The 127,785-nt window shown below is 36.3% G+C and overlaps 6 protein-coding genes and 1 long non-coding RNA gene across 41 annotated transcripts; 6 read left to right on the top strand and 1 right to left on the bottom strand.

Annotated features, from left to right (window-relative positions):
• The first annotated feature begins 6,372 nt into the window (after nucleotides 1-6,372).
• Nucleotides 6,373-100,598, top strand: LOC141648394 (putative disease resistance protein RGA1). Of its 24 annotated transcripts, none has more exons than XR_012546014.1 (7): nucleotides 6,373-6,525; nucleotides 12,839-12,980; nucleotides 13,118-13,287; nucleotides 13,423-13,848; nucleotides 13,977-14,199; nucleotides 14,410-14,618; nucleotides 14,834-15,184. XR_012546014.1 is itself a non-coding variant. In XM_074457034.1 (7 exons), exon 1 carries the CDS (start codon nucleotides 8,307-8,309, stop codon nucleotides 11,568-11,570), a length of 3,264 nt encoding a protein of 1,087 aa, XP_074313135.1. In that variant the 5' UTR covers nucleotides 6,733-8,306; the 3' UTR covers nucleotides 11,571-12,076; nucleotides 12,839-12,980; nucleotides 13,118-13,287; nucleotides 13,423-13,848; nucleotides 13,977-14,199; nucleotides 14,410-14,618; nucleotides 14,834-15,184. The 24 variants fall into 24 exon arrangements, 19 of the variants coding, with proteins under 19 accessions (XP_074313132.1, XP_074313135.1, XP_074313138.1 ...); XR_012546013.1 differs by adding an exon at nucleotides 6,648-6,725 and having other exon boundaries at nucleotides 6,392-6,525; nucleotides 13,423-14,199; XM_074457034.1 differs by lacking the exon at nucleotides 6,373-6,525 and adding an exon at nucleotides 6,733-12,076.
• LOC141648395 (putative disease resistance protein RGA4) lies at nucleotides 18,383-27,221 on the top strand. Of its 3 annotated transcripts, none has more exons than XM_074457041.1 (6): nucleotides 18,383-18,657; nucleotides 19,374-22,048; nucleotides 23,231-23,642; nucleotides 23,754-24,031; nucleotides 25,576-25,719; nucleotides 26,866-27,221. In XM_074457041.1, exon 2 carries the CDS (start codon nucleotides 19,569-19,571, stop codon nucleotides 21,546-21,548), a length of 1,980 nt encoding a protein of 659 aa, XP_074313142.1. In that variant the 5' UTR covers nucleotides 18,383-18,657; nucleotides 19,374-19,568; the 3' UTR covers nucleotides 21,549-22,048; nucleotides 23,231-23,642; nucleotides 23,754-24,031; nucleotides 25,576-25,719; nucleotides 26,866-27,221. The 3 variants fall into 3 exon arrangements, with proteins under 3 accessions (XP_074313142.1, XP_074313143.1, XP_074313141.1); XM_074457042.1 differs by lacking the exon at nucleotides 26,866-27,221 and adding an exon at nucleotides 25,806-26,192 and having other exon boundaries at nucleotides 25,536-25,719; XM_074457040.1 differs by lacking the exon at nucleotides 26,866-27,221 and adding an exon at nucleotides 25,806-26,191.
• Nucleotides 31,420-38,485, top strand: LOC141648397 (uncharacterized). 3 transcript variants are annotated; one of them, XM_074457045.1, is made up of 4 exons: nucleotides 31,454-31,610; nucleotides 35,520-36,724; nucleotides 37,328-37,891; nucleotides 38,089-38,485. In XM_074457045.1, exon 2 carries the CDS (start codon nucleotides 35,527-35,529, stop codon nucleotides 36,715-36,717), a length of 1,191 nt encoding a protein of 396 aa, XP_074313146.1. In that variant the 5' UTR covers nucleotides 31,454-31,610; nucleotides 35,520-35,526; the 3' UTR covers nucleotides 36,718-36,724; nucleotides 37,328-37,891; nucleotides 38,089-38,485. The 3 variants fall into 3 exon arrangements, 2 of the variants coding, with proteins under 2 accessions (XP_074313146.1, XP_074313147.1); XR_012546017.1 differs by lacking the exon at nucleotides 35,520-36,724 and having other exon boundaries at nucleotides 31,420-31,610; XM_074457046.1 differs by lacking the exons at nucleotides 31,454-31,610; nucleotides 35,520-36,724 and adding an exon at nucleotides 31,634-33,633.
• Nucleotides 54,321-81,028, top strand: LOC141648396 (uncharacterized). 3 transcript variants are annotated; one of them, XR_012546016.1, is made up of 6 exons: nucleotides 55,499-57,959; nucleotides 58,971-59,199; nucleotides 59,727-59,864; nucleotides 60,235-60,482; nucleotides 80,140-80,321; nucleotides 80,590-81,028. XR_012546016.1 is itself a non-coding variant. In XM_074457044.1 (4 exons), exons 2-3 carry the CDS (start codon nucleotides 55,319-55,321, stop codon nucleotides 59,832-59,834), a joined length of 282 nt encoding a protein of 93 aa, XP_074313145.1. In that variant the 5' UTR covers nucleotides 54,321-54,538; nucleotides 55,316-55,318; the 3' UTR covers nucleotides 59,835-59,864; nucleotides 60,244-62,458. The 3 variants fall into 3 exon arrangements, 2 of the variants coding, with proteins under 2 accessions (XP_074313145.1, XP_074313144.1); XM_074457044.1 differs by lacking the exons at nucleotides 55,499-57,959; nucleotides 58,971-59,199; nucleotides 80,140-80,321; nucleotides 80,590-81,028 and adding exons at nucleotides 54,321-54,538; nucleotides 55,316-55,492 and having other exon boundaries at nucleotides 60,244-62,458; XM_074457043.1 differs by lacking the exons at nucleotides 55,499-57,959; nucleotides 58,971-59,199; nucleotides 80,140-80,321; nucleotides 80,590-81,028 and adding exons at nucleotides 54,321-54,538; nucleotides 55,316-55,492 and having other exon boundaries at nucleotides 60,235-62,457.
• LOC141646445 (uncharacterized) lies at nucleotides 69,696-72,585 on the bottom strand. The gene is made up of 3 exons (XR_012545558.1): nucleotides 72,281-72,585; nucleotides 71,658-71,726; nucleotides 69,696-70,020 (listed from the first exon to the last, which is right to left on the bottom strand). It is a non-coding gene; the product is annotated as an uncharacterized LOC141646445 (long non-coding RNA).
• A 5,829-nt stretch (nucleotides 100,599-106,427) lies between the features above and the next one.
• Nucleotides 106,428-109,936, top strand: LOC141649936 (putative disease resistance protein RGA4). The gene is made up of 4 exons (XM_074458603.1): nucleotides 106,428-107,223; nucleotides 107,313-107,498; nucleotides 107,823-109,133; nucleotides 109,791-109,936. The coding sequence occupies exons 1-4, from the start codon at nucleotides 106,428-106,430 to the stop codon at nucleotides 109,934-109,936; spliced, it is 2,439 nt and encodes an 812-aa protein (XP_074314704.1).
• Nucleotides 109,937-115,537: 5,601 nt separating this feature from the next.
• On the top strand, nucleotides 115,538-119,480 carry LOC141648398 (protein RETICULATA-RELATED 4, chloroplastic-like). Of its 6 annotated transcripts, none has more exons than XM_074457050.1 (10): nucleotides 115,538-115,621; nucleotides 115,730-115,770; nucleotides 116,184-116,296; nucleotides 116,376-116,429; nucleotides 116,523-116,567; nucleotides 116,673-116,702; nucleotides 116,790-116,878; nucleotides 117,385-118,311; nucleotides 118,677-118,785; nucleotides 118,882-119,480. In XM_074457050.1, exons 3-8 carry the CDS (start codon nucleotides 116,189-116,191, stop codon nucleotides 117,434-117,436), a joined length of 378 nt encoding a protein of 125 aa, XP_074313151.1. In that variant the 5' UTR covers nucleotides 115,538-115,621; nucleotides 115,730-115,770; nucleotides 116,184-116,188; the 3' UTR covers nucleotides 117,437-118,311; nucleotides 118,677-118,785; nucleotides 118,882-119,480. The 6 variants fall into 6 exon arrangements, with proteins under 6 accessions (XP_074313151.1, XP_074313148.1, XP_074313150.1 ...); XM_074457047.1 differs by having other exon boundaries at nucleotides 116,165-116,296; XM_074457049.1 differs by having other exon boundaries at nucleotides 115,576-115,770; nucleotides 116,165-116,296; nucleotides 117,385-117,543; nucleotides 118,205-118,311.
• The last annotated feature ends 8,305 nt before the right edge of the window (nucleotides 119,481-127,785 follow it).

Raw genomic sequence — 127,785 nt, 5'->3', positions numbered from 1 at the left:
GCCGAGGAGTTTCTCACCCTCTGCTTCACAGGGCGAGCGCTGGGGAGTACGTTCAGATTGTGGACGATGACCTCCCGGCTTACACCTGGCATCTCGGCGGCCGAGTATGCAAAGACATCTTTGTTCCTTCTCAGTAGGTCTAGGAGATCGGCCCTGAATTTTGGTTCTAGGCCGACACCGACAGTCACGGTGCGTCCTGGATCAATCTCTATCTGTTCGGTCTCGCCCCCCGACCATGGCGACGTGGTTGGTGCTCATCGGTTCGTCCTCCTGTCTTAAGGATGGGTTCTTCCCTTTTTCCTCTTTCTTTGCCACTTTGAAGGATTGCATGTTGCATCCTCTGGCCGATATTTGGACGTTGACCACCTCGTCTTTTTCGTTCTTTGAGACGAGTTTATGAACCTCTCCGCGGTCCGAGACATACATCAGTGTCAGGGCCCGGATGGACATTACAAAGATCGACCTCACTCAGGGTGACACGGCCGATGAGAACGTTGTATGCGGATGAGCCGTCGATGACCACGAACTCGGACATCACATTCTTGGCCGCGTCGGACTGGCCGAACATCACCGGTAACTTGATAGACCCCAGGGGGACCAAGCCTGCCCCGGAGAAGCTGTACAATGGGTTGGTGCATGGGCTAAGGTCCGCAATTTTCGTGCCGAGCCCCGTAAAAGCACTCCCCGAACATGATGTTCGTGTAAGCACCCGTGTCAATCGGGCATCTCATGACCACCGTGGTTAGCTATGTCTAAGTGGACTACGAGTGGGTCGCTATGTGGGGCGATGACTCCTTCGTAGTCCTTCTTCCCAATAGTTATGTTCGGGACGTTGGAAGCGCGGCCGCTGTAGTGGGCACGAAGTTGACGGCCCGATCTGATTCGTTCGTGTGCCTTTTGTGCCCGTGAGCGGATCCGCCGTTCTCGTTTCCCCCGATGACAACATGAATTGTTCCTATCCGTTGAAAGACGGATTTTTTATCCGAGCCACCGGTGTTAGTCTTTTGCCTCCGGCAATATATTTGCCGAGGCTCCTTTTCTCGATCGGCTCTTCAATGGCATTCTTTAAATGCCTAGCGGTCGTTGGTTAAGTGACCGGTGTGGCCGTGGTACTCACAAGATGGGCTCGTGTCACCGTCCCCCCTAGGTTTGGGGGGCCTTTCCCACTTCTGCCCCTCGTTTCTGCTCAGGGAGAAGACCTCGGCGGCCGATACGACCAGGGGGGTGTGATCCTTGTACTTCTTATGATAGTACGGACCTGAACTCCCCCCGGCGTCCGCCGGGTTCTGCTTCCTGGCGGGTCTGTCGGTCCGTGACCTATTATTGTCACGGCGCCCTTCATCCGGCTTGTCCTCCCGGTGGCTCTTTCTTTCTGAGTGCCCGGCCTCGCCGTGGCCTACCCATATTTTGTGATAGTCTTCGACCTTGATGGCCTGGTCGGCCAATTTCCTGGCGGACTCAAGGCTCAGGCCACCGCACTTGATGAGCTCGTTTTTCAAGTCCCCTCTGGGGAGGCCTTTCATCAGTGCGAAGGCCGCTAGTTCGCCGTTCGCCTCCCTAATCTGCTGGACCACGGCATCGAACCTCTTCACATAGCTTCGGAGTGACTCGCCTCCCTCCTGCCTGATGGTCAGGAGATCCGATGTCTCGACGGCTCTCCTTTTATTGGTAGAGTACTGGGCCAAAAACGCGTCTCTTAGGTCGGAATAGGAGTATACCGACCCATCGGGTAGCCCCTTGTACCAGCTTTGCGCCATTCCAACCAAGGTCGTTGGGAAAACTCGGCACTGCCTCGTCGGGTTGCTCCCACACCGACATGTGAGACTCGAAAGCCTCGGCATGATCGGTTGGGTCGCCCTCTCCTTTGTATGATATAGATGGTAGCTTTAGCTTTGGCGGCACTGGTCTCTAGGACGTAGGCACCGAGGGGCTGTCTGACCACGTGTCTAATGACACGCGGCGATCGGCTCCTCGCATCCCTAGTCCGGCCCCTCTCCCCGTGGCGGGAAGGGCTTCTTCTCCGACTCTGGTGAGTCGGACTCCTTCTTCGACTCTGGTGAGTCGGACTCCTTCTTCGACTCTGGTGAGTCGGACTCCTTCTCCGACTCTGGTGAGTCGGACTCCTTCTCCGACTCTGGTGAGTCGGACTCCCTTCGCTCGTCTGGGGTATGCCTCGTGGGCGTCGCGGCGACATCGTCCTTCCGCGAGTGCGGGAAGGGCTTAGTTCTACCACTGACACTCTGGGCTCCCCCGGCGTCTTGGTAGGCTCGGCCTCTCTCGGTGCTTCGTTCGGGTTTCTCGAGTCACCTTTTGGGCCCTAGCTTCCTGGGACGGGTCCCGCCGCTCTTGTCGGTGTGACAAAGTGTGAGCCGGCGCGGCCGACAATCGTGTCCAGGAGCGCCGGCTTTTGCGTCAACAACCACACGCCCATGATGGTGACCTGGTCGGCGGGCGTGGCGTAGATCTCGCATTATTGGCATCCCGATCTCCGGTTGAATTATCCGGTGGTGGAGGGTGCACAACTCCGCAATTGTGGACGGTATCATCCGGGTGGAGGGGCTCTTCGATTCGAACACCTCTTGTTCTTTTGACATCTTCTTAGCTTTTTGGGTGGGTTTTTTTTTTTTTTTTTTTGTTTGGGAATGACTAGCTTCTAGTATCGGCTCCCCACCAGACGGCGCCAATTGTTCCGGGTATGAATTCCGAAGTAGGTTTGTTTACCACGCTAGCTTTGTCGAATAATGCCTCTTCTAGCCTTGACTGCTCTCCTCGGCCTCTCCTGCAACAATGAGCAAACTGAGGGCTTGGCTTTGTGCCAAGCGTACTCACTCCGATGCTCAAGTCAGTGAACTTATTGTGATTAAGTAGTATGTTGCTTGATGACGTGTATTGTAGAGAGATGAGAGAGATAATACCAATTTAAGTGGTTCTTAGGTTAGATTCCGGATCCCTTCCTCAATGAGGATTGAGGAGTATTTATAGACTTTCACCTTTTGTCACGTAGTGGCCAAGTGGGCCAAGTGGCGTAGCAGGTGGAAAGACTGATCTACCCTCGGCCGGGGGACCCATGGCAGGCCGGCGAGCCTGGTTGACTCCATGCCGAGGGTTCTTGGATATGAGTACGCGGGTATGTGCCCCGGCTGGTAGGTTGCCATGCCGAGACCCAGGCTGGCAGGCCGAAAGGCTGCATCGGCCGGGATGTCTAAGTCATTGGCTTGCTGTGGATGTCTTTGACCCCACTCAATATGTTGACTTGGTCAGCGGGTGCAGAATATGCCCCATCAATTTGCCCCCAGCGTAGTCTATGCCGTGGTATGGGCTCCGATGTATGTTGAGCGTATATTCTGCGCAAGTGAAAATTTTCTGCCCCGGCTTCTTCTCCGTCGGCTTACTTCTGTGCAGGCCGTACCATATCCCCCCTCCACATGGATGGGTAATGGACATCAAATGTGGAAGAAAAGATGTTACTGGCCGGCGGACTCAAGGTTGAGAGTGCCGGTGTACTTTTGATTGCCCCGTGCCGTGCTACCTAGCTTGGTTAGTCATACTTTGCCGGCGGAGAATGATACTTTAGGATTTTGCTGAGGAAGATGAATAGTCAAAGGGATATAAAGGGGCGTGTTGAAGACGCTTGGTTACTGTTGCATTGATTGACATTCAACTGTTGCGTCGATTGACATTCCGTGTACGCATGCCTGACATGTGTCTCTTCGTTGATTGGGCCGACGCTTTATGGGTCGCGTTTTGATTGGTCCTCCTTTATGGGCCTTTGCCTATAAATACCAGACTTTTGAAGTGAAATTGGTTAGCAATTTCATTCATTCTAAAAATTTTCTTCTTTCCAAAATTCCAAGTCTTTCCCTCTCTTCCGATCTTCAGAATTTTTACGTCGGCGTAGCACTTTTCTTCAAGGTAAACCGAAAAACCTTTTCAACTTTTTGTTTTGTTTAAGTAATTGTTGTGAACCATGTCTTCTACGATGCCGGTCCCAAGATGCCGTGCGCGGGGGTTCCCCGTCGCGTTTTGATGAGGAGGAGGTGGTAGCCGCAATTCCGTTAAGGTCGAGGGGCCCTAGGTCTCCTTCCCCGGAAGTTGACCGCAGAGTTCTGGAGGAGTGGGAGGATGATGACGATGTGGATGACGGTGATGATGATGAGGAAAGGAATCCTTCCGGGGCGGAGAGGGCGACGGTCTTGCATCATTACGATGCCTGTACTACCGGCGCCGATCGTGGTTTTATCGATAAGTTGGTCCGCTGCTCTGGCTCTGAATTTTTCGAAGAGCACTTCTTTTTTGGCAAGGGGTACAACATTGTCATCCCTGGGGAGGGTCAGGCCGTCTGTTGCCCTCCCCCGGGTCACATCGGCGTATATATGAGGCACCTGGAGTACTAGTTTTTATCATAAAATATTGTGTTGTTAAAATAAAATTAAAATATAAATTAAATTAAGCGCAAAAGTAGTGATTAACCCCCATAACTTTAGTCAATTGTGAGAGTAAACCCCATAACTTACAAATCTAGTAATTAGGCCTCGTAACTTTGATAAAAAGTCAACCCAATTTTTTATTTTCAACCAAAATTGCACCAAAAAGTTCAATTTCATTCATCAATACAATTTATAAGTATACAATAAAACTTATTAAAAATTTAAAATTGTGTATGCAATTTAGTACACATTGTTCGAAACAAATATATGAATGAATTAAATAAAATTGAAAACTTGTAAACATACTCTCTCATATGTATGTGAATTATAATAAACTTAGTAAAAAATATTAAAAATATTCTACAAATTATGTTAGTAAATTAAATAAATAATTTTAAAATGTTAATAATATTAGTGTACAATGAACTTATATATAAAATGATTTAAGAGTAGGTTTCCTGAGAGACGGTCTCTTAATAAGCTTTATTGAGAGACTATTGTACAATTTTAAGAAAAAAATGGTACTAAAGGTAATAAAATAGGTACAAAACTACAAATCATGATTAATGATAAAATGGGTACATTTATTATGTAAATATGTACGAAATTGTTATGTCACGAACAATAATAAAAAGGGTACGAAATACAAATAAAATGGTACGAAAGATTGGTCTCTCAATAACTTAGTGAGAGACCGTTTCTCACAAGTTTTAGTGATGATTTAATGATATGATTTAAGTTGAAAAGAGAAATTGAGTTAAATTTCACTTTTACCAAAGTTATGAGGCTTAATTACTACATTTGTAAGTTATGGGGCCTAATCTCACTATTGACTAAAGTTATGAGGGTTAATTACCACATTCGCGTTAAATCACATTCGCGTTAAATTAAGTGTTATCTTTGGCCTTTGAACTTCTCTTCTTTTGAGTCAGTCCTATGTAAGGATGACAATGGACCGGATCTGGGTAGGGTCCGATAGGATCCAGATCCATATCCGCCACACCAACATTGGATCCATATCCGACGGATCCAAATTTTTCAGATCCATTTTCAAATAAGTGGATCCATATCCAACCCATATCCACGGGGTCCGAAAAATTAGGATCCATATCCTACCCATCAGGGTCCGGATCCGCGGATCTGGATAGGGTCCAGGATCCATTGCCATCTCTAATTACAAATTGTGTACCGTGTTTGTGTAGTGTTAGTAGGGATGACAATGGACCGGATCTGGGTAGGGTCTGATAGGATCCAGATCCATATCCGCCACACCAACGTTGGATCCATATTCGACCCATATTCGGCGGATCCAAATTTTCCAGATCCATATCCAGATCCATTTTCAAATAACTGGATCCATATCTAACCCATATCCACGGGGTCCGAAAAATTAGGATCCATATCCTACCCATCAGGGTCCGGATCCGCAGATCTAAATAGGGTCCAGGACTAGGTAGCACGGACACTCCTCCTAATTAGCCGTCCCGTGTCCGACACCGTGTCGGACACATGGACACCCGACACTCGTCGGACACACGCGTAATCATGTTATAGTTTATACGAGGAATAAATTCTCAAAAGAGATTGATTAGAAGATTAGTTTGGGTGCTAAATTAGAATTAGTTATAGTTAAGGTCAAATTTTACCTTCAGTTACCTAAATTTAGTATTAAATACATCACAAAAATAAAATCATACGTTATTTATAACCATAAAATATGTTTTTTTATTAAATTTAAATAGCATGTCCCGTGTCCTAAATTTCACGTGGGATCTTGATCACGCGTGTCTAAAATTAATAATAATCGTGTCAAGTGTCTGCTTTGGTCTTTCTTAGCCCAGGATCCGTTTCCATCTCTAATCCTATGTTATAACACTTGGTGTTTTTGGATCGGGTCAATAATTAACAGCCAAAATTTGATGAGTAAATGGTTTCTACTCTTCTTAAAAAGATCGTCATAAGCTTTTTTTTTTTTTTTTTTTTTTGACAAAAAGATCGTCATAAGCTTTTAAGCTCTTAATCAATCAATTTCCAGTCTGTTCAACATATACGGCGGACACTCTCTCATCAATGGCTTCCGATTGTCTCGTCAATTTAAGTGAGTTTTCGTGAATTCAATTCCATGTATTATCATTGAATTACCAATTTGTAGCTTCAATTGTTGTTTATCTTGCATCACTTGCTATCTGTATTATCAACTCTTTTATTTTGTTTTCTTAGTTCTAAATTCATTCTAGTCAGTAGCGGAACCAGCGATTTTATTCATTATAGTCAGTAGCGGACGAGTAATGATATAAGGTACACTTGAAAGCAATTCCGTTTTTTTTCCCTTAATTCTGATTGCATTCATGATTGATACGGATGAAAAAAGCCTTTTGTTTTAGCAAAAATGGGCTTATGATGGTAGTTTTACAGGAAATGTTCAGAAATAGTCAAGTTTTGTAGAAAAATTCGAATCAATCATATATTTCGATTGTTTTAGGAATATAATAGACGAATATCAAGAACCAAATTAGTACTCCCTCCTATTTTCAATAACTCTCCCTATTCATGGAGGGCACGCGAATTAAGGGAGGGAATATTATATGGTAAAGTATTGTAGTGGGGGTAAGAGATTGGAGAGAGGGAAGGTATTGTTACTATTGTGTGATGCTATTGTGGAGTAAGGTGATTAAAATAAGTATTGTTGTGAGGTAAGGTGATTAAAATAAGATAAAGTATGAGTATTGTGGGGGTATTGTTGTCGGGTGGGGTGATTAAAATAAGTATAAAAGTTGCCAAATAAGGAAATAGAGAGAGTATTGTAAATAGACGAAAAATGAAATAGGGAGAGTTATTGAGAATAGGACTATAGGAGGGAGTATTTTCTTCCTATAACAGATTATTCAGTTTTTCTTCCCCTTTCTTATTTTGGAAACTTTTACTCTTATTTTATTTATCCCTCTCTCCTATGACCAAACCCCACCCTCTTTGGCCCCACAATTCCTTATTTAACTCCTAATTATTCATCCCGCTCTCATGTCACCAAATCTCACACCACCCTTTCTCCTATTTTATTCTTTTTCTTAAATCTTGTGCCCACAAACAAGGGAAAGAAAATAGAGACTAGGAGGGAGTATCTTAAGAGACCGTCTTAATTAAAACGATGTGAAACATACTTCGTAGTATATAACACACTATACATTAATAACTACCCACTATGTGATAGGTTTACGATGAGCTTGTCGTGACTCGTGAGACCGTTTCATTTAAAATTAGGTGCTTTTTGAATCAAGAATAGTAGTGTATAGTGATAATTTAGATGAATTGTTTAGAAAAAGTTCAAAGAGTTTTTGAGAAAACTTAAAAATGCAAGTTAATTATACTCATCCATTTCATCTTTGGCCTCCGTCTTTCTTAGCTATATTATGATTTATTTGGTAAATTTAAAGTTTTCTTTTTTTACCATTCACATTCGCGAGGATGTTATAGGTTGTATTTCATTCAACCTCGTTTCATTTCCTTATAAAAAAAAATCATCCTTGAACTAGTCAAACATTTAGCATGCCTGTAAGCCTGGGCCCTGATAATTTTCCACCAAAGAATTTGAGCCTCAGAAGCCACTTGCTCACAAGATGATAAAAAAGGGTACTGTGATTTGTGTTTTCAGACCTTGAATGACACCTACTAGAAGGCTGCTGAAATGGTTTAGCAAGACTTTTTTTAAAGACTGTTTTAGCAATAGACATCAATGACACCTACTAGGAAGCTGCTGCAGCTCTTGTATGCTACATAAACATCACAATTTGTGAAGTTACAGTCATTACTCCAAAACACACACACACACACACACACACACATCTCTTAATCCCTTTTCTCTCGTGCTTATTTCACAAAGCTATGGCTGATTTGGGAGCATTGATCTCCATTGCTGAATCGGTTTTTAAACTCTTACAATCTCCTGTCCTCAAAGACATGAAAAACTGGCAATCCGATCTGGAAAACCTTAACAACTCTGTCTTCTTCATCAAGGACATGCTCCTCGATGTGGAAGCAAAACCTGAGCTCTCCCGTGTAGAACAACGCTGGGTTGACGAGTTGAATCAAGTTCTTTACGAAGCTGATGATCTCTTTGATGAGGTCATCACTATCGCTAAGCAGAAGGAACTCAATGCTCCAGGTGCTAAGTTCTCCAAGAAGGTCTTGGATAAGGTCAGTCGTTTCTTTTCTTCTAAGAATCGTATTCTTCTTAGTTATAAAACTTCTCAAGAGGTTAAGTGCATCCAGCAAAAATTAGATGCTATAACTAAGTATCATGCTAGGGCTAAGTTTGATGTTGACCCTCAGGCTAGTAGATATGAGTTTAAGGTTGACACTCATGCTACTTTAAAACGGAAAGAGGACACTTGTTCCTTTTTAAATGCAACCCATGATAATATAATTGGAAGGGAGGATGATGTGAAAGCGGTTGTAGACATGTTGCTTGATCCTAATGTTGAGGAAAATGTTGGATTTATTGTTGTTGTGGGAATAGGAGGGTTGGGGAAAACTGCTCTTGCTCAACTTGTGTATAATCATGATAGGGTTGGAACTAGGTTTGAGAAGAAGTTATGGGTATGTGTCTCCGACCAAGATGGAAAAGAATTAAATGTGAAAGCAATTTTAGCTAACATAATAGAATCGTCAACAAATGAAAAGCCTAGTAACGTCTCCACTATGCAGTCCATGCAAACAAAACTTCAAGAAGAATTGAAAAATAAGGTTTACTTGCTTATATTAGACGATGTATGGACTGAAGATCCCAATGAGTGGGAAAAGCTGAGCAAGTACTTGACAATTGGTGGTAGAGGAAGTAGAGTTGTCATTACTACCCGTTCAGAGAAGACAGCTGAAGTGGTATTAGGAAAAGTTGCTCACTCTAAAAAGTATATGTTGCAAGGTTTGTCCGATGAGAATTCCTGGCGTTTGTTTGTGCTGACGGCATTCAAACGAGGATCAGATGCAGCAAACGACGATCAATTAACTACGATTGGCAAAAAAATTGTTAAAAAATGCTCCAATGTTCCCCTTGCTATAAAAGTTCTAGGAACTCTTTTATTTGGTCAAACACAAGAAAAATGGGAATCGTTTGAAAAGAATCGACTACCTCACATTGAAACTACCAAAAATCCAATTATGTCGATCTTAAAGCTGAGCTACAACAACCTCGAGCCTTCTGTTAAAAATTGTTTTAGGTACTGTGCTTTATTCCCTAAGGATTTTGAAATGAACAAACGAAAGTTGATTAGTCTTTGGATGGCACAAGGATATATTGATGATAGTGAGGATTACTTTTTGATTTTACTAAAACGCTGTTTTTTTCAAGATGTTAGAAGAGATGACTTCGGTGATATCGTGTCATTTAAGATGCATGATTTAATTCACGATCTTGCTCAAGAAGTTGCGGGGGACGAGATTATTGTGACAAATAGTCCGCCAAACAACTTAAGCAGAAAGCTTCGCCATTTATTTATTGATGCAAAAGCAGGGGAGATTAACTATTTCCATGAAAGTAATATTCGTACATGTTATATGAATAAAAGCGTTCGCGTCCAGCCAGACGTGGTGAAAACTCTAATATCTAGGTGGCGTTATCTTAGATCGTTACGCTTATTTTTGCCGTCCGCCAGAAATTTGCCGGAGTCAATTGGAGATTTGTTACACTTAAGGTATTTAGATCTCTCTAGAAATGAGAAGCTCGAGACACTCCCAAATTCAATTACAAAATTATTTAATTTACAGAGTTTGATTTTGGAAGACTGTTGGAGCTTGAAAGAGTGGCCAAAAGATTTTTGCAAATTGGTAAATCTTAGACTCTTGGATATAAATAAGTGTTGGAGGTTGACTTGCATGCCTTTGGGCATTGACCAGTTGACTAATCTACGAGACCTAACCTACTTTGAAGTGGGTAAGCAATGTGGAGGACAGTTGAAAGACTTGAAATTTCTTGTCAATTTAAGGGGTCAACTTAAAATCACGATCAATAAAAACCTGGTAAGTGAGAAGGAAAATAAATGGGAAGGCGGTTATTTGGAGCACATTAACAATCTGAAGGCAATATCAATATCTTTTAATGAGGAAGCTCGTGAATCCAATAATGATGCTGTGATTGAGAAGCTGCAGCCAAATGGAAATCTCATGCAGTTGAGGTTGTCTGGATATAATGGTACTGAAATTCCAAGGTGGGGAAGAGCACATGATGATTGGGCAGTTAAAATTCTTCCTAAACTTGTCAACATCCAGCTTTATAACTTTAAGTTGATACATGGTATCCCATTGTTGAGTAATTTGAAGCATCTGAAATCCTTGTCTCTTTCCGAGTTGAATAATTTGGAGTACATGGAACATGGTGCAATTAGCCGCGGTGGTTCTAGGTCAAAGGATTTACCATTTTTCCCATCCCTTGAGAATCTCTATATTGAAGGTTTGACAAGGTTGAAAGGATGGTGGGGTGGGGTCTGTGAAGGAGATAGCAGCAGCTGCATGCCACATTGGCAACCACCGTTTCCTCGTCTCTCAATTATAACCATCGTCAATTGCCCCGAGTTGACATCTTTTCCTCCTTGTCCAGCCCTAGAATCCCTACGCTTAACGAGCAGCAATAAGTCGTTGCGGATATTAGCCGGTCAAGGACCTGCAAACTTAGACCTCAAATTAGAGGTGAAAGTAGACAGTGTGGGTTATCTCACTACTCTAGCTGCTAGATGTCTTACCGATATCGTGATAGAAAACGATGATGAATTGAAGAGGTTATCGGATTATGAGGAGGTGTTCAAGAGCTCCTATTCTTCCCTACGAAAGTTTAGGATTAAAGAGTGCAAAAGGCTGACGAGTGTTTCAGGAGTGTTGGAACATCTCACTGCGTTGGATGACTGGGCAATTACCTTTCCTAATCTTGTCGAGATTACGCTTAGTAATTGTGAGAGGTTGGATGGAATCCCAGTGTTGAGTAATTTGAAGCATCTCAAAAGTTTGACTCTTTCCGGGTTGAATAATTTGGAATACATGGAGATTAGTGCAATTAGCCGCATTGGTAGTTCTGGGTCAAAGGATATACCCTTTTTCCCATCCCTTGAGCTTCTCCATATTAGTGGTTTGGAAAGGCTGAGAACTGCAGAAGACTAACAAGTGTTATGCCAGCGTTTTTGCATCTCACTGCGTTGGAGTCGCTATCACTAGGTGGTATACCTGTAGTGGACGAGGAATTCGAGGATGACATGCTTTGGAGATCCCTAAGTCACAATCTCCGTTCCCTTCAGTTGGGGTCCCTTGACGCTCTGCGAATGCTGCCTAGAGGGATGAAGCACTTGACCGCCCTCGAAAACCTCTCTATTGATTATTGTAAGGGGTTGAAAGGTCTACCGGAATGGATAGGCTGCTTATCATCACTTCAGTCCCTCCAATTCTCAGGCTGCGACAACCTCAAATCACTAGGCGGAATCCAAAGCATCACTTCCCTTCAGGAACTTCGTATCTATGGATGTTTTTACCTAAAAGAAAGATGTGAAGAACCAAGGGGTAAAGAGTGGCCTAATATTCAGCACATTCCTCACATCACCCTTCGTTGATGTGAAGCAGTGAGTGAAATCAACTTGGTATCCATAAAGTTGCTGCCTTTCTCTCTTTAAAAGGTTCCTCCGATTTTGTTTACTTTTGTTAAATTGATTACTTTCTGTTAAATTTGTGTGTGCAAAAATGGTGGATTCTCGCTTTCCCATATGAAGATTTGAGCTTTTTTCTTCTCTTAATTAATCTCTTCTGAGTTTTCCACTTTTCACTTGTTTTTGCTTCAATTCTTTGGTGAACCAGCCACCAGGTGTCTAAGATTGGCCAATTTTAACTTGTTTAAGTGTTGCATCTGTGTTTCAAGAATCTGAGTTTGGCATTTCACTAGATTCTGATACCTTTAGGTCATAGATTTTCTTTCCACATCAACTTGCTTTGGATAATTTTATGTATTTTTGTATATAAAGAATGATAATCCTTTGAAGTGACGCATGTTAGATACTCAAATACTCAGATTGGTGGATTTCGAACGTTGAGGCCGAAATAATGCCATTGAGGAACTTATTTTAGTTTTCGTGCTCTTTGGATCACGAGTTTTCTAGTTTAAGTCAAGAAGTTACGTTTTACTGTATTATACTTTATTCTTTCGACCTTATCGTGGTAGATAAATAAGATAAGAGGCCTTATGGTAAAACATTTGTTATTTTGTTGTTCATCTATGTTCTTGTTGTTAACCAACCAACCGTATAAAGACTTTTTTACTGATAGATTCCACAATCAATTTAGATCTTTGTAAGTAGGACACTCCATTGTTTGTAATTTGAATCTTCACTTGTCTTCTGATGTTTAGGTAACTATTCTACTGACGGTAACTTTTTGTTTATCAGGGTTTCGTCATGAATATGCAACAATCTGGAGCTGAAGCGGATGTTGATATCCGAGTCCCAGCTACCTACAGGTGATCAAGCAGCACTTGAACAACGTATTGCTGATGAGTAGACGCCTGCATCACGATATATGACATTTGAGGTAAAAATATTGACTTGTCTTGTTTGAATAAACTTTTTGTTGGGAAAGTGCAACAATGCATGATCATCAACAGATAATGCAATTAGCTTTTCTTCCAAATCATTGTCTCATGACTGGATTAATTGTTGCTTTGGCAGTATAAGCAGAAGGTTTCAGTGCTTGACCAATTTGGGAAGCCGCTAACAGTTCGAACCCTCGGTGGACCCGCTTAGAAGAAGTCATTCTGATTGCAGGTGGAAACCTTGAGAAGCCGTAAATATCCCTTAGTTCCACTGATGCTCGCTTTTTTAGGCAACAAGGGCATGAGGTAACTACTTTCTACGTGCATTTATTGTATCTCGTGTATCTGTTAGGGAATTGGTAAACATCCAGTTTTCATGCACTGCTCTATGAATGTCAATATAAACCTACACAGTATTTCTTCCACCTTTCACTTTTGCAGTCATTACTCAAATACTTTTCTGGTGGGGATTAAAGGAAGCAAAGTTGAGGAATAGACTTTTATATCAAGCATATGTCGTAACAACTGCATGCCTCTAAGTAATCTCATGCACAGTGCATGTCGATGTTTCTTGCGCGCTGTCACTTACACAATTTTCAAGAGGCAGACCTATGTTCTTTTTGCAGATTATTTCAATTCTCAACCACTGATGCTGTTCAGCACAAGTATGAGTATTACATAAACGGCTATAAGTTGAGCTGAAATTGATTATGTGCTTGCTATATTAGTGGTGCTCGAGAAATTGTATTTCAAGTGTGAAAAACTTGATGCTGTTTTCAAATTGTCCGATGTGGCTCCGGCATTGTATGCATTATGTTGACCAGGTTGTCTTCTACAAGATCGTTGTACGCATACAACATAATTGAGGTCTATTTCAAGTCTTTTTGTAATAACAAAGAAATGTAGGAGTTTAAGCGGGTTAGGTCTAGAAATTGATTCTGAGTCTCTATTCCTAAATTACTGGTAATTGATTTGAGAAATGTATGAGTTTGCAGTACTTGGTAGCTATCCGAAATCTCAAGGATTCTGGGTTTGCTACACGAAGAGATTGGAGGATGGGATGGGGGACAAAGGTGACTGAGTCTGATGTATTTCATAAATAAATGTAGCCTTTGTATTAGACGAGGGATGCCATCAAGCGAGAGTGGCTTGAAAATTGAAGGGGAAGCAGTCTCGGTTAATTTGCTGTATTTGAAAGCTGGCACACAAACTCCTACGGTGAGTCCATGTCAAAATTTCGACATTTTTGTAGTACATGTAGCTTATATGAGCATGGAGCGCTTGGAAAACGTGGGGAAATGACATTGTTTTTTTTTTTTTTTTTTTAATTGGGAGACGGTCATATATTTGTTTGGACAACGAGTAATCGAGTATTGTTTTTTCTTCCAAATCATTGTCTCATGACTGGATTAATTGTTGCTTTGGCAGTATAAGCAGAAGGTTTCAGTGCTTGACAAATTTGGGAAGCCAGCATTGAGCCATTGATAATGGCTGACAGTTCGAACCCCCATCCTGATTGTAGGTGGAAACCTTGAGAAGCCAGCCGGAAATATCCCTTGGCTTCATTGATGCTTGCTTTTTTAGGCAATAAGGGCATCCTGCAGTTGGATTTTCTCCCATTGCTAATACCCCATGTGGTAATTACTTTCTCCGTGTATTTATTATTTCTCGTGTATCTGTTTGGGAATTGGTCATTGAGCCTATGAAACTCAGACTGAGTTAGAAGTATCTGATACACAGTGCATGTCAATGTTTCTCGTGCTTTCACTTGCGCAATTTTGGAACCTGTAAGCTCATACATATGCAGTAGAGCTATTGCATTCTAAGTGTCGCTATGTTTTACTTGCTGCAGTTCCTAAATGAAGCAGAATATATGAAAGCATCTTATTCTGAGCAATCTGGAGAACCCAAGGCCTTCAAAGAGGAATTATAGTTCCCTGTTCATTTAGTAACACAAATTCTCATTTGTGACGGACAATTTTCTTCAAAAGCTTGTAACCTCTCACAAGTGGGAGAGCAAGTTGGAGATCTTCTACGGAGTATTTGTTATTTGTCATTTTTGTTTCATGTTGTTCTAGTTTAATCCCCATGCAATGTACAGATTTTGTAGGACTGTAAGTTCTTTTATTTTTAGCAAATAATTCTGGTAAGTTTAAAATAATCCTTCTCAAGAGCGAGTGATCGTTAACCGAGTATGCGTAAATCAAGTCTTGACAGTTGACATCCTCTTAATGTAGGGAAGGCATAAAGCCACTCTAAAATTACTAATGACACTCATGTTTGTGAGACGGAAAATAGCAACATGTCCTTAGACACAGGCGGACCTGGCAAAATGGGTCAGACCCCGAATGACCCGACCCGAAAAGGCCGACCCGAGACCCGAAAATGACCCGAACTTGCTTGACCCGAATATGATCCGAAACCCGAATTGACCCGACCCGACCCAGACCCGACCCGAACATTGTCTGACCTAATATTGACCCGACCCGAGGTGACCCAATCCGAAAAGACCCGACTCATAACTTACCTGATCCAAATGACTTGAAGTGACCCGAAATGACCCGAAACGACTAGTACTAACTCATATTAATACTATATATCAAAATAAAGTTTCTTTGGTTACAATAATCCCTAATAAATGGTTAAATTTGCAAAATAGCCTTTTTTAATCAAAATAGTATTAACTTAAGTGCTTAGCCATTAACTCAAAAGCAACCCGACCCAAAATGACCTATACCCGAAAATGACCCGACAACAGGTCACCCGAAACTGATCCGAAACCCGAAAGTGACCCAACCCGACCCGAAATATGTGGCAGACCCGAAATGACCCGACCCAAACTGACCCGACCCGAGTGACCCGTTTTGCCAGGTCTTGTATAGTTATACTCATATAACTATAACGGTCTCTTAGGAAAGATGGAGGTATACTTTTGTTTCGGGTTTGCTAAAGATCGCCTCTAGTTTTACTCATCTCGCCCCTAAATATTACCTTTTTGCCCTTGAGTAATTAAAACCCCATATACTTTCCTTTTTACTCATTTTTGATTTTAAATTTAAAATTTCAAAAAAACCGCTTCAGAAATTAACAAAAACAAAACCGTCTCAAAATAATACAAAATAGCGATTTAAATTGGACAAAAATTGACGATTAAAGAACCAAAAAACTTAAAACGATCATAACTTTGTGCTCGGGTGTCCGATTTTGACGAATTTTTTTTCAAATCACTTAACTCGACGAGACGAACGCAATGGTAAAAAAAAAAAAAAAAAAAAAAAAAAAAAAAAAAAAAAATGAAAAATGGTCCATTCGTGTAAAAAACACGAATTGACCTAGGCCGATTCATGTAGTTTACATGAACCTGCCTGGGCCAGTTCGTATAATCCACATGAACTGGCCTAGGACCATTCGTGTGATTTACATGAACTGGCCAAGGTTGGTTCATGTAAACCACATGAACCGGCCTAGGCCAGTTCGTGTTTTTCACACGAATGGGCCTACTTTCCAATTTTTTTTTTTTTTTTTTTTTTTTACCATTGCGTTCGTCTCGTCGAGTTAAGTGATTTGAAAAAAAAATTCGTCAAAATCGGACACCCGAGCACAAAGTTATGATCGTTTGAAGTTTTTACGTTTCTAATCGTCAATTTTGTTTCGAATTTAATCGTTAATTATCGTAAAATGGGTCACCGTCACTCATATTTTGAATTACCGATAAAAATTAGTTTTGAGAATGTTTTAGAGTAAAGAGCAAAGTTGGAAAGTGAAATGAACATTAGGGGCGAGATGAGTAATATATGGGCGATCTTTAGTAATTTTGTTTTGTTTTTCCCCAATTTAAGATAATGTGCAATGACTTGGCAAAAAAATAGAATGTGCAATGACATCTTGTAAGTTTATCTAGAGGTATAATCCTTTTCGTGGATTAAAATAGGGGTGAGTTGGAAAAATTGAACCGAATTTAAAAATTAAACTGAACCCAATTTCCAGCTCGTTTAAACAACCCTTTATTTTTTTATTTTAGTAAATTTGGTTTTGGGTTCGAATAGGGTGTTCTAAAATGGCTCGAAAATTACTTGTTCATTGAGAAGATCAATTGAACAACCTAGTTTTGACCCAAAATCATCATACCCAAACCCGACTAAACAAGCATGATAAGTATTTCTTCAATTTAAATCATCTCCATTTCTTTATCTCCATTTCCTCTTTAACAAACACATATTTTAATGTATTTTCGTTCTTCATCTATTAAAACATTACTTTTATAAAATAACTATAACTATTAGATTGTCACACACATTTCATCTGGGTCGTTTATAAGAAATGGAGAGAATTCCCACTCTTGACCTCACCTCACCTTCACTCCATTAAATCTTTTCACTTTTTAACTTGATTACCTCTGAAATTATAGTTGTGTTAAAACTTAGGTCACATTAAACTTCGTTGTCCTGTTATTTATTTATAAGACGAAGAAAGTGAATACCTCATTACCATGTAATATAAAATAATTAATTACTCTATAAATTATAAAAATAAAATTAAAAATGACTCTTAGTCGTAAATAACTCATGCTCGAATTCGACAAAGCTAATCTTCAATCTCGTTAGCTTTTTGAACAAACTTAGGCATATACACCAGTATGATTATTAGCAAGTTTTGAGTCAAGAATCACATGAGTATTAAGATAAAAGTCACTTAAGACTCCCAAAAATTTACCATATTCTTTTAGACTATTTTGAATTAAAATTGAAGTGAACTTGATTAAATTGATGTAATTGAATTGAACCAAACTAAAGTAAAATAGCAACGCTATACCTCTAGTGATATAATAACATCTACAAGTCTACAACCAACTTATATTTGACTGAGCTTGTAATTTTTCTGAGCATTCTTAAAGTTTAGGGATATTCTCTCGTGTACCCCTCAACTTTTTCATTTTCTATGATATACCCCTCTTTTCATGCAAAAAAAATTTGACTGTCAATAACTCTTGGCTACAAGTTCAGAATACGATAAACTTTTTTTCCAAATTGACCGTCTTTAAGAGGTCTTCCGTTTGGAAAAAAATTCACCGACGTCTCAACTCGTAGACGAGAATTATGGTCGGTCAAAGTTTATTCGTTAAAAAATGTTTGACCAACCATAACTACTAAACGAGTTCAAAAAGCGGCGATTTTTTTTTTTCAAATTGAAGGCCTTGACGAGATAATTGGTTTGAAAAAAAAAAATTACCGTTTTCTAAACTCGTAATAGAGAATTATTGTCGGTCAAAGTTTTTTTCCGAAAAAGAGGACACCATGTAAAACGAAAAGTTAAAGTGCAGACACGAAATCACCCTCAAGTTTATTTTCTAAGGTTATTCAAGGATAATTGTAAAATTACTATGAGAAAATCTCTGCGTCCTCCTACGAGACGTCTTCCCTACAACTAAAGGAGGGTGGCAATTAAATATTATAAAAAGTTTTTCTATTATGTGCGCAATGGACACGTATTAAGAAGCCATTTAAAGAAATAATTACAACAATATCTCACGAGATCTTGAATTAATTAATCATCTTTTGGATGGATGCAAGTATTTCTCAATTACTAAGTTGGTTTTCAAAATGATCGGCATAATCATTCAATTTCCACTTTCTTCAACATCTCATCAATGGCGTCCCGATTCTCTGCTCAATTCAAGTAAGTTTTCATTAATTCAATTCCTTTTTTATCATTTAATTGCCAATTTCTAATTACAAATGTTTAATCTGCATTATCAACTCTTTTATTTTGTTTTCTTTTATTGCATATTTGCATTATAATCAGTAACCGAAATAGCGATTTTATTTAGGGGGGCTGAAAATTTTAAGGTCATCTGTTTTAGCAAAAAATGGAGTTATGATGGCAGTCTTGCAGGAAATGTTCAGAAATAGTCGAAATTTGCACCATTTTTGAGTAGGAAAATGAATATTATTCGCAATCGAGCTTATAATTTCGATTGTTTAAGGAGTGTAATAGACCTACTCTCACATGATACTTGTTCAAACATATCATGGAGACTTTTTTCAATTGGAGTAGTGCAGAAATAGAACAATGAATTTGATTTTGGGAATACTCAAGTTTGGGATTAGATTTGGTGAATTTGATAAATTTGGATTATTCTCGACGAAACTGTCCAATTAAAAGAAAAATGTTTATTTTAATAATAACTTATAGAAAAAGTGAGTTAATTTTGTGCAATTGAGAGGACAGTCATCACTGCTGCTGCCTAAAATACAATCAGAATTAAAACGTTAAAACGCTGTTTATTGACCGTGATTCTTAAATTAAGTATCTTGAGAGACCGTCTCAATTAAAGCAATGCGAAATATACTTGAAACCGGGAATAAACTCTACCATTTCATTTTCCACTATAGAATTGGAGCCTCAGAAGTCCACTTGTTCACAAGATGATACCTACTAGGAAGCTGCTGCTGCACCTCAATGACACCTACTAGGAAGCTGCTGCTGCTGCACCTCTTATTATATAAACATCACCATTTATGAAGTTGTAGTCATCACTCAAAACACACATTTTCATCCCTTTTATCACCTGCTCATTTCACAAAGCTATGGCTGATTTGGGAGCATTGATCTCCATTGCTGAAAATGTCTTTAAACTCTTACAATCTCCTGTCCTCAAAAACATGAGGGACTGGGAATCCGATCTCGGAAAACTTAACAAATCTGTCTCCTTCATCAAGGACATGCTCCTCGATGTGGAAGCCAAACCTGAGCTCTCCCGTGTAGAACAACGCTGGGTTGACGAGTTGAATGAAGTTCTTTACGAAGCTGATGATCTCTTTGATGAGGTCATCACTATCGCTAAGCAGAAGGAACTCAATGCTCCAGGTGCTAAGTTCTCCAAGAAGGTCTTAGATAAGGTGAGTCGTTTCTTTTCTTCTAAGAATCGTATTCTTGTTAGTTATAATACTTCTCAAGAGGTTAAGAGCATCCAGAAAAAGTTGGATGCTATAGCTAAGGATCATGCTAGATATGACTTTAAGGCTGACCCTCAGGCTACTTTGAAAAGGAAAGAGGACACTTGTTCCTTTTTAAATGCAACCCATGAGAATATAATTGGAAGGGAGGATGATGTGAAAGCGGTTGTAGACATGTTGCTTGACCCTAATGTTGAGGAAAATGTTGGATTTATTGTTGTTGTGGGAATAGGAGGGTTGGGCAAAACCGCTCTTGCTCAACTTGTGTATAATCACGATAGGGTTGGAACTAGATTTGAGAAGAAGGTATGGACATGTGTCTCCGACCAAGATGGAAAAGGATTAGATGTCCAAGAAATATTAGGTGATATTATAGAATCCTCAACAAATAAGAAGCCTAGTGATGTCTCCACTATGCAGTCCATTCAAACAAAATTTCTAGAAGAATTGAAAAATAAGGTTTACTTGCTTATATTAGACGACGTATGGACTGAAGATCCTAATGAGTGGAGTAAGCTGAGCAAATACTTGACAATTGGTGGTAGGGGAAGTAGAGTAGTCATTACTACACGTTCGGAGAAGTCAGCTGAAGTGATATCAGGAATAGCTGCTCACTCTAACACGTATATGTTAAAAGGTTTGTCTGATGAGTATTCGTGGCATTTGTTTGTGCTGACGGCTTTCGAACAAAAAACAGAGGAAGTAAACGACCCTGAATTAACCATGATTGGCAAAAAAATTGTCAAAAAATGTGCCAATGTCCCCCTTGCTTTAAAAGTTATTGGAGCTCTATTATATGGTCAAACACATAGATGGGAATCATTCGAAAAGAACCGACTACCACACATTGAAACTACCAAGAATCCAATTATGTCTATCTTAAAGCTTAGCTACAACAATCTTGAACCCTCCGTGAAAAATTGCTTTAGGTATTGTGCTTTATTCCCTAAAGATTTTGAAATGAACAAACGGAAGTTGATTAATCTTTGGATGGCGCAAGGATACATTGGTGATAGTGAGGATTGTTTTTTAATCTTACTAAAACGGTGTTTTTTCCAAGATGTGAGAAGAGATGAAATTGGTGATATCGTATCATTAAAAATGCATGATTTAATTCACGATCTTGCTCAAGAAGTCGCGGGGGACGAGATTATTGTGGCAAATAGTCCGCCAAACAACCTAAGCAAAAAGCTACGCCATGTATTTATTGATGGGGACGTATGCACAATAAGCTCTTTCCATGAAAGTAATATTCGTATCTGTTATATGAATACAAGGGTCGACTGTGACGTGGTGAAAGCTCTAATTGCTAATTGGCGTTGCCTTAGATCGTTACGCTTATATGTGCCAAAAGTCGAAAATTTGCCGGAGTCAATTGGTGAATTGTTACACTTAAGATATCTAGATCTCTCTCACAATAAGCACCTCAGGACACTTCCAAATTCAATTGAGAAATTATATAATTTGCAGAGTTTAATTTTGTTCCGTTGTTCTAGCTTAGAAGAGTGGCCAAAATATTTTTGCAAATTGGTGAATCTTAGGGTCTTGGATATACCTTCTTGTCCAGCTGGCATGCCTTTGGGTATTGACCAGTTGACTAACCTGTATTGACCAGAAGACGATGAATTGGAGAGTTTATCGGAAATTGAGGAGGTATTTAAGAGCTCTTCTTCCTTACAAAGCCTTGAAATTGAAAGATGCAGAAGGCTGACGAGTGTTTCAGGAGCATTTGAACATCTCACTGCCTTGGAGTCGTTGTCATTAAATAATATACCTTTAGTGGACGAGGAAGTCGATGATGATATGCCTTGGAGTTCCCTACGCCACAATCTCCGTTCCCTCAAGTTGGATTCTCTTGTCCTGCAAATTCTGCCTACATGGATAAGGCACTTGACCGCCCTTCAAATGCTGTCCATTAGAGATTGTCACTCATTGATCAATCTACCTGAATGGATAACCTGCTTATCATCACTTCATTCCCTCACGGTCTTCTCTTGTACTGGCCTCAAATCACTAGGCCCGATCCAACACATCACTTCCCTTCAGAAACTTGTGATCATAGACTGCCCGGACTGCTCGATCCAAAATATTCGACACATCCCTGACATCAGGTGCACGTTGTTTCCCTAAATTTTTTCACGTGGATGTTTTGCCCCTCACTAATTTCATAATCTTCTTATTTCATGTCTTGCTTTTGAAGTCTGTTCTTATTTCATGACCTTCACTTGATCACTCCACATTCATTCGGTATTACGGTCAAATAAAAAAGTAACTTGTTTGATAAATATCTTATGCCATGTATCTTTAGTCATGCACTAATATGATTAATAATATGCATGTCCTTTTTTTGTCAACCCAATAACCTGTACACTAGTTTATCACTGAGTTATTAAGAGACCTCTTTGTCCGTACTTTTTTATTTTGTTTTTGTAACCCTTTTGTTATTGATGGTGACTCCAAATAACCCTTCCATTTATTACATGTTTCCGTAACAATTGTACCTACTTTATCGTAAATTGTGACCACTTTTATTATTATACCATTTTATATTATGCATACCCATTTTATTATTTTTCGTATTTTTCACCATTTTAGAAAGGGTGGATCTAATTCCAAAGGGTGTTAGACTTCTGCTAATGGTAGAATAGTCTTGACTACAGTAGAGTGTTTATTACATACACTAACCTTGTTTCACTCTATTTTATTATCTCGAAAAAGAAAAAAAAGTTATTTAAAATGTGTGTTTATCTCTTAAACCATAATCTTTGTATCCCATTGAATAGTTTGCGTTTACTTTATTTTGTGAGGGAAATAAAGCAAACCGTAAATTATTGACTTGGACGGAGGGAGGGCAATTTTCATATTTTGGAAAATGTTTTGCAAACAGTTTTTGCAATTCGGAAAAAAAATCGCAATAGAAGGAGATGTAAGTTTGTCACATACATCTAAAGGTGTCAGTGTTCTATATTTTTGCAACAATTTCATTAATTAGTGCTCAAAATAATCTAGATAATTAAGGAGTTGTAAGGTGATAGTACTGTTATATGTTGTTCTGTACTTTGGCTTTTACCCTCCAGGCATCGAAAGGTGTGTGTACTTAGGTGTGTGTACTTTCTTGTGTGGGAGTCGTCTTTGTTTGCTCTTTTGAAACCCGGCTACACTTTTGTAGTTCTCTATCTTTCTCCCAACACATTGAGTAACTTGGTTTTTGACACATTGGTTGTGCTTAGCTACTTCCTTGTTTCGAAATGAGACTTGATGTACGAAATGTTGTTGTGCCATTTAAAATACAGGTTTACATTGTATTAAAAGAGAAGGCATTAGCTGATGAGGGTGAAGCAGCTGCACATGCCTCAAATGCTGAATCCAAAACTGTGAAGGCTACGCACGAGGATGTAATAAAAAAAGGGCAGCCCGGTGCACGATGGCGTCCCCGCTAGGCGAGGATCCGGGGAAGGGTCCCACCACAAGGGTGTAATTGGGGCAAGCCTTCCCTTGCCATTTTGGCAAGAGGCCGCTCCAAGGACTTGAACCCGTGACCTCACGGCCGCTCCAAGGCTGAAAATCGTTTTATAGCTAACCAGCAATCAGAAGATAATGTTGTAGGAAGTCCTGCTGCTAGTCCTGTTAATTGATCTAAAGAGAACCATTTTGACAGACCGCTGTTGATTCAAATGCATCACATCGTTCCAAGCAATCTGGGAGGTATGCCATTTTTTGGGAAAACAGCTGCTTTCTTTGCATCTCATTGTATGATAATTACTCTAATTTTAAATTGTCCTGCATTGATTATTATGGTTATCTATGCAATGACAGGTCACTGTTGAGGACAGCAGATTTGATGAGCCAACAGGGTGAAGTATGACCTAGATATCAAGCATCTGAGTATATATGGTAAAAAGTGGCTTAAAAATGGGAGGGGAGGCTGCTTCGGTTAATTTGGTGTGTTTGAAAGCTTATATGAGTATGGACTTGAGAAGCCGAATATATCCCTTGTCTCCACTGATGCTCGCTTTTTTAAGCAACAAGGGCTTCCTGCAGTTGGATTTTCTCCGATTGCTGATACTCCACCCCTATTCCATGACCAGAATGAGGTAACTACTTTCTCTGTGTAGTTATTGTATCTCGTGTAACTGTTTGGGATTTGGTAACTGAATATGTACTTCTGTATGACATCCGTGAGTAACATATGTCGTAACAACTGCATGCCTCTTAGTAGTCTCATGCCACATTTAAGTGGTCATGGAGTCAGAATTTTTTGTTTCCACGGCGTTTCTGAAACCAAGAGCCTATGAAACTCAGACTGAGTTAGAAGCTAGGTAGCACGGACACTCCTACTAATCGGCCTTCCCGTGTCGGACACGACACTCGTCGGACACACGTCAAACCGTGTCGGACACTTGTAAAGCCGTGTCTAACTTTCATCTTTTATTTGGGCACGAGTCGGAGCGACATAATTCATATATATGTATATTGACTTCTATGAATATCTTCAACCTTTTACTTTTTTTGTATTAAAGATTTGATCTTTTTAGTTATTTTGTTATACAGTAACTAGTTTTAGATTAATGTTGGTCATGTTTTTGTTGTGATTGGATACGTGTGTAAAACCGCGTTACACAAGACTAATTGGAATATGGTGGTAGTTCTGATGTTTATGATGAATTGAAATAAGCAGACAATCATGTTGTTTCTTTGGGTTTTAGGATGTTGATCAATGACTGTTCTATATTGCAATATATGGAGATCAATACTATAGGGAATTGAAATTTGGTGCATATGGAATGGTTTTCTTGTGATTTGGATACGTTAAAACCGCGTTACACAAGACTAATTGGATATAGTGGTAGTTCTCATATGTATAATGAATTAGTGGATTGATATAAGCAGACAGTCATGTTGTTTTCTGGGTTTTTTAGAGAAATTTGTACTGGGGTAATTTGGGTTTTAGGAAGTTGATCAATGAATGTATTATATTGGAATATGTGGGAATTAATACTGTGGAGAATTGAAATTTGCCAACTTTATAGAACGGATTTGAATATGTGAGGTTCAGTGACAGTTTGAAAGGACGTATCAAGTTAAACGACCCCAAATAATTTTGGGATTATGCTCTGATTTTGTTGTTGTTCAAATATGTGAGGTTTGGAAGTATTTAGTGAATTAGTGATTTCATATGGATCAATGGCGGAGCGAGAGGAGGCAAGGATAGGCCTTGGCTTTGGCAAAAAAATGAATTAGCTAAATTTCATTGAAAAAACTCGAAATATTCGAGCAATTTGTCCACTGGCTTGCAATTATTTCAAAGTTATGTGCATGACAGTATCACATAGGATGTAAGACTGAGAGTTGAGACCAATCCTGATACTTGTGTAGTCCTCAGCTAATTATACGGTTAATGGGTTGGTCTCACTTGTAACTGTTGTAGTACCGTCTTTTTTAAGTTTTTGTGCTGTTTCGATGGGTGTGTATTCAAGATTTCTAGTTAACTGATATTACTTGACAAACAAGAAGTTTCGTTTTTCCATGCTTAATCTTTCGACCTCAGTAAAGTAAGGTTTAAAGGGGTAAAACATTACTGTTCGTCTGTGTTCTTAGAGAGGATTAGCCATATGAAGACTTCGTCGTTTCCTATCAGGGTTTTGTCGTGGATATGCGCAACTGTCTAAGCTGAAGCAGGAATTGACATCCCGATCCCATCTACATCTGACCAAGCAGCGCCTGAAAAACGCATTGCTGATGAGTGGGCGCCTGCATCACATCACGCAATATGACATTTGAGGTAAAATCGTTACCTTTTTCTTGTTTGAAACAACATTTTCGTTGGACTGGGGAGCCAAATATCAACATTTTCTTGTTTGAGTTCAGGTGTCGGGTCGGGTTATTCGGATCGGGTCAGGTCAATTTGCCAGTTCTAGCTACAAGATATCATTGGCGGATCCATACTAATTACATGTGGGATCCCAGACACCGAAAAAAACGATTTCTTTTTTTCTGTAATTTGCCTAATTTTTGTGCTAGAAAATGGAAAAATCTATTATTTTAATACTAGTGTAGTTCCCGTGCTACATCACGGTATTTTTGAGATGGAATTTATAAAGAAGAACTTTTAATAAAATTATTTGCATAAATTAAAGCTACTTTTAATTTAATGTTATAATATATTAAATATAATATTAGTAAGGAGATAGAAAAGAAAGTTTACTATTAATAATAACACTATAATGTTAAATCGATAAGGGGAACTAATTTATGAAATTAAGTTAGATGTAAAATCTAGTTAAAACACCTATTAGCCTTATTAATAAAACTGATAAAAATAATATACTACACGTCTAAAAAGACGATTTACAAATTATTAAAACTAACGTTTTCACTTTCTATTTCCTATAAGAAAATACATAAAAATTATAATACATTATTTAAAAAATACTCCATACTCCATATACTCCATATTACTAAAATAAAGATTTCATAATTCGAGAGTACAATTTATATGTTGTAAAATTGCAAAATATATTAGGGGTAATTGATTGTGATTGTATATTTTCGGGATAATATTGTAAATATTGCATAATTTGAGAGGTTGTTTGCATGTATAGGATTGCATTTATTCGAAAAGTCAAAGCGTACATTTGTTTCCGTGTATAGGTTTTCAATTGATCCAAATCATACGTTAGACTTGACGCAAAAGCAAATTTGATTTAGTAAAAGTCGACGGCCCAACTTAGACTGGCCCATCAAAGAGTAGTGTAAGTTAGGCGGGAAAACTACTTGAGAATTTTATTCTCTTAGTAGTAAGTGAGATTTACATGGAAATTTTTTGTGGGACAGCATAAACAAAATCTTCTTGGTCAGCCACAGTTAATGCAATTATCCTTTCTGGTACATCATTGTTGCTTGACTGGTTTGACTGCTTCCTGGGCAGTATAATCAGAAGGTATCAGTGCTTGACAAATTTGGGAAGCCATCGTTGACAGCAGCAGACAGTTCATAAATATCATAATTTGTTTACCTTGTTGCCTAAAAAAGCGAGCAGCAGTGAAGCCGAGGAATATAAAAGGTAAACAAATAAATAGGGCGGAGGGATAATATACTCTGTATAATGAAGATTGCATTCTTAGAGGAGAGTATTGAAATGCCCAGAATTATTTGAGAACGCAAATTCTTGTTTCAGACGACCATTTTTCTCTGAAGTTTTAGACGGACATATGTAAACATTTTTTGGTTAAATATAACCACAATGGTACAGCCACTGTTACAAGTTATGTTAACTTGTTTTTTCGATAATGGTCACATTTGGCTGTGAAATGATTATAAAATTCCGTCTTATTGCTTCAGACTAAAATGACTCGTCTGAAAGAAGACTGATTTCAGTTACTTACTTACTTTGTGTGCTTGGGTCACAAGTTCACAACATAACTCCTCTAGTTCATTAACTACAAATCCTATTTATAGTCACAAATTATTCTATAAGACTATCTTATAGCATAAGACCAGCCCATAATCCAAAAGTCCAAACAATTAACTCACATTTTTAATCAAATAATCAAAAGCCCCAAAAAATTAGTTAATAAACTTGTAAAAAAAAATATCTTATTTTGATAGCCTAAAATTTTATATTAATAACTTGTATATTTAAATATCCGCAAAAGTGGTAATTGAACCCCATTACTTTGTTTAATTGTGAGATTAAGCCGCATAAGTTACATTTATAGCAATCAAGCCCCTTAAGTTTCACTAAAAGTGAAATTCAACCCCAACTGTTAAATTTTCACCAAATTCTTATCATAAAACCATTTTATAATCCAATTTATCAAATATAAAATATTATTTTTTTATGAATTCAGAATTTTATATTTATATTAAAATTTGAGAGTTATTTTTTTTGAGTTCTATAGTATTTTGACAATTTATTATATATGCATGAATAACACTATATAAATTACAAACAATTTACCAAAGATTATGTAAATGTGTTCAACAAATGAATAATAAATTATGTAGAAATTCATAAAGTTCTAATTGTAATTTTTAGTATTTAATAAATCGGTTTTTTCCCATGGTACCCTCGAACTTTGTCAGATTACACATGGTGCCCCTCATTTTAAGTTTCTACACATGGTACCCCTGTGTTTACCTTTTTCTTTCCCAAAATACCCTTTTCCAAACTTCCGTCATAACACCGTTAGTCCTATTATCTAAATCCTTAATTAATCTACTAAACAATACCTAAATCCTCAAATCACCCATCATCATCTTCTTCGTAAATATAAAAATGTGAAAAAAAAAAATCCATCAGAACCAAACCAACGACTACCCCAGACCCGCCCCACCGAAGACCCCATACCAACCACGCACAAGGCGGTCCCAACCTATCCTTACCACTCGAAATCCGCATCACAACCAGATCTACATATTCGACACACCCTACCACCACATACCATTCGACACACCACTACCACCACACCACCGGCCACACACCACCAATTCAAACTCAACCACCTCTCATTATTCATTCCCCCAAACAAGAATCATCAAGACCCACCAACCACCAATAAAAACCAACACTCAACACCAACCACCATAATCGTGACTCACACCGGCAAGCAACAGGTCGCCGCCAGCCGGCAAGTCATACCTGCCACCGCGCGAGCCGGTCCACCTCCACACCGAACTTTTTATTCCTTTTCTTCTACCGTTTAAAATTACTACTCACCTCCAAAATCACCACATAAAACACCAAAAAATTCCTCCTTGAAACACGAAAACTCTTTCCCCTCCCCTCAAGACACCAGATCTGGTCGTTTAAGGGTGGGGCCGTGGGTCTAAAATGCGTCGTTGGCGAATAATAAGAGATAGATATGTCGGCGGCGAGAGGGCGGCAGAGTGGCGTCATCAGTGGTGGTGGGATTGGATGGCGTCGTTGGTTGTGATGGTGGACAGTGGTAGTGGTAGTGGCGGTGGTAAAGGGGATGGGTGATATTAGGCTTTATAATGTAATGTAAGAAGATAAAGAATTGAAGATTAGTGTGTAAGAAGATGAAGAATTGAAGATTAGTGATTAGAAGATGTGTTATGGGTAAAAGCAAGAGGCAAAGTAGTGTTTAGGGGATGTAAACTAACGGTGTTATGACGGAAGTTTGGGAAAGGGTATTTTGGGAAAGAAAAAGGTAAGCACAGGGGTACCATGTGTAGAAACTTAAAATGAGGGGCACCATGTGTAATGTGACAAAGTTCGAGGGTACCATGGGAAAAAACCGTTAATAAATTGTATAATACTATAATAAAATGAATTTTTATTTTAATTCTTGTGAAATTTTTAAAAAGGGGTTGAATTTCACTTTTGGCGAAACTATGGCTTAGTTTGACAAAACTAATTGAAAAGGTAGCTGAAAACCTGAAAATGTAGTTGAAAACTGAAAAGCTAACTGAAACCTGAAAAGGTAACTGATAAGGTAGCTGAAAATTAGGAGCTGATAAGGTAACTGATTATATAAAAATGTGTTTGACAAACTAGCTGAAAAGGTAGCTGATTTTGGTAAAATGACGTAAATGGATATGAAAATTATTTAACATTATAGAATAAAGGGGTAAAAAATGAAAAATAAATCATTTAAACTACCTGATTTCTCAAATGCTAACGGAGGTAGCATTTCAGGGTAAAAAATGAAAAATAAATCATTTAAACTACCTGATTTTTCAAATGCTAATGGAGGTAGCATTTCATTTCAAGTACCTTATTTGACCAAATAAGTTATTTGTCAGACACTTGCAAGAAAATCAGGTAGCTGAAATTTTGATCAAATAAGCTACTTTGGTCAAATAAGCTATCTGAAGTGTCGTGCCAAACGGAGCCTTAAAGAGTTAAAATGGCTTAATTGCTACAAATAACACTTATGGGGGGCTAATCTCACAATTGCTAAAAGTTATGGGGTTCAATTACCACTTTCGCGTTTAAATACGTTACTAGTTTTTATCATAAAATATTGTGTTTTTAAAATAAAATTAAAATATAAATTAAATTAAGCGCAAAAGTAGTGATTAACCCCCATAACTTTAGTCAATTGTGAGAGTAAACCCCATAACTTACAAATCTAGTAATTAGGCCTCATAACTTTGATAAAAAGTCAACCCAATTTTTTATTTTCAACCAAAATTGCACCAAAAAATTCAATTTCATTCATCAATACAATTTATAAGTATACAATAAAACTTATTAAAAATTTAAAATTGTGTATGCAATTTAGTACACATTGTTAGAAAGAAATATATGAATGAATTAAATAAAATTGAAAACTTGTAAACATACTCTCATATGTATGTGAATTATAATAAACTTAGTAAAAAATATTAAAAATATTCTACAAATTATGTTAGTAAATTAAATAAATAATTTTAAAATGTTAATAATATTAGTGTACAATGAACTTATATATTAAATGATTTATGAGTAGGTCTCCTGAGAGACGGTCTCTTAATAAGCTTTATTGAGAGACTATTGTACAATTTTAAGAAAAAATGGTACTAAAGATAATAAAATAGGTACAAATCATGATTAATGATAAAATGGGTACATTTATTATATAAATAGGTACGAAATTGTTTTATAGGTACGAAATTGTTATGTCACGAACAATAATAAAAAGGGTACGAAATACAAATAAAATGGTACGAAAGATTGGTCTCTCAATAACTTAGTGAGAGACCGTCTCTCACAAGTTTTAGTGATGATTTAATGATATGATTTAAGTTGAAAAGAGAAATTGAGTTAAATTTCACTTTTACCAAAGTTATGAGGCTAAATTACTACATTTGTAAGTTATGGGGCCTAATCTCACTATTGACTAAAGTTATGAGGGTTAATTACCACATTCGCGTTAAATTAAGTGTTATCTTTGGCCTTTGAACTTCTCTTCTTTTGAGTCAGTCCTATGTAGGGATGGCAATGGACCGGATCTGGGTAGGGTCCGATAGGATCCAGATCCATATCCGCCACACCAACATTGGATCCATATCCGACCCACCGACGGATCCAAATTTTCCAGATCCATATCCAGATCCATTTTCAAATAAGTGGATCCATATCCAACCCATATCCACGGGGTCCGAAAAATTAGGATCCATATCCTACCCATCAGGGTCCGGATCCGCGGATCTGGATAGGGTCCAGGATCCATTGCCATCTTACAACTTGTGTACTGTGTTTGTGTAGTGTTAGTAGGGATGACAATGAACCGGATCTGGGTAGGGTCTGATAGGATCCAGATCCATATCCGCCACACTAACGTTGGATCCATATTCGACCCATATTCGGCGGATCCAAATTTTCCAGATCCATATCCAGATCCATTTTCAAATAACTGGATTCATATCCAACCCATATCCACGGGGTCCGAAAAATTAGGATCCATATCCTATCCATCAGGGTCCGGATCCGCGGATCTGAATAGGGTCCATGATCCGTTTCCATCTCTAGTCCTATGTTATAACACTTGGTGTTTTTGGATCGGGTCAATAATTAACAGCCAAAATTTGATGAGTAAATGGTTTCTACTCTTCTTAAAAAGATCGTCATAAGGTCTCAAGTCTTAATCAATCAATTTCCAGTCTGTTCAACATATACGGCGGACACTCTCTCATCAATGGCTTCCGATTGTCTCGTCAATTTAAGTGAGTTTTCGTCAATTCAATTCCATGTATTATCATTGAATTACCATTTTGTAGCTTCAATTGTTGTTTATCTTGCATCACTTGCTATCTGTATTATCAACTCTTTTATTTTGTTTTCTTAGTTCTCAATTCATTTTAGTCAGTAGCGGACGAGTAATGATATAAGGTACACTTGAAAGCAATTCCGTTTTTTTTCCCCTTAATTCTGATTGCATTCATGATTGATACGGATGAAAAAAGCCTTTTGTTTTAGCAAAAATGGGCTTATGATGGTAGTTTTACAGGAAATGTTCAGAAATAGTCAAGTTTTGTAGAAAAATTCGAATCAATCATATATTTCGATTGTTTTAGGAATATAATAGACGAATATCAAGAACCAAATTAGTACTCCCTCCTATTCATTACTCCCTCCTATTTTCAATAACTCTCCCTATTCATGGAGGGCACGAGAATTAAGGGAGAGGATATTATATGGTAAAGTATTGTAGTGGGGGTAGGAGATTGGAGAGAGGGAAGGTATTGTCACTATTGTGTGATATTATTGTGGAGTAAGGTGATTAAAATAAGTATTGTTGTGAGGTAAGGTGATTAAAATAAGATAAAGTATGAGTATTGTGGGGGTATTGTTGTCGGGTGGGGTGATTAAAATAAGTATAAAAGTTGCCAAATAAGGAAATAGAGAGAGTATTGTAAATAGACAAAAAATGAAATATGGAGAGTTATTGAGAATAGGACTATAGGAGGGAGTATTTTCTTCCTATAACAGATTATTCAGTTTTTCTTCCCCTTTCTTATTTTGGAAACTTTTACTCTTATTTTATTTATCCTCTCCTATGACCAAACCCTACCCAACTCTTTGGCCCCACAATTCCTTATTTAACTCCTAATTATTCATCCCTCTCTCATGTCACCAAATCTCACACCACCCTTTCTCCTATTTTATTCTTTTTCTTAAATCTTGTGCCCACAAACAAGGGAAAGAAAATAGAGACTAGGAGGGAGTATCTTAAGAGACCGTCTTAATTAAAACGATGTGAAACATACTCCGTAGTATATAACACACTATACATTAATAACTACCCACTATGTGATAGGTTTACGATGAGCTTGTCGTGACTCGTGAGACCGTTTCAATTAAAATTAGGTGCTTTTTGAATCAAGAATAGTAGTGTATAGTGATAATTTAGATGAAATGTTTAGAAAAAGTTCAAAGAGTTTTTGAGAAAACTTAAAAATGCAAGTTAATTATACTCATCCATTTCATCTTTGGCCTCCGTCTTTCTTAGCTATATTATGATTTATTTGGTAAATTAAAAGTTTTCTTTTTTTAACATTCACATTCGCGAGGATAAAAAAAAAATCATCCTTGAACTAGTCAAACATTTAGCATGCCTGTAAGCCTCGGCCCTGATAATTTTCCACCAAAGAATTTGAGGCTCTGAAGCCACTTGCTCACAAGATGATAAAAAAGGGCACTGTGATTTGTGTTTTCAGACCTTGAATGACACCTACTAGGAAGCTGCTGAAATGGTTTAGCAATACTTTTTTTAAAGACTGTTTTAGCAATGGACATCAATGACACCTACTAGGAAGCTGCTGCAGCTCTTGTATGTTACATAAACATCACAATTTGTGAAGTTATAGTCATTACTCCAAAACACACACACACAATCTCTTAATCCCTTTTCTCTCCTGCTTATTTCGCAAAGCTATGGCTGATTTGGGAGCATTGATCTCCATTGCTGAATCGGTCTTTAAACTCTTACAATCTCCTGTCCTCAATGACATGAAAAACTGGCAATCCGATCTCGAAAACCTTAACAACTCTGTCTCCTTCATCAAGGACATGCTCCTCGATGTGGAAGCAAAACCTGAGCTCTCCCGTGTAGAACAACGCTGGGTTGACGAGTTGAATCAAGTTCTTTACGAAGCTGATGATCTCTTTGATGAGGTCATCACTATCGCTAAGCAGAAGGAACTCAATGCTCCAGGTGCTAAGTTCTCCAAGAAGGTCTTAGATAAGGTCAGTCGTTTCTTTTCATCTAAGAATCGTATTCTTCTTAGTTATAAAACTTCACAAGAGGTTAAGTGCATCCAGCAAAAATTAGATGCTATAACTAAGAATCATGCTAGATATGACTTTAAGGTTGACCCTCAGGCTACTTTGAATAGGAAAGAGGACACTTGTTCCTTTTTAAATGCAACCCATGAGAATATAATTGGAAGGGAGGATGATGTGAAAGCGGTTGTAGACATGTTGCTTGACCCTAATGTTGAGGAAAATGTTGGATTTATTGTTGTTGTGGGAATAGGAGGGTTGGGCAAAACCGCTCTTGCTCGACTTGTGTATAATCACGATAGTGTCGGTACTAGATTTAAGAAGAAGTTATGGACATGTGTCTCCGACCAAGATGGAAAAGGATTAGATGTCCAAGCAATATTAGGTGATATTATAGAATCGTCAACAAATAAGAAGCCTAGTGATGTCTCCACTATGCAGTCCATGCAAACAAAACTTCAAGAAGAATTGAAAAATAAGGTATACTTGCTTATATTAGACGATATATGGACTGAACATCCTAATGAGTGGGAAAAGCTGAGCAAGTACTTGACAATTGGTGGTAGAGGAAGTAGAGTTATCATTACTACCCGTTCAGAGAAGACAGCTGAAGTGGTATTAGGAAAAGTTGCTCACTCTAAAAAGTACATGTTACAAGGTTTGTCTGATGAGAATTCGTGGCGTTTGTTTGTTCTGACGGCATTCAAAAGAGAATCGGATGAAACAAACGACCCTGAATTGATTACAATTGGTAAAAAAATTGTTAAAAAATGCTCCAATGTTCCCCTTGCTATAAAAGTTCTAGGAACTCTTTTATTTGGTCAAACACAAGAAAAATGGGAATCGTTTGAAAAGAAGCGACTACCTCACATTGAAACTACCAAAAATCCAATTATGTCGATCTTAAAGCTCAGTTACAACAACCTCGAACCTTCTGTGAAAAATTGTTTTAGGTATTGTGCTTTATTCCCCAAGGATTTTGAAATGAACAAACAAGAGATGATTAGTCTTTGGATGGCGCAAGGATACATTGGTGATAGTGAGGATTACTTTCTAATCTTACTAAAACGATGTTTTTTTCAAGATGTGAAAAGAGATGACTTAGGTGGTACCATATCATTTAAAATGCATGATTTAATGCACGATCTTGCTCAAGAAGTTGCAGCGGACGACATTATTGTGGCAAATAGTCAGTCAAGCAACTTAAGCAAAAAAATTCGCCATTTATTTCTTGATGGGGAAGAATGGACAAAAAGCTCATTCAGTGAAGGAAATATTCGTACATGCTATATGAATACAAAGATCCCCTCCGACGTGGTGAAAACTCTAGTAGCCAATTGGCGTTGCCTTAGATCACTACGCTTATTTGTGCCAAATGCTGTAAATTTCCCAGAGTCAATTGGTGAATTACTACATTTAAGATATCTAAATCTCTCTCATAATGAGAATCTCAAGACACTCCCCAATTCAATTACAAGATTATATAATTTAGAGAGTTTGATTTTGCTAGGCTGTCATAGTTTTAACGAGTGGCAGAAAGATTTTTGCAAATTAGTAAATCTTAGGCTCTTGGATATAAGTTCTTGTTCAGGATTGACTTGCATGCCTTTGGGCATAGGCCAGTTAACTAATCTACGAGACCTAACCGAGTTTAAAGTTGGTGAAGTGAGTTCAATTAGGAAGCAATTTGGAGGACAATTGAAAGACTTAAAATTACTTGTCAATTTAAGGGGTCAGCTTGAAATTGAGATCGACAGAAACCTTGTAAGTAAGATGGAAAATAAATGGGAAGGCGGTTATTTGGAGCACATTAAGAATCTGAAGGTCATAGAGATAAATTTTCCATGTAGAGCTGGTATGATCAATAACGAGGCTCTGTTGGAGAAGCTGCAGCCAAATCGAAATCTCATGCTGTTCAGATTAGATGGATTTAAAGGCACTGAAATTCCAAGATGGGGAAGAGCACATGATGATTGGTCAATTATTCTACCTAATCTTGTCAACATCCAACTTCGCGGTTGTCAAAGGTTGCACGGAATCCCATTGTTGAGTAATTTGAAGCATCTCAAATTTTTGTCTCTTGCCATGTTGAATAATTTGGAGCACATGGAGACCAATGCAATTGGCCGTGGTGGTTCTGGGTCAAAGGATTTACCCTTTTTCCCATCCCTTGAGTTTCTCAGTCTTTGGCGTTTGGAAAGACTGAAAGAATGGCGGGGAGGGGTCTCTGAAGAAGATAGCAGCAGCTGCATGCCACATTGGCGACCACCATTTCCTCGTCTCTCAAGAGTGTGTATCGAATTATGCCCCAAGTTGACATCTCTTCCTCCTTGTCCGAGCCTAGAATCACTAGAGGTAGTGCTCAGCAACAAGTTGTTACGAATATTACCAAGTGAAGGACCTCCAAACTTAGATCTCAAATTAAATGTGGAAGTAGACAGTGTGGGTTATCTCACTACTCTGCCTGCTAGATGTCTTACGGATATCGTGATACGAGACAATGATGAATTGAAGAGGTTATCGGAATTCGAGGAGGTGTTCAAGAGCTCTTCTTCCTTGCAGAAACTTGAGATTAGTAGGTGCAGAAGGCTGACTAGTGTTTCAGGGGTGTTGGAACATCTCACTGCTTTGGAGTCGCTATCACTAGATGATATACCTGTAGTGGACGAGGAATTTGAGGATGACATGCCTTGGAGATCCCTAAGTCGCAATCTCCGTTTCCTCAAGTTAGAGTCTCTTAGCACTCTGCAAATGCTGCCTAGAGGGATGAAGCACCTAACTGCCCTTCAAGACCTCGACATTAGTCATTGTAAATCGTTGAAAGGACTACCGGAGTGGATAAGCTGCTTATCATCACTTCATTCCCTCACGATCGATTCTTGCACTGGCCTCAAATCATTAGGCGCAATTCAGAACATCACTTCCCTTCAGAAACTTGAGATCCTAGACTGTCCAGACCTAAGAGAAGCGTGTCAAGAACCAAGCGGCAAGGAGTGGCCCAATATTCGACACATCCCTCACATCTCCTTCACTCACTGGTGGGAATAAAAAAAAGGTGCGCCATGAACACGAATCTAAGCTTGCGTAGCCATTAATGGTTCAATAAAATTAATAAAATTGGTATCCATAACTTGTTTCCTTTCTCTCTTTGGCAGCCTTCTTGTGATTGTAATGTCATGTGGGCAGTTACTTGTTTCTGATACTTTGGTGAACCAGATGCGGATAAATAGAAGCTTTGAATTCAGTTTTCTCATAATTTTTTATTGAATATTGCTATATAAAATATTATGTTATGTCATGGAATATTTGATTGGTCATGGAATCAGATCGACGTGTTTTCCATGGCCTTGACCGAAAACTTGAATTCTCTGTATTCTCTACTTTCTTGAAATACATGAAAATTTCAAGTTATTTAGCTTCTGTTCCGCCAACATTTCGAAATTGTCGTATGTGGCTCCGACATTGTATGCAATATGAATCATGTTGCCAGCTTGTCTTCTATTAAATGAGGTGCAATACATAAAAAGACGATCTTAGATCATTTGTGATCATTTGTTGACAGATTGGTCTGAATAGTAAACTGGTAATTGATTTGAGGATCAATGGTCTATTTTTGTCCATCTGCAGACACTAATAATAATGTGTTTTGTGTTCACAGATTATGAAATGTTTGAGTTTGCAGTACTTAGAAGCTATCCGAAATCTAAAGGATTCTGGGTTTGCTGCATGAAGAGATTGGACGAAGGGATGCCATCAAGTTAGAGTGGCCTGAAAATCAATGAACTTACAAAACAAGAATTTTCGTTTATCATACTCGATTAAGTTATTCTTTTGACCTTATTTTGAAAGTTAAATAAGATAACTAGATAAGGCCCAAACGGTAAAAGTGTAAAACATTTGCTATTTTTCTGTTCTTCTGTGATCTTCTTGTTAACTGAGATCTTTGTTGGTAGAACCCTCCATTGTTTGAAATTAGAATTTTCATTTGTCATCTGATGTTTAGATAACTTTTTGTTTATCAAAGTTTGTCATGAATATGCACCTGTCTAAAGCTGAAGCATGAGTTGATATCCCAGTCCCACCGACAGCTGATGGGAAACTCGAGAAGCCGGAAATGTGCCTTGGCTCCACTGATGCTCACTATTGTAGGCAACAAGAGCTTCCTGCAATCCGCTTTTCTCCCATTGCTTATACTCCACACCTATTCCATGACCACAATGAGGTAACTTCCTTTTTTCTGCGAATTTATAACATCTCGTGTTTTTGTGCTGTAAACCTTTACTTTTGAGCAGTAACCAACACACGCGGATGCATGTCTTAAGTTTATTCCGGTGTTGCTTCTTACACAATTTTGGACCCTGTAAGCTCATACATATGCAGTGTAGCTATTTTAATGTCACTGTGTTTTACCTACTGCAGTTCCTAAATGACGCAAAATATGTGAAAGGAGTAGACAACCAGACATTTACGCTTCCATCATTAAAGCTTATGCATCTTATTCTGAGGCTCTGAGCTGCTTGAAGAAAACAGAGGCTTTCAGAGATGAATTATAGTTTGGTGTTTCTTTGTTAGCAACGTCATTTTTGTTTCATGTTGTATATGTTTAGCTCCATGCAATGCATGGATTATGTAGGTTTTTTCTTGAATCGTTTCTAGTGTATGCTCAAACCGAGTCTTAGTACCATCTTAATACGGACATTAATCATCTACTCGCAGACCCGGAGATGTATTTTTTTGTAAGTAAGATATGTGGGCTGCATAATGAAGTTTCGAATTATTTTGTAATTGCAGTAATGAAGTTTTGATATTTTTCATGTATTTTGTTGTTCGTGACCCGTTTACATATTTTGTTAAGAAAAAACTTGGCTTTTATACTATTTAGATTTTCCTGATGTCGGCAACTAGGCTTCGAGGCATAATCATAACCAGAGTTGACAAAAGATGATGACCTCACTCGGCAGAATTCGAAAATTGGGTGAACCAAAATTGACCTAGGCTAACCTCATAATCAATAGGAGCCTTATTTTTTTCTACCCGAACTCGACCTAAACCGAACCGATCCGATCCGATCCGTGACCCAATATTACCTCAACCCAATGCATGACCAGATAATAAACTAACTTAATAATGATGTAAATAAGACTAAATTGACATTTATCATAATTGTTTTCTCTTAAAATTACTAGTAATATAACTTGTACATTGTTTAAACCTGAAATTTTCATCAAGAACTAAATATATAAGATAAAACATACTATCTCCTAGTCGCTCATTTTTTCCCGTGCACAAGAAATAGTAAATTGATTTTGGACCATACAAAACACTTTATCCACATGCAATTAAATTTGAACCACATAAAACATTTCAAGAAAGGAAAGAGGGAAAAAGATCCGACTAGCATGAATAAGGAAAGAGGGAAGAAATGAGCGACTAGGATGGAGTACGCTAAGAGTAAGTCCAATGGGAAGCTATAATTTTCTAGCTTGGTAATTCAACATCATATTCTAAGCTATAATCATTTTAAGCTACTAAATCATTTCAACCGTATGCTACAACTTTCTAGCTTTGCTTTTATTGAATAAATCAAAAATTAAGAATAAATTAAACCAAAATTTCTTTAGCTAATTTTCTATTGGTTGATTTGTGATAGTGGTGGACTCATTTAAACAACTAGTTTCATTAAAGTGGTTACTTAAGCCAAGCCATTCTAGATGACCATCTCCAACGGTGTAGCAATTAGCTTCCAAATTTAAGAAATTGCAAGCAAGTCCCTAATCTGACCTGACCCGACTTTTAACCCGACACAACCCGAACCCAGTATAACCCAATCCGTAACCGTCCCAAAGTGACCCGATTACCACCTCTAAATATAGCCATAGACTTTATAAGATTGTTTTAGGTGAGGATTGAACTTTACACCCAGGATGTTTTCACCCAATTTTCCTCTAGATTCCACTTTTTTATGTTCCATCGATATAATCTTATCTATATAAATTCAGAAGACAATACTCATTGTACAGTGCGCCACGTCATAAATGCATTTTTTTTTTTGGAGAATCCAGGTTATGGTGGGACCCATCATGAGTGTGCACGTATTTAATTATTCAGATATCAGACTTTTCGAACATGCGCTAAATTCCGTGTCGCAACAAATTATATAAAATAATCTTATGGAATACTTCTTCGAATTAATATTATGATAAAATTCTATACAATCCGTGTAAAGAAAATGCATAACATTTACGCAGAATTAATTACAAATGCGAGTAATGTGATTAAATTACATAATTTTTGAAACAAAATTACACAATAAAATTACAGAAGGAATTACAGTTATATACGGGTTCGAACATACAACGGAAATGAATTACAAAAATGAATTACATATGTTAAAGTTGATTATTAGATTATATTTCTTTTATCTGAATGTAAAGTTTTTTATGTATGCAATTTTTATTTACAAGAGTAGATTACGTTATTTCCTTATAAACCAGTGCATGTGAACACATGTTTGTAACAAATTTAAACATTAATTATGTACATCGTTGATTTAGACCAATTAGATAGGTACAATATAAATGCAAAAACAAATATACATCAAAAAACATTCATTCTGGCCCAAATACATACCCGTGCATTTTTGCACGGGTTTAAAACTAGTTCTAATTTAAGCATCAACATGAAGTACAATTTTTTGTGATAGAATTTTACCTTTAAAAAACCCGAATTTTAATATTTTGAGTATTTTAAGAATTAATTTTTGAGTTTAAGGGTCTAATATCTTTTGCGTTTAAGGGTTACTACTATTATTTAAAGGTATATTAGACGTTTCTTGAAAATCGAGGGTACTACATTTAGAAAAACATTGAGGTACTTGTTAGAATGTCAATAATCAATAAAATTCATACTCGTACAAAGCTAATAGTGATTTTCTACATTGTACCCCTATGTTTTTTCGGATTCTATAATATACCGCCAGGTTTTAAGAAACATTTGTTATACCCCTAAATTTTCAGTTTAGTTCTCAAAATACCTCAAATATCCTAATTTGAGTGTTTTGATGGTTACATATTGTCACAAAAAATTGTACATTGACGAATAAACAAAGTTTATATTGATGGATCTACGTATTTTGGATGCGTGATAAACTAAAATCGCTGCAATATAATATTTGAAATTGTAAAATTTTAGCATTTAAAATATTTATAGACCAATTTAGCGAATTTAGTGGTATTTTGTGTAATTTTGAAAAACGAGGGGTATATTGTAAACACAAAATCTCATTTGTGACGGCACGTATCCGTCACTTTGGAGTGACGGATACCATTTTCCCTCACAAATGACCCAAATAGAAGAGAGAGGGAAGCACATGGGGTCTTGCCACCTCGTCTCCCTATCCGTTTTGTGAGTGGCGTTATCCGTTAAAATTTACCCGAATCTTCAAAGTGGACTAATTGTATTGTAAAACTCGAAAAAACACAGGGTAAATCGTAAAAATACCCAAGCTAATAATTAGCAAACAAATTGTAAATGACCACCTCAATTTTAAAATCCCCAAATTCTACCAAACAAATTGTGAGAAGGAAGAATGGGAGGAGATGATCTACTCTCACTCGATCTTAATCAAGAACAGGTATGTATTATCGCCTCATACTTTCCTCCTGTTTACTTACTTTGTGTGATCTTCTCCCTTCTAGTTGCTAAAATTAAGAACAGTTATGCATCATTATTCTCATTTGTTAATTGTTAATCTTCTAGTTGATAAAATTACTAATCCATCGGCGATGAATGTATTTGCATAGTTGCTTTCTCGAAAATCAAAAACGTCATATATAAAATAAAATATTATACTCACGGTAAGGTAGAAGCCTTGAATTTTATGGTTAAATTTTGATGCCCTTGATTTGGATTTTGGGGTTCCCTTGAAATTATCTTTTCAAGTTAATTTCAAAAGCATACCTTTTAATTACTAGTCTATTAGGGAGCAAGTAGTACGAGGAACAATAATTGTGTTAGAGTGGTGGGACTGGACAATAATTGAAGTTGTATAATTGAGCTCCTCATTGTTGATTTCTACCACAAAGCTACTTTCACTGTCATTCCACCATACATCTTTAAAGTGGAATCTTCTTGGGGCTTATGAAGCGGGCTCTCTGTCTTATTCATTTGTGTGTAGCCCAAACTCGTATACATGATTTAACACGGTATCTGTGTCCATGGCTAAAGACTTGGGGTATGATGATTAACTGGGTCATTGTGTGCTAGCCGAACAAGGCTTTGTGTACCTCTTATTTGTCCCAGAGCTTGTTTTTGGAGTCGGAGAAAAATGTCCATATATTGATGGCTCCGGTCTGATTTAAAGTGGGTTCACATGTGAGGGGTTATGAAGAACCCCAAGTTTATGAAGAAACTTCCAGCACCTACAGCCCTACAGGTAGCTCACAAGTCACAACAATTTGAATAATTTCTCTCTCATTTTTCTACAAAATTGCTAAACGTTGCCCCTAATTTCATTTCAACTTGACAACTTTGCCCTTCTCTCTCTAAAAAATATTCTTTCCTTTTTTTTCGATAAGTCGGAAATGGGTGATGATAACCCATTTTAAAAAATATTCTTTCCTTTTTTTTCGATAAGTCGGAAATGGGTGATGATAAGTTGATAACCCATTTTTCCGATACATGTGTGAATCGAACAATTACGATGGAAAGCAATTCAAAAATGATTGAAATGCGGAACAACATTATCGATATTACAATGAGTATGATAGTTATGATCAAGGCGAGGAAGCAGTTATGGTTACGATGATAACAACACGGAAAAGGGAAGCGGTTTTGGAATGCCGAACAACATTATCGAAATTAGATATGAATTATCGTATTAATTACCGATGAATTAAAAAAATAATAATATTGAAATAACGAATTAATGAACTTTTTGCCTATGTTAGACGATGATTGATAACATAAATGATAAATAATGACGATTTAAATTGGATAAAAATTGACTATTAAGAGCGAAAAACTTTAATTGGCCATAACTTTATGTTCGGGTGTCCGATTTTGACGATTTTTTTTTCAAATCGCATAACTTTTCGAGACGAACACAATGGTTAAAAGAAAAAAATTTGGAAAGTGGCCCATTCATGTGAAAAACACGAATTGGCCTAGGCCTGTTCATGTAATTTACACGAATCAGCCTAGGCCAGTTCATGTAAATCACGCAAGGCTTAGGCCAGTTCGTGTAATCCACATTCCACAATAATAATAATAATAATAATTATTATTATTATTATTGTTGTTGTTACTATTGTTGTTGCTGTTGTTCTTATTGTTGTTATTATTTAAGTTAATATTCATTTAGTTCGAAAATGTTAACCTATGAGTTATGTTCAGAAAAATTAAACTTCTACTCTCTCTATTCCCCTATTTTCTTCCCTTTGTGTTTGAGGGAGTGAATTAAGAAAGATAGAAAATTTACCCATTTGCCCTCCTATTACCCCACCTAGTCTCTCACACAATAGTAGATCATCACCTCAATTAAGCCACAAACACCACCATCATCTGACAGCCACCCTTCACAACCCTTACCGTCGCCTCCCCGCATCACCGGCCGTCACTGTTGTGGTGGTTTATCTTTTACAGCGAAATTACCGCTTCAACAAACCCAAGAGAAATCAAAGTTTCACAATATTTTCCCCAATAATCACAATCATGATGAAATCACATTCTTATTCACATTTAAACCAATGCCAAATCTTAACAATCCAAGAATCACATAATTCGGCTAAATTAAGTGCAAGCGCCACATCAATTTCGTAATCGATGAAAACGGAGAACAAATTAGGGTTAAGGATTGAGAACACGAGGCGAAAATATAGAGAAGATGAAGAATCGAAGGGAGTGAAGGAAGGAAGAATGAGGAGAGAGACTAACGGTTCCGCCATGACCGCTAATGGAGATGATGTTGTCGAGGTTGACGTCCTCCATTGTTGCGAGCTTGAGAAAAATGGTGGTTGATGGTGGGGCGGTAACAATGGCACCGGAGAGGAAGGGGACGAGTGGTGTAGTTGATAGACGTGGTGGTCAGGGCCGTCCCGGTAGTTTTAGGGGCCCTGTGCGAAATCTTAAAGTGAGGCCCCGGTACTATTTTTATTACTCGTAAAAGAATAATTGGAAAAACGTATGTTAACTATTTTAAGTAATTTTTATAAGGCTAGTTTATGAGTCAATTCTAAAAGAAATGTAGTTCATAAATAAATGTCTTTTCAATTCTTCAACAACAAGTATTTGTCATTGTGGTTAGGTGCATAATAAGGTTGCAATGCAACCCGGGTTCGATTCCCATTAGCCTTATTTTGCTGAAAATTATTGTGTAAAATTTTAACAAAATTAAACATGAAATAGGGTTTGAACCCAAGACCATTGACAAGTTATACCATGACTCTTACCACCAAGTCAAGCAAATTACTATGCTAAAAAACACGCTAAATTAAATTATCAACTAACACAAATATTTCTTGCGAATGGGGCCCCTTCAAGTCGGGGGCCCTGTGCGACCGCACCGCTTGCACGGCCCCTGGGCCGGCCCTGGTGGTGGTTGATGGTGGGGCGGTGACAATGGCGTAGTGTTGAATGTAGTTGAGATTGGGATGGGGGTATATTTGTCCATTTAGAGATAATTTATGTCCAAATAAGAAAATAGGAAGAAAACCTGAATAACCGAATAAAGAAATAGAGAAGAATATAGTGAATTGAAGGGTGTATAAGTTACATTCATAAAAGTTAAAGAAAAATAAGTGAAGTACAGCAAAATTCAGAAAAGTTAAGCAAAGATAAGTTAAATTAAAAAAAAATAAGGTAAATTAAGTTAATGATACTCATCTTTGAACCAGTCAAACATTTAACAAGCATGTAAGCCTGGGCCCTGGTGATACACAAATTCGTACACTCACATGATAATAGAAAGTAGCTGACAGCTACGAGGAAGCTGTTGCTGCAGCTCTTGTTCCCTTTTCTCTCTTGCTTATTTCACAACCTGACAATTTGTGAAGTTGTAGTCATTACTCCAAAACACACACACACACATCTCTTAATCCCTTTTCTCTCTTGCTTATTTCACAAAGCTATGGCTGATTTGGGAGCATTGATCTCCATTGCTGAATCGGTCTTTAAACTCTTACAATCTCCTGTCCTCAAAGAAATGACAAACTGGCAATCTGATTTCGAAAACCTTAACAACTCTGTCTCCTTCATCAAAAACATGCTCCTGGACGCAGATATGAAACCCGTGCTCTCCCATGAAGAACAACATTGGGTTGATGAGCTGAATCAAGTTCTTTACGAAGCTGATGATCTCTTTGATGAGGTCATCACTATCGCTAAGCAGAAGGAACTCAATGCTCCAGGTGCTAAGTTCTCCAAGAAGGTCTTGGATAAGGTCAGTCGTTTCTTTTCATCTAAGAATCGTATTCTTCTTAGTTATAAAACTTCTCAAGAGGTTAAGTGCATCCAGCAAAAGTTAGATGCTATAGCTAAGGATCATGCTAGATTTATGTTTGAGGTTGACCCTCATGCTACTTTGAATAGGAAAGAGGACACTTGTTCCTTTTTAGATGAAAAGCATGAGAATATTATTGGAAGAGAAGATGATGTGAAGTTTATTGTAGAGACGCTGCTTGATCCTCATGTGGAGGAGAATGTTGCGTTTGTTGCTGTTGTGGGAATCGGAGGGTTAGGGAAAACCACTCTTGCTCAACTTGTATATAATCACCATATGGTCGAATCTAGGTTTGAGAAGAAGATATGGGCATGTGTCTCTGACCAAGATGGAAAAAGATTAAATGTGAAAGAAATTTTAGCTAAAATAATAGAATCATTAACAAATGAAAAGCCTAGTAATGACTCCAGTATGCAATCCTTGCAAACCAAATTTCAGGGAGAACTGAATAATAAGACATACTTGCTTATATTAGATGATGTGTGGACTAAAGATCCCAATGAGTGGAGAGAGCTGAGTAGACACTTGACAATTGGTGGTAGGGGAAGTAAAGTTGTCATTACTACCCGTTCGGAGGAAACAGCTGAAGTGGTATTAGCAACAGCTGCTCACTCTAAAAAGTATATGTTGAAAGGTTTGTCCGATGAGAATTCCTGGCGTTTGTTTGTGCTGACGGCATTCAAACGAGGATCAGATGCAGCAAAGAACGATCAATTAACTACGATCGGCAAAAAAATTGTTAAAAAATGCTCCAATGTTCCCCTTGCTATAAAAGTTCTAGGAACTCTTTTATTTGGTCAAACACGAGAAAAATGGGAATCGTTTGAAAAGAATCGACTACCTCACATTGAAACTAGCAAAAATCCAATTATGTCGATCTTAAAGCTCAGCTACAACAACCTCGAGCCTTCTGTTAAAAATTGTTTTAGGTATTGTGCTTTATTCCCTAAGGATTTTGAAATGGACAAACGAGAGTTGATTAGTCTTTGGATGGCACAAGGATATATTGATGATAGTGAGGATTACTTTTTGATCTTACTAAAACGCTGTTTTTTTCAAGATGTGGAAAGAGATGACTTTGGTGATATCGTGTCATTTAAGATGCATGATTTAATTCACGATCTTGCTCAAGAAGTTGCGGGGGACGAGATTATTGTGACAAATAGTCCGCCAAACAACTTAAGCAGAAAGCTTCGCCATTTATTTATTGATGAGAAAGCAGGGGTGATTAACTATTTCCATGAAAGTAATATCCGTACATGTTATATGAATAATGTCGTCCGTGTGCACTCGGATGTGGTGAAAACTCTAGTATCTAAATGGCGTTGTCTAAGATCGTTACGCTTGTATTTGCCGTTCGCCAGAAATTTGCCGGAGTCAATTGGAGATTTGTTACACTTAAGGTATCTAGATCTCTCGAGAAATTGGAAGCTCAAGACACTCCCGAATTCAATTACAAAATTATTTAATTTACAGAGTTTGATTTTGGAAAGCTGTTTGAGCTTGAAAGAGTGGCCAAAAGATTTTTGCAAATTGGTAAATCTTAGACTCTTGAATATACGTGAGTGTCATAAGTTGACTTGCATGCCTTTGGGTATAGGCAAGTTGACTAATCTGCAGGACTTAACTGACTTTAATGTGGGTGGAGTGAGTTCCAAGCAATTTGGAGCAGGACAGTTGAAGGACTTGAAATTTCTTGTCAATTTAAGGGGTAAACTTCAAATCACGATCAATAAAAACCTGGTAAGTGAGAAGGAAAATAAATGGGAAGGCGGTTATTTGGAGCACATTAACAATCTGAAGGCAATATCAATATCTTTTAATGAGGAAGCTCGTGAATCCAATAATGATGCTGTGATTGAGAAGCTGCAGCCAAATCGAAATCTCATGGAGTTGAGCTTGTATGGATATAATGGTAGTGAAATTCCAAGGTGGGGAAGAGGAAAGGATGACTGGTCTATTATTCTTCCTAATCTTGTCAACATCCAGCTTGATAACTTTGAGAGGTTGGATGGTATCCCATTGTTGAGTAATTTGAAGCATCTCAAATCCTTATCTCTTTGGAGGTTGTATAATTTGGAGTACATGGAGATTGATACAATTAGCCATGGTAGTCCTGGGTGGTCAAAGGATTTACCATTTTTCCCATCCCTTGTGTATCTCCGTATTGATGGTTTGACAAGGTTGAAAGGATGGTGGGGTGGGGTCTGTGAAGGAGATAGCAGCAGCTGCATGCCACATTGGCAACCACCATTTCCTCGTCTCTCAAAATTGATCATCGGAGAATGCCCTGAGTTGGCATCTCTTCCTCCTTGTCCGGCCCTAGAATCCCTACGCTTAACGAGCAGCAATAAGTTGTTGCGGATATTACCCGGTCAAGGACCTGCAAACTTAGATCTCAAATTAGAGGTGAATGTAGACAGTGTGGGTTATCTCACTACTCTAGCTGCTAGATGTCTTACCGATATCGTGATACAAAACGATCATGAATTGAAGAGGTTATCGGATTATGAGGAGGTGTTCAAGAGCTCCTATTCTTCCCTACGAAAGCTTTGGATTATAGGTTGCAACAGGCTGACGAGTGTTTCAGGACTGTTGGAACATCTCACTGCGTTGGATGACTGGGCAATTACCTTTCCTAATCTTGTCGAGATTACTTTTAGTAATTGTGAGAGGTTGGATGGTATCCCAGTGTTGAGTAATTTGAAGCATCTCAAAGACTTGACTCTTTCCAAGTTGAATAATTTGGAATACATGGAGATTAGCCGCATTGGTAGTTCTGGGTCAAAGGATATACCCTTTTTCCCATCCCTTGAGTTTCTTGAACTTGAGGGTTTGGAAAGGCTGAAAGGATGGTGGAAAGGGGTTGGTGAAGGAGATAGCAGCAGCTCCATGCCACATTGGCAACCACCATTTCCTCGTCTCTCGAAATTAAGAATCACCGATTGCACCAAGTTGATATCTCTTCCTCCTTGTCCGAGCCTAGAATCACTGCTGCTGAAGAGGAACAACAAAGCATTGCGGATATTACCAGGTGAAGGACCTGCAAACTTAGATCTCAGATTCTATGTGGTAGTAGACAGTGTGGGCTATCTCGCTACATTACCTGCCTTCCGCTTTACTCACATCAGGATCAACGATGATCAGGAATCAAAGAGTTTATCGGAAATTGAGGAGGTATTCAAGAGCTCTTCTTCCTTACGAAGCCTAGAGATTGAGAACTGCAGAAGACTAACAAGTGTTAAACCAGCGTTGGAGCATCTCACTGCGTTGGAGTCGCTATCACTAGATGGTATACCTTTACTGGACGAGGAATTCGAGGATGACATGCTTTGGAGATCCCTAAGTCACAATCTCCGTTCCCTTGAGTTGAGGTCCCTTGACGCTCTGAAAATGCTGCCGAGAGGGATGAAGCACTTGACCGCCCTCGAAAACCTCTCCATTGCTCGTTGTAAGGGGTTGAAAGGTCTACCGGAATGGATAGGCTGCTTATCATCACTTCAGTCCCTCACGATCGAATGCTGCGACAACCTCAAATCACTAGGCGGAATCCAAAGCATCACTTCCCTTCAAGAACTTGATATCTTTTATTGTTCACACCTAAAAGAAAGATGTGAAGAACCAAGGGGTAAAGAGTGGCCTAATATTCAGCACATTCCTCACATCTCCCTCTATCCATAAAGTTGCTGCCTTTCTCTCTTTAAAAGGTTCCTCAGGGTTTATTTACTTTTGTTAAATTGTTTACTTTTTGTTAAATTTGTGTGTGCAAAAATGGTGGATTCTCGCTTTCCCATATGAATATTTGAGCTTTTTTCTTCTCTTAATTAATCTCTTCTGAGCTTTTTGTTTCAATTCTTTGGTGAACCAGGTGTCTAAGATTGGCCAATTTTAACTTGTTTATGTGTTGCATCTGTGTTTCAAGAATCTGGGTTTGCTTAGTGGTTACCTCGATTTTCACATTTCACTAGAATCTGGGTTTTCTTTCCACATCAACTTGCTTTGGATAATTTTATGTAATTTTTTATAACTTGTTTAAACAATGATGTTTCTTTGAAGCGAAGCATGTCAGATACTCAGATTGGTTGATTTCGGACGTCGAGGCCGAATTATGCCATTGAAGAACTTATTTAAGTTCTCGTGTTCTTTGGATCACGAGTTTTCTAGTTTAAGTTGTATCACTTGACAAGCGGGGAAGCGTCAAATAACCCCCATACGTTTAGTCTTATGTGTAAATCACCCCCACGACTTTCATTATGTGCATATTAACCCCGCAAGTTTACACTATGGTGCAAATACCTCCATCTTTTGTTTTTTTGGCTATTGTTCCAATAAATAATAATATATCATAATAAATAAGTTAATATTTTAAATTATTTAAATATAAAAAAATATGCATTTCATTGATTAATGACTGTAATACCTATAATACCCTAATATGTCTACTGCTATACAAGAGCCTTTCACCCCTCTTTCTTCTCCAATTAATCGCTCAACCCTTGTTTTCTTGCCACAAATTAGTCATCTACCCCCCACAAAGTGATTCATCTACCTTATGATTACAGATTTAGTTTGCACCCAAAAAAAATGATTACAGATTTAGTGCCACCATCATGGCATCAATTAAAAAAAGAAGTGACATAAGCTTTAATTATGAACTTATTAATCATGTGGGTTGACATCGAGGTGGTTAGTGATGACGATTTGGCGATGATGTCATGGCGGCAACGATATCCATGGCGGTAGCGATGTTCTATGGTTAAGGATTAGAGAGACTGGGATTGGTAGAGATTTAAAAAGGGTAAAAGTGTAAAATGTGAGTTTGTCAAATGGGCTACTAATAATATATGGAAGTATAATTTTTGTTAATGCAATTAGCTTTTCTTTCAAATCATTGTTGCATGAGTGGATTAATTGTTGCTTGCACAGTATAAGCAGAAGTTTTCAGTGCTTGACCAATTTGGGAAGCCGCTAACAGTTCGAACCCTTGGTGGACCCGCTTAGAAGAAGTTATTCTGATTGCAGGTGGAAACCTTTAGAAGCCGGAAATAACCCTTGGTTCCACTGATGCTCGCTTTTTTAGGCAACAAGGGCTTCCTGCAGTTGGATTTTCTCCCATTGCTAATAATCCATAAGGTAACTACTTTCTCCGTGCATTTATTGTATCTCGTATATCTGTTAGGGAATCGGTAAACATTCAGTTTTGATGCACTGCTCTATGAATGTCAATAAAAACCTACACAGTATTTCTTCCACCTTTCACTTTTGCAATCATTACTCAAATACTTTTCTGGTGGGGATTAAAGGAAGCAAAGTTGAGGAATAGACTTTTATATCAAGCATATGTCGTAACAACTGCATGCCTCTAAGTAATCTCATGCCACATTTAAGTGGTCATGGAGCCGAGTTTCTTGTTAAAATGGCTTTTTTTTCTGAAACCAAGAGCCTATGTATTATAGTTCAGGGTTAGAAGTATGTATCTGACGCACAGTGCATGTCGATGTTTCTTGCGCGCTGTCACCTACACAATTTTCAAGAGGCAGACGTATGTTCTCTTTGCAGATTATCTCAATTCTCAACCACTGATGCTGTTCAGCACAAGTATGAGTATTACATAAACGGCTATAAGTTGAGCTGAAATTGATTATGTACTTGCTATATTAGTAGTGGTGCTCGAGAAATTGTATTTCAAGTGTGAAAAACTTGATGCTGTTTCCAAATTGTCCTATGTGGCTCCGGCATTGTATGCATTATGTTGACCAGCTTGTCTTCTACAAGATCGTTGTACGCATACAACATAATTGAGGTCTATTTCAAGTCTTTTTGTAATAACAAAGAAATGTAGGAGTTTAAGTGGGTTAAGTCTAGAAATTGATTCCGAGTCTCTATTCCTAAATTACTGGTAATTGATTTGAGAAATGTATGAGTTTGCAGTACTTAGAAGCTATCCGAAATCTCAAGGGTTCTGGGTTTGCTACACGAAGAGATTGGAGGATGGGATGGGGGACTAAGGTGACTGAGTCTGATGTATTTCATAAATGAATGTATTTGAAAGCTGGCACACAAACTCCTACGGTGAGTCCATGTCAAAATTTCGACATTTTTGTAGTACATGTAGCTTATATGAGCATGGAGCGCTTGGAAAACGTGTGGAAATGACATTGTTTTTTTTTTTTTTTTTTTAATTGGGAGACGGTCATATATTTGTTTGGACAACGAGTAATCGAGTATTGTTTTTTCTTCCAAATCATTGTTGCATGACTGGATTAATTGTTGCTTTGGCAGTATAAACAGAAGGTTTCAGTGCTTGACAAATTTGGGAAGCCAGCATTGAGCCATTGATAATGGCTGACAGTTCGAACCCCCATCCTGATTGTAGGTGGAAACCTTGAGAAGCCAGCCGGAAATATCCCTTGGCTTCCTGCAGTTGGATTTTCTCCCATTGCTAATACCCCATGTGGTAATTACTTTCTCCGTGTATTTATTATATCTCGTGTATCTGTTTGAGAATTGGTCATTGAGCCTATGAAACTCAGACTGAGTTAGAAGTATCTGATACACAGTGCATGTCAATGTTTCTCGTGCTTTCACTTACGCAATTTTGGAACCTGTAAGCTCATACATATGCAGTAGAGCTATTGCATTCTAAGTGTCGCTATGTTTTACTTGCTGCAGTTCCTAAATGAAGCAGAATATATGAAAGCATCTTATTCTGAGCAATCTGAAGAACCCAAGGCCTTCAAAGAGGAATTACAGTTCCCTGTTCATTCAGTAACACAAATTCTCATTGGTGACGAACAATTTTCTTCACAAGCTTGTAACCTCTCACAAGATGCAAGTGGGAGATCTTCTACGGAGTATTTGTTATTTGTCATTTTTGTTTCATGTTGTTCTAGTTTAATCCCCATGCAATGTACAGATTTTGTAGGACTGTAAGTTCTTTTATTTTTAGCAAATAATTCTGGCAAGTTTAAAATAATCCTTCTCAAGAGCGAGTGATCGTTAACCGAGTATGCGTAAACCAAGTCTTGATAGTTGATACCTCTTAATGTAGGGAAGGCATAAAGCCACTCCAAAATTACTAATGACACTCATGTTTGTGAGACGGAAAATAGCAACATGTCCTTAGACACAGCTTGTATAGTTATACTCATATAACTATAACGGTCTCCTAGGAGAGATGGAGGTATACTTTTGTTTTCCCCAATTTAAGATAATGTGCAATGACTTGGCAAAAAAATAGAATGTACAATGACATCTTGTAAGTTTATCTAGAGGTATAATCCTTTTCGTGGATTAAAATTAGGGATGAGTGTGGAAAAATTGAACCGAATTTAAAAATCAAACTGAACCTAATTTCCAGCTCGTTTAAACAACCCTTTATTTTTTTATTTTAGTAAATTTGGTTTTGGGTTCGAATAGGGTGTTCTAAAATGGCTCGAAAATTACTTGTCCATTGAGAAGATCAATTGAACAACCTAGTTTTGACCCAAAATCATCCTACCCAAACCCGACTAAACAAACATGATAAGTATTTCTTCAATTTAGATCATCTCCATTTCTTTATCTCAATTTCCTCTTTAATAGACACACATTTTAATGTATTTTCGTTCTTCATCCATTAACGCATTACTTTTATAAAATAACTACAACTATTAGACCGTCACACACATTTCATCTGGGTCATTTATAAGAAATTGAGAGAATCCTCACTCTTGGCCTCACCTCACCTTCACTCCATTAAACCTTTCTGCTTTTTAACTTGATTACATCTGAAATTATAGTTGTGTTAAAACTTAAGTCACATTAAACTTCGTTTGTCCCGTTATTTATTTATAAGACGAAGAAAGTGAATACCTCAATACCATGTAATATAAAATAATTAATTACTCTATAAATTATAAAAATAAAATTAAAAATGACCCTTAGTCGTAAATAACTCATGCTCGAATTCGACAAAGCTAATCTTCAATCTCGTTAGCTTTTTGAACAAACTTAGGCATATACACCAATATGATTGTTGGCAAGTTTTGAGGCAAGAATCACACGAGTTTTGAAACAAGACTCACTCAAGACTCCCAATAATTTATCATATTCTTTTAGACTATTTCAAATTAAAATTGAAGTGAACTTGATTAAATTGACGCAATTAAATTGAACCAAACTAAAGTAAAATAGCAAGGCTATACCTCCAGCTACAGTGATATAATAACATCGTAAAACCAACTTATATCTCACGGAGCTTGTAATTTATTTGAGCATTCTTAATACTCCCTCCAATTCACCATATTCTTCCCTATTTCCTAAAACGGTTATTCAGGTTTTCTTCCCCTTTCTATTTTTGGTAACTTTTTACTCTTATTTTATTCATACATCTCTCTTATTACCCCACCCACCCAACTCTTTTAATCTTATTTTATTCCTTACTTTAATATTTGTGGCCCACAACTCATTATTTAACTCTTAATTATTCACCCTCTCTCCTATCACCAAACCCCACCCAACTTTTTATCAATATAATACTCTATTTCTTAATTTTTGTGCCCAAACTAAAGAGGAAGAAAATAGAGGATTGGAGGCATTGTTGTCAGAATCGCGATTCGATCCAACGATTCTACGATTTTACGATCCAAAAATGCTTGACCGATCCTGGATCCTACGATTCTATCATAGCTGTAGAATCTTACGATCCTATTAATTTGAAAATATTTAGAGATGAGATCATAATACGATCCTACGATTTTACGATACTACGATCCGATTCTATAATAAAAAAAATTTAATATATATTTTTATATAATGACACCGTAAAACCCAAATTTCATGTAACTTGTTCATACAATGATACTAAAATCATTAATTACCAATATTTTATGAATAAATATTAATAAATAAGTGTTCTGATTTTCAATTATATGTTTTTACCAAATAAAAAATTATATATAGTGAGTTTGTAGAATCTTGCGATTCTACGATCCGATTCTACCGATTCGATCCTACCCTCCCCATCGATCCAAAGTAGAATCCCGATCCTGACAACATTGATTGGAGGGAGTATTTATTTTCTCAGATTTTTTAAAACAAAACTCGAAAACTTTATTATAGAACTCAAATTCTAGTCTATTAACAAAGTAAAATAAAGGTTGTTCAAGAATAATTGTTAAGTTAGGTTTTCAAAATGATCGTATTATTCATTCAATTTTCGCTTTCTTCAACATACACCAGCTCTCGTCAATGGCGTCCCGATTCTCTGCTCAATTCAAGTGAGTTTTCATTAATTCAATTCCTTTCTTATCATTCAATTTCCGCTTTCTTCAACATATACAGTTGACACCAGCTCTCATCAATGGCGTCCCGATTCTCTGCTCAATTCAAGTGAGTATTCATTAGTTCAATTCCTTTCTTATCATTGAATTGCCAATTTCTAGTTACAAATGTTTAATCTACATGAAAATACTTGCTCATTCTTATCAACTCGTTTATTTTGTTTTCTTTTATTGCATATTTGTATCATAATCAGTAAACATATCATGGAGACTTTTTTAATTGGAGTAGTAATGCAGTGAAATAGGACAATGAAAATGATTTTGGGAATACTCAAATTTGGGATTAGTTTTGGTGAATTGGATAAATTCGGATTATTCTCTACGGAACTGTTGATCTCTTTGCCCGTCTGAAATAAGATGAGCAACATGTTGTCATTTTACAAGAAAATGTTGTAACATGTTACCCTTATTTTTCACATTATTTTCAGGGTAAAAAGTGACACCTCTAATGATAACATTTTGTAGATAAAATGGTTACATTTTCTTAAAATGACGACATTTTGTCGGTCTAATTTCAGACGGGAAAAGAGCCATTTATGAAGTTGTAGATAAAATGGTTACATTTTTGTAGATAAAATGGTTACATTTTCTTAAAATGCTGCACCTCTTATTATATAAACATCACCATTTATGAAGTTGTAGTCAGTACTCAAAACACACATCTTTATCCCTTTTATCACCATTTTATAAAGCTATGGCTGATTTGGGAACATTGATCTCCATTGCTGAAAATGTCTTCAAACTTTTACAATCTCCTGTCCTCAAAAACATGAGGGACTGGGAATCTGATCTCGGAAAACTAAACAAATCTGTCTCTTTCATCAAGGACATGCTCCTTGACGTGGAAGCGAAACCAGAGCTCTCCCATGGAGAACAACGTTGGGTTGATGAGCTGAATGAAGTTCTTTACGAAGCTGATGATCTCTTTGACGAGGTTATCACTATCGCTAAGCAGAAGGAACTCAATGCTGGTGCCAAGTTCTCTAAGAAGGTCTTAGATAAGGTCAGTCGTTTCTTTTCCTCTAAGAATCGTATTCTTGTTAGTTACAATACTTCTCAAGAGGTTAAGAGCATCCAACAAAAGTTATGCTCAAAGGTTTATCTGATGAGAATTCGTGGCGTTTGTTTGTGCTGACGGCATTCGAACGAGAATCAGATGAAGCAAAAAACCCTGAATTGATGATGATTGGCAAAAAAATTGTTAAAAAATGCTCCATTGTTCCCCTTGCTATAAAAGTTCTAGGAACTCTTTTATATGGTCAAACACATAGATGGGAATCATTTGAAAAGAACCGAATACCTCACATTGAAACAACCAAGAATCCAATTATGTCTATCTTAAAGCTCAGTTACACCAACCTTGAACCCTTTGAGAAAAAATGTTTTAGGTATTGTGCTTTATTCCCCAAGGATTTTCAAATGAACAAACGGCAGTTGATTAATCTTTGGATGGCGCAAGGATTTAATGGTGATATTGAGGACTGTTTTTTAGTGTTACTAAAACGATGTTTTTTTCAAGATGTGGAAAGAGATGGCTTAGATGCTATTATATCATTTAAAATGCACGATTTATTGCACGATCTTGCTCAAGAAGTCGCGGGGGACGAGATTATTGTGGCAAATAGCTCGTCAAACAACTTAAGCAAAAAAATTCGCCATTTATTCCTTGATGGGGAAAAATGGACAAACAACTCTTTCCCTGAAAGAAATATTCGTACATGTTATATGAATACAAAGATCCACTTGGATGAGGTGAAAACTCTATTAGCTAATTGGTGTTGTCTTAGATCTTTACGCTTACAAGTGCCGAATGCCCAAAATTTGCCGGAGTCAATTGGAGAATTGCTGCATTTAAGATATCTTGATATTTCTCAAAATCAGAGTCTCGAGACACTCCCAAATTCAATTACAAAATTATATAATTTACAAAGCTTGATTTTGAATTATTGTAATAGGTTGAAAGAATGGCCAAAAGATTTTTGCAAATTGGTAAATCTTAGACTCTTGGATTTTGATTGGTGTGGAAAGTTGACTTGCATGCCTTTGGGCATAAACCAGTTGACTAATCTACGAGAGCTAAGCGACTTTAAAGTTGGTAAAGTGAGTGCAATTGGAAAGCAATTTAGAGGAGAATTGAAAGACTTAAAATTACTCGTCAATTTAAGGAGTAAGCTTGAAATTAGGATCTATGGAAGTCTTGTAATTAACGAGGAAAATAAATGGGAAGGCGGTTATTTGGAGCACATTAAGAATCTGAAGGTGATAAAGATAATTTTTATGGAAGAAGACGGTGAAACCAATAATGAGGCTGTGATTGAGACGCTGCAACCGAATCGAAATCTCATGGAGTTGACGTTGTTGGGATATAGAGGTACTGAAATTCCAAGGTGGGGAAGAGCACAGGATGACTGGGCATTTATTATCTTATCAAGATTCAGCTTGGCTATTCTAAGAGGTTGCATGACATCCCATTGTCGAGTAATTTGAAGCATCTTAAAGAATTGTGTCTTTACAAGTTAAGTAATTTGGAGTACATTGAACCCAGTGCAATTAGCCGTGGTGGTTCTAGGTCAAAGGATGTATCATTTTTCCCATCCCTTGAGTATCTGTATATTCATGGTTTGAAAAGGCTGAGAGGATGGTGGGAAGGAATTGGTGAAGCTGATAGAAGCAGCGATATGCCGCATTGGCAAACACCATTTCCTCGTCTCTCGAGCTTATTTATAATTAAATTCCCCGAGCTGACATCTCTTCCGCCATGTCCGAGCCTAGTATCACTAAAGGTGGAGCGCGGTAACAAGTCGTTGCGGATATTAGCAGATGAACGACCTGCAAATTTAGGTCTCAATTTAAAGGTGCGAGTAGACAGTGTGGGTTATATCACTACTATGCCTGCTAGACGTCTTACCAATATACGGATACAAGACAATGATGAATTGAAGAGCTTATTGGAATTTGAGGAGGCGTTCAAGAGCTTTTCTTTCCTACGAAAACTTGGGATTCGAAGGTGCAGTAGGCTGACGAGTGTTTCAGGAGTGGAACATCTCACTGCCTTGGAGTCGCTATCACTAGATGATGTGCCGGTAGTGGATAAGGAATTCGACAATGACATGCCTTGGAGATCCCTACGTCACAATCTTCGTTTCCTTAAGTTGATGTCTCTTGGCACTATGCCAATACTACCTAGAGGAATGAAGCACTTGACCGCCCTTGAAAGCCTTTCCATTAAATCTTGTAACTCGCTGAAAGGTCTACCAGAATGGATAAGCTGCTTATCATCACTCCATTCCCTCACTATCGTCGATTGCCACAACCTCATTTCACTAGGCACAATCCAAAACATGACTTCCCTTCAGAAACTTGAGATCCAAAACTGCCCAGACCTAAATGAAGCATGCCGAGAACCAAGCGGCAAGGAGTGGCCCAATATTCGACACATCCCTCACATCTCCTTCAGTGAATAAATAAAGGTTTGTCATGAACAAGAATCCAAGCTTGCTTAGTCATTAATGGTACAATAAAATTAATCGGTGAAATCAAACTTGGTATCCATAAAATTGCTGATTCTCTCTCTTTAAAAGGTTCATTTTTTTTAATCAACTGTTTAATTGTTTGATTCTCGTTTCTCTTGGCAACCTGTTTCCTTAGATTGTACTCTGTATCATTCAATAATCTCTTCACCTTTTTAGATTTTTTTTATGTGGCCAGTCACTTGTTTTATGACTGCTTAGAAATGATTTATCTGTGTGCATATTTTTTCTTTTTTTTTGGTGAATATTTTCTTCTCCTTGACTCCTAAAATGAGACTGAGTTACATGGTTCATATATATGGTATGGCCTAATAGGTGCCACAGATGACTAAATTAGAAATCATGTACATCTATAGTTATTAACTTAATATAATTTTGTGCTAAAGAGTTCAAAATTTAGTATTTTACTTAAGAGGATCTACGGAATATTATTTTTTGATAATAATTACTGTATTTTCAACGGTACACTGCAAACAAATTTTTTTAGGTTTGCTATAGTTAATATAATTATCCCTTCTGCCTGTTCATTGTTGCTTGACGGGTTTAACTGGTGCCTGTGCAGTATGAGCATAAGGTTTTGGTTTGGGAACCAAGCCTTGGCTGTGGCTGAAAGTTCGAAGTCCTAGTGGACCTTTATTAAATGAGGTGCGATATATAAAAGGACAGACTTGGATCATTTGTGATCATTTGTGTATGTTGATAGATTGGTCTGAATATTTTTGTCAAAGATTTACATTGACAAAGCTTTTTTAAGTGTTCCCAATAAATGCCTATTGGTCTATTTCAAGTCTTTTAGAATGAAACGGCAATGGTCAGAATGAGAAATGATTTAGAAGTTTGATTCTTACATTCTGAGAGTCTATTCCTAGGTCGGTGATAATTGATATGTGGATCAATGGTCTATGTTTGTCCATCTGAAGACACTCATAATAATGTGTTTTGTGTTCACAGATTATGAAATGTGTGAGTTTGAAGCACTTGGAAGCTATCCGAAATCTAATAGATTCTGGGTTTGCGGCATGAAGAGATTGGAGGACGGGATGGGGCACAAAGTTGACTGAGTCTGATGTATTCAGAAAATGAATGTTGCTTTTGTATTAGACTTGGGGATGCCATTCAGCAAGAGTGGCTTGAAAATTGAAGGGGAAGACGCTTGAAAGCTGGAACACAAACTCTTACGGTGAGCCCGTCTTAATTTTGAAATTATATAGTACATGTAGCTTATATGAGTAACTGGGGACATGATTGGAGTTATGTAATTGGGTGACAGTCATATATTTGTTTGGACAACGAATATTGTATAAGACAGTCTCACATGTGATGTGAGACTAGCCCACATATTATGTATTGCTTATAATTATATGAGTAACAGGTTGGTTTCACTTGTAAGACCACCTCGTTTAAGTTTTTGTGTTCTTTGGACCACGGGTTTTCTAGTTTAAGCGGCGTGCATCACTTGATAAAACAAGAAGTTTTGTTTTATCATGCTTGATTGTTCCCACCTTATTGTGGAAGTTAAAAGGACAACGGCCACATAGTAAAACGTTTGCTATTTTGCTGTTCATTTGTGTTCTTGTTGTTAACTAACCAGCCTTATAAATACTTTTTTTTCTGATGGATTCCACAGTCAATTGAGATCTTTGTAAGTAGGAACACACTATTGTTTGAAATTTGAAGCTTCACGTACAGAAAGTTTTTGTTTATCAGGGCTTTGTCCTGAATATGCAACCGTCTGGAGCTGAAGCAGGAGTTGATATCCGAGTCCCACCTACAGCTGATCAAGCGGCACCTGAACAACATTTTGCTGATGAGTAGGCACCTGCATCACCCAATATGACATTCGAGGTAAAACTATTGACTTGTCTTGTTTGAAACAACTTTTTGTTGGGAGAGTGCAACAATACATCATCAACATATAGAACTTATCCTTTTCATGATTCATATACTATTTTGCTCCCCTTGTTCCTGGTTCTAGTTTGAGATTTGGAAATTGTCCATGATTAATTTTGTGCAACACTTGATGCTTGGACATGGAAATGAGTATTTGATAAATCGATACTTCATTTTAAGGCAAACACGTATGTACTTTTCATAAGAAGCTCAATCATAATAGAATAATTACTTAGAAATTTTCTATAGGACACCATAAAAAATAATTCTTGGTCTGCCATACTTCATGCAATTAGTTTTTCTGGTTTAACTGTTACTTGGGCAGTATCAGCAGAACTGCAGAAGGTGTCAGTGCATGCCAAATTTGGAAAGTCAGCATTGACAGTGGCTGACAGTTCATACCCTGGGTGGACCCTCTTAGAAGAAGCCATCCTGATTGCCGGTGGGAAATTTGAAAAGCCGGAAATATCCCTGGACTCCACTGATGCTCGCTTTTTTAGGCAACCAGGGATTCCTGCAATCGGGTTTTCTCCCATTGCTAATACTCCACCCCTATTCCATGACCAGAATGAGGTAACTACTTTCTCTCTGTATTTATTATATCTCGTTTATGTGTTTGGGAATTGGTTTTGCTCTCCGAATGTCACTAACAACCTATCTTTACTCAATACTCTCTTAGTGGGGAATTTCGAATCTTATATAGCATTTAGCATATGCTATGTGATGCTACTAAACATTGTGTCTCTTCATTCCAAAATTTGACTCATGACAAGCTCGGTAGCTGAATATTTACTCGTGGATGTATGACACCCGTAAATAACATATGTCGTAACAACTGCATACCTTTAAGTAATCTCATGCCACATTTAAGTGGTCATGGAGCCGGAGTTTCTTGGAAAGTCTTTGACGCATTATGCGTCTAAGACTCCGGGCAACCACGGGCGTGGGAACCGGGCCTTTGGTTTTGGTCAGCGGATATACAAGCTTTATTGATGAAATTTAATACAAACCTCGAAGTATAATATACTTGCGCATTCATATTTAAACACCATGTTCAAATTATAAATTATAATTTACTAGTTTGAAAGTCCCTTTATGTACCAAAACTTCAAAATTACACCCCTTTGTGTTTTTTTTACAAAATTACACTTGTAAACTACCATTTTCTTAAAATTTGATACCAATTCTTACTCCGGCAGCAACGAAAGAATTTTCCGGTTGATTAATGTAAGATTTTTCTAAATTTTAGCATAAGTTTCCTGTTATACCCTTTATTTAAATCACTAACATATTTCCAATTATATATATTCACTCATTTGTTTCTATTTTCACACATTCATCCTTCTCTCATTGTTCTTCATTTTCAGTGTCAATTTTTTCTCTCAACTTCAGCCATTAATTTGAGGGTACCATTTAATTTTCAAACTATGCAATTAGTAAAGTACCATTCAAATTTTCAGAGGGAGATATGAGAGCATGATGCAATTAAGGAGATAGATAAAAATACTTCAATTTATTCCGTAAAAAATAGAGATTGTGCACAATCAGAGCTCCTTCTTGTTGATTTAAGATGATTGATGAAAGAGATTGAATTAATTTAGGGGAAAATTTAGGGATTTAACCCGGTTTAGTTTGGATACCGTGAGAAATGAAAATGTAAAATGAAAGGGGTAAATGATAGGCCGATAGAGTGTATATAAGTCAGGGGCAAAACGGTCAGTTTATAATTTGTTTAGTCGGATAAGTAGACGGGTATCAAATTTTAAGGAAATGGTAATTTATGGGTGTACTTTTGTAAGAAAAACATAAAGGGTTGTAATTTTGAAGTTTTGGTATATAAGGGTTGTTTTTATCAATTGACCCTTTTTTTAATCATGTGGTACAGATTTGTAATTTGCCATGCAAATTGATGATTTACCTTGTAGTACTTATTACTCCCCCCGTCCCGGTCAATTATTGTCCTTTCGTTTTGGCACAAAGACCAAGGAATGAGGAAAAGACCAATAACTAAATGACAAGTGGAACAAATTGTATGAGAATGATCAAATTACTCATCAAGTTCATTCTTAAAATAGAAAGGACAACAAATGACTGAGACACCCCAAAATGGAAAAGGACAACAAATGACCGGGACAGAGGGAGTACTACTTACATATTGGTTTTCGTTTGATTAGTTGAGAACTAATGATATTACAAATGAGAAATGACAAGTGATATGTAATTTAGAGAAAATTGTATAGATAACTAAGAAGAATAAAATGAGAAATTTGAACTAAATTTGCGGATAGTGTCCATCTAAAGTGAGATTTTTCGAAAAAAATTGCCGTTTGGAAAAAATTAGCCGTACCAACAGTTACAAATGGATTCAATACTGTAATAAATTGGATCCATTATATCAATTGTGTGAAGAGCCGTTGCCAACAAGCAATTGGATTATGGCATGTATAAACACTGTTTCTTACTCAGTGTTAGTAAATGGAACACCGGGAGACGTTTTTAAACCCACTTGAGGTATTCGACAAGGAGACCCCCTTTCGCCATATATTTTTATTATGTGCGCCGAGATTTTAGCAAGATCTCTACAAAAAAATAGTGATGTTAGCTCTAGTGATATTGGTATTAGAATTGGATCCGGGGTGGAGAAAATTCCGTTTCTCACTTTTGCGGATGACACTATCATTTTCGCTAAAGCCTCTAACCAGAGTTGTAGAACTATTAAGTCTATTTTAGATAAATTTTGCACGATTTCGGGACAATTTGTTAATTTTGACAAATCCACTTTTCAATGCACCAGAAATATTGAGCGTTCTCTTCGTGAATCCTTTAGAGGCATTCTTCATATGAACGAGGAAGCCCATTTGGGTAAGTATTTAGGATGTCCTATAATTGATAGCAGAGTGACTAAAAATACTTTCGAGAACATTATTCAATCATCTTGCACTCAATTATCGAAATGGAAAGCAAATTCTCTATCTCAAGCAGGTAGACTAGTTCTTGTTAATGCTAATTTAGCCGCAAAGGGAACTTTTCAGATGCAAAGCTTCCTCCTCCCTTCATCGATCCATAATAGATTAGATAAAATTAATAGAGACTTTCTTTGGAATAAGAATCCTTCCCAGCGTTCTCCAAATTTGGTTGGTTGGCATAAAGTTTGTTTACCAAAATCGGTTGGTGGTTTAGGAATTAAATCTTCTGAAGCAGCTAATAAAGCTCTTCAAATGAAACTTTTATGGAAAATTCTTATGGATAAAGAAAGTATATGGGTCAAAGTGGTATCTAAAAAATACTTGAAAAATTGTTCACTATTTGATCATAAACCTAATTCAACCTCTTCTTGGCAATGGCGTAAACTAATGAGTCTTCGGACTCTATTTAGAAAAGGACTGAGATGGCAGGTAGGTAATGGTAGCAACATTAAGTTTTGGTCTGATAATTGGGTTTTTTCACATCCACTTACAAGTAGTATGGTTGATGATGATAGTAACCGTGATCTTAATCTTTTGGTTAAAGATTTCATAACCACAGACAAGCAATGGGATGTTTGTAAATTATCCAGTTTAGTGAATAACGATATTGTTAATCAGATTACTAATATTCCAGTGCTACATAATGATATTCCAGATACCCTCATTTGGGGGTTGTCCGTAGATGGAAATTTCTCTACCAAAACAGCAACTTGGTTAGCGCAGGGTTTGTTCGATCAAGCTCTTGACAAATGTGAATTTCAGTGGATTTGGAAATTGAATATTCCTCCTAAATTGAAATTTTTTCTTTGGAAAGTCTGTGTTGACGACCTTCCAACGAAAAGTAGACTTCTCAAGAGTCATATTGATGTCCCACCTCATTGTGTTCTGTGCAACAACCCTATTGAAAACAAAGATCATTTCTTTTACGAATGTCCCTTGATTGGGTCTGTCATCCAAGACCTGAACATTATTAGTTTCAACGAGTTTTTGTCAAATTATGATACTATTACAAGTCAAAGTTTTCTAACAAAATTTAATTATCTCAAGGATTTAATTCCAAAAGATGACTTTATAAAGATTATTTTTATTTGGTGGAATGCATGGTTTCATAGAAATGATATTATCTTTAATAATGTTAATTTAAGTATCAGCAAACTTATTACTTTATGTAATAATAGCACTAAGACATGGAATGTGACTAGATTTAAGGATCTCAACAATCCCGAGATAGAAGAGTCAGTTAGAAACAATTCTAGTAAGGAAGAGATTTGGTGGGAAAAACCTACAAACGGTTTCCTAAAGCTAAATTTTGACGGATCGAGAATAGAAGGTAATAAAGCTGCTTTAGGATATTCTATAAGAGATCACAATGGTAAGGTCGTTTTGTTGGGAGCAAAAAAGTGCGGATCCAATACTATCCTTGTTGCGGAAGCACTTGCTTTAAAAGAAGGTATTTTAGCAGCTAAATACTTAGGAATCTCCAAGTTAATTGTGGAGGGTGACAACTTATGTGTTATTAACTCGATTCGGCAGTCTTGACAAATTCCGTGGAAATTTCTAAGTATTATCGAGGATGTAAAATTAGACCCATTTTTTCGATGAAGTGATAATTAAACATTCTTTCGTGAAGCCAAGCAAGTTCTTGACTTCATGGCTTTTGGACGTTCACGTCCAACTCTTTCGAGTGGTTTGATAGCGGTGGCTTCAACTTACCTCCCTTATTCGAAAGGATGAGATAGGTTGGTCTCTCTACAGATCAACCTGGTTTTCTTACCTTAAAAAAAAAAAAAAAAAAAAAAAAAAAAAAAAAAAGCAATTGGATTAAAATAATCCAAAATTCTGTTTCCTTGTTTGTTGGGTACCGTACGTAGATGGAAATCACTGTCACATTAAAAGTGAAGTGATGGTGGATGTTGTGCATTGGACCGTCACTTTTGTCTTCTTCCATCACGTTATTCTAAGACTATGTTCATTGATAATAGATATTTTTATATTATTATAATATTTTTATATTATTATAATCTGTCTACCTTTACAACACACACTCCTAATTTTTTACTCCATCAATAATACTCTTTTTTTTTTTTTATTGAACTCTTACGTCTATACTAGGGCAGAGTACGGTTCGGGTATCTGATCCAAAGTGCTAGTTCGGATCGGATATCGATATTAGAAATCCTGAAGTTAGATATCCAATATCCAAATCAAATGTTTCAGATATCCAATGTTCGGGTATCCAAAATAATCGGATCAGATGCGGATATCCATTATCCATCGGATATCCATACTTTTGAATTTACTCTAAAATTAAGTTTGAAACATGATTATATTCATAGTCTTACATGATGATTTTCTTTAGTATTCTTACTTCAATGTTCCCGACATAAAATTGAAGTACCACTTAGATATTTCTCTAATATTTTAAACATTAATTAAGTTGCTGTATCAAATAAAATTTTATTTTCTCGAAATTATACTAGAAAACTATAGTTTCGGATCGGATCGGATATCCACATGTTTTAATTCTAATATCCATATCCAAACCAAAACCAAATATTTCGGATCAAATATCCAAACCAAATTTAACTTTCGGATCGGATATCCAAAAATTCGGATCGGATTCGAATCGAATATCGGATCAGTTTGGATAATCGGATTTTTTGCTCAGCCCTAGTCTATACCCCATTATATTTCTCTCTCATACTTTTAATATTATAATTTTAATTTGATCAATAGAAAACAAACAAGGGACAACATTTTGATAGGAAAAAATCACAACCCAGTGTCGCCAAACAACACCATGTCACGATTTTATTTGCTTCCTTTATTATTTAAATAATTTCTAAAGAGTAATTTTTTTTGTTTCTTTGTGAATAATGATGTTGATGGAGGTAGTTAAAGAGTCAAAGTCATCTCCATTTTCTAAAAAGAAATGGAGAGACCATTATCTATCAGCAGTCTAGATTTGGTCAACATCGAAATGGAGAAAAAGTTTAGTGGACCATGTATTAACCTTGAAGAGGTTTATTTATTGTTGATATGAGGTTTGTAGGTAAATGAGTTTGTATATGTAGCATGATAACAAACCTCTTAGAGGCTCATCTATTACTAGTGCCCTTATTTCGCTAAGATTCTCTCCGATCATGAATAATATTAAAAATGTACTATCTTCATTCAATTTCAAACACACCATTTTTTTTACACGTTTGTCTTGTAACGTAAATATCTTGAATTTTACATTATAAAAAAATATAAAAGTTTGATATTTTTAGTGTACTTATGAAGGCGAATCAAACAATATCCCAGATAACTATTATTTATTTCTCTTTTATATTGCACAGAATTTTAAAGATCCCTTTCATTTCTATGCTTATTTCGCCAAGATTTTTTCCGATCATAAATAGTGTTAAAAAGGTAATGATAAATAGGTTTGACTCAAATTCTCATTTGTGACGGAGGCTATCCGTCACAAGGTGAAGACGGGGCAAATAGATACCGTTTTATGTAATATGGGCCGAATAGTGAATAGTGGATAAAATATATAATAATGTGGGTGGAGGACAAAATATGACTAACATTTAATGCTCATATTGCATCAAATACACCACCATATCAAAACATCTACTTTATGTCAAACATCAAACCCTTTCCCTCTCATCCTACGTCAAGCATCAAACAACAAAATTCATTCAAATCTTCATATTTTTCATTCAAATCTTTATATTCATCTTTATAAAAAAATTATTTTTTGTTCACAAAAAATAGAATCATGGTTGATGTTGATAATATGGTTGATTTTGATGTTTTGAACCCGGCAGAGTATGAAATTCTACATGTTAATGACGGTAATGACGAAAAACGTGTATTGTTTGATGGTAATGACGAAGAATTCGTGACAATATTGATGAGTAAAGATTTGTATTATTTATTTTTAAATTGTGTGTCTTTGTTGATGTGATTTTAGGGCAACAAATGTGTCTTTTTTTATGAGTAGATCTGAGAATGTGTTTTGATCTGGGAATATTTTTATTTATTTATCTGTAGAACGAGAATGATGTATTGCTTGATGGTAACGATGAAGATTTGTGACGATATTGATTAGTAAAGGTTTTTATTCTTTATTATTTAAGATGTTTTTGTTGATAATATTTAGGATAATATATTTCGGGTGTTGTTGGGGTTGAAAATTTTAGATGAAAATTTTGAATTTGGAAGATTGTTGGTCTTGTTTTTTTGTTGTTGTTGATGAGATTTTAAGATGTTTTTGTTGATTAGATTTTAAGATTTTGTTGATGAGATTTTAAAATGTTGTTTTTGTTGTTGCTGATTCACTTCTACACTAATTTAAGAATTTAACGTTGTATAACATGCGTTTTGAAAAGTTTATACAGTCAGTTATATATGTTACCATTTTAGCGTACAGTGTGACCACATTTATGAGTACAGTGTTACCATTTTAACCAAAGTTTTAAATTTGGTTGCTCTTGTCATAGGTACTGATCTTTCAGGGTGTTCAGACTAAGATGATATCATTTCTTAACAAACATATGTGTTCAGTTGTGACCATCTGATTATACAATTATCAGGACATCAACTTAGTCTAAACATGGTGACATATAAGTGATTGTTGAAAATGTGACCACCTTAGCTGAGGAATGTACCAATGTTATGTTTTAAATTATTCTTAACATATTCACATAATAGACTAAACACGGTGATATATATGTGATTGTTCAAAATGTGACCACCTTATCAAAGATATGTACCAATAATATTATGTTTTTTGGTGTTACAAATTATCCTTAGGATGTTAACATAATATAATGAACATGGTGACTTAAATGTGATTGTTGAAAATGTGAGCATGTTTTTGCAAATATGTGACCATGTTTGAGGAATGTACCAATATTATTAACTTGTTAACATAATTGACTAAGCATTGTGAAGATATGTAAATGTAACCATTACCTTATCAGCGAAATGTACCTATCTTAGTCTGATTATACAATTGTCACCATATTAACATATTTAATAAACATGGTGAATTACTGAATTATATGTGATTGTTGAAAATGTGACCACCTTATCAAAGATATGTACTTATATTTTAGGAACGTACAAATATTATTAACTTGTTAACATAATTGACTAAATATGGTGACATGTATATTTTTTGGTGTTACAAATTATCCTTATCAGAATATGTACCTATCTTTGTCTATTATACAATTGTCACCATAATGACATATATGTGAATGTGACCAACTTTGCACATCTTTTGATTGTGTTCAAAATGTCATTACCTGAATATGCATACAAAGGAGAATGTGTCACAATATTACCATCTTAGTGTGTAAGAACATAAGCTAACATGGTTACATTTTGACATATTGTCTTATGTCACCACATCCCTGCATAAATGTTGCCACTTATTTGTTGACATTTGTAAGACCAATTAAACATTAAACATTGTTATTATGGTTACATTTCAGCCTAAAATGATATCATTTTACTAAGGGTGCTAACATTTATGACACACATTCTATAAAGTGGCAACACATACTTACTAAGATGGTAACAATTTTAACACAAACTCACATGTCACCATGTTCATTCATATATGTTATCATTATAAGATTCATTTAAATTAAAGAAATTTATTGTAGATGGTTACATTTATGACTTAGATAATAACATTTTACACAAACTTTCATGTCACCATCTCAATGCATATATGTGTTCATTATAGGTCTCTATTCAAATTCAATCGCATCTTCTTTGTACAGTTAGATTTTAATGGTATAAGTAAGATGCTAACATTCTACCTATTAACTGGTTACATTAAATATTAATGTGTAAACATCTCAAGTTTATATCTTTGATAATGTGTTCATATTTACCAAAGAACGAGACATCGGCTATGTTAGTTGCACATATCTCATCCCTTAATATGGACGAAGATCAACCAACCATAGAGCTGCGGGTGCCTGCTATTATTGACCATATACGTTGTACGACAACGGGCCCAACCAACGTAAAAAAAAAAGGAATTTGCGAATGAAGAAGGCTAGAAAAGGGACTAAGATGAGGCAGCTAACAGTTCCGCGTACAATGTTCTCCCGTGTCTGATATTAAAGGCGCAGAAGGGCATTAGGGTATATGATAACAATCCGACCACATTTTGGGGAAAACGTTTTAGGTAGTACATGTTGTATAGTGATATAAGCTTGTTATAACATTGTCAGCGTACGTTTTGTAATCACAAGTGCTCAAATTGTTACCATTTCACTCTAGTATATCACTAAGTTTAACTAAATATGTTACAATTTTACTCCAGTATGTCACCAGTTTAGTTAAGTATGTTATCATTTCGGAAAACATTTCAGACTACCAGTAGAATTTAAATGGTAGCACTATACTGTCCATGGTAACATTGGAAATTAAAAGAACGAAGTATGTACTATTTTACTACTGATGTGGTCGCGTACTAGTATCTTATATTAACATTATGTTATGTTACCATTTAAAATAAATCTGTTACCAACTAATTACAATTTTATATACATTCTGAAATGGTAACAATGTACTCTCTTATGGTAACATTAGAAATTAAACGAACAAATTTTTGTAGTATTTTAGAACTTAAGGTAATATACTACTATAATCTCTTAAATGGTAACATTGTACTCTCTTATGATCACATACTACTCTTTGAAGTATTTTATAATTTCAATGATCATATATTCGACAAAAATTAAGACATTTTTAGACGTTTATAATGACATAGTTACTATTGTTGAAAAAAATGCGTACATTTAAATAGATAATGATGACATTTTATAATTATTAAGGTGCACAAAACAAACATTGTCTTAGATGTCTGACATCAAAATGGACTAAAATTCTGCTCAAAATAACATATCACCAAACAAACCACCAAGTACTAAACATAAGTTTTATTACAAACTGACAGTTAAATAGATAATAATCCATGAATGGCCTCTGCCCCTTCATTTTTTTTCTCGGCAACACCCATTAGAGGACCTCCAATTTCTTTGTTGTTTGCACCTCCAACTGCTTCGAGGTTTGTCTAATGTCGGATTTTGTTTTGTCCATTTTTAGGTGTTGCGGTTGCATACGAATTTCTGCGAAATGAGTATGAAACTTTACCATTACTTTACATTAAAAGTTTCCTTCAAACAAAATATATGTCAACACATTCTGACTAATATATGGTAACATTTAAAATATGGTTATATTTCGAGACTTAGGTGGTACCATTTTCATTTGTCGTCATGTTTATTTATATAGATGTTACCATGATAACATCCATTCACACATTATAACTAATACAACAACACTTCATACAAGGTTACATTTCGAGACAAAGATGGTAACATTTTCATATGTCACCATGTTTATTCATAAATGTTGTCATTATAATATTCATTCACACATTCTAACTAACATGACAACATTTCAAACAGGTTTATATTTCGAGACAAAGATGGTAACATTTTTATCATGTTTATTCATAAATGTTGTCATTATAATATTCGTTCACTCATTCTAACTAACGTGACAACATTCCAAACAGGGTTACATTTCAATATTAAGGTGGTAACATTTTTAACACAAATCATATGTCACCATGTTTATTCGTAGATGTTGTCGTTATAACATTCATTCACATTCTAATTAATGTGACAATATTTCAAATAGGGTTACATTTCGAGACTAAGATGGTCACATTTTTAACACAAACCATATGTCACCATGTTTATTCTTAGATGTTATCACTATAATATTCATTCAAATCTAAACAAACATATAGTGTAATGGTTACATGTGTTATCACTAGGTACATTTTTTTCACTAAGGTGGTCACATGTTCAACACTAACACAAATATTATTATGTTTACTCATTTATGTTATAATGTTAAGATTTATTTTAAACTAAAACAAACATTTCTATAATGAGTAAGACACTCAAACATAGATACATTTATCAACTAAGGTGGTCACATTTTTAAAACTAACACATATGTCACCATCTTGAGTCATTTATGTTAACATGTTAAGATTCATTTTAAACCCAAATAAACACACACATAAATAACAACACACTCAAAATAGGTACATTTCTCAACTAAGGTGGTCACATGTTCAACACTAACACATATGTCACAATGTTTACTCATTTATGTTATCTTGTTAAGATTCGTTTTAAACCCTAATAAACATTTATATAATGAGCAACATACTTAAACATAGGTACATTTTTCAGTTAAGGTAGTCACATTTTCAACACAAACACATATGTCACCATATTTAGTCATTTATGTTAACATATTAAGATTCATTTTAAACCCAAATAAACATAAATATAAATTACAACACACTCAAACATAGGTACATTTCTCACTAAGGTTGTCACATATTCAACACTAACATATATGTCACCATGTTTACTCATTTATGTTATCATGTTAGGATTTATTTTAAACCCTAATAAACATTTATATAATGAGCAACATACTTAAACATATGTACATTTTTCAGCTAATTTGGTCACATTTTCAACACACGTATATGTCACCATGTTTGGTCATTTATGTTAACGTGTTAAGATTCATTTGAAACCCAAACAAACATAAATATAAATAACAACACACTCCAACGTAGGTACATTTCTCACAAATGTGGTCATATTATCAACACTAAGGTGGTTACATTTTTTCTCAGGTTATGACAAAAATATATTCCAAATTACACTCATACCTCTTCCACGCATATCAGTCTCTTGCTCTTCTTTTTCGTTCCAGTAGCTAATGACGGCGTTAAGCGCTACTACATAACAAGAAAAATGCATTAGTAGTACACCATAAATAAATCTTGAAACTCAGATCTAAGGTGGTTAAGCGCTACTACATTAACCAACAAAAATTGCTAAAACATTTTACAAATAAAACTCAGATCTTGAAGCTAAGAATTTTTTGCAAATAAAACAAAAAATTAGTACACCAAAAAAATTAATAATTAAACCAATGTGATTTTTTTACAAATGATGCTGTGAACAATGATTATAACTCCAAATCTCTCTGATTTGGATAAAATCTTCATTTTTTTATCAACAACCTTAGATCTACAAATCAAAATACAAAAGATTTAAGTTTTTTTTAACATAAATCAAACAAAAACCCAATAAAATTATCAACTTTGAGTAAAAAATGACATAGATATTTAAACTTTTTGCATAATTTAAAAAAAATTCAACACAATAATCAACTTTTTGCCTTCGATTGTTTTTTTCCAAGCTTCTTTGAATGTGTTTTTTTAGCCATTTTTTTAACCATTGTCTTGAGGAAGGTAAAAGATGAAGATTATGATGGAAATGTTATCACCTTATTTTTGATGAAGATCTTGATGGAGATGAAAATGGTGTTTTTAGAGAGAAGAATTTATTTGGGTTTTAAAAATGGAGATTAAAATCTAGAAAGTGATGAATATGCTGATGAATAAAAAATCAATAGGTCTTGGTATAGACGGGTGGGCGAACAGACGGGTAAATACCTCTAATAAAATGGGTAGGGGGACAAGGTGGGACACCCCCATGTGCTTCCTACTTTATGGCAAATGGGTATTTTGTGAGGGAAAATGGTATCCGTCTATACGTATAGACGGATAGTGTCCGTCTATAATGAGAATTTGCGATAAAAAATTGAGAGAGTGATGAATGATGAGAAAGTCAGGAGAGAGGGTGAGGTATAGTGTAGTACAATTATTCACAACGTAATATTGGGAGCTCTCCAATTTTTTTTTTTTTTTTTTTTGCTTCTACCAAGAACCCTATGAATATAATAATACCTACACATACCCCACTAGTATCCATATTAGCTAATATGGTATTGATTTGGCCCGTCTTCACCTTGTGACGGATAGCGTCCGTCACAAGGGAGACTAATTGTATGTTTGAATACCAATGAAAAGAGCAAAAAGGCTACACATACACGAGGTGTATGGAAAACCCATACACAACCAATAACATCGCGACATGTGGCAAATTAGAGTTAACATTAATTGGTTAGTGTAGGGTTAAGTTAGTAATTTTAAATGTATGGTTAACTTGTGAAGTTTATCTAATTAACTATATTTAGATAAAAAATGTTGTTGATGAGGCTTGAACTCATGACCTCTTCGTGAAGCTACACATGCTATTAAATATGTATCTCTATTGTTATTTGTATGTTAAAAGCCGAGTTAAAATAATATTTACTTATAATAATTCCCTATTTACTAAAAGAATAGGCGAAACTCCAAATTTTCCCGCCTAAACATATTGCATAAAATAAAGTTTAGTTATTTTTAGCATATTCAATTAGTATGGTAGGCTATAATACACATAATCTTTCAGATTTATATATTTATGTCATTTTAGTATTTTACATTCTACACAAAATTAGCTCCAATCTTTTTATGATATAAAAAGGAATTCTTTTTTTCGTTTAAAGAGTCATACGAAAAAAAATTCATTGATTTTCTATGATAAAAAGTTGCGGCTAAGAATATATTATCAGTAAAATTTTATAAAATAACACTATTAATCTCTCGATAATGGGAAAAACTTTCATTTAAATACTCATTTCATGATTAATACGATTTTGACTTTGGTTTTTCAAATCAAAATATAACGATGAGAAACGTAAAAAAAAAAAGGATTAGTTAATTTAAATTTCATAAATATAATACACTAAAAAAGTAAGATTATATATATGTCATGCATACATTGCATGGGAGTTAAACTAGTTATCAAATATATACTTCTAACTTGTATTTAATGCAATGTATTTACTGAGTTAGTTAAGTATACTTGAAAAAAATTGAACAAAATATTGTATTTACTTATGGTAATTATCATCTGTACCTTTAATTTGCATTTAACTAGATTTAGTGTCTAGCCCCACCAGGCTACCTCTATTTATCATTTAAATTTTATTTTTTTATGAAATATAATTGCGTTAGTATTTTTTATCACATACATTTACGATTTATAATATATTGTTCTATGATATATCTTGAAATTATGATGAGATTAAAATTTATCAACAAATTATATGAAACACATTTACTTATTCCCCCGTCGTTGATATTATTACGTCCATAACATATCCCTGTTAATACTATTACGTTTACTACTCCTTCGGTTACTGTTATTTCTTTGACTTTTCCCGCTATTTTTGTAGTTAAATTCGTTATTCCCGTTAATTTTATCAAATTTGTATATTTAAATAAATAAAATATTTTCCTTAAACCTAATTGTTAGCTACCTTTCTCCATTGTTCATACTGTTACTTTTATAACATTTGTTGTCACTGCTGTTACTTTCACTACTTCCGCCATATTTATTTATTTTTTTCATTACTCCCGCCATATTATTTTTTTCACTACTCCCGCATTTAATACTTTTAATTTCACTATTCTCATTCTTGCTACTATGACTTTCACTACTCTAGCTGCTATTATCGTCACTTTTACCGCTCAAATGATTGATTACTATCATATTTATTACATCAAATGTTGCTACTTATTTTCACTATTAATATAGAGTTACCTTTGTTACTTACACAATTTTATCAGGCTTATATATTTAAATTAGAGGTGGTCAAATACGGACTTAGGTCGGACGACCTAGCTTGATTTTTTGGCCCACAGACATGTTAGCAGGTTTTGAGCGTGTTCGTGGACCGGGCCTTTGTAAATTTGGAAAATACGATGTCCAAACCCTATTTGTTAGCGGGAATAGGCGTCCCATCCATAAACAGTTCTAATTTAAATAAATATATCAAATATTTGTTAAATCTTTCTCTTGCTTAATTTCACTATTCGCATTCTTGCTACTATGACTTTCACTACTCTAGCTGCTATTATCGTCACTTTTACCACTCAAATGGGTGATTACTGTCATATTTATTACACCAAATGTTACTACAATTATTTTCACTATTAATATAGAGTTACCTTTGTTACTTACACAATTTATAAATTAGAGGTGGTCAAATACGGACTTAGGTCGGACGTGAGCGCCTAGCTTGTTTTTTTGGCCACATACATGTTAGCAGGTTTTGAGCGTGTTCGTGGACCGGGCCTTTGTAAAATTTGAAAAATACGTTGTCCAAACCCTCTTTTTTAGCGGGAATAGGCCCATCCCGTCCATGAACAGTTCTAATTTAAATAAATATATCAAATATTTGTTAAATTTTTTTCTTACCTAATTTCATGAAATCAAATTTTATATTAGTTTATTATATGAATTTATTAGAGTTATATATTTAAATAAATATGAAATATTATACTAAAATATTATTTAAGAGCGCTCATTATTATTCAATAACTAAAGTACAAATCTAATGTATTATGAAATACTCCATCTATTGGAAATTTTTATTTTATTTATCTCTTTATAGTTTTCATAACCCATTTCATTTACCATTTAGTTCATTCAAATACAATATTGGGTGTAATCAAAATTTATTTATTTATTATTATTTATTATATTAAAAGATATATACTTAGTGTACAAAAATACAATGACACACTAAAACAAGACTCTAGATGCAAGAAAACAAGTACTAGATTCATGAAAAATGTTACATACATGAAAATGATTATGAGGTGCATGAAAATTAGTAAAATGTATTTCGCCTCAATTTCCTTCTATAACTTAACCAAGAAATATATTATCTAGACATTAAATTGTACGTCGAATCCAAATATGTCGTTATTTTAAAAATAAAATTTTGTAAAGGGGAGTTCTCACGGTTCTCATTATCTTAGTGGTTCTCATTGGATCTCAAATCTATATATGTACCCCTTATATATACATATACACTTGATAATTAATTGGAATATACATGACATGTCATATAGGTATATAAGATGTACATTTGACATAAATATATTTTAGTACATACATTTTTCGTTATAATAATATGTTATAGAATATAAATTTTATATTAATTTTGTAAATTATAACTACAAATAATAATTACCATATGTACATAAAATATTTAGTTTAATTTTTATCAGGTACATTTAACTAATCAAGCATGTATATTGATTTAATACTGAGGGTACACTGAATATTGAATATAAGTTAGAAGTAGAATCAATAATTATTATATGTAAATATTGTTTTTAGTCAGGTTTTAACAAATATATATATCAAAATATATGTAAAAATAACAACAAGATGGATGTGGCATAGTGGTAATAGTAAGGGCTTTCAAACCACGAGGTTGTGGGATCGAGCCTCATGAATGGTTTTTTTTAGGTTTGACTTAATAATAAATCTAATGTATAAAATAAAGAAATAAAAAATTTCCATAAATATAGCTAACTAGATTTAGTTAACAATTTAACTACAAATGCTAAATTACTAACCTAGCCTTAAACTAACTCATGGAAGTTAACTCTTAACTCTAGTTTGTCACGTGTCACAATGTAATTGGTTGTGTATGGAAAAACTCATACACGTGTATGTGTATCATCTTCCATGAAAAGAGTAATACATTTGAATGTAATTAACGATTCATGCAGAGCCGTAATAAACTAGGATTGTTATAATACCAAGTTTGAAAGTATAGAGCACACTCTTACATGGAGTAAATGATTAACAAAATGTAGAATAAGACGGTCTCACACTGTGAGACAATCCATTTTCTAAAATATTTGTTTATTTAGCGCTAATAAATGAGTTGTCTTTTTATACTCCCTTCGTACCACACCAAAGGTAACGTAGGGAAAAATGGAGTATTTAAGAAAAAGTGGAAAAGTAAGGGTAAAGAGGGAATAAATAGGTGGGGTATGTAATTGGGTGTTTAATTGTGGGTTGGTAGGTGGGGTATGTAATGACATTTTGTGTAAATATCAAATGGTTATAAGGATAAGTTGGTAATGTTGTGGGCCAAATAAGGAATATTACCTTTGGTGTGGTACGTCCGTTTATAATAAGTGTTACCTTTGGTCTGGTACGGAGGGAGTATAATGGACCGTTTCACATTATAAGACCGTCTCACACAAAAATTACTGGTAAATGATTAAGAGTTTAGCTTACTGTCGTTTTATGTGGCGGCATTGTTTGAAGGGCGAGTGACACTTGTGTTTCAAGAAATTGAGCTCCCAACGATCGAGAATGTAATAATAATTCTATACTCATTTATTTGCATGGCACAAATCGAGGCATCCCATTGGAAATTTATTTCCCTCCATAAATCTCTTTAGTAGGAGTTGGTTGCAACACTTGCAACGACAACAAATGGTAGAAATCTACTCAACTACTTTGTTTCCCGTCTTTATTTCTGGGTTTCACTCTGCAGCCAACTTGTGAAGATCATACCTATTGAAATTCTAAACTACAGCTATACATTATTCTACAACCTTTCAGTTTTCACATTAAAGCCGGTTATCTGAGGTACACAAGTAATGGAATTCATCAATTCATATAAATAGCACAGGGAACAAGCAAAAGAGATGGTAAAAACCTGAAAACTAGTGAAATAAAATGAAAGGAAATATAGTGATACAATTAGTTATAGCATTGCTTTTCATCAGTTCAACCTTAATTGATGCCAGGACACTGACAAAAACAAGAAAGGGTAAAGTACATAGAAAAAAAGGGGGTAGTAGTAGTAGTAGTAGTAGTAGAGCTAAAAAAGGTGGTAAGAGTAGTCATAAACCTCCACATAAGGGCGGTGGAAAGACGGGTGGGGGCGGGGGTGGAGATTCCAACTGTGATCCGCTTTATCAGTATCTCTTTGGTAGCTGTGGGCAATGGCCATTCAACCCGTCTTCACCGGATGATCCGTTTCAGCCTAGACCGAGGCCTTCACCACCTGTAGTCCCGCCATTGCCACCTATTACCCCTTCTCCGCCTGTTGCGAGTCCGCCTTTGCTACCTTATCCACCACCTCCAATTGAAACTCCTCCCCCTCCGCTTGTTCCACCTATTTTACCACCACCACCACCTCTAGTGCCTTCACCACCATTTGCTCCTTTAGTACCTTCTCCACCACCATTTGCATCACCGCCTCCAATAGTCTCTCCCCCTCCATTGGTCTCACCACCACCTCCACTGGTCTCACCCCCACCTCCACTATTTTCACCGCCACCTCCATTGTTTTCACCACCCCCACCTCCACTATTTTCACCGCCACCTCCATTGTTTTCACCACCTCCTCCACTTGTTTCACCACCCCCACCACCAAATCCAATTCCGTCCCCTCCACCACCAATCCCTATATCACCACCTCCGCCATCACCGATTCTTCCACCACCAGTTGCATCACCGCCGCCGCCTGTCTTCCCGCCACCAATTGCATCACCACCACCACCATCAACACCAATCCCATTATCGCCACCACCACCGATACTGCCACCACCAGTTGCCTCACCACCACCAGCACCAATCTTTCCACCACCAGTTGCCTCACCACCACCCACACCGGTTCTTCCACCGGTTCTTCCACCACCAGTTGCCTCACCACCACCGATCCCTTCATCACCCCCACCAACACCAATAATTCCTGCATCACCACCGCCAATCCCCATCCCCATCCCCTTTTCACCACCACCGACACCAATTGTCCCATTTACATCACCACCACCAACGCCAATCCCTATATTACCACCACCAACGCCAATAGTTCCCTTCACATCACCACCACCAACACCAGTAGTTCCATTTGCATCACCACCTCCAACACCAATTCCTCTATTACCACCACCAACGCCAGCAGTTCCCTTTGCATCACCACCACCAACACCAGTATTTCCTTTTTTGTCACCACCACCAACACCAGTCATTCCATTTTTGTCACCTCCACCGACGCCGATCCCTTTACTACCTCCACAAGCACCAATCCTTCCACCACAATTTTCACCACCGGTTATACCTTCTTCAACACCACCCACACCAATCACAGTATTACCACCACCTACACCCACCTTGGTTCCCACACCACCAATTCCTTCACCAACACAAGTTACCATCCTTCTATCCCCACCGCCAACACCTATTCTTTCAGCGCCCTAAGGTATTTTCACACCATAAATGAAAACCATATCATCATGATTAATTACATTGCCCTTTTATTCCACACAACTAACAATCAATTTCACTTCCACTACCTAAAAACAAAAACAAAAAAAAAAGTAAAAAATACATATTTTGCAACTTTGCACCACCACCAGTCTGCCACCAATACCAGCCCCTTTCCCGTGATGTCTTCCACCTTAACCATGTTACTTACTGCCAGTTCGGTGGCAGTTTCATATACACTGCTGGTTCTAGTAATTTGTCCAAAACCAAGAGCTATTCGAGCATAAGTTCTTTGTATTCTCATGCTAATGATATACCTTCACGGGTTTCACCTGGCTTCACTTGTTTCGAGAGATGGTGTTTCCTGCACATCAATTCAGCAAATATCTAAAATGAGGAAAGCGATTTGTAAGCTTAGCTTGATTATAAATATGTTCTCTGTTTGTAAGCTTAGCTTGATTATAAATATGTTCTCTGTTTGTAAGCTTAGCTTGATTATAAATATGTTCTCTGTTAAATCACCATTAATTTTATAATATCAACGAACTTAAGTATTAGAACAATTGTGCTTCCTTTGGCAACTGCAGAAAGTCTCCAACTTGATCTTGCTTAGCAGGAAGAAATTAAGAAATTGGTTCAGATCAAACAGGCAAATGATTGTCTCCATGCCAAATAGAAATATTGAGCATCCATAAATACTTCCGTTAATATACTAAACATACGTAAATCGGCAAAAATACGTCAAGCATTACAGTCGTCGTCAGTATCGATGATAAAGACTTAGTCCCTAAAATAATTATAGGGCTCCTATTATCCCACCCACTCTCTACTCTAGATGACAATCCGGTCGTCTAAGAGCAACAAATCTGACCTTCGGAAACCCAAATTGGACATTTAATAAGCCCATGAAAACAAAAGACAAAAAAAATGCATTTGCCATGAAAAATACAGAAGCACCTATGGCTATAGAAGCATAAAAAAAAAAAAAAAAACCAATAGACAGCAAAAGCTTTTACTCACAGAAAGTAACTTGATTATCACCTTTATCCTTCATGGTTTTATCTCCACCACCCGCCCTAGAACGTTTTACATTTATGGCTCCAGCAGTCTAATTTTTGTTACCACTAACATTGTTACCCCAACCTTCGTAACTTTCTGGATTTATAGATTGCATTTACAAGTAAAAAGGATTATGGAAGAGGTGAAAGAGAAGCACAATGGGCTACTGCTCAACGCACCCTGCACGGGCTCAACCATCCTTCATCCTCGAACATCTTAGGTGACACCAACAACTACAGGGAGTTGTCTGAAATAGCTGAGCAAGCCAAGAGACATGCTGAGATTGCAAGGTAAATTTATGCCTAACCCGAAAATGTACTCCTAAATTCTGGTTGTTTCGAGAGGAGGAAAAATTTCCCTAGAAAAAAAATGTGCTTTCTTCGTTCTAGGGGAAGAAAAATGATCCTTCTTTACCTCTGTTTCATCAGGTCAATCGTGCAGAGAGCACAGGAAGGACATTTACCTTCCCCTGAAAAATAATCACATTTTGCTGACAGAAACAAAAAAAAAATAAAAACAAAAAAAATGTGTAATAAAACTTGAAAAATATATGATCAGGTTGAGGGAACTTCACACACTGAAAGGACATGTAGAATCTGTTGTGAAGCTGAAAGGACTCGACATCGACACTATCCAACAGCATTACACAGTTTAAGCCAAAAGCAAGAATCCGCAGTGAACTTCTACAAGGCATATTGTGAAGTTGATGCATGGGATAAGATCATAAAAGATGAAGAAATAAGAAGAAAAAAAACCGAAAAATTCCAAAGCATCTTGATGCAAGAAAGAATCAATGGCAATAAACTGGCCGGCCAAGGAGACTTCAGTCGGAGAAAATCCATGGTTCGGGGAAGCTAGGGCGCCATAGACGGGTCATAAGACTGTACTATCTTATCAAAAAAACACCAAAAACATAAGACTAGTTTTATTGTGAGTTTTGCATAAATGTAACAATGTTCCCATCTCTTAATGAAAGAATGCCTTATTTGTTTTCCAACTATTTATGTCATCTTTCTTCTATGTTCCAATATCTCTTGCAACCATGTATGTACAATGCTAAAATACGACCCGTACTCCGTAACTCTATCGTTCCCAAACAACCCGATGTATCTATCGGTTACAGGCACAAATCTGCACAATATTGAAACTTATGAGAAGAGCTTACAAAATCTAGTTCAAGAGAGCTGGACAGGCACACAAATCAAGGGTTCAATTCAATAAATAGCCGCAGGCCACATGCTCACATAACAGACATGCTTAAATATCCCCCCAACTAATATTCAGAAGACCATCTACATCAATGTCCAGTTTATCACTAGTTTGATCCCGACATCGGTCATTGAAAGCCTAATCTTGATTTTTTTATACTACGTGAGCAGCTAATCTTATCTTTATAAATACAGAAACATTTAAAGCATCCATATTCACTCACGTCATCAAATGTAGTTTTTTTCCTTTTTTTTTATAAATAGTTAATGTGGGACCCACAACAAAGAATCTGGAATTAATTTCTCGAAAACCACCATGTTTTGTACGTAAATGTTTATGTTTACGTTTATGTTTGTACGTAAATATAAATTATTACCGAGTAATAAATAATGCATAATCTCCTAATTTATCTTATGATCTTAATTTATAAGAATTATATAAAACTATAGATTATACAATCACATACAAACTATGTAGAATCATAGGTAATACAATTACATTTCCTAAAATATTACCAATATAATCAGAACAAAGTATAAAAAAAAATTATTATCGAAAATTGTTTTGTTTTTGGTCTATAAAATCGGTAAAAAACATAAAAATAAAATAAAATAGCATTCCTTGGCAAAACAAATCGTAAAAAAAAAAAAATTAAAGCCACGAATTTGAAAATTGTAGGAAAAAAACAAAATAAGACCGCAAAATTTATATCGTTTTTAATTAACTTGAATGGTAGATTTGCAAACAATAAAGTAAATGGTAGATCTGCAAACTCTTGCATAAAAAAATAATTATAATGATATTAAAATGTTAATAATCGAAATATATGCCAAAAAACATTAAATAAAAAGTGAAAAATTATTAAAATCGAAAAAGTAAAAAAAAACTCAATCCTTGGGAAAAAATATCAGAAAATACATTTCAAGATGCAAAAAAAAGTAAAAAAGTACTTCAAAAACAACAATCATTAAATGTAAAAATAAATTGTTTAATAAGACTGAAAGACATCATAATTATTGAAGATTAGTGTAAAAGTAACTAAAAAAATATATAAAAAAACCAAAATATCATATAAAATACTACATGCAAAAAAAAAAGGAAATAAGGATTAAAAAATCAATATACGGAAATACTAAAGCTCATTTTTCGTTGAGATAATATACAATACTAAAATCTTGATCACAATTTCATAATGTTCTTCAATATTTATTTATCATGTAATTGCATGTCCATCCAAAACAGGGTATAAGATTAAAATTTGATCAAAATAATTTTATGAAAAATTGATCAAAATATTGAGAGGGAGTATAATTATATCTATTAAATTGAATGATAAGATTAGAACTTTGCAGATTTCTAAATAAAATGGGTGATGGTAATCAACGAGATGAGGGAGGACTAAAATTGACGAGGGAGTAAATAAATGAAAATATGAGAAGAAATTGATTATTGAGAGGGGGGCGGCGAAAAGACTAAGAAAGTGACCGAAAGTGTTAAATTTAGGGCAATTAGTGAATCAGGGAGTGTATATATATTGTGCAAAAATTTAGGGTATATAATATGGAACTATATGAGATGAATGAGTCGACTTAAATATTATCGTATAATATATGGACCGTAAATGTATGAGTTGAGTCAGTTGACCCAAGTATATGTGCACTCTTTTAGTAAGTGAAAGAGTTACACAAATTTCTCACTTAAAAAGTTTAATATCCGTTTTTATCTTAAGACGAGTCATGTATAGTTAGAATAAAACAAAAGTAGAGACGGGAGTGCATAGGGAATAACATTAGATTTGTTTTATATACCCAAGTGAGATGGTATTTGATCAGTTTTAATAATTAAAAAGATAGATTCATTTTAAAGGAGACTTACTCAAAGGATTATGTCTTTCATTTGGTTCAGATAAATTTTATACTCATTAACTCGATTTGTGATGATTTTGTTTTATTTAGTTGGTATTTAACGGATACGGTGTTGACATTTGGGCCGATTTAGTTACGAGGCTAGATCATTAACTCGGTTTACAAATTGAGACTTCAGTTTCGTTAATTTGATCTTTTATAAAAATAATTATAAAAAATTTAATCATACAACAAAGACGTGACATTAAAATTATATACTCCCTCCGTTTCAGAATTTCCATTTGCTTAAAATACCCCTCACAAAGAATAAAAGAGACAAACAAACGATTAGGACAAATACAGAAATAGACTACGCATATTATAATTCAAATTTATTATCGAAATAAGCAACAAGGAAATCTTATTTACAAATAAATATGTGGATATTTGTAATATATTTAAAGGACTGATATTCACTATAACAAAACTCTTGAATACCTATTTATTTAGATGAACAATTGAACAATTAATCATGTGCAATTATATTTGCACAACTTTGCAACTTTAACACGATATATCATTTTAATTCAATGGTATTCTAAATTGCCTTATGATACGATTCTGGATTCATAATACAAGTAGGATTATTTTTGCTAATTAGGTTAAATATTAATAAGGCAATTTAGAATACCATTAGGAATTAAAGACAATTTTTTGGCCTTAGAAGAATAAAAGCCGTGGTTGACTAGTATTAGGAGTCTAGAAATTTAGTATTTGTATCGGTTTAGGAGTCGTTCTTTTAGCTACTATAAATAATCTAGATTGTATTGATATAAAATCATCCAAGTTTTAAGAAGTTAATAAAATTGATCAGTTTGATCACAAATCTCAGATTTGAACGGTTCTTTTCAAATCTTGTTTAAAATATCGATCGGCATCTTTATTTTAAACACCCATTGGATCGAGGTCTCGGCGGATCTTCGACCCAAATATCCCATTGACTCAAAGTCTAGGCGGACTTTCAGTCAAATATCCCATCGAGAACGATCTCGTCCCTTCGTGAATCAAGGTCCCGAGTTCGACTCTCACTCCAGCAACGTTTGTTGTTTATTATCGTTACCGTACTCGTATCATATGGTATCAGAGCTTCGGCTCTTGATTTCCCTAAATCTAGACGGTCCTAGGCGTATCAAACCAAGTTGTTAGTTGAATTTCTAATTGCGATTGGAGTTCAAGGGTTAAACTTGAGCAGGTAGTTCGAGCGTTAATCGGTTTTGATTACTTATCCCAGGAGCAGTTCTAGTAACTTGTTCGAGGCGTGACAAAAAAAAAAAAAAAAAAAAAAAAAAAAAAAAAAATTACTATTCACGTGTACTGTTCATCCGGGAAAAAAATTTATGTCGGCGGTGTTCTCGTTTGAAAGCTCCTATGAGAAGGTTAAGTTTGATCTGAAATTACCTCCTATGTTTGATGATTATAATGATGAGGAAACTGTTGAGGTTAATGATGAAGTTATTCTTGTGTAAAGAGGGTGGTGGGATGAAAGGCACGAGCTAATATGGCAAAAGATGGATAGTCTTGAAGACTGCATTGAAAATGACGAGCTGGAAAGGATAGTAATGATTTTCACAAATAACTTCATGTTCTTTATCAATTTTGCATCTATGTTCGTCAGGATTGTATTCGATCCAGGTGGCATCGTATATCTTCAAGAATTGAGGTCAATTCCTTTCGAAGAAGGAGGGGATGATATGATTCTGGATTCATAATACAAGTAGGATTATTTTTGCTAATTAGGTTAAATATTAATAAGGCAATTTAGAATACCATTAGGAATTAAAGACAATTTTTTCGTCGTTAGAAGAATAAAAGTTGTGGTTGACTAGTATTAGGAGTCTAGAAATTTAGTATTTGTATCGGTTTAGGAGTCGTTCTTTTAGCTACTATAAATAGTCTAGATTGTATTGATATAAAATCATCCAAGTTTTAAGAAGTTAATAAAATTGATCAGTTTGATCACAAATCTCAGATTTAAACGGTTCTTTTCAAATCTTGTTTAAAATATCGATCGACGTCTTTATTTTAAACACCCATTGGATCGAGGTCTCGGCGGATCTTCGACCCAAATATCCCATTGACTCAAAGTCTAGGCGGACTTTCAGTCAAATATCCCATCGAGAACGATCTCGTCCCTTCGTGAATCAAGGTCCCGAGTTCGACTCTCACTCCAGCAACATTTGTTGTTTATTATCGTTACCGTACTCGTATCAATATATATATATATAAAAGAGGCTTTTTTCAGGCAATTTTAGAGACTCCAGCTTTTTAAACTTACCTAATTAATTTTTATTTAAATTAATATTATGTATAATTATCCCAATATTTATGCAAATTCTATCTACATACGATTTTATTAATTTTTATTTAAAATAATTTTATGTATAGTTAGTTATCCCTAATATTTGTGGAAATTCTATTTAATATTTGTGCAAATTCTATCTACCACTAGAAAATCATAAACTTATATGGCTATATATACCATCGTTAGATAGATGATAAATTTTAGACAAAAGCTTGACTTCTGTGAAGCTTAGGATTCATGAACCAATTAACCACCTAATCTCAATAAGTATGCATTCGTTTATTATATATAGGAATAGGAATTGTACACAATTTTTTGACGTTGCCATGAATGAGTTAAACACTCCTTTTTACGGTAGTTATGCATTGTTAAATACTATTTGTTTGTTAGTTAGTAGTTGTTCTTTACGTATTTGTTCTTTTTGAATTTGATCATAATTTTCTGTTTTTCTTGATGATCAGGTTGACATTGTAAGAGCTATCAATTGATCGTGTTTTATCTGTTCGTCTCCTACAACTCATCATATGTTTTCATTCATAGGAAAGGTAATAATAGGATTCCCAAATCCCAACTATATATTTACATTAACTATACCATATTATTTTAATTAAAAGTAAACAAATGACCGGAATTGAATGAGTGTACACGTAGTTCTAATTTACCTTTTGTTTAATACTGTCTTGGTAAAGTATCTTTGCATTGCTATTATTATTGAAGGTTTATGGGTAGTCTTAATGGACTAATACAGGCAAAACGTTCCACAATATTTAGGGTGTGTTTTAATTCAAATAACCATAGTCGAAATATTTGCGATGTCCATGCATTATCTCCGAAAATTCATGACAAACTATCGGTTTATACTCTTTCCTTTATCTAATTCTTGTGAGTTTTAGCTATCCTTTCGAGTGTTCCTCTCCTTCTCTTAAATACTCTCCGCGTTAGTAGTCCTTGCCTAGTTGTTTAAAAGTCGTAGTTAGAGTTTGGTCATAGCTAGTGGAGTTATTATCCTTTTTATAGAGTTTCGAACTAAAGATTTTTGAAAATGTTTTACTGTTTTCCACTGGTTTTAACATCAATGAGTGGAAAAGCTCGTTATTGGAGACGTCCGATAATAGGTTTTCTCATTTGTTGGTGTAAAAATATATATTTTTATGTCTTTGATTTGGAATGTTGATGTTCTTGAACGGCCGACGAGGATTTTCCGTTTCATTGAAAAGACACTTATATTTCATACGTTCATATTTTGAAGATTTTGTTTACTTGATTTTAAAGAGATAGACCTACATATATACAATGTTCCTTCTTCCAGGTTTCGGGGACTAAACTTCTTAAAAGGAGGGATGATTGTAAAACCCCGTAAATTTGAAGACCTTTATTATATTTTAAGAATAATATTTTAATCTATTTTAGTTTAATATTAATTTATTTGAAATAAAATTTATTTGATAAAATATAACCTTATTTTATTCTGAAGAAATGTAATCATTTTTTATAGTTTAAAAATGTTTAAAAGTGATTTAAACTATATTTAAACCTTTTCCTTTGATAAAATAGATTTCGGATAAAAGTCGTAAAATTGGGATTTTTCCATTTCTTACGGTCGTTGGGTAAACGAATTTGGATATTGGGCATATGAGTACTTAATCTTTTAGTAAAATTTTGTTTAAGAACTTTAGCTTTTTCGGAAATCGTGTTCTACGAATATTTCTAATTATCGTCAAAACAAACCCAAACCGCGAACAAAACAAGTTGACCCAACTCACCCTTAAACTGTCGGGTACTGTTCATCCGGGCACTATTCACCCTCTAGGGGTCTTTACTCTTCAATTCATTTCCTCCATAATTCACTCTTTCTCTTCCTTTCATCAAACAACCAAATTCCTCTCAAAATAACCTCCTTACAATCCCTAAATCCACCATAAATCCTTCATTTCTCCACCAAATCTCATAAAAATTATATATTTGGAATCCTCTCTTTAATCTTCATCTACTAGTAAGCTTTATTTTCATTTCCCCCAATTTTTGTTTAAGACACTTTTTTTAGGGGTTTCGAATTTAAGCTTAATAATTGTGTTTTTGTTGTTCTTATAGGTGAAGAATTTGAAGATGAGTTAGGTGACTCATATAATGTAGAAGATGATGCATAATTTTGGGTTTTAGAAGTTTTCTCAAGTTATTTTATTTGTCTCTTTGCTAGCTTAAGGTAACTATTCCGAGTTACTCGACCAATTAATGTCACATTAGTAGTTGTATTCGTTGTTTGTTGTTGTTTGTTGTTGTTGTTGTTGTTGTTGTTGTTGTTGTTGTTTGAGACGATCTTGTTGATAAATGAATGAATGGAGTAAGATGGGTATACTTATGTTTAATTTATGTTAACCATTTGTATATTATTGTTTAGAACAAATTTGGATGAGGAATTATGTGTTGTGACAAGTCCGCGTGTTGGCTGGAACGCGTCAGTACCAGACCGAGACGTTTTCCAATGTTTCCAAAAATATGACAGATTGAACGGCATCGAAAAATTAGGTGGTTTAGCCACTTGAATCACTCAATTCGGAGTCCGTATGAGTAAATGGCGTCTTTTTATCGATAAAATTTATAGAAAAGTTTACCTTGTGTGAGATGGTTATTTATACTATTTTATTATGAGAGAACTTAATTGAATTGGATATTTTGTAAGTTGGAATATATTTCCTTATGTTGATAGTTTTTCACATGATAGAAATTGGAAATAGCATGAGAATGATATTGTGATAAATTTTGTGATTTGGGTCAAAGTAGGCCAAGACTCTGAGCTGGGCCAGATTGACCGAACGAGTTTGGTCAAACAAGGTTTAAACCGGCCAGCCTCGATTTGACCATTGACCCGTCGCGGGACTAGGGTCGAGGATTTGTCTTTGAGTATGATTGTCTTTTCATATGTTGGTTGTTGGATGAATTGGTTGCCTTATACTAGAGTCTTATTGCCTCTTTGCCATTTTAGCTTGTTCTCATGGATTATGGTATTGTTGGTTAGCTGGAATTTGGATTATTATTGATATTAGAGATATTGTTGGATTGTCAGCTGAATATGCTCTTGCGTAGTCTTTCATATGCTAGGGTGTGTATGATCATTTGTGTGTGCAAGTTTGGACTCTTTGCCCCTCTTATGGTTAATTGGGTGTCCTACTTGTCTTGTGTGGAGTGGGCTAAAGTATTCAAGCTGGGATTAGGTCCTAGGTGAGTATTTCGGCCTTCGTCATAGATAGGCCCTTATAGTCTTTGACGAGTGTATGTTCACAGCTTAATAGCCTTTGTGTCTTAGCTTGGTGGGCTTATATCCAAGTTAGGGCATGACCTCCTGACGTACTCTTAGAAGTATATGGTCAGCTTAAGTACTAGCCAACCCTTTGGTGAACTCCTTAGGGGTACTCATGTGTGTGATCATGGGTCTTGGATGCGGTACTTTCCGCATGTCGCTAGGTCTGCGCAGGTTTAGGACTAGGGTGTTTACCTTACCTCGTGGTATAGACTCGAGTTACAGAGTGACTATTGACTGTCCTAAGAACTTATGTCTGTCTCTAGATATATTGTCCTTTCTTGTTTGATGATTCTATGAATCATAGAAGGTGAGATGCAAGTCGGCTATGGTTGATAGAGTTTGGACTCCTGGATGTTATGTGATTCATATGATAGTGTAGTATGAGTCGGTCTAGTATTCACATGTTAGGACTATGTGTTGTTATATTGTTGTTCACATGATAAGCACGATTGTCTAGCATCTATATGCTAAGGCTATGTGTTATTCATATTCATATTCTTATGTTTACATGTTATATTAATTATGACATTTCGTGGTTTGGAGAACTCGGAGTTACTCCCCACCGATTTATGGCTTTCGTATTTGTATAAAATGCGATTGACATGTAGGTGATGCATATATGGGGTACATGGACGAGCTAGCGAGCAAAGTAACCTTGGGACCTAGATTGGCTTCATTTCTTTGTGACCCTTAAACACTTTTTATGTCATATACTTTTAGGGACATATGTCTCCCTTTTTCATATTTGGGTTGTATAACTTTGTTTCGCGACTTTAGCGATGTTTTATTTGTGAGATTTACTTTAGACCTTGCATGTTTGACACCTTCCCATTTGGATATTTTTATAACAGGTTTAGGTTTTAAAAATTACAGGTTTTTACCCAAATGAACCTATTACAAACATATTCATGCAGTTTTTATCTAGAATTATGTGTTTACTTTTCCGCAATGGATTTCTCATGTCAATGCATTCCAGCAGTTTGTAAGCCATGGCGGTTTGCTTTCGCTGATGTCGAAAACAAACGAATTAAGAGCAAATTAGAGAAGATCAAAATTAAAGCATGGAGAAAAAGATATCACTTTGGTAGCTGATTTCATACTCAGCGGCTATAACAACAATCCTATCCGGCTGTCATGGAAATTTTTTGGTTACATGAGAGTTGAGACAACCATGAATATGAGTACATTCATCATATTCCGTAGACAATTAAATTGAACAAGCCTTGAAAAATAATATTCATCCATATTTGTACATAAAACTACTTTTTTAAAAAAATAAGAAAAAATAATTGACTCAATTGGTTTGATGTTGCTTTAAATATATGATGGGAAACGGTAGGTCATAGTTTTTTTTCATGTCTATATCACGATTATCGTATTCTTTGTGACTAATGTCCCCAATATCCTAAAGACTTTTGTTATTTCCTTTTGGAGTAATAAGTTGAAGGTTTAGGAGTTGGAATTGAACAATGTATTTAAATTAAACTAATAGTGATAGGAATTTTATTCAAAGCTACTATCATAAATAAAATGTTTTACGTAAGGCTACTGAATTGCATATTGCATACATATTGAATACAAAGACACTATTTATACAAGAGCATAACCTATCCTAAATTACCGATGTGCAGCTTAGCCGAGATACCATCATCATCAATTTTAGTATAAATTGAAATACTACAGTTAAAAGAGTTTCCTATAAATTGAAATACTATAGCTAAAAGATAATTTGCCATAAGAAATTTATTTATTTCCTTTTTTTTTATCACCAATTTTAGTATCACAAAACCTCATTACAAAGCTAACGTAATTGACTTGGTGATATGATGGCTTACTGCATGCGAACTATCCTCATAAGTCATAACAGGTATGAATGTAAGATGAGTGACAAAATCTATTGTTCACAAAATTTGATTTCATAAAGAGATTTTAACAATATGTCTTTTAGAGTCATGTCAAAAATATACAATTGGAGAGTATTACTTCATGCTATGCTTATTGCTATATATAAAGTGGTGAATCTCGCTTCCCAAATCAGGCAACTCTTTCTTAATCTTTGTATGCCTACATGACTGATGACTGTATACAACCAGCTATGCACACTACATGCTCGAGGAAATGTCTCAGAGAATGAGCTGAGTTACAATTTACGCGAATTCTCCAGAAAGGCGGTAGTGTATAAGAAACCGTGTTGTGTTGATAATTTGTTGATCACTCGAACATTAGCAACTGACTCTTGGGTTTAACTGACACGAAGTTGTAGTGGTGGCAAGTTCTGTTCTACTGTAAGGCAGGAACTAAGGTGGGCCACCATTGGAGCTCGAGTCGAAAAAGTGATTCACAGCTCGACACATTATAGTTAGACGAACTTTTTAAAAGTTCTATGCATCCTGTTCGCGTGTTGCACAAAACAAACCGTTGTTCGCTGGAAAAATACATGTATATCAGCTTGTCATTGTATGGGTGTACCGCAACGTCTGTGGCGTAAATGCGCAATCCTAATCCAGAGTTACATGATTTAGTTTTTTTACCGGTGCCTTTGCACAAGCCGTTAAAAGTTGTCTCCCACGCGAGAGGTGCTTGATTCGGGTCCAACTTCCACACTACCATCTTCAATTCCATATCCGTCCCATCTTTTTTGTACCACAAGCAAGATACGCCCCGTCTCCCAGGAGTATGCACGAGTAACAATTTATGTAATATAATCTTGAAGATTTTACATAATTTTATAACTATAAATAACTTGGGATTAGCATAAGATAATATAGATTACACGCATAGTTATAACTATAAACTATATATATTTGCACTCGTAATATATAGCACGCATGAGTATAACACAATCTCTTATAATAACATCTATAATATCGTATAATATTATAAAATTATTTTATAATAGCTCAATCAAATACATATATAAACCCATACCCGGGATCAAATAGCAAAAAACCGTCTATGGAGTCGAAATTGGGCGGGACTTTTAAATAGGAGCCGGTTAAGGGATTGAGTAGCATTATGAGGCCACCAAAGAACCATGCAAAGTAACCCATTACACGAACCAAAGTAGTGAATGTGGTCCTGTATGTTAATGACTTTAGGGAAAGGTATATGTGTCGGCAGAGAATGTAGGGAGTCAATGTCGAAAACTTGAAGACCACGGTTGGTGGTGGTGTTGAGGAAGACAAGGCGGTTAGTGTTTGACGAAAGTGAACGATGGAGATGTTGATGGACGAAGTCAGGGGTTGAAATAATGGGAAGCGTCACCATGGAATATTGTTTCTTTGGCTGCTGCTGCATGTTTCCGATGGAAATTGAGAGAATATCAACTGGTTTGGTAATCACCTAGCAAACGGGTTCGGTCGAGTCAGGCACATGTTAGGTCCGAATTTTAAGAGTTAAGTCTGTATTGTTATCGAGTTAAGTATTTAGGATGGTCATGTCAAGTCTGTTGTAAAATCATTAGCCTTACACAATACCGATATATTACAAAAATATAATTAACCTAAAACTTAAAGGTGAGAAAAACAATATAAAAAAGTCAAAATTCCCTAACTAATATTATAGAGGAATTGAGGGGGTATATAAGATAATAATAGTAGTATGAGATAGGAGTATTACAAAAAGACTAATTAATATTAAAAACTATTCGCAAATTTAATTTCTCACAAAACCCATTTTACTTAGTTTTAAACATTTTAAACTCAATAGTTATTTAAAACTAAATAATCTTCTATTTTTCAATATAATAACTAAATAATTATTTGTTTTTCAATATACACATTTTACTCGATATAATACCATATTTAAAACTTTCCATAATAGTTACATGGAATGTTTAAAATAGTATTAAAAAGTTCCATAACAATTAGAGGTGGGTCAATATTGTAACCCGTACAACGCACGGGCACAAAATCTAGTATTATTGGAAGAGAAGATGATGTGAAGGTTATTGTAGAGACGCTGCTTGATCCTCATGTGGAGGAGAATGTTGCGTTTGTTGCTGTTGTGGGAATCAGAGGCTTAGGGAAAACCACTCTTGCTCAACTTGTATATAATCACCATGTGGTCAAATCTAGGTTTGAGAAGAAGATATGGGTATGTGTCTCTGACCAAGATGGAAAAGGATTAAATGTGAAAGAAATTTTAGCTAAAATAATAGAATCATTAACAAATGAAAAGCCTAGTAATGTCTCCACTATGCAATCCTTGCAAACCAAATTTCAAGGAGCACTGAATAATAAGACATACTTGCTTATATTAGACGATGTGTGGACTGAAGATCCCAATGAGTCGAGTAAGCTTAGTAGATACTTGACAATTGGTGGTAGAGGAAGTAAAGTTGTCATTACTACCCGTTCGGAGAAAACAGCTGAAGTGGTATTAGCAACAGCCGCTCACTCTAAAAAGTATATGTTGAAAGGTTTGTCCTATGAGAATTCCTGGCATTTGTTTGTGCTGACGGCATTCAAACGAGAATCAGATGCAGCAAACGACGATCAATTAACTACGATCGGCAAAAAAATTATTAAAAAATGCTCCAATGTTCCCCTTGCTATAAAAGTTCTAGGAACTCTTTTATTTGGTCAAACACAAGAAAAATGGGAATCGTTTGAAAAGAATCGACTACCTCACATTGAAACTACCAATAATCCAATTATGTCTATCTTAAAGCTCAGTTACAACAATCCTCAACCTACTGTGAAAATTTGTTTTAGGTATTGTGCTTTATTTCCTAAGGATTTTAGAATTAACAAACAAGAGTTGATTAGTCTTTGGATGGCGCAAGGATATATTGGTGATAGTGAGGACTTCTTTTTTATTCTGCTAAAACGGTGTTTTTTTCAAGATGTGGAAAGAGATTACGTTGGTGATATCGTATCATTTAAGATGCACGATTTAATGCACGACCTTGTTCAAGAGGTCGCGGGGGATGAGATTTCCGTGGGAAATAGTTTGCCAAATTACTTGAGCAAAAAAATTCGCCATTTATTTCTTGATGGGGAAGAATGGACAAAAATCTCTTTCTCTAAAGGAAATATTCGTACATGCTATATGAATACAAAGATCCACTTCGACGTGGTGCAAACTCTAGTAGCCAATTGGCGTTGTCTTAGAACGTTACGCTTATATGTGCCAAATGACGAAAATTTGCCGGAGTCAATTGGTAAATTGTTACACTTGAGATATCTAGATCTCTCCGATAATAAGCTTCTCAAGACACTCCCAATTTCAATTACAAAATTATATAATTTACAGAGTTTGATTTTGGAAGGCTGTCAAAGTTTGAAAGAGTGGCCAAAAGATTTTTGCAAATTGGTAAATCTTAGGCTATTGAATATAAATAGGTGTCCAGAGTTGACTTGCATGCCTTTGGGCATTGACCAGTTGACTAATCTGCATGACCTAACCCACTTTAAAGTGGGTGGAGTGAGTTCAATTGGGAAGCAAATTGGATATGTAACCGTACGGAAACTTTTTATCAGGGCTTTGTCATGAATATGTAACCGTCTGGAGCTGAAGGAGGAGTTGATATCCGAATCCAACTGACAGGTGATCAAGCAGCACTTGAACAACGTATTGCTGGTGAGTTGGCGCCTGCATCACGCAATATGACAGTCGAGGTAAAATCATTGACTTGTCTGGTTTGAAACAACTTTTTGTTGGGAGAGTGCAACAATACATCATCAACAGATAAAACTTTTCATGATTCATGTACTATTTTACTCCCTTTTTGCTGGTTCAAGTTGAGATATGGAAAATCTTCCATGATTCGTATACTATGTTACTCCAAGTCTTCATATTATTTTGTGTAACACGAGATGCTTGGACTTGATATAAGTGTATGATACATCATACATGGATACTTCATTTTAAGGCAAACATGTGTGAATTTTTCGCAAAAAAACTCTATCAGAATAGAATAATTACTTTGAAATTTTCTAGTGGACACCTTAAAAAAATTCTTGGTCAGCCATAGTTAATGGCTTAATGCGAGTAGCTTTTCTTCTAAATCGTTGTTTCAGTTTATAGACTATACGTAGTACCTCTTATTGTTTATTTTTTGAGTTTTATTTAAAGTTTTTGAGTTCTGCTTTAGTATAAAGTTTTTGAGCATATTTACTAAAACATTACACTAAAAAAATATAATATTGCTCAAAAACTATATTTATAAATGGTAATATGCTCAGAAAAAATGTGTATATGCTAAAAAACTACTAGGTCTGAGGTACTACCTTAGATGCGTAATCCTTTTTCTCTCGTTGTTTCATGACTAGATTAACTGTTGCTTGGGCAGTACGAGCTGAAGGTTTCAGTGCTTGACAAATTTGGGAAGCCAGCATTGACAGTGACTAACAGTTCGAACCCCTGTTGGACCCTCCTAGAGGAAGCCATCCTGATTGATTGTAGGTGGAAAACTTGAAAGCAGGAAATATCCCTTGGCTCCACTGATGCTCGCTTTTTTAGGCAACAAGGGCTTCCTGCAGTTGGATTTTCTCCCATTGCTAATACGGTAATACCCCATGAGGTATAACTTATTGGAGAATAATTATTCTGTTAATATTAGTCAAGATTTTATTCTTCTTTCCTTATTCTTAGGCTAACATTAGGCAACTAATTTATCTTAGTTAGGATCTTAGGGTTATGTAACTCCTATATAAACATTGTAATTTAGCTCTTGTATTCAATACAATTTCAATATAATTTTACCAAACTTACATGGTATCAGGAGAAAGGTCTCCGATCCAACCCTAAATTTTTTTTTCCAATCTCCATCGCCTCAATGTCAGGCTCCACGATCCCAAATGAAGCCGAGCCAAGCAAACCGCTTGTGCTCCTCAATGTGCACTCCGTCGCTAAATTCGATGGTTCCAATTATCGTCAATGGAGTCTCCAACTTGAGACCCTCCTTCAAGGATATGGACTATCATCCTTCATCGATGGCAGTGCACCTCCTCCAAAAATTCTCACAGAAAAAGACAAACCCTCGGTTCCTAACCCGGCTTACAGTACACGGTTCCGGCAAGACAGGCTCCTTTTTGGTGCCGTGGCAAGCACCCTCACCGCATCCGTTAGCCCTCTCCTCAACCGAGACCACACCACCCAACAAGCCTGGGATGCCCTCGCATCATCTTATGCGCGTCCATCTCGAGGCCACATAAAACAACTCCGTCACAAACTCAAACTCACCACCAAAGGCACCCTCTCAATCACTGAATACATGAACAAAATCAAAACTATTGTTGACGACCTTGCACTCCTCGGTGAAGTCCTCTCCCAAGAGGATATCACTGACCACATAATTGACGGATTACCATCGACCTACCAATCCGTCATTGATGCCGTCAATGCCCGCGACACACCAATTACCTTTCCCGACTTTCATGAAAAACTGATCCGTCAAGAACTGGTACTCCAGCAAACCGAAACCGCTCAAACTTCCACCTTCACTCCCATGGCCCACCCCACCTACACCCGCAACTCCACTGCCTATCCCTCATCTGCCCCTCGTACCTCTGTCCCCAACCACTCCGCTGCCCTCAACCAAAACTCGTCTACCCCCAACCAAAACCCCAAAAACCCGTTTCGCGGTAAGTGCCAATGGTGTCATGTCCAAGGCCACACCTTGTCTTACTGCCCTATCTTCAAATCCCTATACCCGGACATCCGTGTACCTCCCTATCCACGCAACACTGCTAACCAAACCCCTTCCCCAGCCACGCCTCAAGCCCATCCCACCACCCTTACACCTCAAGCCGTCCCCTCCCCTTGGCTCCTCGACAGTGGTGCATCGCATCACGTCACAGCCGACTTAGCAAATCTCTCCCTTCACTCTCCTTATGATGGCACTGATGAGATTGTTATTGGTGATGGCTCGGGTCTCCCTATCTCTAATTCCGGTTCTACCACTCTCCCTTACACTTCCACTTCTTCCTTTAAATTAACTAATGTTTTACATGTTCCATCAATGCACGAAAATATTATTTCCGTCTCCCAATTTTGCAAAGACAATAACGTTCTAATTGATTTTAATTCTTCTTCTTTTATTGTGAAGGCATGTGACTCCGGTGCTCCTCTTTTCACTGGTCCGGTCAAGGACGGTGTCTACTATTGGCCTCCTCCGTCGTCTCCGCAAGCTCACCCCACAACTATCCAACACGCAGACCTCCACCACCGCTTTGGACACCCTCACTCGGCTGTTTTTAATCATATTCTTGCTTGTTTGAATTATAAGAACAATTTTTCTAATAATAATGTCAATTGCAATGCTTGCTCTATTTACAAAAGCCATAAACTTCCATTTACTGCTTCTTCGCTTACCACCAGTGTCCCGCTTGAAGTTGTATTTAGCGATTTATGGACTTCACCCGTGCATTCATTTGATGATTACAAGTATTACGTAATTTTTGTCGACCATTTCACAAAATTTACATGGCTTTTCCCACTAAAGAAAAAGTCCGATACCCACAAAATATTTCTCAACTTCAAAGCCTTCGTGGAAAAACAGTTTTCTCGCCCTCTTCTCACCCTTTACTCCGACAATGAAGGCGAGTATGAAAAATTAAAACCCGATCTCGCCTCAGCTGGAGTACAACACCTCACTTCACCACCCCATACACCCGAACATAACGGTTTTGCGGAACGACGTCATCGCCACATAGTAGATACCGGTCTTGCTCTCCTGTCTCATGCCTCCATGCCCATTCAATATTGGACCGTTGCCTTCCAAATAGCTGTCTATCTAATTAATCGTATGCCCACCTCGACCCTTGAGCATCACTCACCATATTCACGTCTCTTTCACACCTCACCCAAGTACCATAATCTCCACAACTTTGGCAGCTTATGTTACCCATGGCTTCGACCCTATACCCACCACAAACTTGACCCACGCTCCATTGCTTGTGTCTTCGTTGGATACTCCCCTACCCAACACGCCTACATGTGCCTCGACCCTTCCACCACTCGCATTTATGTATCCCGCCATGTTCGCTTCGTCGAAAACACCTACCCCTTTGCCTCTAACCCCACGGCTCCCTCACTACCCACCTCTACCTCTTGGTGTGAGATGACAATACCACTTCTCACATCACAACCAACAGCTTCCGCCACCTCAGAAACACCTACCTCCCCACGCACACCCACTCCCGCTGCTACTGAACCCATTCCTCCTGAACCCGCAACACCTCGCACCCATACCAACATCTCTAAAGTTTATACTCGTCGCCAACCCATCCCCAACCCCACCGATACACCCACACCCACTGCTACTCCTGCCCATAACCCGCAACCAGCACCGAACCATGCTCATGCTACTCGAGCATCCCACAACATCTTCAAACCCATTAACAAACTCAACTTGTCCGCCCAATTGCTTTCCACCGAGCCCAAGACAACAAAACAGGCCCTTTCCCTTCCCACCTGGCGCACTGCCATGGAAGAACAGTTTAATGCCCTTCAAAACAATAACACTTGGGAACTTGTGCCCCCTGCACCCGATCAAAACGTCGTCGGTTGTAAGTGGGTGTTTCGCACCAAATACAATCCTGACGGAACTATCCACAAGCACAAGGCCCGTCTTGTTGCGAAAGGCTTCCACCAACGCCCTGGTTTAGACTATAACGAAACCTTTAGCCCTGTCATCAAACCTGCCACGTTCCGATTGTTGCTTAGTCTTGCTGTTACCAAGAACTGGCCGCTTCGCCAATTAGATATCAATGATGCCTTCCTTCAAGGCACCCTTACTGACACCGTCTATATGGCTCAACCACCTGGCTTCATCGACCCAAACAACCCCTCTCATGTCTGTCGTCTCAAGAAAGCTATCTATGGGCTCAAACAAGCCCCACGAGCTTGGTACAATGAGCTTCGTTCATATCTGCTCAAATCGGGTTTTCACAACTCCATATCCGATACCTCACTCTTTATACTTAACGACACTCATGACTTATTTGTTCTTGTTTATGTCGATGATATCATTGTAACAGGTGCTTCTGCGTCCCGTGTCACGTCCTTCATTCAAGCTCTCGCTGGCCGGTTCTCACTCAAAGATCTCGGTCCACTTGCCTACTTTCTTGGAGTTGAAGTTCAGCCATGCTCTAAAGGGTTATTCCTTACCCAACACAAGTATACCACTGATCTTCTCTCTCGTGCGAAAATGCTAGATGCCTCGTCATGCTCTACTCCTATGGACTCCACGGTGAAATTGAGTGTTGGAGATGGTCCCCTATTTGATAATCCCACTGAATTCCGTGCTCTTGTGGGTAGTCTTCAGTACCTGTCTCTCACTCGTCCTGACATCAGTTTCGCTGTGAGTAAGCTGTCCCAATTTATGCATCAACCAACTGTACCTCACTGGACTGCATTAAAAAGACTCCTTCGCTATCTCGCTGGTACCCCTGCCCACGGCATTATTATCAGACGCGACACTACTCTGAGTTTACACGCTTTCTCTGATTCTGCCTGGGGTGATAATCCTAATGATGCTACCTCCACAGCTGCTTACATTGTTTACCTTGGCCACACCCCTATCTCGTGGAGTTCCAAGAAACAACGCACTGTGTCTCGCTCCTCTACGGAGGCCGAATATAGATCCGTTGCCAATGCCATTGCTGAGCTTACCTGGCTTGGACACCTACTTATGGAACTTCACATTGTGCTCCCATCGACTCCTGTGGTCTACTGTGACAATCTCGGTGCCACAAACCTTAGTGCCAATCCCGTCTTTCACTCTCGCATGAAGCATGTCGCCCTTGATTATCATTTTATTCGAGAACGGGTACAATCAGGTGTTATGCGTGTCGTTCCGGTTGCCAATGATGATCAATTAGCTGACGCTCTCACCAAAGCTTTGCCTCGACCCCGCTTTGATATGCTCATGTCCAAGATCGGTCTCTCGTCCCGGCCGTCCGTCTTGCGGGGGGATATTGGAGAATAATTATTCTGTTAATATTAGTCAAGATTTTATTCTTCTTTCCTTATTCTTAGGCTAACATTAGGCAACTAATTTATCTTAGTTAGGATCTTAGGGTTATGTAACTCCTATATAAACATTGTAATTTAGCTCTTGTATTCAATACAATTTCAATATAATTTTACCAAACTTACATAACTACTTTCTCCGTGTATGTATTATATCTCTTGTATCTGTTTGGGAATTGGTAAACATCCAGTTTTGATGCACTGCTCTATGAATGTCACTAAAAAACCTACACAGTATTTCTTCCGCCTCACTTTTGCATTCTTTACTCACTACTTTTCTAGTGGTGATTGAAGAGAGGCAAAGTAGAGGAAGAGACTTTTCTAGTGGTGTCTCATCATTCCAAAATTTTACTCATGACAAGCTCGGTAGCTGAATATGTACTCATGTATGACACGCGTAAGTAACATATGTCGTAACAACTGCATGCCTCTACGTAGTCTGTAGTCTCATGCCACATTTAAGTGGTCACGGAGCCGGATTTTCTTGTTCCATGGCTTTTCAGAAACCAAGAGCATATGTAACTCAGACTGGGGTAGAACCGTAGAAGTATCTGACGCACAGTGCATGTCGGTGTTTCTTGCGCTGTCGCTTACGCTATTTTGGAACCTGTAAGCTCATACATATGCAGTAGAGCTATTGCATTCTAAGTGTCACTGTGTTTTACTTGGTGCAGTTCCTAAATGAAGCAGAATATATGAAAGGAGTCGACATTTATGCTTCAATTATTAAAGCTTATGCATCTTATTCTGAGCAATCTGAAGAACCCAAGGCCTTCAAAGTGGAATTATAGTTCTGTGTTCATTTGTTATTTGTCATTTTTGTTTCATGTTGTACTAGTTTATCCCCCATGCAATGTACGGATTATGTACGACTGTATTGATACCCTCTTAAATTCTTAATAGGGAAGGCATAATGCAACTCCAAAATTATTAATGTCACTCATGTTAGATAGAAGGTAAATAGTAACATGCGCTTAGACATAGCTTGTGTTGTTGTGACATTTACAAACCGGGCAGGGCAGTGACATTATCATTTCCCTTAATACTCCTATAATTGTCCTAGGAGAGATGGAGATATACTTTTGTTTTTCCCCAATTTAAGATAATGTGCAATTGACATCTTGCAAGTTTGTCTAGAGATATAATCCTTTTTGTGGGTTAAAATTAGGGGCGAGTTGGAAAAATCAAACCGAATTTAAAAATCAAAACTGAACCCGATTTCTAGCTCGTATAAACAACTTTTTTTTTTTTTCCTAAATTTGGTTTTGGGTTCGAATAGGGTGTTCGAAAATTACTTGTTCATTGAGAAGACCAATTGAACGACCCAACTTTGACCCAAAAAAAACCATACCCAAACCCGACTAAACAAACGCGATAGGTATTTCTTCAATTTGGAGCCTCTCTATTTCTTTCCCTCTATTTCCTCTTTAATACACATATTTTTAATGTATTTTCCCTCTCCCTTCATTAAAACAATTTCTAACTTGATTACCTCTAAAATTGTTGTGTTAAAACTTAGGTCACATTATACTTCGTTTGTCTCGGTATTTATTTACAAGACGAAGAAAGTGAATACCTCAATACTATGTAATATAAAATAATTAATTACTCTATAAATTATAAAAACAAAATTAAAAATGACTCTAGTCGTAAATAACTCATGCTCGAATTTGACAAAGCTAATCTTCAATCTCGTTAGCTTTTTGAACAAACTTAGGCATACACCAGTATGATTATTGGCAAGTTTTGAGTCAATAATCACATGAGTCTTAAGATAAGACTCACTTAAGATTCCCAAAAATTTACCATATTCTTTAGACTATTCCGAATTAAAATTGAAGTGAACTTGATTAAATTGATGTAATTGAATTGAATCAAACTAAAGTAAAATAGCAACGCTAGCCCTTCAGTGATATAATAACATTGTACAACCAACTTATATCTGACTGAGCTTGTAATTTTTTTGAGCATTCTTAAAGTTTATTTTCTCAGATTGTTTAAAACAAAACTCGAAAACTTTATAATAGAGCTCAAATTCTACTATGATACAACTGGTGGAGTATAATCTAGTAAGTGAAATAAAATAAAGGTTGTTCAAGAATAATCGTAAAATTACTATGAGAAAATACTTGCGTGCTCTAGAGGACGTCTTTGGATGATTAAAATAAGAATTAAATATTATAAAGTCCTCTTTTGGATTGGATGTAGGAGACGCAAGTATTTCTCAATTACTAAGTTAAGGTTTTCAAAATGATCGGCATAATCATTCAATTTCCGCTTTCTTCAACATTTACAGGTGACACCAGCTCTCATCAATGGCGTCCCGATTCTCTGCTCAATTCAAGTAAGTTTTCATTAATTCAATTCCTTTCTTATCTTTGAACTAGTTGGAAAACCCGTGCGATGCACGGGGCTCTCATTAGGATCATCTTTAAAATATATGCTTAAGTTGATAAAAAAAAAGGTTAACTATATTGAATCATTTGATGTAACAAAAGTTCGTGGTTTGTTGTAGTTGATCACCTATGTTGCTTTTAGCACGAAAGGTTTGCTGTTTAATTAGTAGTAATCATATCATTTGTAAAACATCAAGCGACATAGTTATAGTACGTCGCTACTACAGGTACCATCAATTTTTAATTAAATACAAAACCATGTCCATAAACATGGTGCAAATTACCTAAATGAACCCTATTTAACTTAAACATACCTTTATGAATTTTCCAAATTATTTTAACCTTCAAGAACTAAGTAAAACTAAACGGTGTTACGTAAAACAATAGGTGTCATAATTATACTCTTTGTATCTATCATATGTGACAACATTAGTTATTAGTTTATAACTTCATTAAAATCGTTGGGTGATTGAATAATTATAGTGTTACCGTTCTTTATTGCACTCACTATCTGTTTTTAAGCAAAGTAGTCTTTGATTATTTACAATAAGACTACTTATCCTTAAAAACTCTACACAAAATATATAATATGAAATATAGTTTACTAAATTTGTGAATTCTTTTTTTTGTAAATAATGTTTTTCGTGTGGCTTTGATACATGGGAAAAAAACATAAAAATGAAATAAATTTGATATTAGAAAGGTTAGGGGATCATGAAAAAATCTAATATTTAAGCCTTGTTTGCAAAGCAAATAAGCTTAAGCTCATTCTTACCAAAAAAATCATTTACTTTATTTTTTTATAAGTATTTGTCATTTGGTAAGTAACTTATTTACCAGAATAAAAGTAGCATGTGAGAAGAAATAAACTTACCTGTCTTTTTTTTTTTTTTTTTTTCTACCCTTTAATTTATAATATTTCTTTAATTATTTCTTTATTTAGACTCCTAATGTGTACTCTTAGGGAAGACATTAGAAAAATCTATATTAAATATGGAGTACTTATTATGTCTTTCTATGTTATTTACCAATAATCAGCTACCTGTTAGTTTGCCAAACATTTTTTAGTGAACCAGCTAATTTATCAGATCCTAATTTTCAGTTCCTTATAAACTACTCACTCTGTCCCGATCATTTGTTTGCCTTTTTCATTTATGGGCGTTGTCTCATTCATTGTTTTACCTTTCTAAACTGGGACTATATTTTAAGGGTAATTTCATCATCTACATAACCTATTGTCCACTTGTAGATGTGAAATGCATTTTTGAGTGAATTACGGTCGAACTTTTCAAACTTTGATCTAGAAAAACCAAATGAGGAGTTTTGTGTGAATTGGAGGGAGTAGGATATTAGGATACTACTCTTAAACTCGATTAGTTTACGATTAATTTTATTAAAATTATAACTCAATTTTGTTTATTTGAAATGTCATTTATTAACAAAATCAAGTCTCATTATCTTACATTGTTAATTGTTATTCAGCTCTTTATTTATAATAACAAAATGAGCAAATTCTCAGAAAAGAGTTTCAATTTTAAGAAACTGACTTCAAATTACTAAATATATATGTACAATCGTTTCACTTCTTAACCAATATATATGCAATTAGTTGTTTTTATCGTAACGTCAAACTTATATGTTTGACCTAATTTATTACACTAAGGAGTACCTTATATTCAACTAATTAAATCCATATGAGATACCTCATGGTTAACCATTTACAAAAAAGATGTATTTCCACTTTGGTGGCCTGAGGTTTAGCCTAATTTCACTTTAGTGCCTCGAGGTTTGCATAACTCCACTTTGGTCCCTTGAGATTTTGACAATCCACTTTAGTGACCTATACATAACATTCTTAGTATTTTATATGGAATACTTAAAAAATATGTTGAACATAACAAATCAACCATTTTTTTTTTTGCAAATTATGTTGATTATTCTATTTTGTATGTAGTTTAATCTCCAATTTGCACTTTATTTCACTGAAAATGTAATTAATTAAAATTAAAGTTGACTATTAAATATTTTATGTCACCAGAATGTAATTAATTAAGATTAAACTTGACTATTAAATGGTCGTTCAATTGGTTTTTAATCTTATGTGAATATTATTTGTAATCTAATCGTTGTAGTCATTATAGAAATCATTCTCATTCCACCGCCATTGTATAAGCCAAATGCTAAGTAAATGTCATTCTTTACTTCTTTTTTCTAATATGACATGCTACTATTTCTTGAATTATTTTTTAAAAATAAAAATCAGCTTTTTTTTAAGTTTTTGTAAAAGATAATTACGTGTTTGGTTATAATTAACAACTCGAATCTTTGTAAATCTTTTAAATATTCAAAAAAGTTTTAAAATATAATTATCTTTATTACAATACGGGTTTCCCTCAGTAGTTAAAATCGAACAACTTAGATTTTTGACAATATTTTATATTTGTAAAAAATTAGGATCTTTTTTTTCTCACAAAGAGTAATTCTATGTTTATAAAATGTAGGCAATTTTAACACTTTTATACGTTTATTAAATGACATTTTGCCATATAAATATTTCTAAAATAAATATTCTTTATAAAGTTATTTTCCTATTATTATATCCAGTTCTATTAGTATTATTTTTCTCATAAATAACGGATCTATTTCTAGTAGGATTATTTTCTCATAAATTATTAGATCTACTCCGATTAGGATAATTTTCTCATCCCCTATTTACTAAATGAATAGGCAACCTCACAAATTTTCCCTCCAAAAAGCATCTTTCTAAATAAGGTAACTAATAACACTTATGTATACATTAATTAAGGTAACTAATAATCATAATAATTTATTTCATTAACATATTATCTTTTCATTAAAATTAATCTTTTCATCAAATTATATTTTTTTGACTTAATTCTAATCTATAATCTTTTAATTAAAATATTTTAATAAAAAAATTGTATCAAACTATTATTTATTAAATATTTTACTGATTTTATTATTTGAAAATGATTTGACTCATATACTACTTATGAAACAAAATTAAACCGTTTTAATTACTTTCAAGACAAAAAAATGAGAAAATTTATAAATTGGAATCATTAACTTTGTGTTATAAAAAAAGATATTATTTACAAAAATACATTTCAACATGCTACTCAATTCTTTTAATTAATTTTCAGTTTCAATTTTTTATTTCTCAAAGCAAAATACAATGATGAGAAAAATGAACAACTAATGCGATACCACTATCATATTATTTAATGCACGGGGTCTAACTTAATTAAGTAATATAAAAATAAAAATTCTATAAATACCGCGCATTTATTGCGCAGGATCTAAACTAGTAAATTATTAAGAGAAAAAAAGCTAGATCTACACTTATTAGGATAATGATAATAATTTTATATAAAACTTATTTTATATATAGGAATTCTAAAAAAGTTGAACTCTCTAATATCGCTCGAAAAGTTTCTGCTTTATATATATGTATTGATTGCCAATTTCTAGTTACAAATGTTTAATCTGCATTATCAACTCTTTTATTTTGTTTTCTTTTATTGCATATTTGCATTATAATCAGTTACCGAAATAGCGATTTTATTTAGGGGGGCTGAAAATTTTAAGGTCATCGAGCTTATAATTTCGATTGTTTAAGGAGTGTAATAGACCTACTCTCACATGATACTTGTTCAAACATATCATGGAGACTTTTTTCAATTGGAGTAGTGCAGAAATAGAACAATGAATTTGATTTTGGGAATACTCAAATTTAGGATTAGATTTGGTGAATTGGATAAATTTGGATTATTCTCGACGAAATTGTCCAATTAAAAGAAAAATGTTTATTTTAATAATAACGTATAGAAAAAGTGAGTTAATTTTGTGCAATTGAGAGGACAGTCATCACTGCTGCTGCCTAAAATACAATCAGAATTAAAACGTTAAAACGCTGTTTGTTGACCATGATTCTTAAATTAAGTATCTTGAGAGACCGTCTCAATTAAAGCAATGCGAAATATACTTGAAACCTGGAATAAACTCTACCATTTCATTTTCCACTATAGAATTGGAGCCTCAGAAGTCCACTTGTTCACAAGATGATACCTACTAAGAATCGTATTCTTGTTAGTTATAATACTTCTCAAGAGGTTAAGAGCATCCAGAAAAAGTTGGATGCTATAGCTAAGGATCATGCTAGATATGACTTTAAGGTTGACCCTCAGGCTACTTTGAAAAGGAAAGAGGACACTTGTTCCTTTTTAAATGCAACCCATGAGAATATAATTGGAAGGGAGGATGATGTGAAAGCGGTTGTAGACATGTTGCTTGACCCTAATGTTGAGGAAAATGTTGGATTTATTGTTGTTGTGGGAATAGGAGGGTTGGGCAAAACCGCTCTTGCTCGACTTGTGTATAATCACGATAGGGTCGGAACTAGATTTGAGAAGAAGTTATGGACATGTGTCTCCGACCAAGATGGAAAAGGATTAGATGTCCAAGCAATATTAGGTGATATTATAGAATCGTCAACAAATAAGAAGCCTAGTGATGTCTCCACTATGGAGTCCATGCAAACAAAACTTCAAGAAGAATTGAAAAATAAGGTTTACTTGCTTGTATTAGACGATGTATGGACTGAAGATCCTAATGAGTGGAGTAAGCTGAGCAAATACTTGACAGTTGGTGGTAGGGGAAGTAGAGTAGTCATTACTACACGTTCGGAGAAGACAGCTGAAGTGGTATTAGGAAAAGCCACTCACTCTAAAAAGTATATGTTACAAAGTTTGTCTGATGAGAATTCGTGGCATTTGTTTGCGCTCACGGCATTCGAACGAGAATCAGATGAAGCAAACGACCCTGAATTGATGACGATTGGCAAAAAAATTGTTAAAAAATGCTCTAATGTCCCCCTTGCTATAAAAGTTTTAGGAACTCTTTTATATGGGCAAACACATAAGTGGGAATCATTCGAAAAGAATCGAATACTTCACATTGAAACAATCAAGAATCCAATTATGTCTATCTTAAAACTCAGTTACAACAACCTCGAACCTCCTGTGAAAAATTGTTTTAGGTATTGTGCTTTATTCCCTAAGGATTTTGAAATGTACAAACGTGAGTTGATTAGTCTTTGGATGGCGCAAGGATACATTGGTGATAGTGAGGACTGCTTTTTAATCCTATTAAAACTGTGTTTTTTCAAGATGTGGAAAGAGATGACTTAGGTGATATTGTATCATTGAAAATGCATGATTTAATGCACTATCTTGCTCAAGAAGTCGGCGGGGACGAGATTATTGTGTCAAATAGTCCGCCAAACAACTTAAGGAGAAAGCCTCGCCATTTATTTATTGATGCGAAAGAAGTAGCGATTAGCTATGTCCATGAAAGTAATATTCGTACATGTTATATGAATAACGTCCGCATTCATTCGGGCGTGGTGAACACTCTAGTATCTAATTGGCGTTGTCTTAGATCGTTACGCTTGTATTTGCCGTTTGCCGGAAATTTGCCGGAGTCAATCGGAGATTTGTTACACTTAAGATATCTAGATCTCTCTAGAAATGGGTATCTCAAGACTCTCCCGAATTCAATTACAAAATTATTTAATTTACAGAGTTTGATTTTGGAAGACTGTTGGAGCTTGAAAGAGTGGCCAAAAGTTTTTTGCAAATTGGTAAATCTTTGACTCTTGGATATAAATTCGTGTTCAGGGTTGACTTGCATGCCTTTGGGCATTGACCAGTTGACTAATTTACAAGACCTAACCTACTATAACGTGAGAAAAGTGAGTCCAATTAGGAAGCAATTTGGGGGACAGCTGAAAGACTTAAAATTTCTTGTCAATTTAAGGGGTCGGCTTGAAATCAGGACCTGTGGAATTCTTGTAAGTGAGAATGAAAATAAATGGGAAGGCGGATATTTGGAGCACATTAAGAATCTGAAGGTGATATGCATATATTTTAATAAAGAAGCTCGTGAATCCAATAATGAGGCTCTGATTGAAAGGCTGCAGCCAAATAGAAATCTCATGGAGTTGTCCTTGGATAACTATAATGGTAGTGAAATTCCAAGGTGGGGAAGAGCACATGATGACTGGTCTATTATTCTTCCTAAACTTGTCAACATCCAGCTTGATAACTTTAAGAGGATACATGGTATCCCATTGTTGAGTAATTTGAAGCATCTGAAATTTTTGACTCTTTCCAGGTTGAGTAACTTGGAGTACATGGAACATGGTGCAATTAGCCACGGTTGTTCTAGGTCAAAGGAGGTATCATTTTTCCCATCCCTTGTGTATCTCCGTATTGATGGTTTGAAAAGGTTGAAAGGATGGTGGGGTGGGGTCTGTGAAGGAGATAGCAGCAGCTGCATGCCACATTGGCAACCACCATTTCCCCGTCTCTCAAAATTGGCCATCGAAGAATGCCCTGAGTTGACATCTCTTCCTCCTTGTCCGACCCTAGAATCCCTACACTTAACGAGAAGCAGTAAGTCGTTGCGGATATTACCCGGTCAAGGACCTGCAAATTTAGATCTCAAATTAAAGGTGTATGTAGACAGTGTGGGTTATCTCACTACTCTACCTGCTAGATGTCTTGCCGATATCGTGAGACAAAACGATGGTATACCTGTAGTGGACGAGGAATTCGAGGATGACATGCTTTGGAGATCCCTAAGTCACAATCTCCGTTCCCTAGAGTTGAAGGGCCTTGACGCTCTGAAAATGCTGCCGAGAGGGATGAAGCACTTGACCGCCCTCGAAAAGCTCTCCATTGATGATTGTAAGGGGTTGAAAGGTCTACCGGAATGGATAGGCTGCTTATCATCACTTCAGTTCCTCACGATCGAACGCTGCAAGAACATCAAATCACTTGGCGGAATCCAAAGCATCACTTCCCTTCAGGAACTTGTTATCTATGGATGTGTATACCTACAAGAAAGATGTGATGAACCAAGGGGTAAAGAGTGGCCTAATATTCAGCACATTCCTCACCTCTACCTCACATCATCTCCTGTGGAACGTGTTGCATTGATGCTGCAAAAAATAAAAATGAAGCAGTGAGAGAAATCAACATGGTATCCATAAAGTTCCACTTTTTCGTTTCTTATTTTTCCTGCTTCAGTAGATCATTTAAAGTTTAGTAGTCTTTCGACTCTTTTCACATGTTTTTGCTTCTTTGGTGAACCAAGTGTTGCATATGTGTTTGCTTATTGGAATTTTGACATTTCACTAGATTCTGGTACCTTTACGTCATAGATAATTTTATGTAATTTTTTCCAACTTGTTTAAACAATGATGTTTCTTTGAAGTGAAGCATGTCAGATACTCTGGTTGATTTCGGATGTTGAGGCCGAATTATGCCATTGAAGAACTTATTAAGTTTTCGTTTTCTTTGGATCACGAGTTGTCTAGTTTAAGTTGTAGTATCACTTGACAAGTCAAGAAATTACGTTTTATCATACTTTATTCTTTCGACCTTATCGTGGTAGTTAAATAAGATGAGGTCCAAATGGTAAAACATTTGCTAATTTTGCTGTTCATCTGTGTTCTTGTTGTTAATTAACCAGCCTTATAAAGACTTTTTTACTGAGAGATTCCACAATCAATTGAGATCTTTGTAAGTAGGAACACACTATTGTTTGAAATTTTGAATCTTCATGTGTCTTCTGTTGTTTAGGTAACTATTCTACCAGACGGAAACCTTTTGTTTATCAGGGTTTCGTCATGAATATGCAACAATCTGGAGCTGAAGCGGATGTTGATATCCGAGTCCTACTGACAGCTGATCAAGCAGCACTTGAACAACGTATTGCTGATGAGTAGACGCCTGCATCACGCAATATAACATTCGAGGTAAAATCATTTACGTGTCTTGTTTGAAACAACTTTTTTGTTGGGAGAGTGCAACTATACACGATCAACAGATAGTTAATGCAATTAGCTTTTCTTCCAAATCATGGTCTCATGACTGGATTAATTGTTGCTTTGGCAGTATAAGCAGAAGGTTTCCGTGCTTGACAAATTTGGGAAGCCAGCATTGATAGTGGCTGACAGTTCGAACCCCCATCCTGATTGTAGGTGGAAACCTTGAGAAGCCAGCCGGAAATATCCCTTGGCGTCAATGATGCTTGATTTTTTAGGCAATAAGGGCATCCTGCAGTTGGATTTTCTCCCATTGCTAATACCCCATGTGGTAATTACTTTCTCCGTGTATTTATTATATCTCGTGTATCTGTTTGGGAATTGGTCATTGAGCCTAGTTTCCTGTTACCATGGCTTTTGAGAAATCAAGAGCCTACGTAACTCAGACTGGGTTAAAAGTGTCTGACACACAGACCATGTTGATATTTCAGAGCTATTGCATTTAAGTGTCACTATGTTTTACTTGCTGCAGTTCCTGGATTAAGCGGAATATATGTTCTGAAGTGGACATTTATGTTTCGATCATTAAAGCTTATGCTATTTGAAGAACCAAAGGCCAATCAATGATGAATTATAGTTCTGAGGTTCTTTGTTATGCGACATTCTTGTTCATGTTGTACTAGTTTACCTCCATGCAATGTACGGATTTTGTAGGGTTTTTTTCGTTTTAGCGAATAATTTTGGTAGGTTTAAAATAATCCTTCTTAAAGAGAATAATTGGTATATAGATTTGAAGTACTGATTGTTAATAGAGTATGCTCCTAGCACTTTTGTTTTCAATTGACAGTCACAGCGGTCTTCTCAAAATTAGAAAGCGTCATATTTAAACAAACAAAAGGAAAACTGCCCCTTGAATTTGTTTGTAAAAATTGTGCTAGCTTAATCTTATGATATTATTAGATTAATAATGAATAAAAATTGAGTTGAATTAAGTTTTGGTCAAGGTTAAGGTGTCATATTACATCACAAATACTCGTGTAAAACGGTCTTGCACAAGTTTATTGAATGTAAAAACTAATTATTATTACAATCCAATCTTACCGAATGTAAATTGACCAAATCACCAAACTAAGGGAAACAGTTACAACTTTCTCTTAGATCAGTCTCACCAAAGCAACAAACAATTACAACTTTATTCTTGTGAATTGTGATTTCAAGTTTAGTCTCAGCAAAGTAAAAGGGACTATTAATCACCAATTTGGCGATTAACCCAACCCAGTAACTCAACAGTGATCTCCTCGTTCTAAAAATCCCCCAATTTAATTCCAGCAACAAAATGTCAAAAAGTAAAATTTCAGAAGGATGATTGACAACCCTAGCCCTTAGTCCTTACCCCTTAGGAATGTTAGGATGGAATCAAGAGATCTACGGAAATTGTAACGCTCAATCTTTCGGTAATAAAATAAAACTCTTGTTCCGTATTATTTTGTTTCTCTTTAATGTTTATTGCAGGTTCGTAATATTTTATGGTTTACAACTACCTCGAAAATAACTCGATCCGAAATAACACGACCTGTTTGACCTAAAAGTGGCCTAACGAACTTACCCAAAAACACCGAAAATCGAAACAACCCTGCAATGTAACAAAGCCGACTTGGCCCGAATTGATTGGATTCAAACTAATCTGATTGACTCGTTTGCCAGGTCTAATATGGGCAACGTTGATCATACCTTCGCTAAATTTAATCACACCAAAGTAAAGGGTTAAGTACCACTTCTCCCCTACTACTAAGAGAATAAAATTTTCAAGTAGTTTTCCCGCCTAACTTACACTACTCTTTGATGGGCCAATCTAAGTTGGGCCGTCGACTTTTAATAAGGCGCTGTTTGGTAAACAGCATATTGGCCAAATTTTAGCATATTCAAGGCTTTTAGCATGTTTGACCAATCAATATGCTAATTTTAGTGTTTGGTAAACAACATATTGAAACAGCATATTTGGGGTCAATATCTTTTTTTACAATATGTCTTTTACCCAAAGATATTGGTTAGCATATTGTAAAATAGAAAATTTTTCTCCATTTTACAAAGAAAACTAACAATCTACTAATCGTAATCTGTCAATTACCAAACACTCAAATCAATTATGCTAATTATAATATGCTAGTCAAACCTTCTGATAAAATCTGTCATTTATAATCTGCTTTTGCAATCTGCTTATGCTGAAATTAATCTGCTGTTTACCAAACAGGGCCTAATCAAATTTGCTTTTGCGTCAAGTCTAACGTATGATTTGAATCAATGAAAACCTATACATGGAAACAAATGTATGCTTTGACTTTTCGAATAAATGCAATCCTATACATGGAAACAACCTCTCAAATTATGCAATCTTTACAATATTATCCCGAAAATATGCAATCACAATCAATTACCCCCTAATATATTATGCAATTTTACAACATATCAATTGCACTCTCGAATTATGAAATCTTTATTTTAGTAATATGGAGTATATGGAGTATGGAGTATTTTTTAAATAATGTATAACAATTTTTATGTATTTTCTTATAGGAAATAGAAAGTGAAAATGTTAGTTTTAATAATTTGTAAATTGTTTTTTTAGACGCGTAGTATATTATTTTTACCAGTTTTCTTAATAAGGCTAATAGATTTTACATCTAACTTAATTTCATAAATTAGTTCCCCTTATCGATTTAACATTATAGTGTTATTATTAATAGTAAATTTTCTTTTATATCTACTTACTATTATTATTATATTTAGTATATTATAACATTAAATTAAAAGTAGCTTTAATTTATGCAAATAATTTTATTAAAAGTTCCTCTTTATAAATTTCATCTTAAAAATACCGTGCTATAGCACGGAAACTACACTAGTTGGCGATTAACCAAATAACATAATAATAACTTTGAATGATCTTCTCATTTCGAAAATCCCCAAATTCCACCAAAAAAAAATAAAAAAACGCAATTTATTTTCGCAGTACGTATTTTACTCATTATAGTACTTTTTACACCATATTTTCCATTTGTTTGTCCTTCCCTAAAAAAACAGTCAACCTAATTCTCTCTTTTCTCTCTAGTATTGAAACCTTAATCATCTTCAACCACATTAAAACTCTTTAATTATGAACGATTATTTAAGTGACGAACATATAATTAATCCGTTAATCTTATATTACTTATTAATTTGAGTACTTCTTTATCTTAGTTTTCTTTTTAATTAGGGTTTATGGTAAATTAATTAAGGTGTAGTATGGTGGGTTTATTGGGATTCGTTACTGGTGCCAGCGCTTCGTCTGAAGTTCGTCGGCGTTAGACCGCTGATATGGCGTTCATATTTGTCCGTCTAGTTTGTCATTAGTCTTTCACTTTTAATTATGACAATTATGAACAATGGCGTTCGTATTCGTTTATTGTGGCAACAGTATCAATTGCAGGTGATGGCATGATTTACTCCCTATTATCATTAGTCTTTCACTTTTATTTTATCTCTTTTGCATTATCAACCAAAAAGTCTTTTTCTAGTTTTGTACTTGCAGGTGATGGCGTGATGAGTTCATCAATATCACATACTGTTATTAAGTCTATATTGTTATGCTTTTTTCCCCTTTTTTCTCAGGGTAGTACACTTGTTGATCGTTTTCATTTTTTTTGTTAAATTAAATGTTGTACGTAGTACTTACTATGTCATACGTTCAATGCAGTCCGTAAAAATAGTAATTTGACGCACCGCAGCCGACGCACCATATACTATCCCGACACACCACCACCGGCGACGACTAAGCGGCAGCTACTCTCCTTATCCTGATGTCGACAACCGCCTGAATAGTTGCCTTGTGAATTTTGAGATGAATTGATGTTTTGACATTAGAGAGAAAACATTAGAAGGAGGTTAGAGAGGGAAAATGAGTGGGGAAATGAGAGGGGTAAAATTGTCAATAATGTATTGTGTTGAGTAAAATATGTACTGCGAAAATCAGCGCCCTAAAAAAATTGGCAAATAATTAGCTTCTTAAATTTCTGATGGAAGACATGGGAGATCGAGAGATAATCTACTCACTCTTAATCAATAACAGGTATGTTTTCCCGCCTCAGAGCATCCACAATGGTAAGCTAGTTGGTACTAGCTTACCTTTGCCACATCATTTTTTTGAGCAACAACAATTTCAAGCTACAAGTTACTCCAATGGTGAATCCAATTTAGTATTAGCTTGATGAGACATAACTAACACACTTTTCTATTAATTTATTTAATTCTTAATTACTAAATCCTCCCCTTATATAAAAGAGGATAAGGGGAGTTACTATTGTGAGGAATAGTAATGTGAATAGTTCAAATTTATTCATATTTTATTGCCTTGGGTTGGGTTTGTGTGTTGGGTTGTTTCTTTTCTTTTGTTCTTACGGACAGTTTGTTGGGCTTTGTTGTTTTAGTGTCTTTGTAGTTTTGCTTGCCTGTTTTATTTATGTTCTGAAATTGTTGGGCTGGTGCAACTTCTGAGGGTAGCCTGTTTATTTGTGCAGTTTCAGTTTTACTTTTGTATCGTCTTTTTTTCTTGGGCCCTTATCAGAGTAAACCCATTATACACATAGCTTAAACCCATTATACACATAGCTTAACTTGAATTTTGAGTTTGGCCTTTTTGCCACACGTTATCACATTTTCACAATGAGTTATGAGCATATATGTCTTCGCTAAGATATAGTTATGAGCATATAGTATAACCAGAGCTGTCTGTAATTATTCGCTTAACATAAGTGAATATGTCTTAACCACCTTAGTTATACTTAATATGTCTTGCCCACGTTAGCCATCTAACGCTAATTTGTAGATCGATTTCCTCGTGAATGTAATTACAGTTTGGGACTATCTAGCTGTTCGCTTAGACGTATTTAGTTAATGGAATATAATAAAAGCTTTTGAGATTACGATTACCATCGTTAATCAGACTACTGAGCTGTGGGTAGATAGTGATGGGATTTAGGTGACTTCTAAAGACTTACACACATTAGTTATTGCGCTCTAATGCCTAATAACGATGTTAAAGATAGGTTTATTTACGATGTTTAGAAGGGCGCCTGTTTATTTCTAATTCTAACAAATGCGATGAGATCGCGATTACCATCGTTGGTGAAACTACTGAACTGTGGGTGGATAATGATTGGATTTAGGTGACTTCTAAAGAGTTACAGACATTAGTGATCGCACTCTAATGCCTAATAACGATGTTAAAGATAGGTCGATTTACGATGGTTTAGAAGGGAGCCTGTTTAGTTCTAATTCTAAGAAATGCTTTATGATAAGTTCGATGGGCCACAGTTGGGGTTGCTCACAAGTGTGTTGGGTAGGTAATGGGAGTAAGGTGTTGTCAGTACAGTGTACCCCATTACTTTATTATTTTAGATTATTTGAGGTGAGGTGACCTTTGTGTGTTAGGGTAATGTTTGCTTAAACAAGTGGGTTTGCAGAGTAAGGGAGGGGTGTGGGGGTTATGGTGCAATGATTTCACTGTACGTACTATAAACAGTTTGATTAAAGGGCCTACTTCTTTGTTTAGTCATATAAAAATGTGTTATTTTGGCCAAAAATATTACTGACCTGCGGGGTAATTTAGAGGTTTGGTTTTATTGAATTTAGTTTACGACAAATAATGCATTTCATCCTTACAAATAGCTTTACCTTTAATTTTGTGACGATACTAATTTTGGGTTAAGTTGCCTGCAGGGAAATTTTCCCAGCAATTCAGCAAGGACCATTGTTTAAAGGTAACGAAAAGAGACTGCAATAAGTGTGTTTCAAGTTAAAAGATCGGTCATTTGGTGGTTATGTGTCGTTATGTCTTCGTGTTTTGTTTGGGTTTATGTGTTAGTACGCAATTTTGATGGTTGGATTGATATTCTAAATAAAACGTGTGCTATGGGTGGCAAATTAGCTTATTTGTCCGATCGGTTGCTTTGTAATTTAGTTGTTTGCAGAGTTTTTTTTCCTTCTGCGTTAAGCCGTAAGTTCCTTTAATAGAGCTCCATAGAGTGTTATGTGTGGAGTCATTATGATTGCGACTTTTAAAAATGCATTTACGGGTTGGTTTTGAAATGGCTGAGGAACTACCAAGATGATTAGTAAAATGACAATAAGTTGAAATTGTTTTCTGGTTGTTAGATAATGGCTCTGGTTGCAGATTTTATGCTTGTTTGGCTTCCTGCACCGACAATTCCCCTTCGACCAGCTCTTGCAATCAGTGTTGGACCTGTTGCAAGGTTCTTCTATGCCTGTCCTGACAATGCTTTCCAGGTTTTAACCGCGTGGTTATATTTATTTATTTATTTTTTTCTATTCGGAGTTCTGACTGACACTATGAATTGTACTTCAGATTGCTCTTGCAGGAACTAACTATTCACTGATACAAAGAGCTGGTGCTTTAGTGGTACGTTCACGCAGCTCGTCTTATCTGACAGTTTTGTTCCGGAATTGCTAAAGCATTTTTTAACTGATTATCGTAGTTTCATTTGTGTCACAGCGTAATGGAGCCAAGCTTTTTGATGTCGGGGCCAGTGCATCTGTGGTGAGTTGATTTAGTTAGCTAAACTTACTCGGCATTTTAATGTGTTCTTAGTTATTTTGTCCACCCGTCTCATTCATTTGTTTACCTTTGATACCTTTCACAAAGAATAAAAAGTCAGCAAGTAATTGGTATCGAGTAAGTTTTCATCTTTATGACAACCAAATTATGTTCTCTTCAATTCTCGAATGTGGTACGCATTCAAATGCATGATTTCATTTTCAGGGCTTTGAAGCAATTTATCATCTTAATAAGTACATCCAAGGTTTGATTTTAAAGAGGATCTTTATGAAGCATTTTAACGCCGTCACAAGGTTTGATTTTATTGATTTTTCTATGTTAATGTTGATTTATTTGCATAAATTTAGATTTTTAGTGTATTAGATTGGTGCATTGTTGAAATTGTCGTAGTTTTGTGTGGGAAGAATTAGTCTTTCTTAAATTATTGAGCACCAGTGATGGGTCTTCATCACTTTGAAAGGATTTTATCCTCTCTAATGTCGGAATAGTATCGGTTGAAATTGTTTTACTGGGTTTTGACAGGTGAAGAGAAACCCGGTGAAGAGTTTCTGATAGTCATCCAAATGACGGGCATAAAGAGAAAACTAACTCTTTATTTCCTTTATTACTCTTTGTATTTATGCCACCAAATTTTACAATCTTCATCAACTTTCACAAAAATTAAAAGAAAGAAGAAAGAATGAAGTTAGTTTGGTCTCCAGAAAGTGCTTCTAAAGCTTATAGTGACACAGTTAAATCTGTAAGTTACTAAATCACCCTCTTCTTAATTTTCTTATTTTTTTTTTTTTTTTGGCTTCAGGCTCCTGACAAATTTGCAGTGGCAGCAGCTAGGAATACGGTTTGTAACCTGACATTGATGTCTGGAACAACTGATATTCCTGAATGGTGTTTTGTTGAGACATATGGAACCGAAGGGAAAGCCAACTTCACTGACTCACAGTTTACTTTGTGATAACTGGTTATGCTCTCAAGACTCTATATACAGCTGTTTATTAGTGTGAATGATTGTGGCTGATTTGATGTAGACAGATGTAGTTTCCTGTAGATTTTTCTTTTGCCTATGTTCCTCTAAATCTGCATTGTGATGTTTTTTTCTAAAGTTCCTTCATATGATTGATGATATTGCATCAATCCGGGTGGCGGCTCAATGGTATCAAAAACATCTAAATTATATTTTATGAAGGAGTCAGAAAGCCAGAGGTATGTAGTGATTTGTTTTCGTTTTTAAAAAAGAATTCTAGCATCAAATTTGCCATTCTAATGGTTTTGAATTTGATGAATGATCTTCATTGTGTTCTGATTATCGATCACCACTTTAATCATCCTGTCAAAGGCTTATACTTTGAAAAATCAGTTTGACATCAGTTTGAAATATTTGTTGGATTATGGATGTTAGCTAATGGTTATGAATGTCGACCAAGTCTTGGCTGCTGTTAGCTGTGTGCGTAGGAATGGAGTAGAATCAGGGAGATTTGGATTGTGATTCATATCAAACAATATTTGTATCAGTAATGAAATTGACAATGTATGCTTCGTGTCGATTCTCAAATAAGTTCTAATATGTATTCAAAGCATTCTTGGAATGATAGGTCCCTTATTTTGATATTGTCACATGGCAGAGATGCTGCAAAATGATCGTTTTAAGCCCAGATATTTTGTGGCTGCCGCCACTGATGTTATGAGTCTTCAGAGAACTGAAAGACTTGGAGGTTTCTCTACTGAAGCGGTATGTTTCCTGTCAAGATTGCATTCAACTTCTGTTGTATTTTTACAGCATTGCAGTTAGCTATTCCTGTTTGTTATCATTCTCTGGATTGACCTTTAACCATTAGATTGAGTACATATTCAATTCTAATTTCAGCCATTCAGTGGTTTATTATATATAATGTGCAATAGTCAATACCATAGACACATTAATGCTACATTGTTTCTTGATGGTTGGTTCGCCAGAATTTAGGATGATTGTGCTTTAACTTCAAAATTTTAGGAGATGAACTGCAATGCTTCTATGCAATCACCACAAGTTGTTCGAGTTAGGGTTCAACTTGAAAGAACAAAATATAAATCTTTTGAGTGTAAATTGTGAATTAGGGTGAATACTTGGTACCAAGAAGCACTCAGGCAACCTTCCTCGGAGGATGTGGCCATGGATGACGTTGAAAACTTAAGGCCTTCCAAGAAGCAAGCTATTTACAGTGAGGTATTTTCTTTGGAATTGTAAGCCAGTAAACATGTATTCCGGCTAAGTTTTGTATAGTCAAATCACTATTTTTGATATCACTTTTCTTTGTATCAGCATAAACCCATGTCTGAAATCACTGCCGGTTTACATCGCGGCATTTACCATCAAGGGATACTTTGTGTCAATCGTTATAATCCATTTGAAGCATATGTAGGCAGTGAGAGCATTGGTGATGAGATTATCATTCATAGGCGAGCCAACATGAACATAGCTTTTGACGGTGATATAGTGGCTGTTGAACTTTTGGCTCAAGATCAGGGGCATGGAGTATGATTGAAATAACGATTCCATGTAATTATCATCATAGATCATTCGGAGTTACCTTCACAAAAAGTTTAATGCTGATGCCCGGGGTTTTTATTGTTTTCCCCCCTTTTTTTCTATTACAGATTGATGTTCTAACATGGATTGATGCACCCGAGCGTCCTACATCCAGCTTTTTATCTTTCATTGGTTTAGGAATAGAAGAGCATAGTGGTTGTCATTGATTTATTTTGTGAAAGATTAATAGGAATGACTCTATTTGTTGATATTATGTAGAATAGTACTCTTACTCAGAATCATACTCTTACGGGACTCAAGGATAGTTTAATTTAATGGATCAATAGAAGCTGTGTTTTGTAAGGAAGTTGTGTTGTAGCAACTCCGAGATACTTGGCTTTGTACTATTTTGCTTTAGCACATTGCTGAGGACGCAGAGAGACATGAAAATTGAAAAGGGAGGAGGTGTAGGAAAGACGACAAGGAGGATGAGAATAATGAGGCGGCAACGTTACAGATAAAAAAAAGAGGGGGAAAGAAGAGAACGAGGGGAAGAGAGTGGGAAACGGGAGAAAGAAAAAAGGGGGAGGCTAAGGGGAGTAGGACAAATAGTAGGAGGAGAAAACAAATTAGGGGAATACAGATATGGGGAAAGAGTAACGAGATGAAGGTAGAGAAAGAGAACAAGGGGAAAATAGGAGGTAAGGAAAGGGAAATGAAAGAATGTGAACGATAAAGGGAACGAAAAAGAGGAAATCAGAGGTAGGAGAAAAGAGAATATATGAAGGAGTGGTTCAAGAAAATGGGAGGGGAAATAATATGAGAGCAAGTGGAGGAGGAGAGAAAATAAAGGATATGTAATAGATGGATGGGAGCTAAGGGAGGAGGAATAAGGAAGGAATTATGGTCGAGAAAGAGGCTAAGGGGAAATAAAAGGTAGACAAAGGGAAATGGAAGGATGCGAACGATAAAAGGGAGAGGAATGAGGGAGGTGAGTAAGAGAAATGGGTAGATACGGAGGAACATTACGCGGGAAAATAGGCAGAGGCGTAATATAATAGCAGGTGGACGAGGGGAAACAGAGAATATATAAGAGGGAGAAACAGAGGATATATATAAGAGAATGATTGAGTACATGAAATGTATAGGGGGGAAGAAAGGGGAAAGTTACACAGAAGGACCACGAGGATGAAAGGAGGGAGGCGGCTTAGGATGTAACGACGTTGGAGAGAGAAATAAATGGATGAGGAAGAGAGAGAGGTTAAACCTTAAGTCGCGTATATTTTTGGAAGTTAAATATTCATTCATAAAATATTTTTAATTAAACATTGTTTAGTAGTTCTTAGATTCTGTATGGACATAGGCGAAGCTAAAGCCTGACCCAATGGGCCATGGCCCGGGCGAGATTGAAAAAAAATTGTGCATATTAATTCTAAGAATTCAATAAATAATTGTATATTAATAGTTTATTGATGCCATAATTAGAGCCATTTTCCATCTTAATTATGCGTGAAGATGCAATATACCATAATTGACTAATTGTGTGTCAAAATTTAATGCTATATTTACTACTCAATTCCATATTAATTGCAATTCCATATGTAATCATTCAAATTCTAAGAAAATAATAGGAGTATTTCCAATACTTTACTACGTATGAAACTATGAATATAGTCTTTTTTTTTTTTTACATTTTAAACCACAATATAAAGAACTACTCATGTTTATTGAATTCTTGGATACTAATTGGTGTTGATCAACAATTCTTCCTATTAGCATAATTATTATTGGCTTAAGGTAAAATTCCCCATCCGTTTCGTTCTTGTTTGAAGATTTTGTATTAAAACTTATAATTATTTTAGCAAAAGTTTAATTAGTTTCTATAACTATTTTACTGAAAAAAATATTAATTTCTGTTAGCCTTTTAACATTAGTGGTATCCGTTTCTATAAAACGGCATTTAGTAAAAGTTTTCGGCCCGGGTCAGAATTTAACTCTAGCTTCGTCCCTGTGTATGGATACGACAATCCTAATAGCCCTAATACAAATAATCCGATACATGATAATATGATATTCTTACAGAATTACTTTTACCCATAAAATATTCTTTCTCAATTGCTTTAATACATAAATCCTCAAATCCTCAAATACTCAAATACCAATTATTCTCTATTTACATTTATATATTTTCTTATTTTCGTAAATCTTGTTGCTGCTTCTTTTTCCTTCAATGCCTTTTCTAATTTCTACTGCCCTTACTTATAAGAGCTTATTAACTTTTTGGAACCGAACTTATAAAAGCACTTTTAAAAGAGGTAATTTAAGTCAAACGAACATGGCTTTAGTGTTGGAGGTGGTGTCCTCCAGTTAGTGCGGATAACGTCATTGCACATACACTTGTACGGACAAGTGGGAGCTTGTTGGGGCTGATGTCCTTTACAGTTAGTGCAAGGACTTATAAATCTCTAAAAGGATCAAAGGGTATACTTTTGTATCATAATCAGTTGGTCCACGTTTATCAATAACGGTTGGCTTGCTAGATAAGTTTGACGTTATTGTCATACAGATGGCGGTGATCAACTGGTCCCTAAAAGTCACACCTATAGTATACGTTTGAGAGATGTGACGGTATGATAATACAGTCATGTAGATGCCAAATTTGACTAACCAGTTAGTCTGAGTTATTTGACTAATAATTAGTCAAAATGTGATGTTGAGATATTTTATTTAATACGGATTAAATAATAATGGCTAAGGCGAATTAAGCAGTTAATTCGTAAAATTGAATATAAACGATTTATATTTGATTAATGTATATTGAATAAATTAATTATACGATATTGTCTTTGTCGGACATGTATTAATAATTCAACTAACCCGTCTTATTAGTTGATGCTTTAATAACCGATAACCGATGACGATTTATAATTGGACCGCGTCATATACATTTAGTAATTTGGATTCGGACCACGAGTTAACATGAAGAGGAAATGAAAAGGCCCAAAGGCTTCCCTCTCACTCGGTTTGGCCGAGCCAAACATGGACAAAAGGGAGCCCTCTCCTCTTTGTTAACCTAATCATAATCATTTGCAAAATAATTAGGGTTTTGAGAAAAGTGCCTCTCAAAATTCGGATCTCACATCCAACGAAAACTCACAAAACAATCCTCTCAATATTGCAAGGCAATTAGGGGATTCATTCTAGCACAAGGGCATTTCTCAGACGATCTTGGGTGCAACAATTAGGAGGAGATCTACTTTGATCTCTCATTGCCGAATTGCACTAGGACCGGAGGTTATTACTTAATCTTTATCGTTTCATTGTGTTTTTCGTTTATGACTATTAATCACGTATAAAATTTGCGTTATAATCCTTCAATTTATGGGTTTTATACGGATATTACCCTACAAGTGGTATCAGAGCGAGGCCACGTAAATTTTTCTATGTGATTTTCATCAAACGAATTTTGAATCGATGAATTTTTGTTCAAAAAAATTGTCACGGCTGCCAATTTTTTTCTCGGCAATTTTTAATTGCTGCGTTTTTTTTTCGTGCCTTGGGATCCGTGTCTTGTATACACGGTGATGGTTGTCTTTGTTTTGTTTTCATTTTGATCTTTGCATATTGTTTTGTAATCGATATTCATCGCAATATGTTAAAGATCTATCAAAATGATTGCATAAAATTTCGTGTGGCAATTTTTTTGTATCGGCCAGATTTTATTTTGGAAAACCGTGTGGCCTTCATATATCACGGCCTGTTTTTTCCTGTTTTTGCATTGATTTGTGTGTCACACAATTTTGTTAGATCGTTCGATCTCTTGTTTTCATTCGTTCTTCACATGTTGTAATTTTAACCGATAATTATTGCAATATGTTGAAGATGTAACAATTGTAGTTTGATTTCTATACGGATTAGATTAAAATTGCAATTGTGTTTTATCAAACCGTTTTGTTTTGATCTTTTGTTGCTCACGATTTTGAGCCGTATAAATTTTTTTTTTTCGCTTTTTGATGCTCTCGGTTTTACAGCATTTAAAAAAAAAAAAAATTTCTGGGTACTGTTCACGCCCAGCAGTGACGAAAAAAAAAAAAAAATTTTGTTTTTTTTTTTCGGCCTTTATTGCATAAAACGGATTTATGCTCTCGCTTGATAGTGAAACGGTTCACCCACGCAAAATTAAATTACTTTAAAACGATTTAAAGTAACGGATTGTCATGAATTAAAATTAACTTGACTAAAGCGGTTTTGTCATATAATTTTAATTGTCTTTGGTGGTTTGGATAAATTTAACATAATTACGGAATTATGTCACGAATAAATTTAAATTTTAGTTGATGCATTTTATTTATCGTTTTTGATTTTGAATGCTTTTAATTACGTATTTATTTATTTTTGCAAACGGTTGTAACTTAGTGTGGCCTTAGTAGAACGTGTTACCGTAATGATGGAACACGGTCTTGGTTGTATTTTGAGATCTCGTATCTCCCTTTATTTCTTTTAATTACAGTTTTATTTAGAATGTAAATAGGTTTATATTTTGTAAATTTTAATTGTAATTTTGAGAAGACTAAAGAAGGAGACCGGATGCTCACTCCCGCTACATGGACAAAGATGGAACATCAAGACAAGCTTTTCGGGTCCAACGGTGGATTCCAAAGTTGTATTATGTTCTTTTTACTAGGATAGGCCACACTAGGAATTTTTATTTACGTATTGCATTCATTTATTTATTTTATCGCAACGATAGTATGCATCATTTTCCGCCTAAAAACCAAACCACCTAATAATTGCATGAAAACTGACACATATAGAGGTCACGAGTTAGTTTTCTTTGACATTCTCATGTCACACGATTTAAGCCATCATCTAAATTAATTCATTCACGCAGTTGCTACTTATTCGTTCACTTAAAATGAATTGAAACTTAGTTGATGGGATCTTCCTCGTATAAACAAAAATCGAGAACGGTCTTTATAGGTCAAACTCCAATGAATCCCTTCTTCGTCGGTAGGCATAATATGACCCCTTCTACGTCGGGTAAGTTGGAACCGATTGACTTATTTTATCTCAACACTATGGTCACTCGTACGATCCTGTGATTATGGTGGACTATAGATAGGATTTCCAGAAATCTATCGACCAAGAGTTTTTACGGAAGAACTAGCTAAACAGTTGGCTTATCAATTTACGGAAATTGAGTCTTGGGATCACTTGTATTATTCTTGAGGGAGATCAATTATACAAGTGCAATGAGTCTACACGATTAAAATGAATTTTAATAGACTTAAATCACCTCGATGAGTTGCTTATTTCGTTTTGTTTTTCTTTCTTTTTCAGTGTAGATCACGTTCACATAAACTGCTAATAACAATATGGCTGGTCACTTGAACGACCCAATGCCAAGTGTCACATTGGACCGAGAGTCCTGGCTTCGGATCTTCATGAATCAGATGAATCAGTCTACTCGACTGAAGAATGATGGATCAAACTTCGCGGGCTGGGAGGCGGCATTACGGAATGCTGCCGCTGCTGACGGAAAGCTCAAATTTCTGCTTGAGCTCATGCCGTCAAACCCAGGCCCCACGGCTGGAATTAACGAGATCGACAAGTATAACGATTTCGCCATGGAAGCGGGTGCGATTAAAAACGTACTTATTTTTGCAATGAAACCCAATTTGCAGAAACGCTTCATAGCCCAAGGTGCAAACAAGATTTTCACCACGCTCACCAAGGAATTCTCGAAAGCACCGAGAATCGTGACCTATGAGCATACCATTCGCTTCTTTGATGCGAGACTCCAGAAGGGCCAACCAGTTAGCCCACACATTCTCAGCATGATTGAGAATGTCGAGAAGCTGGAGACGCTTGATTGTAAGATCAGCGAGAACATTGTCATTGACCGCATGCTTCACTCACTCCACGATGGTTTTTCGCAATTTAGAGCGAATTACTATATGAATGATTTGAAGAAAAGTCCCCACGAACTGCACTCCCTTCTCGTACAGACCGAGAAGGACATGAAGTTCAGTGGGAGCATGAAACAGGATGTTCTCGTTGTGTCAAACAAGGGCAAGGGTAAGGGCAAAGTTCAGCCAGGCCTAGCAGTAGGCAAACCGAAGTTTAAGAAGTCGGGTTCAGGTAAGAGTGGGCCTGGTGAGTCGAGCACCTCATCAGGCGCGACAAAGAGCAAGAATGAAAACATGGAATGCCATCATTGCCACAAGACTGGGCATTGGAGGCGTACATGTCATGTTTATCATGAGGACTTAAAGGCAGGTCGTGTTAAACCAGTTGGTATGTCTTCTTCTTCTACTTTTATTCATATGATTGAGATTAACCACGCAAGTTACGGAACTTGGGTACTTGATACTGGTTGTGGTTCTCATCTGTGTAATCATGTGCAGGGGCTCCGAAACATCGAACCCTTCGTAAAGGGTGAGGTGGACCTGCGTGTTGGGAATGGAGCAAGAGTGGCTGCCGTCTCAAAGGGGACATATGTGATCCAGCTTCCTAGCGGATTTGAGTTGTCATTATATGACTGCTATTATGTACCCATCTTTGAAAAACATTATTTCGGTTTACGCACTTGACAAACTTGGTTTTTCATTTGTAATAGGGAATAATACTTGCATTTTCTCTTTACACGATATGATTTATGGCAAGGCAGTCTCGATGAACGGAATTTATGTTTTAGATCAGACCACCGAAATATTACACGTAATGAATAAAAAATTAAAGGTTGGTGACAAAGATCAAACGTATCTATGACACTGCCGTATGGGACACATTAATGAGAAACGCGTGAAACAACTCATTAAAAATGGAGCTATCTCGGCCTTTGATTTTCAATCATTTGGCACGTGTGAATCATGTCTCATCGGTAATGTTCCGGGTATGAATTCCGAAGTAGGTTTGTTTACCACGCTAGCTTTGTCGAATAATGCCTCTACTAGCCTTGATTGCTCTCCTCGGCTTTCTCCTGCAACAATGAGCAAACTGAGGGCTTGGCTTTGTGCCAAGCGTACTCACTCCGACGCTCAAGTCAGTGAACTTATTGTGATTAAGTAGTGTGTTGCTTGATGACGTGTATTGTAGAGAGATGAGAGAGATAATACCAATTTAAGGGGTTCTTAGGTTAGATTCCGGATCCCCTCCTCAATGAGGATTGAGGAGTATTTATAGACTTTCACCTTTTGTCACGTAGTGGCCAAGTGGGCCAAGTGGCATAGCGGGGAAAGATCGATCTACCCTCGGCCGAGGGACCTATGGCAAGCCGGCGAGCCTGGTTGACTCCATGCCGAGGGTTCTTGGATATGAGTACGCGGGTATGTGCCCCTACTGGTAGGTTGCCATGCCGAGACCCCAGTGGCCGGGCAGCCGAAAGGCCGCATCGGCCGGGATGTCTAAGTTATTGGTTTCTTTGTGGATATCTTTGACCTCGTTCAATATGTTGACTTGGTCACGGGCACTGAGAATATGCCCCATCAATTTGCCCCAGCGTAGTCTATGCCGTGGTATGGGCTCCGATGTATCTTTGAGTGTATATTCTGCAAGTGCAAATTTTACGCCCCGCTTTTTCTCCCTCGGCTTACTTCTGTACAGGCCGTACCGTATCCCCCCTCCACATGGATGTGTAATGGACATCAAAATGTGGAAGAGAAGGTGCTGCTGGCCGGCGGACCCAAGGTTGAGAGTGCCGGTGTATTTTTGATTGCCCCGGCCGTGCTACCTAGCTTGGTTAGTCGTGTTGCCGGCGGAGAATAGATACTTTAGGAGTTTTTCTGAGGAAGATGAATAGGCAAAGGGATATGAAGGGGCGTGTTGAAGACGCTTGGTTACTGTTGCTTTGACTGACATTCAACTGTTGCGTCGATTGACATTCCGTGTTCGCATGCCTGACATGTGTCTCTTCGTTGATTGGCTGACGCTTCATGGGCTGCGTTTTGATTGGTCCTCCTTTATGGGCCTTTGCCTATAAATACCAGATCTCTGAAGTGAAATTGGTTAATAATTTCATTCATTCTAAAAATTTTCTTCTTTCCAAAATTCCAAGTCTTTCCCTCTCTTCCGATCTTCAGAATTTTTTACGTCGGCGTAGCACTTTTCTTCAAGGTAAACCGAAAAACCTTTTCAACTTTTTGTTTTGTTTAAGTAATTGTTGTGAACCATGTCTTCTACTGATGCCGGTCCCAGTACCCGTGCGCCGGGGGGTTCCCCGTCGCGTTTTGATGAGGAGGAGGCGGTAGCCGCAATTCCGTTAAGGTCGAGGGGCCCTAGGTCTTCTTCCCCTGAAGTTGACCGCAGAGTTCTGGAGCAGTGGGAAGATGATGTCCCATGATGAGGGAAGGAATCCTTCCGGTGCGGAGAGGGCGACAGTCTTGCATCATTACGACGCCTGCACCATCGGCCCCAATCGTGCTTGGACCGATGGGCTCGCCCGCTGCTCTGGCTCTGAATTTTTCGAAGAGCACTTCTTTTTTGGCGAGGGGTACAACATTGTCATCCCTGGAGAGGGTCAGACCGTCTGTTGCCCTCCCCCGGGTCACATCGGCGTATATATGAGGCACTTGGAGTATGGTCTCCGGTTTCCTCTCAATATGTACGTCTCTACCATAATTCAGGCGATGAACGTTGCAGCGGCGCAGCTTCACCCTTTGGCTGTTAGGACTATAGTCGGCTTCGTGTGGCTGTGTC

The sequence above is a fragment of the Silene latifolia genome, chromosome 3, assembly GCF_048544455.1.
Source record: "Silene latifolia isolate original U9 population chromosome 3, ASM4854445v1, whole genome shotgun sequence".
Classification (NCBI taxonomy): Eukaryota; Viridiplantae; Streptophyta; class Magnoliopsida; order Caryophyllales; family Caryophyllaceae; genus Silene; species Silene latifolia.
The sequence above is the reverse complement of the archived record's forward strand: the minus strand, read 5'-3'. Positions and strand labels throughout refer to the sequence as shown.

What these genes read in the sequence shown, in the direction of transcription:
- LOC141649936 (XM_074458603.1), top strand. Translation starts at nt 106,428, where the DNA reads ATGTTGCTTGACCCTAATGTTGAGGAAAATGTTGGATTTATTGTTGTT. An exon ending in GGATTTTGAAATGTACAAAC is followed by an intron (nt 107,224 to 107,312) that starts GTGAGTTGATTA and finishes TGTTTTTTCAAG; the next exon opens with ATGTGGAAAGAGATGACTTA. An exon ending in CACATCATCTCCTGTGGAAC is followed by an intron (nt 109,134 to 109,790) that starts GTGTTGCATTGA and finishes TCTGTTGTTTAG; the next exon opens with GTAACTATTCTACCAGACGG.
- LOC141648395 (XM_074457041.1), top strand. Translation starts at nt 19,569, where the DNA reads ATGGCTGATTTGGGAGCATTGATCTCCATTGCTGAAAATGTCTTTAAA.
- LOC141648397 (XM_074457045.1), top strand. Translation starts at nt 35,527, where the DNA reads ATGATCAATAACGAGGCTCTGTTGGAGAAGCTGCAGCCAAATCGAAAT.
- LOC141648394 (XM_074457029.1), top strand. Translation starts at nt 8,307, where the DNA reads ATGGCTGATTTGGGAGCATTGATCTCCATTGCTGAATCGGTTTTTAAA. An exon ending in CTAGTAGATATGAGTTTAAG is followed by an intron (nt 8,775 to 45,229) that starts GTTGACACTCAT and finishes TTTATGTTTGAG; the next exon opens with GTTGACCCTCATGCTACTTT.
- LOC141648396 (XM_074457044.1), top strand. Translation starts at nt 55,319, where the DNA reads ATGCTCCTTGACGTGGAAGCGAAACCAGAGCTCTCCCATGGAGAACAA. An exon ending in CTAAGAAGGTCTTAGATAAG is followed by an intron (nt 55,493 to 59,726) that starts GTCAGTCGTTTC and finishes TTTGTTTATCAG; the next exon opens with GGCTTTGTCCTGAATATGCA.
- LOC141648398 (XM_074457047.1), top strand. Translation starts at nt 116,168, where the DNA reads ATGGCTCTGGTTGCAGATTTTATGCTTGTTTGGCTTCCTGCACCGACA. An exon ending in TCGGGGCCAGTGCATCTGTG is followed by an intron (nt 116,568 to 116,672) that starts GTGAGTTGATTT and finishes CCTTTCACAAAG; the next exon opens with AATAAAAAGTCAGCAAGTAA. An exon ending in CATTTTAACGCCGTCACAAG is followed by an intron (nt 116,879 to 117,384) that starts GTTTGATTTTAT and finishes TTTTGGCTTCAG; the next exon opens with GCTCCTGACAAATTTGCAGT.